This window comes from Sander lucioperca, chromosome 17 (genome assembly GCF_008315115.2).
Source record: "Sander lucioperca isolate FBNREF2018 chromosome 17, SLUC_FBN_1.2, whole genome shotgun sequence".
NCBI classification, from domain to species: domain Eukaryota; kingdom Metazoa; phylum Chordata; class Actinopteri; order Perciformes; family Percidae; genus Sander; species Sander lucioperca.
In genome coordinates, this window is record NC_050189.1 from 14,936,977 (window position 1) to 15,070,100 (window position 133,124).

Below are 133,124 nucleotides of genomic sequence, written 5' to 3' on the forward strand. Positions count from 1 at the left end.
ACACCAGGTTAAAAATGAGGTTAAATCTGATTGGTTGCTAAGAGGGTCAAACTGTGGGATGCTTTAAACATCCGTCTTTGCCTTCAGTCTGACAATCACACTGTGTGTTTTACAAATATGGCAGCAGATTAGAATCTGCTGAAGAACTAACACGTTCTTTTCCTGCCATGTGGTTTCAAAAAGCTTCATTATGAACTGGTTTAACTTATAGATCAGTGATACCACGAACACAGGACAGACCACAGTTATAAATAAAAAAAAAAAAAATTTCTTTACAGTAAGAGGGCTTCATAATGTCTGTTAAGGCTTACTATAACAATCAATTTGCTTTTATTACAATTATCTTACGTGTTTATAATTTATTTCTTATGATTTTTATGTTTTGTTCATTACTGGATACTGAATCCCCTTCATTCATATATACTGTAAAAATGATTTTCTCTGGAAAAAAATGTGTCTACCTTTAGTTTAAATGACTAAAGTTGCATCTAGAATCTATGAATGTGCCGATATTTTACATTTTAAAAAGGTGTAACTGCTGGACACAGGATGTCTCCTACTTCACTGAAAAGTCCATACAGTGTACATACATATAATGCATATGATCCAGCATACTGGACCATGACTGGCTTCCAAACTAGTTGTGATGTCACAATATCCTGCTCGCACATACACGTTTAACAGTAAACTGAAACTGAGATTTAAGGAGAGTGCAGAGAAACTTTCCTCCCTCAGTAAATGAATGTGAAAACAACCTCTAGTATCAACAGTGAAGCTCAAACATCTAACGCAGGTAACAATAACCCCAAAAAAATGTTTTTGAGTATGTGTGTGTGTGTGTGTGTAGGGGCATGACCACATTGGCCAGGGTTAATGGAATTATTTTTTGGTACAGCATGTTAGGAAAAGGGCACAACTTCAGTAACTCAATCTACAGTTTTAACCGACAGGAAGACATTTACTCAAGTGCCTAATGCAGGGGTATTGCTGTATTTCGGAAGTTCATTTATTGCAGTGCGAAATAAATGTTTTTTAGGTAATTGTGGTAGACAGAGATCTGCAGTGGCTCCTAGAAGGGACAAGTGGAACATATGTGGTTGGCAGGAGTCAACTGATTATACGAGATTAGGGAGAATGGCGGTGTGTGCATGCACAGTGGTTCTCTGATCTGATAAAAGAAGCGCTGGGGACTTAAAGTGGCACACTTTGTTCTACATACTGTATGTGGTCAACGCTCCGCACTGTCAATTTGGGGAAATACACCTCGGCTCTGTCAACGCTGATTACTTTTCACACCTAGCAGCTTCAGAAATGTCAAAAAGTCAGCCAATGACGCAGTGATGGTAGACTGACTCTTAATGTGGACTGGACAAAAGACATGACCATGGGCTGCAGGATGGGTCAGATACATTTGCTTTACTGTGCACCTTGGCGTGTAACTGCATTCTTCAATAGGAAGGATCACAACAAACGTGCATGTCTGACCATCTGAGCTGCTGTATCCGACCATCAGAAGAAGAGTAACTTATGCCGTCTGAAATCATTTGAGGCATGCTTTGACTGATATTGTCTCTGGTACAGATATCAGGTGGGGAAAGATTTGAACTTCCTTGCATGAACTAATACTCCGCCCCTTAACAATAAAAGCCCCTTTACACTGATTTAGAGTGCCATTGCTGTTGCAGCGTTATATGCACAATGAGGAGCTTCACCTTAATATCAGCTTTACTTCTCTGCAGCCTCAGTAAGTATTGGTAATAAATTATTCTGAGCAGCAAATATAATTCTAATCTCTCTTTTATCCAGTAACCCACCATTATTTTGAACACTCAGATGACTTAGTATTGTACATGTTTAGAAGTTTCTTTATTGAGGAGTAACTCTCTTTCTGTCTCTGCTGTTTGTTTGAGGCTGGATCTCTGTCTCAGCTTCTGAGTCTCACACTGTGGAGGTCCAGTCTGGTGGAGACGTCACTCTGATGTGCTCCAACATTTCCACTGTTCCAACTCAGACAGAATGGTTCAGAGTGATCAACAGAACCAAGCCCAGCTGTGTCTCCTCTATGTACGGGTCTGATAGCAAACCTTCGTTCTGTGATGGATTTCAAAATAGATTTGAGATGAGCTCCAACATCTCTACTGTCTTTCTTAAAATCAAGAGAGTGGATTTATCTGACTCTGGACTGTATTTCTGTGGATTTTACATAGACGGACATACAGTCATCGCCAGTGCAACACATTTAAAAGTTCAAGGTAAGATTGTAGTTAAGCCTCAAAGATCTGTTTCCATCATACTTACAGTTTATCTCACATTTATTGTCACAGTCGTATGAAAACAGCATAAATACAAACAAGAAACCAATACATGTCAAATTATTTCATTTTTGTCTTTTTAAAGGTAACAGTGAATCTGATTTTGGAGTGGATTTAAAGCCTGAAAGTAAGGTTCTCCTTTTTCACTGTGCAAGTTTCCACAGAGCCAGTCATTTCAATATTAAACATCTCTTCTAAAAACAGATATGTATTCTGTCATTTGTCTTGTAGAGGAGTCTGATGGAATGACAAACTTCTTGATTGTGATCCTGGGTGTTCTGACTGTTTTCCTCACTATAGTCGTCATTGTTCTGGCTGTTATAATCAAGAAACTTCAGACAGGTACAGCTGATCTATAATTTGATGCAAATGATGGATAAATCCAAAGCAAAGTATACGGTCAATAATAATAATAAACTAATAAAACTTGATGATTTTTCCATTTAGCTGTGATTGAAGAACAGCAGCCAGAAAGAAACAAGGTGAACCCAGCATTAACTTATATAAACTGTGTGTGTGCGTGTGTGGTTTTGAAAATGTATACAAATACATGACAAATCTGTTAATGATCTGTGTTCTGAGCTGCTGCAAACAGCTAATTCAGGCATGCAGGAAGTCATCATATTCAAAGTAAAATGATCCTCAATAATTCCTAATTTTAAACTCTAATTTCAGCTGTGATCTTTAAACTGACAGTTTAGGTTCTTTAAGCAAAATTACTGGTTTTGCCAGCATTTGCTAGACCATCTGAACCCAGCCCCCCCTCACCCAGAAAAAGATAGTATAGGTTGATTATGCAAGCAGCTCATAATGACCCACAATTAGGTTTCTTGTTAGGCGGTCCCCTCATGGCTGAAGTAACTATCGCCAGACCAAACAAGGAAGTAAGTTGACAAAGTATAGGAGCGAAAAATTCTGTGTGAAGACGAAGCAGCCTGGGGGGTGGATGGGTCGAACAAACACACTCCCGTGTGAAACCAAAAGTTAACTGTCATTTTGAAATTAACCGAGTTTTAGTCCTTTCCGCAATTAAGTATGTGTTGTTATGACCCATTCTCATTTTAGTAGTTTTAAGGGACTTATTTTTAACCAATCCCTGATATTCTACTAACCCTAACTAAGTATTTGCGCTGCCTATTAACTACTCAATTTTCACAATGTTTACTATGTGTTTAAAACTGCACCTGTTACGGTAAAGACCTCATATTATGCTATTTTTGTTGTACTGCATGTAACCCTACGGTGGTAGTTCTGCTTATAAGCAGGCTAAGAATCTATTGTAGGAGTTATCTAAATCTAGATTCGATGAGGAGGTTGGTTTTGTACTAATCATATGGCAAGAAAACTCACAGATTCCACCCCAAATGAAGCACAGCACAACAGATTAAAGTTTGAATGAGGTTCTAAAATTATTTTCCTTATTTTCTTATTCAAAATTCAATATTTAGTTCAGTTCACACAACATCACTACCATTAATATTCACAAATCGGCCACAATTATTGTTGAGATCTCATGAAACAAAAAACAAAAGGAAAATCTTTCCAAAGAAACCACCCAATGTGACCGTTGCAGCGCTGTTAGATGAGGCAGTGGACCAAGGAACCAGGCACCAGGGTGAACAGAGAAGAATCCAGCCTCAATGGAAAGAACATCAGGGATCCGGGACCAGAGAAGCCTAAAAAAAAACCAGTCTACACAAAAATGTGCAGAAAATTAACTAATGTTCAACTAAATGTCCTTTTTTTCATCATTTAAAAGTCCATGTGTTCAATAATACAACTTAAAATAAAAATCAATAAAATGGAATTGAACCAACAAAAGTACAGTATAGCATAGTAACTAAAAATTGGCATACTTGACTCAAAACAAAATTATTTCCTTTCAAAATGCATTGTTTTCATTGTACTAAACAGTAGAATATACAACAAATATACCTGTGGGGTAACATCCACTGCTATTGTCGATAGCCAAACTGGTTTTTAATCCACTGAAATCCACTGTAACGTTGAAATGTAAACCTTTTAGTCATTTTAGCTTCAAGCTAATCAACACAAAATAATAGTTTCACTCACCGAGATAACTTTGTTTACAACAGATGTCGTGTAATGTTCAATGTAGTTCAACCTCGAGGATATATTTCAGCTTCTAGATCAATTTTAATTGTAATAGTTACTTCCGCTCGAGCTCCCGTTTTTCAGGCTTTTTTTTAAGGCAAAAACGAATGCCAGGAACAGCAGAAGAAGAACAAATGCCAGGAAACAGCAGAAAAAGAACGTTTCATTGTGCACTGCCACCTAGTGGCGAACTAGATATTGCACTTTATTCTAGGTTTAAGCGTTTGCATTAAAGATAATTTGCTTTACGCTTGTTGCTTTATTGGGGCAAAATGTACAGGGTTACATGCACATTGCTGCAGCTCCTCTTTTCACCCTGTGTGTTGAGCTCTCTGTTTTAGCTACAGAGTGAGACATCACACTTCTGTTCCATCTTTGTTGGAAGTAGCTAGGTAAGGACTACTAGCCAGTCAGAAGCAGAGTAGGGCGGGGCCTGACAAGCAAGCTAGCTTGGTTTGAGGGCGTGCCACGCTAGGAGCTAGGCGAGCATTATAACGTGTGTTACAAAATGACGCAAAATGATGCGTGTTTGTCCCAGAAGTAAAGGCTGGACTACAATAGAGCTGTTTGGAGCAGTTTGTGAACAGTGTTTTCTGTTGGAGATGGTAAGTCCCTTTGGGGTGGACTTTGGGCTTTTTCACTTTGTAAACCTATAACATGCATAAAAAGATATATAACACAATGAAGGAAAGGGAAAAAAGCCAAAAAGCATAATATGAGCATTTTAAATACAACAGTCACATTATTACATCGCCACTGTGCGGCGGGAAATAGAACGGTCCTACTGTATGTCGTTTTGGGAGTCTTTGGCAATCGACCTTTTCTGTTTGAGGATGTGTAGTCCGAAACAATTGAAAATGCCCCATCAGTTCAATCTGAAGATATTTTGTCAAGAAGGAGAACGTATGGCCTTTTTGCCAAGCCAGTTGCATAGAGTTACAATTAACAAACTGTTACAAAATCAAGTCAAAACTATTTTGAAATTAAAATATAACCACTGTAAGGTGTAGCAATTTTAGATCTGTGACCTATGTCCTATGAGTTTCAACAATCATGAGTTTTTTTAGTTTCAATTTAAAGACTCCCTATTATTGTATGTATATATATATATATATATATATATATATATATATATATATATATATATATATATATATATATATATATTAAAAAATATAATATTAAAAATATTATATTTTTTTGTGTATGTAATAGATGTATAAAATACAAAAAAAACCACATTTCACTCTAAAAAGAGCTTTCTCTTCCACAGACAGTACTTTTTCTCAACTGCCTAAAACGCCTCGCCCACATTCCCATTTGAAATTCCTCAATAAGTGATGTCACAGATTGAGAATGCCACCCCAGATTTTCAAATGTGCTGCCCATAGGTGCTGCCTGAGCAAGCACAGCACACCCGCTGGTGTGCTGCTTGTTTGAGTTTGGTTGACCAATCACAACAGAGAGGGCCAGCTGGCCAATCAGAGCAAACTGGGCTGAAGATCTTAGACAGGGTGTTTCAGAGAGAGGAGCTGCAGCAATGGGCAGTATGAGAAACATAATATGTTTTTTGAACATCAAAGCATGAAAACATATTCTAGTAGACCCCAAGAGTACAAATATGATGCTGAAAAGGAGTATAATAATCTGGGCTCTTTAAATTGCCCAACCCAGCTGTGATTCTATTCAAAAGCATGTTTCTTCTTAGCTAAACTGTGGTCAACACTCATTTTAAACGATTCCTTTGTTGAACTACCAAAAACTTGGAAAACTCAGTTACAGAGTGTGTGTGGTTCAGTGTGTGACTCTGAATACTCTGATTTACAGGATCTGGGCTCAGATGAACTGAACTACGCAGCTCTAAATTTCCAGGTGAAACCCAAAAGAAGCCGCAGGCCTGCATCAGAGAGAGAGCTGGAGCCACATGTTGTGTATGCTGCCACCAGATAGACTCAGGAAACATCTGGAACTGCAGCTCAGAGTGGAACTGATGCTTCATTATGTTAATCTGCTGATGTGTTTTTATGTGTGGGAGGAGTCTACTGCCAAAAAAAAAGATTTGGAAAAAATAAATCTTATTTTACGGTCTCATGTGTCTCTCTCTGGGTCAACGTGTCTGTCTTTCTTATTTTGTCTGAGAGGAAAAAGAGCATGCTTAATGTGTGATGGAGGAAGAGGCAGAAAGGACACTGATGGCTGCCAGACTGTTTGACAGGAAGAGACAGCAGGGTGGGGTCTGAGCACAACTGAGGTGAAGACCGTGAGGTGTCTGAGGTCAAAGCTCTGTGCAAAGTAAAAAAGAAGTGAAACTAGCTTACTTGTTTAGGTAAAAATTAAACTGCTTTACAGTACTGCTGTTCTCACAGAACACGATGAATGTTCCCTTAAAACATATCAATCACTCCACTCATCATCACCTTACACAAACTCACTTAACTACTTTACCTTCATACGCTACGTCAACATTTGTATTCAAAACTGAACAGAAAGGCCTGATGCAGCTGCTTCATTTTCTATTTTGCACATCACTCATCTATCAGGTTCCTGATGTTGAGAGCTGTTAACTGAAATACTTTCACTAAAGTGCAGGGAAGTAGGCTGGAATTAGTAAGTGGTATTCTCATCATCAACAGCACAAACAGCAGCATAAAGGAGAATGGTAATATCAAACAATACTAAGAGTCCAAAGCCATGTTAGTCTCTCTGTGAGGCTGTATTTAGACTCTGAGATGCTTTAATTTACTGTAAGAACATTAGCATGCTAACATGGTCACAGTATCAATAATACATCACACTTCACAGCAATCCATCCAACAGTTGCTGAGATATCTCACTTCAAACCACATATGTCAACCTCACAGTGGTGCTAGAGGAAGAGTCAGGGGATCTCTAAAGTCATTATGCTTCATCCTCTGGGGACCATGAATATCTGTACAAAATGTCACGACACTCCATATTTCATGATATATTGTAGTCTAGACCCAAGAGGTGGACCATTGACTGACTGACTGGCATTGCCATCGCTCTAGTGGATAAAAACATTCCATCCAAATGTAGCACCAATTTTCCAGAAAAATGGTAAAAAGAAAATGTGAATTCGGTGCCTGGGTGACCTAGTGGTAGAGCGCACGCCCATATATAGAGGCTCAGTTCTCAACGAAAAGAAAGTGGGTTCGATTCCGACCTTTCCGACCTGCATGTCATTCCCCCACTCTCTCCCCTTTCATGTGGAAGCTGTCACAAAAAGGCCTAAAAGTCCAAAAAAAAAAAAGAGAGTTAGTGCTGCAAATTCTCCAGTCGGTGCCATTAAATCATTGCAGATGATGCCCTTTTAAAGAGTGCCGATCAAATCACAACTAGTGGGAAACAATGTATTAAACGTATTACGTATTATGTTTATTTCAGGTATTAATTGGGGGAATATGACAGTCTCATTGGTCAACACATATCAGATGTTTTCATCTGCAGCCGTAGCGAAGCATAACAACTTGTTTGCGATATTTCAATATATTTTAAGTTTCCACAATTGCTTTTCATGTACTGTAAATAAAAAAACAAAGGAAATGGATTCAATAGAAGTGGAGAATGGTACTGAAATCTAAAAAAAAAAGGCAAGTTGATACATGACAACCTTTAGAATGAACCCAAACACTGTATCCAGAGATTGCAGCATCAAAATATGATTCCACTGGTCCCTCGCTTTTATTCTTGTCATATTTTATATGTCATACCAGACTGTTATGGGTTTTCAGTGATGGTTGTATAAACCTCCAGAAGTCACTGAGGAGTTCTTCTTTATGTATCTACAATTCTTAGTGACGTTTGTCCCAAATTGGATCCAACCCAGATATAAAATGTTATCATTAGATGTTGAGTCTCCAAGAACAAAACGTTCCTGAGCTTAAATATGTGTAAAGGTATTGCATTGGCAGGTCGCTGTGAGCGGCAAGATAAAAATCTAAAAACACCCCGCCTCTCTAAACTCCTTTATAAGAGCTCAGCGGTACGATCTATCTTTGCAGTGAAACGATTAAACTCAGAATGAGGAACTTCACCTTGATAACAGCTTTACTTCTCTGCAGCCTCAGTAAGTACTGATACTTGGTTATTCTCAGCACCAAATCATGTGGCAAATAACCCACAAATGAGAACTACTGAATTATTGTTGTTGTTGCCTTAATACAGTAACTGCTGCATTATACACTCAGAGATAACTCTCTTTCTGTCTCTGCTGTTTGTTTCAGGCTGGATCTCTGTGTACGGGTCTACTAGCAAAGCCTCGTTCTGTGATGGATTTCAAAATAGATTTGAGATGAGCTCCAACATCTCTACTGTCTTTTTTAACATCACAAGAGTGAATTCCTCTCACTCTGGACTGTATATCTGTGGATTTAACCAAATCAACCATACAGTCCTTGGCAATGCAACATATCTACAACTCCAAGGTAAGATTGTAGTTAATCCTCATAGATCTGTGTTTCTCATCATTTTTATAGTTTCTCACATTTATTTTCACAGTAGTATAAAAAAAACGGCATGAAGACAAATAAGAAACAAATATATGTCAAATTATGTAATTTATATATGTTTTAAAAGTGACAGTGTATCTGATTTTGGAGTGGATTTAAAGACTGAAAGTAAGGTTCTCCTTTTCACTGTGCAAGTTTCCACACAGCCAGTAATTTAAATCTTAACCATGTCTTCTAAAAACAGATATTTATTCTGTCATTTGTCTTGTAGATGGAATGACAAACATCATAAGTGTGTTCCTGGGTCTGACTGTCCTGACTGTTTTCCTCAATATAGTCGCCATTGTTCTGGCTGTTAAAATCAGGAGACTCCAGACAGGTACAGTTGATCTAATTCGATGCACATGATGGATAAATCCAAAGCAAAGTATAATTAACTAATTAAACTTTTGTCTTTTTTCCCCCTTTAGCTGTGAATGAAGAACTGCAGCCAGAAAGAAACAAGGTGAACCCAGCATTAACTTATATAAACTGTGTTATGGTTTTAAAGATGCTAAACCAGAAGATATCTTGTCATGAGAAAGAACATGTAGCCGTCCTGCCAGTTAGAAAATGGTAATTTCAAAATATATACAACCACAGATGCAGCAATTAGAGTTATGTTAATGAGCATCTGTCATATAATGTGTCCTATGTCCCAATGGTGTTTAAACAACCTAGGTTTTTTTGTAGTTTTAATTTAAATTGTGCTACGCAGATGGGATTCTATTCAAGATGTTTGTTCTTAGCTAAACTAAAACTGCTAAAAAACGATTCTTTGTGGAACGACCAACAAATCCACCAATTTTACAGATTGTTTGGCTAACTCAGCTACAGAGTGTGTGTGATTCAGTGTGTGACTCTGAATACTCTGATTTACAGGATCTGGGCTCAGATGAACTGAACTACGCAGCTCTAAATTTCCAGGCGAAACCCAAAAGAAGCCGCAGGCCTGCATCAGAGAGAGAGATGGACCCACATGTTGTGTATGCTGCCACCAGATAGACTCAGGAAACATCTGGAACTGCAGCTCAGACTGCAACTGATGCTTCATTATGTTAATCTGCTGATGTGTTTTTATGTGTGGATAGTGTGTGGGAGGAGTCTACTGCCAAAAAATAAATTTAGAATAATGTCTCTGTATTTGCTGTTTGTTGTTTCTTTCTGTCTCTCTCTCGGGCAGAGTGTTCATCTTTCTTATTTTGTCTGAGAGGAAAAAGAGCATGTTCAATGTGTGATGAGGAAGTGAAATAAAGGACACTGATGGCTGCCAAAATTATTTTAGGGGGAGTGAAATGGTGTGATGGTGTGTGGAGGAAGGAGGGAGTGATACACATCACTTGTTTGACAGGAAGAGACAGCACAGTGTGGTCTGAGAACAACTGAGGTAAAGATCATGAGGTCAACGCTCTGTGGAAAGTATAAAAGGAAGCAGTGTTACTAGCCTACTGGTTAATGACTAAAGGAAACTAGCTGTACAATTCCTATTCTCACAGAACACAGACAATGCTCCCTCAAAACATGTATATCAATCTCTGACACTGTTAAATCACTCTGCTCATCATCACTTTACATTAACTCACTTAACTAGTTTACCTTCATACACTACGTCAACATTTACATTCAAAACTAAACAGAGAGGCCTGATGCAACAGCTTAATTTTCTATTTTGTTTTTCATTTTGAACATACTCAGCCATAGTCTACACTCTGAACTATCAGGTTCCTGATGTTGAGAGCTGTTCACTGAAATAGTTTCACTAGAGTGCAGGAAAGTGAGCTGGAATAGGTATTCTCATAATCAAGAACTCAAACAGCAGCATGAAGCAGACTGGGGATGTTAAGCTAGACTAATACAGCGTTTTTCCATTACATGGTACGTGCTCGACTCACCTCTACTCGTCTTTTTTGGTTTTCTATTATGAAAAAAAGTACCTAGTACTAGCTTACAGGTACTTTTTTTAATATCACCTCCGTCGAGGTTCGAAGCGAGCTGAGGCGATACCAAAAGGTGACGTGAAAACCTGCAGACTACTGATTGGTCGGAGGGAATCGTCACTACGTCATCATTGCTAGCGACAGACGGGGGTGTCCTGAACAAACCCACCATTTTTAAAGGTCCCATGGCATGAAAAATTCACTTGACGTTTTTCAACATTAATATGAGTTCCCCCAGCCTGCCTATGGTCCCCAAGTGGCTAGAAATGGCAATAGGTGTAAACCGAGCCCTGGGTATCCTGCTCTGCCTTTGAGAAAATGAAAGCTCAGATGGGCCGATCTGGAATCTACTCCTTATGTTGTCATAAGGGGCAAGGTTACCTCCCCTTTCTCTGCTTTGCCCGCCCAGAGAATTTGGCCCACCCATGAGAAAGAGAGAGACATCATGGCTTAAAAACAAGCAAAGCATGGCAGTTGGGCAAGGCCACACCCCCACCCTCCACCTTGCCCCCCCTCTCTCCTCCTCAATAGCATTTAAAGCTACAGACACAGAAATGACACATCCTAAGTAAAGCTCATTGTGGGACTGGCTCTAGTGGCTGTAATTCTGCACCAAGGCTGAATTTCGGGAAAGCGACTTCAGATACAGTATTAGGGGACCACTAAGGTCTATATAAAAGAGACTTCAGATACAGTATTAGGGGACCACTAAGGCCTATATAAAGAGACTTCAGATACAGTATTAGGGGACCACTAAGGCCTATATAAAAGAGACTTCAGATACAGTATTAGGGGACCACTAAGGCCTATATAAAAGAGACTTCAGATACAGTATTAGGGGACCACTAAGGCTTATATAAAAGAGACTTCAGATACAGTATTAGGGGACCACTAAGGCCTATATAAAAGAGACTTCAGATACAGTATTGGGGGACCACTAAGGCCTATATACAACGGACTAGATCTTTACTCTCGCAAGGATCCTGGAGGGAGCCTGGGAGTATGCCCAACCGGTCTACATGTGCTTTGTGGATCTGGAGAAGGCGTATGACCGGGTCCCCCGGGAGATACTGTGGGAGGTGCTGCGGGAGTATGGGGTGAGGGGGTCCCTTCTCAGGGCCATCCAATCTCTGTACGACCAAAGCGAGAGCTGTGTCCGGGTTCTCGGCAGTAAGTCGGACTCGTTTCAGGTGAGGGTTGGCCTCCGCCAGGGCTGCGCTTTGTCACCAATCCTGTTTGTAGTATTTATGGACAGGATATCGAGGCGTAGTCGGGGTGGAGAGGGGTTGCAGTTTGGTGAGCTGGGGATCTCATCGCTGCTTTTTGCGGATGATGTGGTCCTGATGGCATCATCGGCCTGTGACCTTCAGCACTCACTGGATCGGTTCGCAGCCGAGTGTGAAGCGGCTGGGATGAGGATCAGCACCTCTAAATCTGAGGCCATGGTTCTCAGCAGGAAACCGATGGAGTGCCTTCTCCAGGTAGGGAATGAGTCCTTACCCCAAGTGAAGGAGTTCAAGTACCTTGGGGTCTTGTTCACGAGTGAGGGGACAATGGAGCAGGAGATTGGTCGGAGAATCGGCGCAGCGGGTGCGGTACTACATTCAATTTATCGCACCATTGTGATGAAAAGAGGGCTGAGCCAGAAGGCAAAGCTCTCAATCTACCGGTCAGTTTTCGTTCCTACCCTCACCTATGGTCATGAAGGCTGGGTCATGACTGAAAGAACAAGATCCAGGGTACAAGCGGCCGAAATGGGTTTCCTCAGGAGGGTGGCTGGTGTCTCCCTTAGAGATAGGGTGAGAAGCTCAGTCATCCGTGAGGAGCTCGGAGTAGAGCCGCTGCTCCTTCGCGTCGAAAGGAGCCAGTTGAGGTGGTTTGGGCATCTGGTAAGGATGCCCCCTGGGCGCCTCCCTAGGGAGGTGTTCCAGGCACGTCCAGCTGGGAGGAGGCCTCGGGGAAGACCCAGGACTAGGTGGAAGGATTATATCTCCAACCTGGCATGGGAACGCCTCGGGATCCCCCAGTCGGAGCTGGTTAATGTGGCTCGGGAAAGGGAAGTTTGGGGTCCCCTGCTGGAGCTGCTACCCCCGCGACCCGATACCGGATAAGCGGATGAAGATGGATGGATAAGGCCCATATAAAAGAGACTTCAGATACAGTATTAGGGTACCACTAAGGTCTATATAAAAGAGACTTCAGATACAGTATTAGGGGACCACTAAGGCCTATATAAAAGAGACTTCAGATACAGTATTAGGGGACCACTAAGGTCTATATAAAAGAGACTTCAGATACAGTATTAGGGGACCACTAAGGCCTATATAAAAGAGACTTCTGATACAGTATTAGGGGACCACTAAGGCCTATATAAAAGAGACTTCAGATACAGTATTAGGGGACCACTAAGGCCTATATAAAAGAGACTTCAGATACAGTATTAGGGGACCACTAAGGTCTATATAAAAGAGACTTCAGATACAGTATTAGGGGACCACGAAGGCCTATATAAAAGCATCCAAAGAGCAGCATGTCATAGGACCTTTAAATAGTTTAGCCAGCGGTGTTTTTTTTGCTGCCTCCAGCTTCTTTTGAAACAAAATGTGTCATACCGAGAGTCAAAAATAAAACACCTTCAACGTTCTGTGTGTGTTTGTCGTGTTAGGTCACGGTAGTTTCCTGCGCCATCGCTATGACGACCAGCCACGCTTGCCTCACGCATGAGGCCGTACTGAATCTGCAATGGAAAATGGAGGACGGGGCACTGCAGCCAAGTCGAGCCGAGCCAAGCCGAGTAGAGCTAGTACTAGCAGTGGGTAAGCGCCAATACTGCGTCCCATTTGTACTCGGAAGTCAGACTTTCCGAGATCAAAGTCGTAAAAATGCCCCCTGATCTCATATTTACGAACCTCGCAGTACCCCGAGCTCAAAATCGAACATGGCTGCTCCGTGCATCAACAGTTGTGGAAGCTGTAGTAATATAAGGTTGTTAGCACTTCTGTCTTATTTGTGTCTCACTAAATCAGTCGTACACACAGTCCTGTCCAACTTCTATCTGTGGACATGTTGTTACGCTTTTTGCATGCACCAAAGTGCACCACAGTGTAATCCGTTGTTAACTGTTGGTATTACTAACAATGGCTAACCTGGCTAGAGCTAAGCCACAATGATAAATATGCCTTGTAAAGTACCATTATGCACTATAAAGAGTCCACAGCCATGTTAGTGACTCCGTGAGGCTGTATTTAGACTCTAAGATGCTTTGAGCTATAAGTACGTTAGCACGCTAACATGTTCACAGTATCCATGTTAGCGGACATCACATTGCATAGCAATCCATCCAAAACCATGAAAGTCAACCTTACAGTGGTGCTAGAGAAGAGTCCGGGGATCTCTACAGTCACAAGTCTTCATCCTCTGGGGACCATGAACATCTGTACAAAATATGACAATAACATTTGTTGAGATATTTCAGTCAAATGTCAAAAAATTTGACATCCAAATGTAGCTAAAATTTCAAAACCAAAATGCGAATTAATGAAAATTCCCATCCACTATTGTTAGGTACTAGGTGTATTAGGAGTTGGTTTATAGAGAGTTGGTGCTGCAAATTCTCCAGTTGTGGGCCATTAAATCATTGCAGATGATGTAATTAAAAGATTGCCAATCAAATCTCAGACAATGGAAAACAATGTGGAAAACAATGTAGAAAACATGAAATATTGCATTTATGTTTATTTCAGGTATTAATGTGGAAACCTTTCCGTCTCATTGGTCAACACATATCTGATGTTTTCATCTGCCGCCGCAGCCAAGTGTAAACACTTTTTTGCAGTATTTCGACTTCTTTCAAGTTTCAACAAATGCTTTTTATGTAAATTGAAAAAAAGGAAAGGGCTTCAATAGAGGTGGAGAATGGGTCAGAAATCTGAAAAGGCATGAGGGTGTCTTAAATGATGTCTGTATATAACTGCAGGAGTCACTGATATGTTTTGTTAAAGTTTTTTATCTCATGTTGTATCAGACAGATAGCAAATATTAAAATAAGATGTTCCATGAATCAAATGTTCCGGAACTTAAATATATTATGTGCAAAGGCATTGCATTGATAGTTTGCTGTGAGCGGTAAGATGAAAGTCAAGACACCCCGCCTCTCCAAACTCCTTTATAAGAGCTCAGCGGTACAAACTATCTTTGCAGTGACACGTTTAAACGCACAATGAGGAGCATCACCTTGATAACAGCTTTACTTCTCTGCAGCCTCAGTAAGTACTGACACTCGGTTATTCTCAGCACTGAGATATTGTTGTTGTTACCAGTAAGTGCTGCATTATACACTCAGGGATAACTCTCTTTCTGTCTCTGCTGTTTGTTTCAGGCTGGATCTCTGTCTCAGCTTCTGAGTCTCACACTGTGGAGGTCCAGTCTGGTGGAAACGTCACTCTGATGTGCTCCAACATTTCCAGCACTCAAACTGAGACAGAATGGTTCAGACTGATCAACAGAACAAAGCTCAGCTGCATCTCTTCTATGTACTCATATGATGATGGCAAACCGTTTTGTGATGGATTTCAAAATGGATTTGAGATGAGCTCCAACATCTCTACTGTCTTTCTTAAAATCAAGAGAGTGGATTTATCTGACTCTGGACTGTATTTCTGTGGATTTTACATAAACGGACATACAGTCATCGCCAGTGCAACACATTTAAAAGTTCAAGGTAAGATTGGAGTTAAGCCTCAGAGATCTGTTTCCATCAAATTTATAGTTTATCTCACATTTATTGTCACAGTCGTATGAAAACAGCATGAAGACAAACAAGAAACCAATATGTGTCAAATTATGTCATTTATATGTCTTAAAGGTGACGGTGAATCTGATTTTGGAGTGGAGTTAAATACTGAAAGTAAGGTTCTCCTTTTTCATTATGCAAGTTACCACAGAGCCAGTAATTTCATTGGTAAAGTAAAGTAAATCTTAACCATCTCTTTTAAAAACTGTCTGTAATTTGTCTTGTAGAGGAGTCTGATTGGATGACAACCCTCATGAGTGTGTTCCTGGGTTTTCTGACTGTTCTGACTGTTTTCCTCACTATAGTCGTCATTGTTCTCGCTGTTAAAATCAGGAGACTCCAGACAGGTAAAGTTAATCTAATTTGATGCACATGAAGGATAAAGCCAAAGCAAAGTATATGGACAGTAATAATTAACTAATGAAACTTTTGTCTTTTTTCCATTGAGCTGTGAGTGAAGAACTGCAGCCAGAAAGAAACAAGGTGAACCCAGCATTAACTTACATAAACTGTGTTATGGTTTTAAAGATGCTAAACCAGAAGATATCTTGTAAGGAAAGAGAACAGGTAGCCTTCCTGCTAGTTAGAAAATGGTTATTTCAAAGTAAAATATAACCACTGTAGGATGCCTATGTCTAAATGGTGTTTGAACAACCAAGGTTTAATTTTCGTAGGTTTTTCGTAGTTTTAATTTAAATTGTGCTACACAGCTGGGATTCTATTAAAAATCATGTTTGTTCTTAGCTAAACTAAATCAGCTAAAAAAAACTGTTCCTTTGTGAAACTACCAACAAATTCACCAATTTCACAGATCTTCGGCAAATTCAGCTACAGAGTGTGTGTGATTCAGTGTGTGACTCTGAATACTCTGATTTACAGGATCTGGGCTCAGATGAACTGAACTACGCAGCTCTAAATTTCCAGGTGAAACCTAAAAGAGGCAGCAGGCCTGCATCAGAGAGAGAGATGGAGCCACATGTTGTGTATGCTGCCACCAGATAGACTCAGGAAACATCTGGAACTGCAGCTCAGACTGGAACTGATGCTTCATTAGGCTATATTAATCTGCTATTGTGTTTGTGTGTTTGGGTGGCAGGTGGAAGGATTCATTGGCAATAAATAAATTTGTGTCTGTTTTTACTGGCTTATGTGTCTCTCTCAGTCAAATTGTCTATCTTTTTATTTTCTATGAGAGGAAGAAGAGCATGATTCTTGTGTTATGGAGGAAGACACAGAAAGGACACTGATGGCTGCCAGACTTATTTACAGGGCGAGTGAAATGGTGTGTGGAGGGAGGAGTGAGTGATAAACATCACTTGTCTGACAGGAAGAGACAGCACAGTGTGGTCTGAGAACAACTGAGGTTAGGTTCATTACGTGTCTGAGGTCAACACTCTGTGGAAAGTATAAAAGGAAGCAGTGATACTAGCTTACTTGTTTATGAGAAAATTAAAACTGTTATATTTAGACTTCAACATCTGCAAAGAGGCCTGATACAACTGCTTCATTTTTGCCAGAGTACACTGCTCTCCATTTTATACATACTCAGCCATAATCTCAGGTTACACTCTCAACTATCAGGTTCCTGACATGTGTGCACTGAAACAGTTTCACTAGAGTGCAGGGGAGTCAGCTGGAATAAGAAAGTCATTTAGATAAATAGTTCTCCGAAATGTGTTTCTGAAAACATTTAATGCAAAAAATAGGCTGGAATGATTCTTGCTTCATTTCAGATCGACAACGATCAGTTTGAAAAGATTTTCATAACTTTTTGGGAGGCATTTGCATAAAGTAGCCTGGATTCAATTTTATGCAAATGAGGAGCGGGCAACTCGACGACCCGCTTCTCCAAAGTCCCCGCAACGTTACCAGAATGCATTGCATGGCTGCTCCCATTAAAAATGAATGGGAAGCTTGGAAATGTCACTTGACAATGGACGCGAACTATAATTACACGAACCACGACACAGCGCATTGAAGGAGTAATGAAGGACTGAATTGAAGGACTAATATCGTATATGTCTCCTCTACAACACCATGGATGACAAGAGATTCTCCTAGGAGATGGAAAAACACATGTTAACGTTATACGACACCACAGATCCTTTTTAAGGACAACGCCAGAAAAGAGAAGCCATGGACTTTAATTGTAGAGTGCTTGGAGTGGAAGGTAGATACTAGCTTAATAAACGCATGATTGTTATTTCAAGTACATGTAGAGAGCCTTTCAATGAGTCGGACAGCAAGACCCTCCACTTCTGAGACGCTCCCGGGATGGGTTGGTGCGTGCCGGAGGACGGAACAAAACCGTGGCTTAGCCAGAACGCGTCACTTCTGAACACCCCTCCTCTCTTAACTCCTTTATAAGAGCAGCGGTACAAACTATCCTTGCAGTGACACGTTAAACCGCACAATGAGGAACTTCACCTTTGTAACAGCTTTACTTCTCTGCAGCCTCAGTAAGTACTGACACTCAGTTATTCTCAGCACTGAGTTATTGTTGTTGTTGCCAGTAAGTGCTGCATTATACACTCAGGGATAACTCTCTTTCTGTCTCTGCTGTTTGTTTCAGGCTGGATCTCTGTCTCAGCTTCTGAGTCTCACACTGTGGAGGTCCAGTCTGGTGGAGACGTCACTCTGATGTGCTCCAACATTTCCAGCACTCCAACTCTGAGAGAATGGTTCAGACTGATCAACAGAGCAAAGCTCAGCTGCATCTCCTCTATGTACCCTGATAAAAACGCTTCATTCTGTGATGGATTTGAAAATGGATTTGAGATGAGCTCCAACATCTCTACTGTCTTTCTTAAAATCAAGAGAGTGGATTTATCTGACTCTGGACTGTATTTCTGTGGATTTTACAGGAAAAAAAATACAGTCATTTCCAATGCAATACATTTAAAAGTTGAAGGTAAGATATAAGTTAAGCATTAGAGATCTATTTTTCTCATCATATTCACAGTACATCTCACATTTATTGTCACAGTCGTATGAAAACAGCATGAAGACAAACAAGAAACAAATACGTATCAAATTATTTAATTTATATGTTTTAAAGGTGACGGTGAATCTGATTTTGAAAGAAAGACTGAAAGTAAGGTTTCCACTTTTCCACTGTGCAAGTAACCACAGATCCACTAATTTAAATCTTAACCATCTCTTTAAAAAACAAATCTGTCATTTGTCTTGTAGAGGAGTCTGATTGGATGACAACCCTCATGATTCTGTTCCTGGGTTTTCTGTCTGTTCTGACTGTTTTCCTCACTATAGTCGTCATTGTTCTGGCTGTTAAAATCAGGAGACTTCAGACAGGTACAGTTGATCTATAATATGATGCACATGATGGATAAAGCCAAAGCAAAGTATATTGTCAGTAATATTAAACTAATGAAACTTTTGTCTTTTTTTCCATTGAGTTGTGAATGAAGAACTGCAGCCAGAAAGAAACAAGGTGAACCCAGCATTAACTTCTATAAACTGTGTGTTATGGTTTTAAAGATGCTCAACCAGAAGATATCTTGTCATGAGAGAGAACATAAAGCCTTCCTGCCAGTTAGAAAATGGTTTTAAATAGTGCTGTCGGTTAAACGCGTTATTAACGGCGTTAACACAAACAAATTTTAACGGCGTCAATTTTTATCGCGAGATTAACGTTCTTTTTGGCCTAGCAAACTTTGTAGTTTTTTTCACGTTGTTGCAACAACTAGTAACGTTAGAAAAACTACAACACCACACCGGATCTAGCTAGACCGGAAACAAAACAACAGGCACGCTGCACACACTTGTTTGGGCCGGCCGATTCTGAATGGAAAGTTTACTTTTAAAAAGTTGCCAAATGGTTCCATTGACAAGACCAAAGTGATCTGTGTGTTTTGCCGTTGTGAAGTGAGCTATCATCGTAGCACGTCCAGTCTGAAATACCTTGATGGCCAAGCACACAGCTGATGTGAATTCTCCGCCCCCTCGTCAAAGCCGTTAGATTGTGTGAGAGATTATTTGCTCCAAGTGAGAATGTTAGTGTGGAAGTGAGCACTACAGTATATGCCAATGTTGTTTTCAATAAAAAAAATGTGCACAAAGCAAGCCGATCCACTTTTCCATGTTGATAAGAGCATTAAAATGAGAAAAAAATAATGGGACAAAAAGAAATCAAGGGACATTTAGAATAGATAAAAATGTGTGATTAATTGTGATTAATTGCGAGTTAACTATGACATTAATGCGATTAATCACTATTAAATATTTTAATCGTTTGACAGCACTAGTTTTAAAACAAAATTGAACCACTATTGAGGCCATTTTAGTTTGTTATATAATGTGGCCTATAGTATGTCCTGTAGTTTGAACAACCTCGGCATATTCATTTAACCCTTGTGTTGACTTCGGGTCACATTGACCCGTTTTAAATTTTTGTTTTAAATCAGAAAATATGGGACGTAGAAATAAGCGCTGAAAATGTGTAGAAGAAAAATTAAAAAATTTAAAACGTTGGAAAAAGCAAAAACAAACTGTGAAAAAAAGGCGTCAAAAACGTTGAAAAAAGTTTGTCTCTGAGTTTGTCTTAGTTTTAATTTAAATTGTGCAACACAACTGGGATTCTACTCCTAAGCATGTTTGTTCTTAGCTAAGCTGTGGTTAACACTCATTTTAGTTTAAACGATTCCTTTGTGAAACTATAAAGACATTTTATGGATTTTTTTTTGGCAAACTCAGCTACAGTGTGTGTGACTCTGAATACTCTGATTTACAGGATCTGGGCTCAGATGAACTGAACTACGCAGCTCTAAATTTCCAGGCGAAACCCAAAAGAAGCCGCAGGCCTGCATCAGAGAGAGAGCTGGAGCCACATGTTGTGTATGCTGCCACCAGGTAGACTCAGGAAACATCTGGAACTGCAGCTCAGACTGGAACTGATGCTTCATTATGTTAATCTGCTGATGTGTTTTTATGTGTGGGAGGAGTCTACTGCCAAAAAATTAATTTAGAACAATGTTTCTATTTGTTGTTTCTTCTGTCTTTCTCTGGGTCAAAGTGTTCGTCTTTCTTATTTTGTCTGAGAGGAAAAAGAGCATGCTTAATGTGTGATAGAGGAAGAGGCAGAAAGGACACTGATGGCTGCCAGACTTAGTTATAGGGCGGTTGAAATGGTGTGTGGAGGGAGGAGGGAGTGATACACATCACTTATCTGACAGGAAGAGACAGCACAGTGTGGTCTGAGAACAACTGAGGTAAAGATCATGAGGTCTTTGAATCAACGCTCTATGGAGAGTGAAAAAGAAAGTAGTGAAACTAGTCTACTTGTTTATGAAAAGAATTAAACTAGCTGTACAATTGCTAAAATCACTCATCCCTTTAAATAAACTCCCTTAACTACTTCATGTCATCATTTGCATTCAAAACTGTACAGAGAGGCCTAATACAACTGCTTCATTTTTTATTTTGTAGGCAAGTACAGTGGAATAAGTAAGTGGAAGTCTTTCCGAGCTAGGTACGTTAGCATGCTAACATGGTCACAGTATCAATGTTAATCAATGCATATCTGTACAAGATGTCATGACAATAGTTGTTGAGATATTTCAGTCTAGACCCAAGAGGTGGACTGATTGACCGGCTGACTGGCCTTGCCATCACTCAGGTCATGTCACCAGAGGACTATACTACGAATCAAGATCAACATGCCCTGGATTTCTTTCAGTTACCCAGCTTCACCAAACCTAACAACCGCGATCCCGCATAAGCTTAGTCACGATGGTGGTTAACAACTAGTTCAATCAACCCAGGATTTCCCAATGCAGCGGCGCGTGCGTTCACATAAAAGAGGCGGTGTTTGCACAGCACGACCAATCGGAAACATCTACAGAGCCGCATATTTTACATACGAAGAGCAAACTATAATTCTACATAAATATGAAGAACACAGACATGGCTTTACAGGCAAAACGTAATACAGTCGCTGCGTCCTAAAACAGGATGGAAAGCTGGCAAAAAAATAGCTGACGCTGTAAATGCATAAATCACAACGCTTATCAATATCACTTCTCCATCAGTCAGGCACCAGATCTGACCATAATTACACTTGTGCTTTCTATAAACTGTCGTTGCTTTAGCCTATTTTTTCAGTTGCAACCTGGCAGTGGTAAGCAATCGTGAGAGCAAATAAAAAAATATAAAAACATAATTCACACCGATGTGCGCTTTGGCAACACACGGCTCAAGAAGCTGACAAATAGCCTCGTAATTCCCTCCGCTCAAAATCTATATCTTTCATAAAAACACCCCTCAGGGAATGTTAACGGGGTTGTCGATCTCTAAATGTTTTAACTTTTATGAGCGCACCTCTCTCTCTCTCCGTGCACCAAGCTCCACCTGATCTTCTAAGAACGGTGACGCCGTTATCAATCGAGTATTGATTGGTCAGTAAGCGTTAACAACTGATCCACCGTCGTGATACACAAAACCCTGGGTTGAACCTGAAGTTACCTTGTTAACGCCAAATCTGGCTTCATAGTACAGCATCATCATAGATTTCAGCATCAACAGGAAAACTCCATAGTGTTGGGTTTTGAATCTTTGACACAAAGATGCAGAGTGAATGAACCCTTTAAAGGGCCCAAAAATTGAAAAAGAATCACTTTTTCTGGGATTTAGGGTGTTATTTGTGTCTCTGGTGCTTCCACACACATACAAACTTGAAAAAAAAAGTGAGATGCCTCACTCTGTATCTAAAACAGAGAGCTCAACACAGGGTGAAAAGAGGAGCTGCAGCAATGTGCAGTACAACAAAAATATGGTGTTTTTTGAAAATTAAACCACATAAACCTATTCTGGTACAACCTCTAAATACAATTATGAACCTGAAAATGAGCATAATATGGGCACTTTAACAACATTATATGGGAGCCGGTCCTTGGTAGAAGATCTTGTCATATTTCATGTCATACCAGACTGTTTGGGATTAGGTAAGAGTGCTTTAACGTGTATGACATAAGATCCAAGAAACAAACGTTTTGGAGCTTAAATATGTGCAAAAGCATTGCATTGGCCGGTCGCTGTGCGGAAGAAAAAAAAAGACACTCCGCCTCTCTACACTCCTTTATAAGAGCTCAGCGGTACAAGCTACCTTTGCAGTGAAACAAACACACAATGAGGAGCTTCACCTTGATAACAGCTTTACTTCTCTGCAGCCTCAGTAAGTACTGATACTTGGTTATTCTCAGCACAAAATCATCTAACAAATAACCCACCAGAATTTCAACTTTCAAATAAGAACTGAGTTATTGTTGTCGTTGCATTAATACAGTAAGTGCTGCATTATACGCTCAGGGATAACTCTCTTTCTGTCTCTGCTGTTTGTTTCAGGCTGGATCTCTGTCTCAGCTTCTGAGTCTCACACTGTGGAGGTCCAGTCTGGTGGAGACGTCACTCTGATGTGCTCCAACATTTCCAGAGTTATAACTACAACAGAATAGTTCAGAGTGATCAACAGAACTAAGCCCAGCTGTGTCTCCTCTATGAATCCATATGATGGCAAACCTTCCTTCTGTGATGGATTTCAAAATAGATTTGAGATGAGCTCCAACATCTCTACTGTCTTTCTTAAAATCAAGAGAGTGGATTTATCTGACTCTGGACTGTATTTCTGTGGGTTTTTCATAGGCAGACATACAGTCATTGTCAATGCAACATATTTAAAAGTTCAAGGTAAGATTGTAGATCTCCTTTTCTTATCATATTAACAGTGTATCGCACATGTATTGTCACAGTCGTATGAAAACAGCATAAAGACAAACAAGAAATCAATACGTGTCAAATTATTTCCTTATACTGTATATGTTTTAAAGATAACCGTTGATCTGATGGATACTGAAAGTAAGGTTCTCCTTTTTTGCTGTGCAAGTAACCACAGAGCCAGTCATTTCAATCTCAACCAACAACAACCCAACAGACTGTCATTCTACCATTAACCTAGAGGAGTCTGATGGAATGACAAACCTCGTGATTGTGATCCTGGGTGTTTTCCTCAATATAGTCGTCATTGTTCTGGCTGTTAAAATCAGGAAACTTCAGACAGGTACAGTTGATCTATAATTTGATGCACATGATAAATCCAAAGCAAAGTATATGGTCAGTAAAAATAAACTGATGAGTCTTGTTTTTCCATTTAGCTGTGAATGAAGAACTGCAGCCAGAAAGAAACAAGGTGAACCCAGCATTAACTTCTATAAACTGTGTGTTATGGTTTTAAAGATGCTCAACCAGAAGATATCTTGTCATGAGAGAGAACATAAAGCCTTCCTGCCAGTTAGAAAATGGTTTTAAATAGTGCTGTCGGTTAAACGCGTTATTAACGGCGTTAACACAAACAAATTTTAACGGCATCAATTTTTATCGCGAGATTAACGTTCTTTTTGGCCTAGCAAACTTTGTAGTTTTTTTCACGTTGTTGCAACAACTAGTAACGTTAGAAAAACTACAACACCACACCGGATCTAGCTAGACCGGAAACAAAACAACAGGCACGCTGCACACACTTGTTTGGGCCGGCCGATTCTGAATGGAAAGTTTACTTTTAAAAAGTTGCCAAATGGTTCCATTGACAAGACCAAAGTGATCTGTGTGTTTTGTCGTTGTGAAGTGAGCTATCATCGTAGCACGTCCAGTCTGAAATACCTTGATGGCCAAGCACACAGCTGATGTGAATTCTCCGCCCCCTCGTCAAAGCCGTTACATTGTGTGAGAGATTATTTGCTCCAAGTGAGAATGTTAGTGTGGAAGTGAGCACTACAGTATATGCCAATGTTGTTTTCAATAAAGAAAATGTGCACAAAGCAAGCCGATCCACTTTTCCATGTTGATAAGAGCATTAAAATGAGAAAAAAATAATGGGACAAAAAGAAATCAAGGGACATTTAGAATAGATAAAAATGTGTGATTAATTGTGATTAATTGCGAGTTAACTATGACATTAATGCGATTAATCACTATTAAATATTTTAATCGTTTGACAGCACTAGTTTTAAAACAAAATTGAACCACTATTGAGGCCATTTTAGTTTGTTATATAATGTGGCCTATAGTATGTCCTGTAGTTTGAACAACCTCGGCATATTCATTTAACCCTTGTGTTGACTTCGGGTCACATTGACCCGTTTTAAATTTTTGTTTTAAATCAGAAAATATGGGACGTAGAAATAAGCGCTGAAAATGTGTAGAAGAAAAATTAAAAAATTTAAAACGTTGGAAAAAGCAAAAACAAACTGTGAAAAAAAGGCGTCAAAAACGTTGAAAAAAGTTTGTCTCTGAGTTTGTCTTAGTTTTAATTTAAATTGTGCAACACAACTGGGATTCTACTCCTAAGCATGTTTGTTCTTAGCTAAGCTGTGGTTAACACTCATTTTAGTTTAAACGATTCCTTTGTGAAACTATAAAGACATTTTATGGATTTTTTTTTGGCAAACTCAGCTACAGTGTGTGTGACTCTGAATACTCTGATTTACAGGATCTGGGCTCAGATGAACTGAACTACGCAGCTCTAAATTTCCAGGCGAAACCCAAAAGAAGCCGCAGGCCTGCATCAGAGAGAGAGCTGGAGCCACATGTTGTGTATGCTGCCACCAGGTAGACTCAGGAAACATCTGGAACTGCAGCTCAGACTGGAACTGATGCTTCAATATGTTAATCTGCTGATGTGTTTTTATGTGTGGGAGGAGTCTACTGCCAAAAAATTAATTTAGAACAATGTTTCTATTTGTTGTTTCTTCTGTCTTCCTCTGGGTCAAAGTGTTCGTCTTTCTTATTTTGTCTGAGAGGAAAAAGAGCATGCTTAATGTGTGATAGAGGAAGAGGCAGAAAGGACACTGATGGCTGCCAGACTTAGTTATAGGGCGGTTGAAATGGTGTGTGGAGGGAGGAGGGAGTGATACACATCACTTATCTGACAGGAAGAGACAGCACAGTGTGGTCTGAGAACAACTGAGGTAAAGATCATGAGGTCTTTGAATCAACGCTCTATGGAGAGTGAAAAAGAAAGTAGTGAAACTAGTCTACTTGTTTATGAAAAGAATTAAACTAGCTGTACAATTGCTAAAATCACTCATCCCTTTAAATAAACTCCCTTAACTACTTCATGTCATCATTTGCATTCAAAACTGTACAGAGAGGCCTAATACAACTGCTTCATTTTTTATTTTGTAGGCAAGTACAGTGGAATAAGTAAGTGGAAGTCTTTCCGAGCTAGGTACGTTAGCATGCTAACATGGTCACAGTATCAATGTTAATCAATGCATATCTGTACAAGATGTCATGACAATAGCTGTTGAGATATTTCAGTCTAGACCCAAGAGGTGGACTGATTGACCGGCTGACTGGCCTTGCCATCACTCAGGTCATGTCACCAGAGGACTATACTACGAATCAAGATCAACATGCCCTGGATTTCTTTCAGTTACCCAGCTTCACCAAACCTAACAACCGCGATCCCGCATAAGCTTAGTCACGATGGTGGTTAACAACTAGTTCAATCAACCCAGGATTTCCCAATGCAGCGGCGCGTGCGTTCACATAAAAGAGGCGGTGTTTGCACAGCACGACCAATCGGAAACATCTACAGAGCCGCATATTTTACATACGAAGAGCAAACTATAATTCTACATAAATATGAAGAACACAGACATGGCTTTACAGGCAAAACGTAATACAGTCGCTGCGTCCTAAAACAGGATGGAAAGCTGGCAAAAAAATAGCTGACGCTGTAAATGCATAAATCACAACGCTTATCAATATCACTTCTCCATCAGTCAGGCACCAGATCTGACCATAATTACACTTGTGCTTTCTATAAACTGTCGTTGCTTTAGCCTATTTTTTCAGTTGCAACCTGGCAGTGGTAAGCAATCGTGAGAGCAAATAAAAAAATATAAAAACATAATTCACACCGATGTGCGCTTTGGCAACACACGGCTCAAGAAGCTGACAAATAGCCTCGTAATTCCCTCCGCTCAAAATCTATATCTTTCATAAAAACACCCCTCAGGGAATGTTAACGGGGTTGTCGATCTCTAAATGTTTTAACTTTTATGAGCGCACCTCTCTCTCTCTCCGTGCACCAAGCTCCACCTGATCTTCTAAGAACGGTGACGCCGTTATCAATCGAGTATTGATTGGTCAGTAAGCGTTAACAACTGATCCACCGTCGTGATACACAAAACCCTGGGTTGAACCTGAAGTTACCTTGTTAACGCCAAATCTGGCTTCATAGTACAGCATCATCATAGATTTCAGCATCAACAGGAAAACTCCATAGTGTTGGGTTTTGAATCTTTGACACAAAGATGCAGAGTGAATGAACCCTTTAAAGGGCCCAAAAATTGAAAAAGAATCACTTTTTCTGGGATTTAGGGTGTTATTTGTGTCTCTGGTGCTTCCACACACATACAAACTTGAAAAAAAAAGTGAGATGCCTCACTCTGTATCTAAAACAGAGAGCTCAACACAGGGTGAAAAGAGGAGCTGCAGCAATGTGCAGTACAACAAAAATATGGTGTTTTTTGAAAATTAAACCACATAAACCTATTCTGGTACAACCTCTAAATACAATTATGAACCTGAAAATGAGCATAATATGGGCACTTTAACAACATTATATGGGAGCCGGTCCTTGGTAGAAGATCTTGTCATATTTCATGTCATACCAGACTGTTTGGGATTAGGTAAGAGTGCTTTAACGTGTATGACATAAGATCCAAGAAACAAACGTTTTGGAGCTTAAATATGTGCAAAAGCATTGCATTGGCCGGTCGCTGTGCGGAAGAAAAAAAAAGACACTCCGCCTCTCTACACTCCTTTATAAGAGCTCAGCGGTACAAGCTACCTTTGCAGTGAAACAAACACACAATGAGGAGCTTCACCTTGATAACAGCTTTACTTCTCTGCAGCCTCAGTAAGTACTGATACTTGGTTATTCTCAGCACAAAATCATCTAACAAATAACCCACCAGAATTTCAACTTTCAAATAAGAACTGAGTTATTGTTGTCGTTGCATTAATACAGTAAGTGCTGCATTATACGCTCAGGGATAACTCTCTTTCTGTCTCTGCTGTTTGTTTCAGGCTGGATCTCTGTCTCAGCTTCTGAGTCTCACACTGTGGAGGTCCAGTCTGGTGGAGACGTCACTCTGATGTGCTCCAACATTTCCAGAGTTATAACTACAACAGAATAGTTCAGAGTGATCAACAGAACTAAGCCCAGCTGTGTCTCCTCTATGAATCCATATGATGGCAAACCTTCCTTCTGTGATGGATTTCAAAATAGATTTGAGATGAGCTCCAACATCTCTACTGTCTTTCTTAAAATCAAGAGAGTGGATTTATCTGACTCTGGACTGTATTTCTGTGGGTTTTTCATAGGCAGACATACAGTCATTGTCAATGCAACATATTTAAAAGTTCAAGGTAAGATTGTAGATCTCCTTTTCTTATCATATTAACAGTGTATCGCACATGTATTGTCACAGTCGTATGAAAACAGCATAAAGACAAACAAGAAATCAATACGTGTCAAATTATTTCCTTATACTGTATATGTTTTAAAGATAACCGTTGATCTGATGGATACTGAAAGTAAGGTTCTCCTTTTTTGCTGTGCAAGTAACCACAGAGCCAGTCATTTCAATCTCAACCAACAACAACCCAACAGACTGTCATTCTACCATTAACCTAGAGGAGTCTGATGGAATGACAAACCTCGTGATTGTGATCCTGGGTGTTTTCCTCAATATAGTCGTCATTGTTCTGGCTGTTAAAATCAGGAAACTTCAGACAGGTACAGTTGATCTATAATTTGATGCACATGATAAATCCAAAGCAAAGTATATGGTCAGTAAAAATAAACTGATGAGTCTTGTTTTTCCATTTAGCTGTGAATGAAGAACTGCAGCCAGAAAGAAACAAGGTGAACCCAGCATTAACTTCTATAAACTGTGTGTTATGGTTTTAAAGATGCTCAACCAGAAGATATCTTGTCATGAGAGAGAACATAAAGCCTTCCTGCCAGTTAGAAAATGGTTTTAAATAGTGCTGTCGGTTAAACGCGTTATTAACGGCGTTAACACAAACAAATTTTAACGGCATCAATTTTTATCGCGAGATTAACGTTCTTTTTGGCCTAGCAAACTTTGTAGTTTTTTCACGTTGTTGCAACAACTAGTAACGTTAGAAAAACTACAACACCACACCGGATCTAGCTAGACCGGAAACAAAACAACAGGCACGCTGCACACACTTGTTTGGGCCGGCCGATTCTGAATGGAAAGTTTACTTTTAAAAAGTTGCCAAATGGTTCCATTGACAAGACCAAAGTGATCTGTGTGTTTTGTCGTTGTGAAGTGAGCTATCATCGTAGCACGTCCAGTCTGAAATACCTTGATGGCCAAGCACACAGCTGATGTGAATTCTCCGCCCCCTCGTCAAAGCCGTTACATTGTGTGAGAGATTATTTGCTCCAAGTGAGAATGTTAGTGTGGAAGTGAGCACTACAGTATATGCCAATGTGTTTTCAATAAAGAAAATGTGCACAAAGCAAGCCGATCCACTTTTCCATGTTGATAAGAGCATTAAAATGAGAAAAAAATAATGGGACAAAAAGAAATCAAGGGACATTTAGAATAGATAAAAATGTGTGATTAATTGTGATTAATTGCGAGTTAACTATGACATTAATGCGATTAATCACGATTAAATATTTTAATCGTTTGACAGCACTAGTTTTAAAACAAAATAGAACCACTATTGAGGCCATTTTAGTTTGTTATATAATGTGGCCTATAGTATGTCCTGTAGTTTGAACAACCTCGGCATATTCATTTAACCCTTGTGTTGACTTCGGGTCACATTGACCCGTTTTAAATTTTTGTTTTAAATCAGAAAATATGGGACGTAGAAATAAGCGCTGAAAATGTGTAGAAGAAAAATTAAAAAATTTAAAACGTTGGAAAAAGCAAAAACAAACTGTGAAAAAAAGGCGTCAAAAACGTTGAAAAAAGTTTGTCTCTGAGTTTGTCTTAGTTTTAATTTAAATTGTGCAACACAACTGGGATTCTACTCCTAAGCATGTTTGTTCTTAGCTAAGCTGTGGTTAACACTCATTTTAGTTTAAACGATTCCTTTGTGAAACTATAAAGACATTTTATGGATTTTTTTTTTGGCAAACTCAGCTACAGTGTGTGTGACTCTGAATACTCTGATTTACAGGATCTGGGCTCAGATGAACTGAACTACGCAGCTCTAAATTTCCAGGCGAAACCCAAAAGAAGCAGCAGGCCTGCATCAGAGAGAGAGCTGGAGACACATGTTGTGTATGCTGCCACCAGATAGACTCAGGAAACATCTGGAACTACAGCTCAGAGTAAAACTGATGCTTCATTATGTTAATCTGCTGATGTGTTTTTATGTGTGGGAGGAGTCTACTGCCAAAAAATTAATTTAGAACAATGTTTCTATTTGTTGTTTCTTCTGTCTTTCTCTGGGTCAAAGTGTTCGTCTTTCTTATTTTGTCTGAGAGGAAAAAGAGCATGCTTAATGTGTGATAGAGGAAGAGGCAGAAAGGACACTGATGGCTGCCAGACTTAGTTATAGGGCGAGTAAAATGGTGTGTGGAGGGAGGAGGGAGTGATACACATCACTTATCTGACAGGAAGAGACAGCACAGTGTGGTCTGAGAACAACTGAGGTAAAGATCATGAGGTCTTTGAATCAACGCTCTATGGAGAGTGAAAAAGAAAGTAGTGAAACTAGTCTACTTGTTTATGAAAAGAATTAAACTAGCTGTACAATTGCTAAAATCACTCATCCCTTTAAATAAACTCCCTTAACTACTTCATGTCATCATTTGCATTCAAAACTGTACAGAGAGGCCTAATACAACTGCTTCATTTTTTATTTTTAAGTCTTTCCGAGCTAGGTACGTTAGCATGCTAACATGGTCACAGTATCAATGTTAATCAATGCATATCTGTACAAGATGTCATGACAATAGTTGTTGAGATATTTCAGTCTAGACCCAAGAGGTGGACTGATTGACCGGCTGACTGGCCTTGCCATCACTCAGGTCATGTCACCAGAGGACTATACTACGAATCAAGATCAACATGCCCTGGATTTCTTTCAGTTACCCAGCTTCACCAAACCTAACAACCGCGATCCCGCATAAGCTTAGTCACGATGGTGGTTAACAACTAGTTCAATCAACCCAGGATTTCCCAATGCAGCGGCGCGTGCGTTCACATAAAAGAGGCGGTGTTTGCACAGCACGACCAATCGGAAACATCTACAGAGCCGCATATTTTACATACGAAGAGCAAACTATAATTCTACATAAATATGAAGAACACAGACATGGCTTTACAGGCAAAACGTAATACAGTTGCTGCGTCCTAAAACAGGATGGAAAGCTGGCAAAAAAATAGCTGACGCTGTAAATGCATAAATCACAACGCTTATCAATATCACTTCTCCATCAGTCAGGCACCAGATCTGACCATAATTACACTTGTGCTTTCTATAAACTGTCGTTGCTTTAGCCTATTTTTTCAGTTGCAACCTGGCAGTGGTAAGCAATCGTGAGAGCAAATAAAAAAATATAAAAACATAATTCACACCGATGTGCGCTTTGGCAACACACGGCTCAAGAAGCTGACAAATAGCCTCGTAATTCCCTCCGCTCAAAATCTATATCTTTTATAAAAATACCCCTCAGGGAATGTTAACGGGGTTGTCGATCTCTAAATGTTTTAACTTTTATGAGCGCACCTCTCTCTCTCCGTGCACCAAGCTCCACCTGATCTTCTAAGAACGATGACGCCATTATCAATCGAGTATTGATTGGTCAGTAAGCGTTAACAACTGATCCACCGTCGTGATACACAAAACCCTGGGTTGAACCTGAAGTTACCTTGTTAACGCCAAATCTGGCTTCGTAGTACAGACCTCTGGACAGATTTCAGCATCAACAGGAAAACTCCATAGTGTTGGGTTTTGAATCTTTGACACAAAGATGCAGAGTGAATGAACCCTTTAAAGGGCCCATATTATGAAAAAAAATAAATCACTTTTTCTGGGATTTAGGGTGTTATTTGTGTCTCTGGTGCTTCCACACACATACAAACTTGAAAAAAAAAAAGTGAGATGCCTCACTCTGTATCTAAAACAGAGAGCTCATCACACAGGGTGAAAAGAGGAGCTGCAGCAATGTGCAGTACAACAAAAATATGGTGTTTTTTGAAAATTAAACCACATAAACCTATTCTGGTACAACCTCTAAATACAATTATGAACCTGAAAATGGGCATAATATGGGCACTTTAACAACATTATATGGGAGCCGGTCCTTGGTAGAAGATCTTGTCATATTTCATGTCATACCAGACTGTTTGGGATTAGGTAAGGGTGCTTTAACGTGTATGACATAAGATCCAAGAACCAAACGTTTTGGAGCTTAAATATGTGCAAAAGCATTGCATTGGCCGGTCGCTGTGCGGAAAAAAAAGACACTCCGCCTCTCTACACTCCTTTATAAGAGCTCAGCGGTACAAACTATCTTTGCAGTGAAACAAACACACAATGAGGAGCTTCACCCTGATAACAGCTTTACTTCTCTGCAGCCTCAGTAAGTACTGATACTTGGTTATTCTCAGCACAAAATCATCTAACAAATAACCCACCAGAATTTCAACTTTCAAATAAGAACTGAGTTATTGTTGTCGTTGCATTAATACAGTAAGTGCTGCATTATACGCTCAGGGATAACTCTCTTTCTGTCTCTGCTGTTTGTTTCAGGCTGGATCTCTGTCTCAGCTTCTGAGTCTCACACTGTGGAGGTCCAGTCTGGTGGAGACGTCACTCTGATGTTCTCCAACATTTCCACTGTTCCAACTCAGACAGAATGGTTCAGAGTGATCAACAGAACCAAGCCCAGCTGTGTCTCCTCTATGTATGGGTCTGATAGCAAACCTTCGTTCTGTGATGGATTTCAAAATAGATTTGAGATGAGCTCCAACATCTCTACTGTCTTTCTTAAAATCAAGAGAGTGGATTTATCTGACTCTGGACTGTATTTCTGTGGATTTTACATGGGCAAACATACAGTGATCGCCAGTGCAACACATTTAAAAGTTCAAGGTAAGATTGGAGTTAAGCCTCAGAGATCTGTTTCCATCATATTTACAGTTTATCTCACATTTATTGTCACAGTAGTATGAATCTGATTTTGGAGTGGATTCAAAGACTGACCGTAAGGTTTTCCTTTTTCACTTTGCAAGTGTCCACAGAGCCAGTCATTTCAATCTCAACTATCTCTTTTAAAAACAGACTCTGATTCTGTCTTTTGTCTCATAGAGGAGTCTGAAGGAATAATTGTGATCCTGGGTGTTCTGACGGTTTTCTTCATGATAGCTGTCATTGTTCTGTCACAGTAGTATGAAAACAGCATAAAGAAAAAACAGTAAATCAATACTGTATGTGTCACATTTCGTCATTTTGTTTTTTTAAAGCTACCGGTGAATCTGATTTTGGAGTGGATTTAAAGACTGAAAGTACGGTTCTCCTTTTTCACTTTACAAGTTACCACAGAGCCAGTCATTTCAATCTCAACTATCTCTTTTAAAAACAGATTCTAATTCTGTCTTTTGTCTTGTAGAGGAGTCTGATGGAATGACAAACGTCATGATTGTGATCCTGGGTGTTCTGACTGTTTTCTTCATGATAGCTGTCATTGTTCTGTCTGTTAAAAACAGGAAACTTCAGAAAGGTACAGACGTATCACTTGTTGCACGTTCAGTTGTATTACGTTTTAACAGACAAATCCACTGCTAAGTATTTGGTCAGTTAACTAATCAGACGTATGTTTTGTCACATAGCTGCTAAAGAAGAACTGCATCCTGAAAGAAACAAGGTGAAGTATTACAGTAGTTAACAATATATGTTTAACTTTGGTTTAAATTATTAACCCGGGCCAGTACAGATTCTACACTGCCTTCTGAAAAAAGTAGTTCCAGTGTGTGAGATATGTGATACTAAATACTTTATTGATCTACAGAATGTGGACTCTGATGATCTGAACTCTGCAGCTCTGAGGTTCCTTCCAAACACAACAAGGAACAGGAGGTCTGCATCAGAGAGAGAAGTGGAGACTCAGGTTCTTTATAGCGCCAGCAGATAGACACAAGCAGCAATAGGACTGCAACTCTCAGTGGAACTGATGCTCTATATTCATCTGCTGCAAGAGTCAATGGCAACAATCTTTTATTAAATAAAGTTCCTATACTCATGGTCAGTTTGCTTTTCTTTCCTTGTGTTTCTCTCTGTCTCTCTCTCAGCAAAAAGTCTCTGTCTCTCTCATTGTGTCTGCCTCCGATCTTTATCTGAGAGGAACAACATATCTGATGTTTGATGAGGAGGAGCCACAAAGACACCGATGATGATGATGAAGTCAAACTTAGTCATATGGAGAGGGGGGGAGGGCATCTCTTCACAGGAAGAGACAGCACAGAGTGGTCTGAGCACAACTGACATCAAAGTGACGAGCCCAGGCTAGCAAAGTATAAAAAGAAACAAAATCATATCAGCTTCTGTATTTGTACAGACTGGAAGTATAGTAAATAAATATATAAATATATAACTAGCGATAGAATGAACCAGCGCCCTGCAGTGACAAACATGTTCTGTATGAGTTCCATCACAGGAAGTCTTCAGCCATGACCACAAACACCAAATGACTCGCTGTTTTCAATAACCAAGAATAATGCTGCTTTAAAAACCTGTCATCACACCCCTGGTGCCTAGTTTCACTGTCTTCGAAACCATTTTATACAGTTTACTGTTAACCTTATTTTAGAGTAACCCCTGGATTCTATGCCAACATGTTGTGTATTCTGCATTAGACTTTAGCTTAAAGGATCCTTACTGATCCCTTCTTTGTATTTGTATAAATACCCAGTGTATTAATCATAGGGCATTAAGAACACTTTTTTGAATCTAATTTTGTGGCAAGATATGAAGTATCATTAAGTTAATATTAAAGTAAATATATTATTCTTCCAACTGTTTGGATTCAATTCTCACATACGTCTTTCTCTCAGTCTCTGTCTTTTTTGTGTGTGTGTCCGTGATCATAATCTGAAGATGAAAATAAAACATATAAGGTTTGGTGGAGGAGGAGCCAGTGAAGGAAACTGATCTCTGTCAAATGTCCTTATAGGGAGAGTCTGCAGGGAGGTACACTGTATTGTTTCTTTATCTGGATGTACTGACTTTTGATTTTAAATTCAAAATTATTTTAATTGTCTCTATTGTACATATTGACATATTGAATGTGTATATGAGAAATACAAAGGGGTAGCTTCCTGACTTGGCTGTGTTTGCATGCACATACAGTATGGGCAACAACAAGTATTGTGCCCCCACCTTGTTATTTTCCACTGTGGTTTTAACACTTTGTGTATCGGCTAAAGTGAAAGCCACAGGAAGACTGGCCTTCAGCTCTCTGCAATAAAACCACAAGCATTAAAAGATGCACTACTTTTCACACAAAAGCTGTCCAATTTCCTCACACTCATTTCACTCGTTTACCTTCATACATCTGCACCTGAAAATATGCCTCGTGCAGCCTCATACCTGCACAGCCAGATGACAGTGTCATTAAACAGAGAGCTAGGAGCAGGGGCGGCTTGGCCATCGGGAATACTGGGAACAATCCCGGACGGCCGGTCCATTTCAGGCCAAACCGGCCGGTGGTCAATAAGTTTCTTTATTATTATTTTTTTTTTTCTTTCATACGCGACCGGCCTGGCCAGCCGTTGTGTGTGTGTGTGTGTGTGTGTGTGTGTGTGTGTGTGTTTCAGACTGGGCCAAACCAATACTTTCAATCTTGAGGGGGGATACGAGCGGCCCCTCCTAATTTGGACTGATCCTCGTTTTTCCTGACATCCGATTGGCTCAAACTTAAGGCGCCGAAAAAAGAGTTTACTTTCAGTCAGGTTTGGATTTGTATGAATGCAACAGAGACGAACGATAAAAAATGGTGAAAAGAAGGAAAGAGAAAGAAATGGGTGGGGCCGAAAAAATAATAATGAAAAAGAAAAAAAATGTTGGCACAAGAGGCAGCTAAATGCGCCAAATTAACAGACCTTTTCCATAAAAAGGGTGCTGTGGCAGGAGGTAACGTTACAGATGAGGAAGGAGGACCCAGCAGCATGGACAGGACAGGTGCACGATTAGTGATGTGTTTATTATACACTGAAATTATTTATATTTGCATTTAAATATAGGCATATATATTATATAAGGGATAATGTAGAGCGAGGCGGTTTGCTATAAAAACGATTGTATTAGAATTAAAATAACTGCAAAAAATCCTTCTGCTCGTGCACGAAGGGCACTCGCGTAAAAGGCCTCTCCATCTTAAAGTCCCGGGCTGAATTTCAGTCCAAGTACGGCCCTGGCTAGGAGCCTCCCACTGGTATGTGGACAACATACTCATACACACTATATTTGGTGATTCCCAAACAGCTGAGTCATTAAAGAATCAAACTCACTGGATGGTTGGGTGGGTGCTGTGAGCGACAGAGGTTTCTTCCTGGTAGATATGTAAATGAGACCACTGTTTTAATCAGTTATAAATGACTACAGTACAGATTCTGGCCAGCAGTGGCAGCATTGAGCTCAGAGCTGCTGAGCAGCACTCCAGCTGGTGAAGGAGGAAGAAATCCACTCCCATCTTGGAGTTTGTGAAGACTTTAATGGCAGAAACCTCTGTCACCAGAGACTTTACAGCCACTTAATTTCATTTCTTTATGCCAGTCCTCAGGGCCACTTCTAATGTCATGTCATGGTGAAACAATGTCTGGAGTGTTACTATCTCCCTTGTCACCAGAACCAATGTGATTTTGTGATAATGTTCCAGTATTTATGTAAAATGTACATCTTTCAGTTAATTATGACTTCCTATTGTTTCTTTATTGTTCCTTTCAAAATCTTCCTGTCACTTTGCCCATTGGACACAGATGACTGTGACAGAGTGGAGCAGTGAGTGAGGTACACATCACTTGTTTGACAGGAAGAGACAGCAGTGGTGTCTGAGGACACTTTTAAAGTTGATAATGTGTCTAAAAATATAAATCAACCACTGGCCTAGATTCTGTCATGTAGAGAAAAAAAGACAATCTGCGGCTAGATGTTTTGGAAAGACGCTAACCAGCAGGCAACGAATAGCAACAGTAAAGTCTCAACCACAGGAAGACTAGTGATCACACATAACCACACACATCAAAAGACTAGCAGTTTTTATAAGATCAAGAATGACGTTGCCTAATGAGTATCCAGTATTTATCAACCCCTTCTGACACTGTTTCAACATCAATATCTGATTTCAGACTAGTGGAAAGCTCCAAACTCACACGTGCACAACCAGATATGAGAGCATTTACTGTGTGCATCTTAAAAGAAGAAAGAAGTCAATGAAGCTGCATTTTGGAAATCTGAAAGCTACACAATGAATGAATCGGGGCCTGCCCACTGAGTCACCTGTGCAAGTCCTAACACACACACACACACACACACACACACACACACACACACACACAGAGGGTTGTGGGTGGTGGTGACAAACTCAACCAATCACATGTTTAGAGTACAGTCTAGCTCTTATTGGCTCCCCTCTGCTGCTCTTTTACCCACAATAGCTTCCTTCAAGCAGCAATTCTGGGGCTTCTTTTTCCTGTTGCTCCGCCAGCTTGGTCCGTGTCTCTAGGTATCCCAGCATGCTTTGTGCAGCGAAATATTTGCTTCCCATAAACAATGAATGATGGTACGCGTCACAGATTGACCGCTGCAGTTGTATGCTGGTATATACGGTGGCCGACAGGGGCAAACACACTGCAACTTAATGAAACACACGCAAATAGACAAAACACAAGCAAATTAAGAAAACATCTTCATTAATTTGACAACACGTGCAGCATTTAGCAAACACGCTGCAAATACACACAACCAATTACACAAACACGCTGCAAATACAGAAACGATGCAACAAGAAAAGCACACAATCCTTGAAAACAAATGCAACAAAAAAAAACGCTGTATCCAGATTACACAACAGAAGTTCTCCAGGCCTCTATGGGGAACAGCTTGATTTTCAAGCCCTCTATCGTACAATGCTGGGAAGCGAGTCAACCCATTCTGTACAAAACACGCCACAGTGGACACACCATGAGTGTGAATTTGGTCACCAGTCAGATCGTGTACAGTGGGCATACAGCCATTAGTGACTTGCTGCTCAGAGTTAACTCAGTCAGCGGTTCCTCTGTCAGCATCACAGCATCTCTCTCTCCCTCTCCTCTGGGGCCAGAGTGTATAAAAAACATCAAAATACAATCAACTCAGTGAGGAGAGTTGTGATATTATGACATACTGATGAAGTCCCGATTTCTTTTCTTTTCTCTAGCTGCCCTTTCCTCCAGGGGTTTTATTTCCTTTTAATGCGTTCCCTCTCAGCTCCATCTTTTCCCTCTCTCTCTCGTTCTTCCTTTCACCTGGGCTATTTTGTCTCCACCCTGCTCGGCCACGTGTATCAACACTCTGGTTACTGAAAGCATGCGCTCCATCAGAAAGACCAAAACCTCGCGCTACAAAAACCCTCAGCAGTAAGCCTCACCAACAACACTGACACTGCCTATTTTAGGCTTTTTTAGTACTTTCACTTTTAATACTTTAAGTACATTTCCTTGATGATACATACTTTTACTTAGAAACATTTTCAATGTAGGACTTTTACTTGTAACAGAGTATTTTTACAGTGTGGTATTAGTACTTTTGCTTAAGTAAAGGATCTCAATACTTCTTCCACCACTGGCAACAAGAGATGCTGTTCAGAGTCAAACTGATGCTTAATTTATACTAATCTGCAGACGGTGGACAGGAGTGACCATCACTTTGTCAAGAAGACAAAAAAAACTGAGCAACCTTTTTTCATAGTGCTGCGTTTTAATTCTTATCTCTTTTAAAGACATAATCAAAGTATATGTACGACAATTTGATATCATAGCATGTGTATAACAGTGTATTAAATGTTATTTGTAGTTTCAAATTATATACAAATATATCGTCACCTCGCCTCACACAACAAAGGCCTTCATGTTCCCAAAGAGCAATAGTTGATCATGACTAAAAAGTGTTAGCTGTGAATAAGTGTTAAGCTTTTCACCACTTCCTCTTCTTTAAACTCACACGCCCTGCTATATCTTCACATAGTTCCTCTGTGTCTATTAACAGGTGTCTGAAGCAGTGTGACAGTTAGACAGTCAGATATAAAAGCTTTACTCTGCCTATTAGTGTTAAATGATCATACATTATTACTGGATGGATCATTCTAATGCATGCATCAAACAGTTTAACAATGTACTACTGAGAAAGGAGTCACTTTAACTTAGCAACAGCCACAAAACACAAAAAATAATAAAGTGGAAGGACGTTTGGTCTAGTCAATTTCTTAATTCAGCTGCCCTGGATACCAACAGCTTGTGCAGAACAAACATGAGCAGCATCTGTGAGGGAAACTACTAAATTCTGCAAATATTATATACTGTAGAAAATAGGAAGTTCCTCACTTACAGAGCATGAGAATGTTAAGTTTAAAATACAGACTGTCTGCTAAAGTCATTTTATGGTCGAGATCAACCAAGGTTATGTGAATCTTATTTTGTATTAGTGGATGTGTTTCGACCGTCTTACATAAAGGCCTCGATGAACCTGATGTAAACTGTTCTTAATTGGTTTGAACATTACTCTGGCAGCTTAATAGGAAATAACCTCAAGAATAACTTGGTCTGGTATCTGTTGAGGCGATCATATGTTGTCAAAGACTCCACCTCTGAAGTAGAGAGCAGCCTTCCTGGAGCTCAGTTAGACATCACAGAGCTGTGATCATACGCACCACGATGAAACAGAGCCTGATAACAGCTTTAATTCTCTGCAGCATCAGCAAGTACTGACAATACTTTTCTCTCAACTTTATTACTTCCAGCATTAAAACTTATTTGCTTTTTATTATATTTATTAAGCGGTACTGTTTACCTTCCTATAACAAGTCTCTGCTGTTTGTTTCAGGCTGGATCTCTGTCTCAAGTTCTGAGTCTCACACTGAGACTGTGGAGGGTCGGCCGGGTGGAGAAGTCACACTCACATGTTCTAACACGTCCAGCCGAGACGCTCTAACACTCTGGTTGAGAGTGGTCAACAGAACCAAGGCCAGCTTTATCTCTGCGATGTTCAGCTCTACAGTAAAACCTTTTTACAGTGATGGAATTCAAAATGGAAGATTCAACATGAGTACCAACATCTCCACTCTCTTTCTCCAAATCAAACATGTGGATGTATCTGACTCTGGACTGTATTTATGTGGATTTTACATCGGAGGACCTTTTCATTTCAACGCAATACACTTAAATGTTAAAGGTAAGATTATAAAAATCCTGTGTTCTGTATTCTTCTTTTTATATATGCTAATATCATAATTGGCAAAAAAAGAGCACATTCCATAATTTTAAAACAATAGAGTGATACCATTTTTCAAAGTAAAATCAGACATGAACTTATCTTGATTTTGTTAAAAGGCAGTGATGATTCTCATGATGACGCTGACAGGAAGTCTGAAAGTAAGATTCTCTTTCACATTTCTTTAGTTGTGCAGAGTGACTGCTAGTTCTTTTAAGATAAAAACAATGTGTCTATCCTAACTTTGGTTAATGTTCTCACAGTTCTCAAGCCCGTAAATGAAAAACAGTCATAAACATCTTTCTATATTTGATAATTTATTAAATGCACAAAAAGAACACATGTGACTATTTGACAGGAAGTCTGAAAGTAAGATTCAACATAAAAGATTTAATGTTCTCACAGTTCCTGAGCCAGTAAATGAAAACAGAGTAATTCTATTCTCTTTCTTTCAGCAGAGTCTGATGGAACAGCAAAGCTGATGAGTTTGATCCTGGGAGCTCTGACTGTTCTCCTCTTAATGATCATCATTGGTCTGGTTGTTAAAAACAGGAAACTTCAGAAAGGTACTTCCTGAAAGCTACTCTTTCTATTCTGACTCATATGCATTAGTGTTTTTTTTCCACGTCTCTAAAATTGTGTGAATATTTTGAGAGAATAAAAAATGTCACGTTTGCCAAAACAGAATAAGAGTAAAGTAATGATGAATAATGATTGTCAGTGACCTGATTGGACGTTTTGTCTCTTTCATTCAGCTGCCAATGAAGAACAGAATCCACAACATCCTGAGGTGAATCAACTTTTATCATTTCCTATTATATGTTTTAAAGGTAACAGGGGCATAATTTAGTTTTTCTCACTAACTCAGCTGTTCTGACTCTTTCCAGAATCTGGACTCTGACCTGAAAGATGCAGCTCTGAGTTTGTATGCAGCAACAATAAGGAACAGGAGGCCTGCATCAGAGAGAGAAGTGGAGACTCATGCTGTTTATGCTGTCTGCAGATAGACTCAGAGTGGAACTGATGCTTTATCATATTCATCTCCTGCTGTGTTCTTTTGTGGGGGAATGGGGAGAAGTTAAAGGGTAACTACTGTTTTTTTTCAACCTGGGCCACATTTCCCCATGCATTTATGTCTAATAGACTGATGTGACCAAAAATCTTTGAATTTGGTCCAGTATTGAGCGAGATCTTCATGATGAGCTGGTGCGAAGCGAGCTACAATGTAATCTAATGGGGCGATTGTGGAGCTTTGCTTTTTGTCCAATAAAAGTGATTATTTTTTTTTTTTTTGCAATTGACAAGCTCAGATTGTTACTTAAAGTGTCTGAGAACATTATCGATCTCAGGACGTGACTTTTTGTCCGAAGACAGCGGTGTGGAGAGTGGAATACGAGACGAGAAAAAGGCGTTCAGGTAGGCTCCTGTTATCTAAAAGATTTTCAATGTAATGGCTCAATATTTAAATGACTTCGACAGTGTGGATGAGGTCGTTATAGTTCGATGACTACATGTAGGCTATTCATTTGAGCCAGAGTAGGCTACAACGTTACGGATGAAGAGAAAGAGAGAGAGAGAGAGAGCGAGAGGCAGCGGCAGAAGAGGGTGAAGCAACGGCTGAAGGGCTGCGAGGCTCGGGATATTGGTAGTGCTCCCGTGGGTGCTGTGCCCCTAGATGCCCAAAGAATACGATGTTAAGAGTAGGACCTGTTGCTGCCAGATATCTGTGATCTGGATGTGTCCAGTGATATACCTCTGCTCTTTATCCGTATACTTCATCCATAGACTATAGCCTACTCTGGCTCAAATGAATACTGACAGTTACTCCAATTATAACGACCTCATCCACACTGTCCAACCCAGTCTCACGGCAGTTTGTGTAAATGTCACGTTATTTGAATCTATTGATTCGTGTTCACGGGGACGTTTTTCTCGTTTTTTACGTGTAATTGTCACATTATTTTCTCGGGGAAAGGACGCCGGGAGACGGCTGGGAAATGAACGAAAATGACTCCCCAAAAGCTGGGAGGTGGCTGCAAGGTGGCCGCAAGGCGCCCGCAGGCGGCCCGCTGGGGACGCACCACAATAAATGCCGGGAGACGGCTGGGATACACCTGAAAATGATACTACACAAGTTGGAAAGCGGCCGCAAGGCGGCCCTCTGGGGACGCGCCACAATAACGGGATGGCGGAGGTTGGGTTTAGGAGAAACCCAACGGGGAAAGGGCGCCTTACGCGCCGGGATACGGCCGCGGGGGACGGGGGACACGCCACAATAACACACGGGACAAAACGCCACGCGATCCCTGGGAAACAAAGCCCCACACGCGGGACAAAAGACGCCATCCCCGGGAAACAAAGTGCCACACGCCGGACGCGATCCCCGCTCGCCCATTTTCGGCTTTTTATATTACTCCCTAACATTTTCGTGCTGTGGACACGAAATATGCTTCCCATTAAAATACATTACTTCACATGTTCGTGCTGGCCACCACGAAAAAAACGAGAAAAACGTCCCCGTGAACACGAATCAATAGATTCAAATAACGTGACATTTACACGAACTGCCGTGAGACCGGGCTGCACTGTCGTAACCATTTAAATATTGAGCCATTACATTGAAAATCTTTTAGATAACAAGAGCCTATAATTTCTGTAGCCTACTCCATAACTACAGACTACCTGAACGCCTTTCTCTCGTCTCGCGTTCCACTCTTCACACCGCTGTCTTCGGACAAAAAGTCACGTCCTGAGATCGATAATGTCTTCAGACACTTTTAGTAACAATCTGAGCCTGTCAGCAGGGGCATCGGACAGGGGGGGGAAAGGGGACTGAGTAACCAGGGCCCTAATGTGAGGAGGGCCCAAAAAGATGCTAGAATGAATAGCTGTGGATGCGGGGAGGGGCCCATTTAAAAAACATTCAGTGATTCAATGAATGTGATGTTTTTTAAAGTGCTTTTACTCCCATCTCCCTCTCTCTTACTATGTCTTGTGAATATTGAGGTTGAGGAAGATATCAACCAATCACGTTGTGTTGTTTACTGATGAGGATCATAATACAACAACACAGAGGCTGCTGTCTGAACCACAGAATGTACAGACAGCAAACTTTATTACCTCTTTTCAACCTAGACAAAGACAGCGTTTGCCAAAGAGACAGCCTTTTCTGTTTTTACCTTTCACAAAAGAAACTAGACACATGCTACACTGTTTTCCAGAGGGAAGTGTTTCGTCAAGGTGTTTGGTGTTTTAAACCCCCAACGTCGCAGCGCTGCCTGGAAGGCCCTAGGATTAGGCAATGGTTAGGGTTAGGGTTAAGGTTAAGGTTAGGGTTAGGTGCCTTGAAGTCAATGGTTGCAGCGCTGCCTGGAAGTCGACGTTGGGGGCTTAATACACCATCGAGCTTTCCTCAAAAGGAAACTATAAATTAATAGCTTACAGTAGCTTAGTATTAGCTTCTATTAACTGCTTCAGGGGGGGCGACAGGGCTGGAGTCTCCGGAGCTAATCCCCATCTTTCCACCGACATGGCAGATGAGCTGGCGCTAATATCCAAAACTTTTATTGAAAATTCTCGCAATTTTGCACTGCTGCCAGGATGAACAGTTTGGATGACAAATATTCCCAGGCGATTAGTACACATTTTTCGTTGCTTATTTGTCACGCCCCCAGTGTGTAATGGCCTTTATTTACGGTAGTTTGATTGACCTGTTAGACGAGCAGAGCGGGAACGGAGCTAGCACAATGGCTAACACACCCGGTGCTTCGTTTAGCATCCAGCACCCGGAGCCCTTTGATTTTTCCAAACCACACGAGTGGACAAAGTGGATACGCAGATTTGAGAGATTCCGCCAAGCAAGCAATTTAGCAGCAAGTTCCGAAGATAATCAGGTGAATACTTTGATATATTGTATGGGAGATGAAGCTGACGATGTGTTGAGAGGCTTGAAACTAAGTGATGCAGATCTGCGCTTGTACTCCAAAGTGCGGGATGGCTTTCAGTCGTTCATCGTGGTGAAAAAGAACGTTTATGAACGTGCACAATTTAACATGTGCAAGCAAGAAGCAAATGAGACTGTAGATGCATTCGTTACTGCCCTGTATGCGTTAGCAGAGCATTGCAATTATGGGACGCTGCATGATGAGCTAATCAGAGACAGGATAGTGGTCGGGCTGGTGGATACGCAGCTCTCTGAACATATGCAGATGGAAAAAGACCTTGACCTGGAAAAAGCCATTAACATGGCAAGACAATCCGAGGAGATCAAAAAGCACCAAAACACACTGAGGCGCGAAGTCAGTGGTGTAAAGCAGACGGATGCCAGCTCTGTGGACGGAGTGTTTAAAGGCAGACAGCACAAGGAAAAGGTTAAATTCAAAACCAAAAGCTGTGGAGCAATGCCACACAACGGTCAGAGCAAAACCCCAAAACGCCCTCAGTGCTACAAATGTGGAGGCACTGCCAGGGGCGGTTCTACATTGAATTACACCCAGGGCGAGACCCCCTTTGAGCGCACCCCACCCCTCCCCCCCCCCAAAAAAAACACAAAATTGCAGAATTTTGCAAAATTACTATATTATAGTGTATATTTATTTTAAGTTCTGATAACTTATACTGTCATATTTTGTGCAGAATTGTGTTCATTGTCTTTTGAAAATGTTGGAGGTGGAGATTGTGCAACTTAAAAAGTGTGCTTCCTGTTGTAATTGCAATAGTTAAATAACTGGATTCTCTTAAGTGTGTTTTTCAAATGTTCTAATGAAAGATTTGTGAAATTGAGAAATATAATTTTCTCTTTCACTTATGTTGTTATAATATATATATATATAAACATGTGCCAAAAATACATACAATCAGATATATAAAAATTGTAACAATAGCAGAGAGCAACAATAATATAAAATATTAAGAATAATATACAAATATAGAATAAATAGGTCTATTCTAAATAGCACAAATCTTTCATCACACAAATATGAAAACACACTAAGAGAATCTAACTGTTACACTATTGCACTAAGAACAGAAAACACAAACTAAAACCTGACCTTTCTGGCCTTCCTTGATGCAAAATCATCAATGATGTTATTGTATGAAATCTGCTCCCCTATTGAATCAAAAAATGTTTGCATTTCAGACGGTCGACACGAACACACGCCTATCAACTCGATAATAAAGCCGTAAAGTAGGCAAGGCTCTTTCAACTCAGGATAGGATTGAGATAAAAAGTTTAACTGACACATAATCGCTTCGTGGGTGCTCAGTATTAGCGGAGCACCAATGGTATTGGCGCCTATGCCCAGCAACCCGTTCGACCCAGAGGTGAAATGTCCCCCGGTCCCCCCTCCCCTTTCCCCTTCTCACACAGCTTCTCTGTGCAGTGTGCGCACGGCACCTTCTCAGCAAGCAGGGGCACAAATTTGCCAATTCCCCACACGGTGAAATGATAGATAATACAGTAGAAAACCACTTCGAGGATTTTTATATTTTTTTTAAGTGCTCATGCCGCCCCTCATGAGTCATAGAAAAATGCACCCTGGGCGGCTGCCCGCTTCGCCCGTGCCAAAAACCGCCACTGGGCACTGCACACCCCAAAGAGTGTCCTGCTAACAATGCTAAGTGCCGTTCCTGTGGGAAAATGGGTCACTACCAGCGTGTGTGCCTTGTAGGTAAAGCTGTGCATAGTATTGAACAGGAAGAAGAGAGAGAAGGCTTCTTTCTCGGTTCTGTGTCATCTGATAATGATCCATGGACGGTTGATATAGGCATAATGAACAAGATTATCACGTTCAAACTTGACTCCGGTGCAGATGTCACTGTTGTTTCACAGACTGATTTTAATGACATTTTTTCTGACGCACAACAGCCTGTTCTCCAGAAAGCAGAGAAACCTCTGTATGGTCCAGGAAGGACGTGTCAGGGTTCGTCAAACTGCAGCTAAGGAGAGGAGCCAAGCAGACTATGGAGAAAGTCTATGTGGTCAAAAATCTGAGCCCTTGCTCGGGAAGCCAGCCATTGTAGCCCTTGGTTTACTCATCCGTGTGGACAACATAGAGATGGAGACCATAAAGGCATGCTACCCTAAAATTTACAGTGATCTGGGTGTGATACAGCAACCGTATGCCATCAAGCTTAAACCAGGGGCGGTGCAATTTTCTGTGAAAACCCCCAGAAGGATTCCTCTACCATTGGTAGGGAAAGTCAAAGAAGAGCTCCAGTGTATGGAAAGCCTGGGCATTATTAGCCATGTCAAGGAGCTAACTGATTGGTGTGCTGGCATGGTGGTCGTGCCCAAGAAGAACAGGGAGTCTGCACGCTTGTGTGTGGACCTGACTGGCTTGAAGGTCTACGTGTGCCGTGAAAAGTACATTCTGTCGTCGGTAGAACAGAGCCTTGGAATGCTTGCTGGAGTGAAAAAGTTCAGCAAACTGGATGCCAACATGGGGTTCTGGCAGATCCTGCTCACGAAAGAATCAGCCAAGTACACCACATTCATTACACCCTTCGGAAGGTTCCATTTTAACCGCCTTCCTTTCGGTATCGCCTCAGCGCCTGAACACTTCCAGCGCATGATGGCTGAGGTTACTGAGGGGCATGAAGGAGTGGTCTGCCACATCGATGACATACAGTCCTCGCTATGTATGACCCGAACAGAGACACCAAAGTGTCAGCCGATGCATCATCTTATGGGCGTTCTTCTCCAGGAGTGGGAGGAAGAATGGAAGCCTGTAGCCTATGCGTCATGGTCGCTTAATCCAACTGAGCAAAGATATGCACAAGTGGAAAAGGAGGCCCTGGGCCTCACGTGGGCCTGTGAACGGTTCAGGGATTTCCTCACAGGAAAACAGTTTTGCCTGGAAACCGATCACAAACCTCTTCTCAGCCTACTTGGAGCCCTAGCACTGGATCTGCTGCCGCCGAGAATCCAGCGCTTCAGGATGAGGTTGAGGCGTTACTCTTACTCAATGGTCCACATGCCTGCAAAGTCACTTTGGACAGCAGACACATTGTCACTCACCTGTGACATCGCACATGTCTACAGAAAAACAAGGCCTAATGGAAAGCACCAACATCTATATAGATGTCATACAAAGTCTACCTGTAAGTCACACGTACATGGAAAATCTTAAGGAGCAATTAAAGGCTGACAATGTCTGCTCACGTGTCATGACGCTGTGCACGGAAGGATGACCAGCACATGCAAAACAGGAACCTGTGCTAAAAAGCTACTGGCCAGAGCAAGCTACACTTACAGTGAAAGACGGCTTACTGCTGAAAGACACACGGCTCTTTATACCTGCATGAAGGACACCAGGGGGTGGAGAAGTGCAGGAGCTGTGCTCGTCAGTCTTTGTGGTGGCCTGGACTCAGTCAGCAAGTGAATGAAATTGTGCTCAAGAGGGGAGAAATCACAAAGAGCCTCTCATGCCATCAGAATGCCCAGAAAGACCATGATAAAGTTTAGGGGGCAGACCTGTTTCTCCTGGAGAGCAAAACATACCTGCTTGTCGTCGATTATTTCTCCAGGTACATTGAGATCGCACAGTTATCGCACAACAAGTCCACTGATGTTATTGTTCATCTCAAGTCGATTTTTGCCAGGCATGGCATTCCTGAGACTTTGATGTCCGATAACGTGGCACAGTTTTCTGGACAAGCCTTTGTTTTCTTAGCAGCCTCGTATGGATTCAGACATGTCATCAGCAGCCCGAGGTTTCCGCAGAGTAATGGTGAAGCAGAGCGGGCCGCCCAGACTGTTAAAAACCTCCTGAAAAAAGCAGCTGACCCCTATCTGGCTCTACTCGCCTACAGAGACACACCCCTGCAGAGTGGATACAGCCCAGCTCAGCTTCTTATGGGCAGACGTCTTCGCACCACGGTGCCGACCCTTCCCTCTCAGCTTGACCCTGTGCTGCCTGACGGCAAAGCTTTCACTTTGGGTGACAGAGAGAAGAGGAGGTCAGATACTGACAACTACAACAGGCGTCATCGTGTCAAAGCTCTCAGTGCCCTGTCGCATGGAGAACGAGTATGGGTAACTGACTCAAAGACACCAGGAACTGTGCTTCAGAAACACTCAACTCCAAGGTCCTACTTAGTGGATCTACCTCAGGGAGTGGTGGGATGCAACCGCCATGATCTGATACCTTTACACACACCTACACGTGACAGAGGTTCTCCAACACAACAAGTGTCAGAGCCAAATCCTGAGCAGGTCCCCTTGACACCTGCTGTGACACCTCAACTTTCACCTGCAGGAACTCCCACATTCAGAACTAGATCTGGTAGAGCCATAGTTCCACCTGGACGACTCAACTTGTGAACTATAAAACAAAACAAACAAAAAGTGGAAAACAAAAGAGTTGAATTATGTTCTTGTTTAGGAGATTCAGTTTTGAGCGCTTAATACAGAGTAATACAGAATTTCACAATATTTGTTGTAAAAATTACTCTAATGTCTAAGTTTTCACTGTTCAAACTCAAAAGATGCAGACAGGGACAGACCTTTCAAAACAGAAGCAGAATAATCCTCTGAGTTCTGGCGAGACAAAGGCAGTCTACCCTTTGTTCTCTAGAAAGGGGAGATGTGATATTATTGAATGTTATATGGGTAGGAATATTTAATGGGAGTTGTATATGGGGCCTTTAGAGAGAGGACACAGGGAGAAACATAAAAACGTGCCGTTGAATGCTGCTACACAATAAAGGTTACGCTAGATAACAGTGAATCACGCTCGTTATTTATCAAATAACACGACGATCATGGCGTTTTAAAAGTGTTAGATGTGAATAGGTGTCAAAGTTTTCCCTCTTCTTTAAACTCACATGCCGTGCTATATCTTCACATAGTGCCTCTGTGTCTATTAACAGTTGGACAGTCAGATATAATAGCTTTACTCTGCCTATTAGTGTTAAATGATCATACATTATTACTGGATGGATCATTCTAATGCATGCATCAAACAGTTTAACAATGTACTACTGAGTCACTTTAACTCAGCAACAGCCACAACACACAAAACATAACAATTAAAGTGGTAATACTTTTGGTCTATATCTCATTTTGGTTGGTGGTGACTGTAACTTTGCAGCTCTTGTAGACACCGTTATAAGATTCAGTAACATTGCGGTTACATTTGTTTCCTGTCCGCTTTAAACTTTGACTCAATAAAATCCATAAAACCACAGAATCTGTTGTCTGTCCTTCATATTTTAATAATGTGTGTAGGCCACAGCCAGACTGGCCACCATCCTTACACTTACAGAGCGTGAAAATGTTCAGTTTAAAATACAGACTGTCTACTAAAGTCATTGTATGGTCGAGATCAACCAAGGTTATGTGAATCTTATTTTGTATTAGTGGATTTGTTTCGACCGTCTTACATAAAGTCCTCGATGTATCTGATGTAAATTGTTTTCAATTGGTTTGAACATTACTCTGGTAACTTAATAGGAAATAACCTCAAGAATAACTTGGTCTGGTATCTGTTGAGGCGATCATATATTGTCAAAGACTCCACCTCTGAAGTAGAGAGCAGCCTTCCTGGAGCTCAGTTAGACATCACAGAGCTGTGATCATACGCACCACCATGAAACAGAGCCTGATAACAGCTCTAATTCTCTGCAGCATCAGTAAGTACTGACAATACTTTTCTCTCAAATTGATAACTTCCAGCATTAAAACTTATTTGCTTTTTATTATATTTATTAAGCGGTACTGTTTACCTTCCTATAACAAGTCTCTGCTGTTTGTTTCAGGCTGGATCTCTGTCTCAGGTTCTGAGTCTCACACTGAGACTGTGGAGGGTCGGCCGGGTGGAGAAGTCACACTCACATGTTCTAACAGGTCCAGCCGAGACACTCCAACACTCTGGTTGAGAGTGTTCAACAGAACCAAGGCCAGCTTTATCTCTGCGATATTCAGCTCTACAGTAAAAACTTTATACAGTGATGGAATTCAAAATGGAAGATTCAACATGAGTACCAACATCTCCACTCTCTTTCTCCAAATCAAACATGTGGATGTATCTGACTCTGGACTGTATTTATGTGGATTTTACATCGGAGGACCTTTTCATTTCAACGCAATATATTTCAATGTTAAAGGTAAGATTATAAAAATCCTGTGTTCTGTATTCTTCTTTTTATATATGCTAATATCATAATTGGCAAAAAAAAGAGCACATTTTATCATTTTAAAACAAGAGAGTGATACCATTTTTCACGGTAAAATCAGACATGAACTTATCTTGATTTTGTTAAAAGGCAGTGATGATTCTCATGATGACGCTGACAGGAAGTCTGAAAGTAAGATTCTCTTTCACATTTCTTTAGTTGTGCAGAGTGACTGCTAGTCCTTTTAAGATAAAAACAATTTGTCTATCCTAACTTTGGTTAATGTTCTCACAGTTCTCAAGCCCGTAAATGAAAAACAGTCATAAACATCTTTCTATATTTGCTAATTTATTAATTGCCCAAAAACAACACCTGTGGCTATTTGTAAAGATTCCGAATAAGAGAGTGATACAATATTTCAAAGTATAATCAAAAGTAAATGTATCTTTTATTTTGTTAAAAGGCAGCGATGAATCTCATGACGACGACAGGAAGTCTGAAAGTAAGATTCAACATAAAAGATTGAATGTTCTCACAGTTCCTGAGCCAGTAAATGAAAACAGAGTAATTCTATTCTCTTTCTTTCAGCAGAGTCTGATGGAACAGCAAAGCTGATGAGTTTGATCCTGGGAGCTCTGACTGTTCTCCTCTTAATGATCATCATTGGTCTGGTTGTTAAAAACAGGAAACTTCAGAAAGGTACTTCCTGAAAGCTACTCTTTCTATCTTGTGTTCCATTTTTATTTCCTCACTATATTCTCTAAAATTGTGTAAATATGTTAAAAGAAAAATGTTTGCCGAAAAAGAATAAGAGTAAAGTAATGATGAATAATGATTGTCAGTGACCTGATTGGACGTTTTGTCTCTTTCATTCAGCTGCCAATGAAGAACAGAATCCACAACAGCCTGAGGTGAATCAACTTTTATCATTTACTTTTATTTGTTTTTATCAGTTTAAATTGTGTCAAGTCATTATTTTGGTCAAGATAAGTGAGTGTGAATATTCTCTTTGACAGAACCGGACCTCTGAAGAGCTGAACTACGCAGCTGTGGCTTTCCGTCCAAAAACAAGAAAAACAAGAGAAGTGGAGTCCAATGTTGTGTATGCTTCTACTAGATAGACTCAGGATGAAACCAGAGAAGAGTTCAGAATAAAACTGATGCTTTATCATATTCATCTGCAGATGGTGGACAGGAGGACTGACATCACTTTGTCAAAAGGACAAAAGATGTGCAACCTTCTTCCTAGTTTGAATTGTCATCTCTTTTAAATATGTAATTAGTCCACATCAATACAGAAAGAAGATTTGTAAATGCTGACTTGACAGCAGTGCGTCTATGCTGGTATGGGAAATACAATTCCAGAGACACAGCAGCAATCCAGTTTTACATTTGACTTAAAAAAAATTAACTACTCGCTTTTCTTTCTATACTTGTCTCTGTTAAACTCTGACACTGTGTTTCATCGGTAGTTCCACTTCCCCTCAGATAATACAAAGCAGCATAAGTCTCAGGGAGGCTGTTTCTGTTAATGTCATGCACCTCATTGGAAAGTACTGCTTGCTGCATTACTTGTAAGAAAGGTGTTATAATATTCCGAGACACGCGGTTAAACTGTTTCTGGACTACCGGAGAGGACCGTCCTCTTACAGGACCCCTTCTCTCGGTAGCAAGATTCATAACTCTTCTAGCACCCACATTAAATTGAACTGGAAAAAGACACAACCTCCCACTTTCACTATGTTGATCAAAGATGTTATGCAGCACCTAAAATTGGAAAGACTCAGATATACATTGCGTGGTTCTGTTGAAACATTGTGTAGGACTTGGCAACCCTTCATTGATATAGTAGAAGCTAGTCAACACATACTGTATCCCCTTGGCTCCTCCCTTAACACTTAGCTCTGATAACTACCTGAGATCTGATGTCAATAAGTATGTGGAGCAGCTTTGTACTTTGATTATTATCTAATCTGATTATCTACAGTACAGGACCTATTGTGTTTGTGTGTGTGTACATGAATGTTTTTGTAAAAGTATTTCTGTAATATTTTATAGAATTTGTATGCAATATGTTTGCTTTCTAAAATACCAATTAATAAATGTTAAAAAAAGAAAGGTGCAGTACAAATGTTACTTATAGAACGTATTGTTATTATAGTATTACTGCTTCATACAAATCACCATAAATACATCATTTCAGTGAGGTTTGGTAATCGACTGCATGAGATTCTGATTTAAAAAGATGAAAATAGTTTAATTTCTGAGAGCAAACAATTCTCATCTCTAATTCTACCATCAGCTGCATGACAAGATGCAGCAATGCTGATGTTGCTATTAGACACTTTGTTACCTGCAGGCAGTGAATGCTATTTTCTTTCATTATTTTCTTTTTATTGGCAGTCCTCAGTGCTGTCACTGTAAAAAAAAAATCTCATTTTATAATAAAGATTATATTATATTCATGCAAATTGTCCACTTTTTATTGTACTCTCCAGCCAAAGGGCCCTATCTTGCACACAGCGCAATTGACTTTGTACACCGACGCATGTATCATTCCTATTTTGCACCCGACGCACAGCGGACTTTTCCTTCCACAGACTCACGTCAGTAAATTAGGGAATGAACTTGTGGGCGGTTCAGCAAAAAGAGGAGGCGTGTTCCGGCGCAAACGTTCCCTAGTGCTATTTTGTAGTTTCAGAAAACAGTGGCGCGTTATTCAGATGCTATTTTAAGGGCGCATGCTTGGCCGTAATGTAGTGTGCACACCGCGCATACACTTCTCTCATCACACGGACCCAGCAGTTCCCATTTTTGCAAACCATACATAAATACAAGGACAAATATGACCTTGTTTTACACAACATGTATGAATCATGGATATGTTGATGACATAAATGAGGAAATATTAGAGGACTTAAGGAGATGTGATGTTGAACTACATGTGCCGATGCCACTTAACCCAAATGCCCCAGCAGCAGCACGGAGAGGAGAGACAGAAGAGCTGCATCGTCTATAGTGAGGTCATCCTGGTCTAAGGTTAGACTACATTGCAAAAATATCACCATGCATTCATAACCTCGTGATTCAGTGAGAGTGAGCCCAAAACATCGGAAAGTATGTTTTTATGACATTTCTTTATTTACATTTTGTCAAAAAGAAAAATCTATAGCAAACGTCGGTCTCCTTGGCTGTGAACCGCTCCTGGCGTGCGCCCATCGATGTATTAAGAGCGTGCGCCTAGCAAATCTGCCATTATAATAGCAATCCACCATGGAACAAGCACGCCTGCTTTTAAAGGGAATGTAAAGTAACATTCTGGTTTACTGCACGTTACGCTCAAACCACAGCTATGAGTAATGTAGCTATTTCAGACCAACCCATTTTAGATTTGCGTCGGGCGCATGAGTCATTTATTCCGTCGGTATAATAGCAACAGAGATAGGCCCACAAAGCTACTTGTGTTTGGTGTTTGATACTTGTGTTTCAGATCGTTAAAATAGGGCCCAAAGTCTCTTTCTTACACAGTGTGTTTGTGACCTTAATCTGAGAGAAAAGATGATAATTGGTGTTTGATGGAGGAGGAGACTGTGCAGAGTCTCTTATACTGAGAGTTAGATAGACGGAGAGAGGTACCCAGCACTTGTTTGACAGGAAGAGAGGGCACAGTGTGGTGTGAACACGACCGAGGTGAAGATCATGAGGCCTGTTAACTGTGAAAAAACACCTGGGGTTAAGAGCATAAGCAAGATAAGATATAAAGATATATAACGTGACAGAGTGGTTTTCTCACATCCACAGCAACGTGAGTGACCCAACCAGTATGTAGCGATGTGTCAACTGCAGTCTGAGCAGCTGGATAGGCAAAAGAACCATTTTTTATTTAATTCAACAATTGTTTAGTCATTGGCTGAGTTTGTATGTAGCAACAATAAGGAACAGGAGGCCTGCATCAGAGAGAAAAGTGGAGACTCATGTTCTTTATAGCGCCCAAAGATAGACAAAAGAAGCTCATTTAACTGCTGGAGCAGTTATGGTCCAATGGGCTAAGCTAACCTAGGCTCGTAACACAAAGGCACACAGATACTAGAGGCTAACGTAGCTTGCAACATTAATCCCCTGCAGCCAGGCTTAAATAAACTGGGAACACTCAGCTACTTTAGTGTCCGATGTGAAGCAGTAACGGCACAGTGCCATCTAAACTCAGCTGGATTTCTGAGGACTATGGTTAACTGCTCCTCAGATCTCTGCAGGGTAAATCCAGACAGCTAGCTAGACTATCTGTCCAATCTGAGTTACATACAGTTACATACAGCAATAAATATGTGTAAAACATACGAATTACAGTGCTTTACTTTTCATAGCTATGAGCGATTTGTTCATGAGAACAGCCTGGCCACTGTGGTCACAAACAGTGCTGTCTGCATCTGTATCATTGATGAGATCTGAACCAGAGGAAGCACAGCCTTCAGCTGTCTGCATCATAACCACACACAACAGAGACCTCAATGTTCCAAGAGACACGTATCGTCACACTTTATAGACTCAATACTTGCACAAACTCACATCTCTGCTTTATGGTGAAAAGATGCATGCTGCAAGGTGACAGTTGCTCACTTGCCTCATATTATTCTGTCCTAGCAGTTGTGTCCTAACAATGCTTAGGCAGATGAAGAACAAGGCAATGAATGAAGTTGGTTTGACGTCTACTTAAGATGGAGATTTATTGAAGAGTTCACTCCAAGCATTGTTTTCTTTTTGTAAAACTAAGGAATACAAACAAAAATATAATTACTAAATAGCCAAATATTCCTTTCAAATTTTCATACACACACATATTAGCCTGTGCATATACACACGCAGCTAGCGCTAGCATAACTTACACAAGGAAAAAGAATGAGCTACGCTAACATGAAATTACATCTTAATAATTATTATATTATTGCATACATATTCACATAAGTGTTAATTATGATATCTGCGTACAACAACCAAAAGAACACTTACGGATGTATTTCTCCAAGGATCCGACATGTATAGAACAGCCGTACAGCAGTATTTCACCATTTGACATGTGTGGGAACTAAACTCATCCACTAGTTAACAACAATAACGTCACAAAATACACTACCCATTTTCGCCACTAAGCAACGTACTCGCACCAACAATGATGCACAGCAGCCTAGCAAAGCAGACTCAGAACAATTCAATTCACATTTAGATTTCTCGACCAGAACACATATCAAAGTGTTTACTCTGCTAAAGGCTGCACATGATTCAGATATGACAGGTAGCAGCAAAGCTACAGAAGGTGAAGACCTGCATTTTAAACCTACTAAGCCTTTCATGCACTAACTAATATTGGCCAAGTATGATTTAAACTGCTGTTACTGATGCAATGAGCATTGTATGGTATGATTGAATCAGCTTCTATTGTGTTTACATTCTATGTGCAGTTTTTTCAGTTACTGTATCAGGTTTGCCACAGTTTATTAATAACATCAGCATCTCTGCTAGGGATGGACTGGGACCAAAAATCGGCCCTGGCATTTTGGCCCAGACCGGCCCACCACATAAGATCACAAATACCACCCGTCCTTGCGCTCCCCTGAATATGTATACCAACTCCTACTCCTTAAAACTACTAACGCTATGTAATGAGTAAGCAAGAAGTTCTCCTGTCACTGTGTGTTTATCTTTCGCGCCGTGCACTGTTACGGACTAGTCCATTTCATTGTGAAAGTAGGGGGTGTTTGTGTAGGGACATTAAACCTCTATGTGATATTTTTTACTTTTGGGCCAGCGTTAGTGTCAATTAAAAAAAAAACAATGGGCTGCCGATCTAGGCCTACCACTTTTATGGGCCGGACAAAAAAAAAGTAAAAAAAAAAAAGTGTCGGCGGTCGGCCCAAAAAGCACATCGGCCCACCGGGGAAGTGCCCGGTATGCCAGATGGCCAGTCCGCCCTTGATCTCTGCACATTTTAATTTTGTAGCCGTTTATTTTTAAAATAAAAATGTAATGGAGAGTCTCTTAAAATTGTAAAGTCGACACAAAATAACGGGCAGAACACAAAAGCAAGGCTCCTTCTGTTTAAGTCTTGACAGAGGAATATAAAACTGTAGCTTATAATAGTCTGTGTTATGCTACGTCACCAGTTATGGAACTCACACATGAAACTTGACTAAAAATGGGTTAAATGGAGGGGAAAAAAAAAAAAAATGTAAAACTATAACCACAGCTTCTGGTTTTGCCTGTGTTAACTGGACATGGTATATGAAATATCATAATCAGCAGAGAACTTCAACATTATTATCAACATATCAGGACACTTAGTCAAAATACTTGATTTCAGGGCCTTCCGGTGTGTGATACGATGGAGTAGGTCGCATTGTCCCTCGCTCCCATCCTTTTCAGTTTTAACCTTCCTTGCAGTCCAGCCAAAGCATTGCAACTAGCCATTTATACATAACTATATTCAGCAGCATCTCGCCACGATGAGAAGATGGTCAGCAAATCGAAGAAAGAGGATCAGAAGAAAAGTGATTCCCTACTGAGCGCCGTGCTAACTGTACTAACGGCTATGTTAGCCGACCACAAGGCCTCGCTTTTGACGGAGCTCAAGTCTTTCCAAGCCAAATTCAACACGCCATTTTCCAAACTCGAGGCGCGGCTAGATCATTTCCAGACTACTATATTGGATCACCAACAGCGTCTCTCATCACTGGAGACATTCACCACATGTCTCCAGCAACACCACAAGCCAAGACATGAAAACCATGGAGGCCGAGCTAGCTGCAGTGACTGAGGTGAACGCTAGGCTACAAGCTAAACTCACCGATCTGGATAACAGATAATAAAAAATAATATAAGGATAGTGGGCCTCCCGGAGAACATTGAAGGTGCTCAGCTGACGGCTTTTTTCTCTCGGCTCCTAGTTGAGGTTCTCTGCAAACAAACACTGGACTCAGCCCCGGAACTGGACCGAGCACACCGCACCCTGGCCCCGGTGGAAAGCCCTGTGCTGTCGTGATGCGATTCCACAGATTTCAGGTCCGGAAGTTGGTCATACGTGAGGCTCATAGGCTTCTGGGCAAGCTGAACTAGAAGGGTTCCCCGATTCACATATTTGAGGACTACTCTCCCGAGGTGGTCGAACAACGCTCCGTATACCGGGATGTGATGAGAGACCTATATAACCTGGGCCTCAGACAAGTTTCGCACAAATGTCTTACCTCTGGTTGAAAAAAGTGAAAACGATTTTGACCGCTGGTGACCTGAGCATGACTATTACGGACAAACAATGGGACCATGCTCTGGCTATGGTCCATTCCTCCTCCATATGTGCTCATTATGGCTTAATCCAATGCAAGGTCATTCATAAAGTTCACTACAAAATTGTCTAAAATATACTCCACTGTCCGAGATGCTTGTAACAGGTGTAACCAGTCCCCTGCCAACCATACTCATATGTTCTGGTCTTGTCCCAAACTAACATCTTTTTGGATGAGCATTTTTGACACCATGAGTAGAGCCTACAGGCACATTATCCCCCCTAACCCTTTATCAGCCATTTTTGGCATTTCCCCTGACGCTGGCCTCCCTGTTGCACTGAGGCGGGCCCTGGCATCTCTGCTAGCTCGGAGACTGATCCTGCTCAACTGCAAGCTTTCCCACCCCCCTACACATGACCGTTGGATTAAAGAGGTGCTCCACAATTTGAAGCTGGAGAAGCTTAGATCTTCTTTGAAAGGCTCTATCTCGACATTCCTATAGACATGGAACCCTTTCCTAGAACTCGCTGATTCCCTCAGCTTATCCCCCAGTTTGGAGAACTGAGCTCCTGCCCTTTTTTTTTTGGTGGTTGTGTGTCCTTATTGGTATATGTTGTTTGTCCCCATTTTGGACCTGTGTTGTTTGTCCCCATTTTGGACCTGTGTTGGGTTGGATGGCGGGTGGGGATTTGAGGGGAAATGTCTTTCCGGTTCCTCTGTGATGTTTTTACCTTGTTTATGTTATGTCACTTCCCAATTGTTAATTGTTAAAATCTAAATAAAAAAAGTTCGAAAAAAAAAATAGAGACTATCTGCTAAAATTTATTTTATGGTCGAGATCAACCAAGGTTATGTGAATCTTATTTTGTATTAGTGGATTTGTTTCGACCGTCTTACATAAAAGGTCTTGATGTATCTGATGTAAATTGTTTTCAATTGGTTTGAACATTACTCTGGTAACTTAAGAATAACTTGGTCTGGTATCTGTTGAGGCGATCATATGTTGTCAAAGACTCCACCTCTGAAGTAGAGAGCAGCCTTCCTGGAGCTCAGTTAGACATCACAGAGCTGTGATCATACGCACCACCATGAAACAGAGCCTGATAACAGCTCTAATTCTCTGCAGCATCAGTAAGTACTGACAATACTTTTCTCTCAACTTTATTACTTCCAGCATTACAACTTATTTGCTTTTTATTATATTTATTAAGAGGTATTGTTTACCTTCCTATAACAAGTCTCTGCTGTTTGTTTCAGGCTGGATCTCTGTCTCAGGTTCTGAGTCTCACACTGAGACTGTGGAGGGTCGGCCGGGTGGAGAAGTCACACTCACATGTTCTAACCCGTCCAGCCGAGACGCTGCAACACTCTGGTTGAGAGTGTTCAACAGAACCAAGGCCAGCTTTATCTCTGCGATGTTCAGCTCTACAGTAAAACCTTTATACAGTAATGGAAGTCAAAATGGAAGATTCAACATGAGTACCAACATCTCCACTCTCTTTCTCCAAATCAAACATGTGGATGTATCTGACTCTGGACTGTATTTATGTGGATTTTACATCGGAGGACCTTTTCATTTCAGCGCAATACACTTCAATGTTAAAGGTAAGATTATAAAAATCCTGTGTTCTGTATTCTTCTTTTTATATATGCCAATATCATAATTGGCAAAAAAGAGCACATTTCATCATTTTAAAACAATAGAGTGATACTATTTTTCAAGGTAAAAATCAGACATGAACTTATCTTGATTTTGTTAAAAGGCAGTGATGATTCTCATGACGACGCTGACAGGAAGTCTGAAAGTAAGATTCTCTGTCACATTTCTTTAGTTGTGCAGAGTGACTGCTAGTCCTTTTAAGATAAAAACAATGTGTCTATCCTAACTTTGGTTAATGTTCTCACAGTTCTCAAGCCCGTAAGTCATAAACATCTTTCTATAATTGCTAATTTATTAATTGCACAAAAAGAACACATGTGGCTATTTGAAAAGATTCCAAATAAGAGAGTGATACAATATTTCAAAGTATAATCAAAAGTAAATGTATCTTTTATTTTGTTAAAAGGCAGCGATGAATCTGATGATGACGACAGGAAGTCTGAAAGTAAGATTCAACATAAAAGATTTAATGTTCTCACAGTTCCTGAGCCAGTAAATGAAAACAGAGTAATTCTATTCTCTTTCTTTCAGCAGAGTCTGATGGAACAGCAAAGCTGATGAGTTTGATCCTGGGAGCTCTGACTGTTCTCCTCTTAATGATCAACATTGGTCTGGTTGTTAAAAACAGGAAACTTCAGAAAGGTACTTCCTGAAAGCTACTCTCTTGTTTTCTATTTTGATTTCTTTACTACTTCTCTAAAATTGTGTGAATATGTTGAAAGAAAAATGTTCAATCAGAATAAGAGTAAAGTAATGATGAATAATGATTGTCAGTGACCTGATTGGACGTTTTGTCTCTTTCATTCAGCTGCCAATGAAGAACAGAATCCACAACAGCCTGAGGTGAATCAACTTTTATCATTTACTTTTATTTGTTTTTATCAGTTTAAATTGTGTCAAGTCATTATCTCTTTCAAGATAAGTGAGTGTGAATATTCTCTTTGACAGAACCAGACCTCTGAAGAGCTGAACTACGCAGCTGTAGCTTTCTGTCCAAAAACAAGAAAAACAAGAGAAGTGGAGTCCAATGTTGTGTATGCTTCTACTAGATAGACTCAGGATGAAACCAGAGAAGAGTTCAGAATAAAACTGATGCTTTATCATATTCATCTGCAGATGGTGGACAGGAGAACTGACATCACTTTGTCAAAAGAAGGACAAAAGATGTGCAACCTTCTTCCTAGTGCCGAGTTTGAATTTTTATCTCTTTTAAAGATGTAATTAGTGCACATCAATACAGAAAGAAGATTTTGTAAATGCTGACTTGATAGCAGTATGTCTATTCCCCTCATTCACTTCCCCTCAGATAATACAAAGCAGCATAAGTCTCAGGGAGGCTGTTTCTGTAAATGTCATGCACCTCATTGGAAAGTACTGCTTGCTGCATTACTTGTCAGAAAGGTGTTATAATATTCTGAGACACGCGGTTAAACCCAACCCAGTGAGAGAACCGTCCTCTTACAGGACCCCTTCTCTCTGTATCAAGATTCATAACTCTTCTAGCACCCACATTCATTCTGGAAACAGGCACCACCTCCCACTTTCACTGTGTTGATCAAAGACGTTATGCAGCACCTAAAACTGGAAAAACTCACGTATACATCGCATGGTTCAGTTGAAACATTTAGTATGACTTGGCAACCCTTCATTGATATAGTAGAAGCTAGGCAATACATATCGCCTTAACTCTCAGCTCTGATAACTACCTGAGGTCTGATGTCAATAAGTATGTGGAGCAGCTTTTTACTTATTATCTAATCTGATTATCCTTATTGTTATCAGCCTGCATTAAAATACAACACGTGCATGTTGCTGTTCATTTACTACTAATAGTACTGTTATTATTTAAAGTTGTGACCATTATTTTTTATAATTATTCATGTGACATTGTTACTGTTATATTGCGGTATGAAGACTGCTGTTCATATTGTTGTTAGAAGTTTGATGAATATATTACAGCAGTTGTTGAGATAATTAGAAAAGTCTGATAAAGTTGCCAAATGTGTTTTAAATGAAGTCTGTTACTAAGGGCAACATATAAAGTGCTGTACATGTGTGTTTCTATAGTGGACCAATGCACCTTCAATTATTTTAGATGATTAATTTTTTTGTATTCTCTAACGACTATATTTTGGGATGATTGTACAATTTTAAGAACATATCCTAATTTTAAAATCAACAAAAATGATAGACTTAGTTCACTGGACCAGTAACTATCTAGTGTTGTAGGCTACTGTAAGGGAGGACACCCCAATGGTTTTTGACCTTATATTTAGCTGGGGGTAAATAACTGATGAACTACATTCATGTTTACAATGTGCATGAAATTTATCACTTAATTATCTTCATAGTTTCTAGATTTTAGAGTCCAATTTCTTCAGTGTCTTTTTATTCTATGTCCATATATACGAGGGAGCAAAGCATATAATATGTAAAGAAGGAAACTCGTCCTCTATAAAATAAAAAATAAAAACACATGAGAAAAAGCGTGGCAGATAATAGCGGACCAACTGAATGATAGTCTAAAAATATACATTTATGAACTACTGCTCTTAACTGAAACCATTCAATGAGTCACTGTCATTTGCAAAAACGAACAGTTGTACACTTTGCTTTAAAGCGAGCAGTAGAAGTTAATATGACTTAGGTAATTTATATTTTAGCCCATGAGAGAGAGAGGGAGGAACAGAGTGAAAGAGATATTCATGCATCATATTCTAGCGTTGTAGAAAATTGATCTTCATGGTAAATGTCCTGAGTAGCATTATCTTCTGCTTACTTTTAAGGCAAAAAGTACAATTGTTAATTTATGCAAATGATTAGTAGCCTAATCCTTCAATGGTATGATTATGACTGTTCCAATTCAGAACAGTGGTCAGTTAATGTATATTTTTTGGCTACATACGCATTCAGTCGGTCTGCCAGGCTTTCTCTCGCTGTTTCATTACAGCGGTCGTGTTTCTTTTTAACAAATAATGTTTTTCACGTCATCATACTTCCATAAGAAGCTGCTGCTCACTCTGTATAAAGTATGAACAATGCGTATTCTCCATTTTAGCATCAGTAAATCTGTTATCCACCGTGCGGTCTGTTAAGGAAAGCCATGAACGTGCATCTATCCAAATTACTTCAGCCTGGCTCGACCTAGTCGCTCCTCCTCAGCCTGGCTTGGCCTTCGTAAAACGCACCAAGGCTGCACAGATCAGACTAGGTCAAGCCTCGCTGTATCAGTTATCCTGGATTTATAAATTCTGCTTTTGTGAAACAGCCCCTAGGTTGTGTTTGTGTCTGTGTATGTTAATGTTTTTGTAAAACTATTTCTATAATATTTTATAGAATTTGTATGCAATGTTTGCTTTCTAAAATACCAATAAATAGAAGTTTAAAAAAAAAAAAGAAAGGTTTTAACAATCATTAACCCCAGTTTGCGGAACGACCAACAAATCCACCAATTTTATGGATTTTTGGTAAACTCAGCTACAGAGTGTGTGTGATTCGGTGTGTGACTCTGAATACTCTGATTTACAGGATCTGGGCTCAGATGAACTGAACTACGCAGCTCTAAATTTCCAGGCGAAACCTAAAAGAAGCCGCAGGCCTGCATCAGAGAGAGAGATGGAGACACATGTTGTGTATGCTGCCACCAGATAGACTCAGGAAACATCTGGAACTGCAGCTCAGAGTAAAACTGATGCTTCATCATGTTAATCTGCTGATGTGTTTTTATGTGTGGGTGGCAGGTGGAAGGATTCATTGGCATAAAATAAATTTGGAATAATGTTTCTGTATTTACTGGCTTATGTGTCTCTCTCTCTGTCAGAGTGTTCATCTTTGATATTTTTGTCTGATGACACTGATGGCTGCCAAACTTAGTTATAGGGCGTGTGAAATGGTCTAGAGGGAGGAGTGAGTGATAATCACTTGTCTGACAGGAAGAGACAGCACTGTGTGGTCTGAGAACAAGTGAGGTAAAGATCATGAGGCGTCTGAAGTCAACGCTCTGTGGAAAGTATAAAAAGGAAAGAGTGATAGTACAGACAAGCAAAGAAAACAGGCCACACCCTCCTACAACCGCGATAGCTGCACCTGATTGGACAAACGCTTCACGCTAGACTGTCTACTCCTGAATTTTGAAACAGACCATAGTGGCATTATTTTACAAAAATAGTTCTCCGAAATGGGTTTCTGAAAACAGTTTATGCCAAAAATAGGCTATGTAGTTGATTAATCTGTCTTCATTTCAGATCGACAGTCAGTTTGAAAAGATTTTCATGGCTTTTTGAGAGGCATTTGCATAAAGTAGCCTGGATTAAATTTGATGCAAAAGATGGGCGGGCAACTCAACCCCCCGCTTCTTCAAAGTCCCTGCAACGTTACCAGAATGCATTGCACGGCTGCTCCCATTAAAAAAAGAATGGGAAGTGGGGAAATGTTGCTTGACAGTGGACACGTACTATTACCTTTGCTGCACGTCATACCCCCTCTCTCTCCCCTTTTATTACTTCAGCTGTCCTGTTAATAAAGGCCTAAAAATGCCCAAAAAATAATCTTAAAAAAAAAAATAAAAAAAAAATACACACGTCTATTGTCGCTGGCCGTTCGACAGCAGGCAAGACGTGAAAGCATGAGAGCATATAGTCAATTTACCAAAAGATACCCCAATATCGTATATATGTGTCCTCTACTTTCAGTCGGGCAGCAAGACCCTCCACTTCTGAGACGCTCTAGGTGTGGTATGGCGCGAAGCAGAGAAGGGACAAAACCGCGCCGCAGCCGGAACGCGTCACTTCTGCGTCTGGTGGAATTTCAGGGTTAGAGTAGCGATCCATTTAATAGTTGATGAGATCAGGCTGTTATCATGAACTATTCATACATATAGCCATGGGAATTAATGCACTGTAACTCAAATGTATTACACATATTTATTGCTGTTTGCTGTTAACTGTAAAGTCCACTAAACTTCGTGTCACAAAGAAGTTAACGGGAAAACACAAGACTTTCACCCAGGAATTGTGTTCATCTTCCACGTGGTGCGCTGTACCTGGCTCACAATCACCTTTTCTCGGCTAAATGTCACTGTGAAGACCACTAACCGGGTTTGCCGTAATTTCCTAATGAATTGTTGTGCATAGGTTTTCAAAATGATGTCATACAAACCCCCTATCGAAGTGGTGGGCCAAATGACCGACCAATCACCATCGCTCTATTAAAAACACATCCCCTTGTCAAGTTTCCACTTACATTAGTACAAATTGTAACTGAATTTTCTGAAAATGTGTTCACATTCCCATCCACTAATGCTAATGTTAGTGAACGGGGATATATTCATTAATCATTGCAGATTAAAAGAGTACCAATCAAATCTCGACATTTCTAACAAGTGATGTTTAAGTCACATACTTCATGCACGTGATGATTCATTAGCCGAGTTGGTTTCCAGTGGACTAAGTGGCATTTCGTTATTACAGTTTTTCTCATTTGCTAAGACACACTAAATGAAACTGGGATCCGCTTTATCTTCATCATCACATTATTAGCACAGCAGAAGTCTTCTCTTGCAAATGTTTTAACACTTTTTCATTTGTTTCACACATTTTTCACACCCTTTGTCAAAACAGTTACCACAGATCTCATTGAAAGACCCCGAACTCTATTGGATTCACTGTGGTGAACAAAAGGAAAACATCTATTCACAGCTGATAGAAAGTACTTGCATAATTAGAAAACTCTATGCACCTGTGTGAAACTCATTTGCACAACTCTTCAATCAGCAATCAGTCCTCATCCATCTATAAAAGATGCCACCTCTGTGTTGCTATTTGCAAGCATGGATCAAAGAGGCCATAGAGTAAGAGGCCATGGCAGAGGGGCCAGAGGAAGAGGAGCCTGTATGCGTGGTGGAGGAGCTGCAGCAGCAAGAGGACAAAATCGAACTCAAGTTTCAAATGAAATTCGGGCAACAATTATTGACCATGTCATCAATCATGGCTTGTCCTTTAGAGAGGCTGGACAAAGGGTCCAGCCCATTCTGACTCGGAGCACTGTGGCATCTATTGTCAGGCTTTTTCGGAATGAGAACAGCTAATTCACAGTGTTACTGTAATGTATACCACTGTGTATTTCAGCTTTACTGTATTGCCCTGTTAGCAGAACAAACTGTGTCTACAGTAATGCAGATGTTTTATCAATCCCATTTATGTGACTGTCATACAGTAATGTCAATTTTGACATGCTTTTAGCTTTTACTTTATAGGCTCCACACATTACCACACACTGGTGGCAGAGGAAAGATGTTTAGTATTGAACAGGAGTCTGCCATTGTAGATATGGTAGTGGCAAACAATGCAATCAGACTGCGTGAAATCCAGGCAGCAGTAATTGCATATCAGGGAGCATTTAGAAATATAAACAGTGTGAGTTTGGCAACTATAGATTGAGTCCTTAAACGCCACCATGTCAGAATGAAGCAGCTGTACCGAGTTCCATTTCAAAGAAACTCTGACATCGTAAAGGAGGCACGATTCCAGTATGTGCAGGTACAGATTTTGTTATTGTAATACCTTGGTTACCATAGTTACATGCGACTGGAATACTGTAATTTGCTTTATGAATTTGTTCTTTTTCTTAGAGAATAATGGAGCTTGAAGCTGAAGGGGCACATCACAAATTCATTTTTGTGGATGAAGCCGGCTTCAACCTCTGTAAAGTGAGGAGACGCGGGAGGAACATCATTGGGCAGAGGGCCACTGTCACAGTGCCAGGTCAGAGGGGTGCCAATATCACCATGTGTGCTGCCATCTCCAATGATGGGGTCCTTTGCCACATACCAACCATTGGCCCATACAATACAGAACGCCTCATCACATTTCTTGATTCATTGAAAGAAATACTGATTCCACCCGAAGAGAGAGGGCTGTTGAGGCCTGGCATGACTCTGTATGTCATAATTTGGGACAATGTGGCTTTCCATCACTCTCGCCTTGTGAACGAATGGTTTGCAGCACAGCCTTGTATTATGATGCACTTCCTTCCTGCATACTCCCCTTTTCTGAACCCAATCGAGGAGTTCTCTGCTTGGAGGTGGAAGGTGTATGAGCACCGGCCATATGAGCAGATGCTCCTCCTGGAGGCAATGAATGCAAGTTGCCTGGCAATAGGTGCAGAGGACTGCCAGGGATGGATGCGCCATGCAAGGAAGTATTTCCCTCGGTGCATTGCAAGGGAAAACATTCAATGCGATGTTGATGAGAACCTGTGGCATAATCGTCAAGAACGAATGGACTAAATGTGAAAGATAAAATATATCTTTTTTTTTTAAAGGTATTTCCACCCATAAGTTTCCTTTGGTGGCTTTTTTCTTTTTTTTCAGTATCCATTTGAGTTTGTAAAGTGTCATATATCATATTGATGGTGGTATTTTGTATTTTGTTGTCCATTGTGTAATGATTGATTGGAAGAATAAATTAATTTGACCACAAGTTGTGGTGTTTGATGGAAATATTTGCTTATGTTGCATGCTTTTAATGTTTTGTGAGTGTTAGAGCATTTTGCTAACAAAATGAGTCATTTTGGCCATTGAGCTTCAGTTTTATCCTGTGTGTTAACTGTTTTGAAAATGTGATGTCAGAGTGGGCAAATGTGTTTAAGCAATTGAGACAAACTGTATTGATACACCATCTTATTCCATTTCAGCCAAGCATAAAAACTGTTTGTTTAAGTTTCAACAATTGCTATTATGTAAAGCAACTGAAAGGGCTTCAATGTATGTGGAGAATGGTACAGAAATCTAAGAAAAAGACATGTTGGACAGATTTGTGCATCAACAGGAAAACTATTTAAACACAAAGATACAGAGTGAATGAACCCTTTACTAACATTATTATATAGGAGTAGGTCTCTGGTAGAAGATCATAACTTGACTCATGGAAACCTTTAGAATGAACCCAAACACTATCCAGAGAATGTAGCATGCACCAAATGACAAAGATGTAACGTGTTATCATAAGAGTCTTCGAGAACCAAACGTTCTGAGCCTAAATACAGTATGTGCAAAGACATTGCATTGGTAGGTTGGTGTGAGCGGCAAGATGAAAAAAAAGACACCCCGCCTCTCTAAACTCCTTTATAAGAGCTCAGCGGCACAAACTATCTTTGCAGTGACACGTTTAAACTCAGAATGAGGAGCTTCACCTTGATAACAGCTTTACTTCTCTGCAGCCTCAGTAAGTACTGATGCTTGGTTATTGTCAGCACCAAATCATCTAACAAATAACCCACCAGAATTTCAACTTTCAAATAAGAACTGAGTTATTGTTGTTGTTGCCTTAATACAGTAAGTGCTGCATTATACGCTCAGGGATGAATCTCTTTCTGTCTCTGCTGTTTGTTTCAGGCTGGATCTCTGTCTCAGCTTCTGAGTCTCACACTGTGGAGGTCCAGTCTGGTGGAGACGTCACTCTGATGTGCTCCAACATTTCCAGTGTTCCAACTACAACAGAATGGTTCAGAGTGATCAACAGAACCAAGCTCAGCTGTGTCTCCTCTATGAATCCATATGATAGCAATGCTTCCTTCTGTGATGGATTTCAAAACGGATTTGAGATGAACTCCAACATCTCTACTGTCTTTCTTAAAATCAAGAGAGTGGATTTATCTGATTCTGGACTGTATTTCTGTGGAATTTACATAGGCAGACATACAGTCATTGTCAATGCAACATATTTAAAGGTTCAAGGTAAGATTGTAGTAAAGCCTCAGATCTGTTTCCATCATATTAACAGTTTATATCACATTTATTGTCAGTCATATGAAAACAGCATGAAGACAAACCAATACGTGTCAAATTATTTAATTTATACTGTTTATGTTTTAAAGGTAACAGTGAATCTGATTTTGGATTGGACTTAAATACTAAAAGTAAGGTTCTCCTTTTACATTGTGCAAGTTACCACAGAGTCACACAGTCATTTACAGTTTTCTTGATTGCTTTGATGCAGCAGTCAACTCAAACTCCACATTTTCAAAACAGTTAACACACAGGCCGAAACAGTGGTGCTCATGGTCAAAATGATACATTTTGTTTGCAAAAGGCTCTAACCGTGCCAAAACATTTAAAATATGCAACAAAAGCAAATTTTGCCTTCAAACAACACAACTTGCAAACAAGTGTATGAGCTCTTCCAATCAACCATTACACAGTGGACAACAAAGTACTAAATACAGCACTCGACTGCGAATCAGTGCGTCATTGCTTGTCACTGTAGCCTATTACTGTACGTAGCTTTCATGCCAGTGACATTTGTTGTCAAATTTGCCTTCTTGCAAAGAATTGGATCCAGAATCAGAAATGCTTGGATACAAATTTTATTGATTCCATTGATTCTTATTTTCAAACTGTGGCTGAAAACTGAAATACTGTAAATATTACACAAAATACATGTAAACCAAAATAAAATCTCTAACAGTAAAGTATAAACATCTGTTACGGTAGAGTAAGAAATAGCCACTATTGATACTCCGTCTCTTCTGTCTTGGCGATGGGGCCACACGGCCTAACCCTGCAGACTGATTGCTAATTGAAGATTTGTGTGAAGGAGTGTCAAACAGGTGCTTCAGTGATTTCATACTGATGTAGGTAGTTTCTTAAAGTTAGGAACAGATGGTTTCTGTTTGGTTACCATAGCTAAAACAATGGTGTTTGGACTGCTTGAATGACATCTGTGTTAACTGTTCTGCAAAAGGGTGGGGAAATGTGTCAATCCAATGAGAAAGGGTTAACACATTTGCAAGAGGTGTCTTCTGCTCCGCTGAGACAGTGATGATGAAAACAGAGTGGATCCCAGTTTCCTTAAGCAGGTCAAAGAAATCAAGAAAAACTGTAAATCTCAACCATCTCTTTTAAAAACAGACTCTATTCTGTCATTTGTCTTGTAGAGGAGTCTGATGGAATGACAAACGTCATGATTGTGATCCTGGGTGCTCTGACTGTTCTGACTGTTTTCCTCACTATAGTCGTCATTGTTCTGGCTGTTAAAATCAGGAGACTCCAGACAGGTACAGTTGATCTATAATTTGATGAATAAATCCAAAGCAAAGTATATGTACAGTAAAAATGAACTACTGAAACTTTCGATCTTTTTTCCCCCTTTAGCTGTGAATGAAGAACTGCAGCCAGAAAGAAACCAGGTGAACCCAGCATTAACTTATATAAACTGTGTGTTATGGTTTTAAAGATGCTCAACCAGAAGATATCTTGTCATGAGAGAGAACATGTAGCCTTCCTGCCAGTTAGAAAATGATAATTTAAAACTAAAATATAACCACTGTAGGATGCAGCGATTTGAGTTATGTTAATGAACGTTTGTCATATTTGACAATGTGGCCTATGTCTAAATGGTGTTTGAGCAAACTCGGTTTCAATCATTAAACAGTTTTTTGTATTTTTAATGTGTAACCCAGCTGGGATTTTATTCAAAATCATGTTTAGCTAAACTGGGGATAACAATTATTAATTGTTAACGATTCCTTTGTGGAAGAACAGCACATCCACAAATTTCACAGAGTTTTGGCTAAATCAGTTACAGAGTGTGTGTGATTCAGTGTGTGACTCTGAATACTCTGATTTACAGGATCTGGGCTCAGATGACCTGAACTACGCAGCTCTAAATTTCCAGGCGAAACCCAAAAGAAGCAGCAGGCCTGCATCAGAGAGAGAGCTGGAGCCACATGTTGTGTATGCTGCCACCAGATAGACTCAGGAAACATCTGGAACTGCAGCTCAGACTGGAACTGATGCTTCATTATGTTAATCTGCTGATGTGTTTTTGTGTGTGGATAGTGTGTGGAAGGAGTCATTGGCATTAAATAAATTTAGAATAATGTCTCTGCATTTACTGTTTGTTGTTCCTCTCGGTCTATCTCTTGGTCAAAGTGTTCGTCTTTCTTATTTTGTCTGAGAGGAAAAAGAGCATGCTTAATGTGTGATAGAGAAAGACGCAGAAAGGACACTGATGGCTGCCAGACTTATTTATAGGGCGGTTGAAATGGTGTGTGGAGGGAGGAGGGAGTAATACACATCACTTGTCTGACAGGAAGAGACAGCACAGTGTGGTCTGAGAACAACTGAGGTAAAGATCATGAGGTCTTTGAATCAACGCTCTATGGAGAGTGAAAAAGAAAGCAGTGGAACTACTCTACTTGTTTATGAAAATAATTAAACTAGCTGTACAATTGCTCAAATCGCTCATCCCTTTAAATAAACTCCCTTAACTACTTTATCTTTGTACATTACGTCATCATTTGCATTCAAAACTGTACAGAGAGGCCTGATACAACTGCTTCATTTTTATTTTGTAGGCAAGTACAGTGGAATAAGTAAGTGGAAGTCTCATAATCTAGGTCTCTCCGAGCTAGGTACGTTAGCATGCTAACATGGTCACAGTATCAATGATAGGGGACATCACATGTCATAGCAATCCATCCAACAGTTGCTGAGATATCTGACTTAAAACCACGAACATCAACCTCACAGTGGTGCTAGAGGAAGAGTCAGGGGATCTCTACAGTCATTATGCTTCATCCTCTGGGGACCATGAATATCTGTACCAGATGTCATGACAATAATAGTTGTTGAGATATTTCAGTCACCAGGACAGATTTGAGCATCAACAGGAAAACTCCATAGTGTTGGGTTTTTATATTTATAACATTGTTATATGGGAAACGTTTCTGAGCTTAAATATGTGCAATGGCATTGCATTGGCAGGTCGCTGTGCGGAAAAAAAAAAAAAGACACCCCGCCTCTCTAAACTCCTTTATAAGAGCTCAGTGGTACAAACTATCTTTGCAGTGAAACGATTAAACTCAGAATGAGGAGCTTCACCTTGATATCAGCTTTACTTCTCTGCAGCCTCAGTAAGTACTGATGCTTGGTTATTCTCAGCACCAAATCATCTAACAAATAACCCACCAGAATTTCAACTTTCAAATAAGAACTGAGTTATTGTTAATGTTGCCTTAATACAGTAAGTGCTGCATTATACGCTCAGGGATAACTCTCTTTCTGTCTCTGCTGTTTGTTTCAGGCTGGATCTCTGTCTCAGCTTCTGAGTCTCACACTGTGGAGGTCCAGTCTGGTGGAGACGTCACTCTGATGTGCTCCAACATTTCCAGTGTTCCAACTACAACAGAATAGTTCAGAGTGATCAACAGAACCAAGCCCAGCTGTGTCTTCTCTATGTACGGGTCTGATGGCAAACCTTCCTTCTCTGATGGATTTCAAAATGGATTTGAGATGAGCTCCAACATCTCTGTCTTTCTTAAAATCAAGAGAGTGGATTTATCTGACTCTGGACTGTATTTCTGTGGGTTTTACATAGGCAGACATACAGTCATTGTCAATGCAACATATCTAAAAGTTCAAGGTAACATTGTAGTTAAGCCTCAGAGATCTGTTTCTCATCATATTTACAGAATATCTCACATTTATTGTCACAGTAGTATGAAAACAGCATAAAGTCAAACAAGAAATCAATACGTGTCAAATTATGTAATATTTTGTTTTTTTTAAAGCTAACGAATCAGATTTTGGAGTGGATGTAAAGTAGGGCCCTATGATTTCCGCGATGCGGAAAACATGGACGGAATCGCGGAATCTACACATGAAAATGGAATTCTGTTATACACGCGGAATCGCACGGAATTTGCATATATTTTGTTGACATATTAAATAAACAATTTTTTTTTTTTTTACTTCCTTCTCATTTTTCAGTTTAAAAACAACAAGCGGAGACAGGTCTCAACAACAAGCAGAGACAGGTCTCTACCTAAACCGTGGCCAAATGGCACAGCCTGTTGCCTAGTAACCATACGTCATCACGTTCACGTTGAGTTTGTTGCGAGGGAAAAAATGTCGAAGCGAGTGGCGCCTCCCGACAACCATTTGAAATCAAAAGTTCATCTCAAGAACAAAGCTAGCTACATCTCCAGTGGGAAAATCCCTCCAGGTTACCATGGAGACAACGACTACATCAATAGATGCAAGGCATGAGTTTGTGGAAGATTTTGTTGCAACCAGTGTTGCCACAGTTACTTTGAAAAAGTAACTTAGTTACTTTACAGATTACTTGATTTTAAAAGTAACTAAGTTAGATTACAAGTTACTTTATTAGTTACATTCAGCAGCTGCTGACAACACCCCCACAGCCTCAACATAAAAATGACAACCGGTTTACTGTGAGGCAGCTCAGCATTAACAGTAGTAGGGATCTTGTTTATTATGGCACGAAACGAAGGCGAGTCAACCGTGTTTAAGGGGAGCATTTCCTCTACAACATACTGCCCGACCAAATACTTCAACTCTCCCCCACTTACTGGTTTTGCACCGAAGTCCAGCTTTTGTTGTTTGGGTGGTGGGGGACCTTCTGCTCTCTGCTTCGCATCACCTGGTGGGACTTGCTCTGTAAGTTTGACTGCAGTGCTGCGACTCCAAATGTTTCTTCAAATTTGACGTAGTATTTTTGTAGCTAGATAGCACTTTGTCGCCACCAGCAGTCGCCATCACGCATAGTGATTTGGATAAGTAACTTTAATCTGATTACTGGTTTGGAAATAGTAACGCGTTAGATTACTCGTTACTGACTAGAAAACTCGTTACTCAGATTAGAGTAACGCGTTACAAGTAACGCGTTACCCGGCATCACTGGTTGCAACGTGTGCTGAAGCTGACATACCGCTAGAGAAAATGAAAAGGTTTAAATCATTAACCAGGGCCAGTACAGATTCTACACTGCCTTCTGAAAAAAGTAGTTCCAGTGTGTGAGATATGTGATACTAAATACTTTATTGATCTACAGAATGTGGACTCTGATGATCTGAACTCTGCAGCTCTGAGGTTCCTTCCAAACACAACAAGGATCAGGAGGTCTGCATCAGAGAGAGAAGTGGAGACTCAGGTTCTTTATAGTAGATAGACACAAGCAGCAATAGGACTGCAACTCTCAGTGGAACTGATGCTCTATATTCATCTGCTGCCAGAGTCAATGGCAACAATCTTTTATTAAATAAAGTTCCTATACTCATAGTCAGTTTGCATTTTCTTCCTTGTGTTTCTTTCCGTCTCTCTCTCAGCAAAAAGTCTCTGTCTCTCTCATTGTGTCTGCCTCCGATCTTTATCTGAGAGGAACAACAACATATCTGATGTTTGATGAGGAGGAGCCACAAAGACACCGATGACGATGATGAAGTCAAACTTAGTCATATGGAGAGTCTAATGCGTCTAGTGCTCAGACAGCACAGTGTGGTCTGAGCACAACTGACATCAAAGTGACGAGCCCAGGCTAGCAAAGTATAAAAAGAAACAAAAATATGTCAGCTTCTGTATTTGTAGACTGGAAGTATAGTAAATAAATAAATATATAACTAGCGATAGAATGAACCAGCGCCCTGCAGTGCCAAACATGTTCTGTATGAGTTCCATCACAGGAAGTCTTCAGCCATGACCACAAACACCAAATGACTCGCTGTTTTCAATAACCAAGAATAATGCTGCTTTAAAAACCTGTCATCACACCCCTGGTGCCTAGTTTCACGGTCTTTGAAGCCATGTCGTTCAGTTTACTGTTACCTTGTTTTAGAGTAACCCCTGGATTCTATGCCAACATGTTGTGTATTCTGCATTAGACTTTAATTTAAAAGATCCTTACTGATCCTCTCTTTGTATTTGTATAAATACCCAGTGTATTAATCATAGGGCATTAAGATCACTTTTTTAATCTAATTTTGTGGAAGGAAATTAAATATTAATGTAAATATATTACTTCTTCCAACTGTTTGGATTCAATTCTCACATGCGTCTCTCAGTCTCTGTCTTTTTTTATTATCTTTGTATTCTCCTTGATGGTAATCTGAAGATGAAAAAACTAAAGATATGAGGTTTGGTGGAGGAGGAGCCAGTGAAGGAAACTGATCTCTGTCAAATGTCCTTATAGGGAGAGTCTGCAGGGAGGTACACTGTATTGATTCTCTATCTGGATGTACTGACTTTTTATTTTTTAATTGTCTCTATTGTACAGTATGCTGACATAGTGAATGTGTACATATATGAGAAATACAAAGGGGTAGCTTCCTGACTTGGCTGTGTTTGCATGCACATACAGTATGGGCAACAACAAGTATTGTGCCCCCACCTCGTTATTTTCCACTGTGGTTTTAACACTTTGTGTATCGGCTAAAGTGAAAGCCACAGGAAGACTGGCCTTCTGCTCTCTGCAATAAAACCACAAGCATTAAAAGATGCACTACTTTTCACACAAAAGCTGTCCAATTTCCTCACACTCATTTCACTCTTTTACCTTCATACATCTGCACCTGAAAATATGCCTCGTGCAGCCTCATACCTGCACAGCCAGATGACAGTGTCATTAAACAGAGCTAGCAGCCTCCCACTGGTATGTGGACAACATACTCATACACACTATATTTGGTGATTCCCAAACAGCTGAGTCATTAAAGAATCAAACTCACTGGATGGTTGGGTGGGTGCTATGAGTGACAGTGGTTTCTTCCTGGTAGATATGTAAATGAGACCACTGTTTTAATCAGTTATAAATGACTGCAGTACAGATTCTGGCCAGCAGTGGCAGCATTGAGCACAGAGCTGCTGAGCAGCACTCCAGCTGGTGAAGGAGGAAGAAATCCAGTGCCATCTTGGAGTTTGTGAAGACTTTAATGGCAGAAACCTCTGTCACCAGAGACTTTACAGCCACTTAATTTCATTTCTTTATGCCAGTCCTCAGGGCCACTTCTAATGTCATGTCATGGTGAAACAATGTTTGGAGTGTTACTGTCTCCCTTGTCACCAGAACCAATGTGATTTTGTGATAAGGTTCCAGTATTTATGTAAAATGTACATCTTTCTGTTAATGATGACTTCCTATTGTTTCTTTATTGTTCCTTTCAAACTGTTTCTGTCACTTTGCCCATTGGACACAGATGACTGTGACAGAGTGGAGCAGTGAGTGAGGTACACATCACTTGTTTGACAGGAAGAGACAGCAGTGGTGTCTGAGCACGCTTTTAAAGTTGATAATGTGTCTAAAAATATAAATTAACCACAGGCCTAGATTCTGTCATGTAGAGAAAAAAAGACAATCTGCGGCTAGATGTTTTGGAAAGACGCTAACCAGCAGGCAACAAATAGCAACAGTAAAGTCTCAACCACAGGAAGACTAGTGATCACACATAACCACACACATCAAAAGACTAGCAGTTTTTATAAGATCAAGAATGATGCTACCTAATGAGTATCCAGTATTTATCAACCCCTTCTGACACTGTTTGAACATCAATATCTGATTTCAGACTTGAGGAAAGATACAAACTCACACGTGCACAACCAGATATGAGAGCATTTACTGTGTGCATCTTAAAAGAAGAAAGAAGTCAATGAAGCTGCATTTTGGCAATCTGAGAGCTACACAATGAATGAATCGGGGCCTGCCCACTGAGTCACCTGTGCAAGTCCACACACACACACACACACACACACACACACACACACACAGAGTTGTGGGTGGTGGTGACAAACTCAACCAATCACATGTTTAGAGTACAGTCTAGCTCTTATTTTTAACAAACTCTGAGTCTAACCCTGATGTCTGAGTTGATTTACCCTGAGATAGGAAACTGAGTTTTCGGTTTCAGAACAGCTGATATGAGTTGGTTCAATCAACTCAGAGTAGGTTCACCACCACTATAAAAAGGCAGCATGAATGGAGCCATGATACTACGATTCACCATGGCAACAACCACAAACAAACTGGTCGGCGGAAATACTCATGCGCACATACAGCGAGTTAAAAAAAATAAAAAATAAAAAAAGGCGGCTGCTGCAAAAGAGAGAATTTGCGTGGGAGAAAATTGCTGCTAGAGTAAATGCGTATATTCCAATATAGTGTATATCATATTTAATCATAAGTATAGCCTAATATTACTGGTGAAATGGTATTGAACCTATAATCTATTTCATTTCTGCGGACGAAAAAGTACTACGCCTACTAATCCCATTCTGAGGCTGTAGCACCATCATTATCAGAATGCAGCATCAGTAAGTACTGACAATACTTTCCTCTCAACTTTATTACTTCCAGCATTAAAACTTATTTGCTTATTATTTTATTTATTAAGCGGTACTGTTTACCTTCCTATAACAAGTCTCTGCTGTTTGTTTCAGGCTGGATCTCTGTCTCAGGTTCTGAGTCTCACACTGAGACTGTGGAGGGTCGGCCGGGTGGAGAAGTCACACTCACATGTTCTAACCCGTCCATCCGAGACACTCCAACATTCTGGTTGAGAGTGTTCAACAGAACCAAGGCCAGCTTTATCTCCGCGATATTCAGCTCTACAGTAAAACCTTTTTACAGTGATGGAATTCAAAATGGAAGATTCAACATGAGTACCAACATCTCCACTCTCTTTCTCTAAATCAAACATGTGGATGTATCTGACTCTGGACTGTATTTATGTGGATTTTACATCGGAGGACGTTATGATATCAGCGCAATACACTTCAATGTTAAAGGTAAGATTATAAAAATCCTGTGTTATGTATTCTTCTTTTTATATATGCCAATATCATAATTGGCTAAAAAAGAGCACATTTCATAATTTTAAAACAAGAGAGTGATACCATTTACAACTTATCTTGATTTTGTTAAAAGGCAGTGATGATTCTCATGATGACGCTGACAGGAAGTCTGAAAGTAAGATTCTCTTTCACATTTCTTTAGTTGTGCAGAGTGACTGCTAGTCCTTTTAAGATAAAAACAATGTGTCTATCCTAACTTTGGTTAATGTTCTCACAGTTCTCAAGCCCGTGAATGAAAAACAGTCATAAATGTCTTTCTATATTTGCTAATTTATTAATTGCCCAAAAAGAACACCTGTGGCTATTTGAAAAGATTCCAAATAAGAGAGTGATACAATATTTCAAAGCAAAATCAAAAGTAAATGTATCTTTTATTTTGTTAAAAGGCAGCGATGAATCTCATGATGACGACAGGAAGTCTGAAAGTAAGATTCAACATAAAAGATTTAATGTTCTCACAGTTCCTGAGCCAGTAAATGAAAACAGAGTAATTCTATTCTCTTTCTTTCAGCAGAGTCTGATGGAACAGCAAAGCTGATGAGTTTGATCCTGGGAGCTCTGACTGTTCTCCTCTTAATGATCATCATTGGTCTGGTTGTTAAAAACAGGAAACTTCAGAAAGGTACTTCCTGAAAGCTATTCTTTCTACCTTGTGTTCTATTTAGATTATTTTGCAATATGTTGAAAGAATAAAAAGTGTTATGTTTGCCCAATCAGAATAAGAGTAAAGTAACGATGAATAATGATTGTCAGTGACCTGATTGGACGTTTTGTCTCTTTCATTCAGTTGCCAATGAAGAACAGAATCCTCAACAGCCTGAGGTGAATCAACTTTTATCATTTCCTATTATATGTTTTAAAGGTAACAGAGGCATGATTTAGTTCTCACTAACTCAGCTGTTCTGACTCTTTCCAGAATCTGGACTCTGACCTGAAAGATGCAGCTCTGAGTTTGTATGCAGCAACAATAAGGAACAGGAGGCCTGCATCAGAGAGAGAAGTGGAGACTCATGCTGTTTATGCTGTCTGCAGATAGACTCGGAGTGGAACTGATGCTTTATCATATTCATCTCCTGCTGTGTTCTTTTGTGGGTGAATGGGGAGGAGTTACCCTTTTCTCATTGAAAAAAAATGTCAAATGAAATCCCTAAATGTGATGTTTTTTAAAGGGCTTTTACTCTCTTCTCTCTCTCTCTCTTACTCGGTCTTGCGAGTCTTATGACTGTGGTGACTGTCCAGATAGACTATAGTAAGATCAGGGGTCAGCAACCTTATGGCCTACCATACAATGGAAGACTTTGAAAAGACTAAAGTCTGACACCATCTCACATCTCAAAACAATCATCTCACATCTAACGTTAAAGACATGTCATAATATGTAAAGATTGGGGATCTTGCAGGTTCACACATTGCACGACAACTAATGTTAGATTTGTTTTGAAAAATTTAACCAAGCTAGCTAGCTACCGCTAGCGTTAGCTGGTACCTTAAGGGAAAGTTTGCCATACATGCAGATGAATGTCTCCAGTACCCGGAGGTCCGTTTTTATCCGTCGCCAACTCCCGTTGGATGACACGCTTCAGAAGGGTTGAAAATCGGCAACTTTCCCTCTTTAGCGTTTAGCTTAGCGCTGCACCATAGCAACCATAAATAACACTGACTCTAGCCGTTTGCCGTTTCCTGTTTCGTGCTGGAGGGAGCACACCCATTGGTGATTGACAGTGTTGACAGGATTTAACTTCACTACCAAGACTTCAAACTTACGATGACATCAAACACGTTTGATTTTGTCAGAACATCAAGATGTGAAAAAGACTGACTCGGACTGAGTTTGATGACCACCTCACACCAAACAATGGAGACGACGGGAGCGCACCCCAACTCTAGCAAGACTCTCAGGATTTCATTCTGATATTGTAAATAGTCTGCGACATTGGAACCGCTTGAAAAGTTGTTTGGTGTAAGGTCGGCACCCAGGCATTGCTAGTGTGCCATTGTGTGCCATGCAGAGAGTTTTTTGGAAATGACCTCTTTCACAGTCATTTGCAGGAGACAGGGTTGTAGTACTCGAGTCCGGTCTTGGACTCGAGACGGTTTTTCTATGGTCTCGGACTCACTGGTATTTGGACTTGGACTTGTCTCGGTCCCTGCCACTGGTCTTGCCAAATATGGCTTTTGGTCTCGACCGAGTCCAGGTGTCTTTATTATGCTTATAATAATATTGGAGGGAAAGTGAAACACTGGCCACCTGATAACCAATCACACACTAGATTATCTTCGCATGGCACGCCCTGCATCTGGGTGCCCTGCTAACGTTATTGCCATTCATTTTCATTGATTCACACACACACTGTAACAAACGAAGATGTCCGCCAATTCTGCCATAATCAAATTTGGTTATAGAAATCACCAGGAATTTCTCAGCACTGCGCTTAAGAAACAGGGCAGACTGCAAATTCTGCAAAGCAACAATTTCAGAAACCTGTGGGACAACGCCAACACCTGCAGAGGCATCATACACAGGCATCATACATTGCGGTAAGTTAACTGCAGAGCTAGGAGCTGCTTAGCCTTATCTATGTGTTAATGTTAACATTAGCTAACATAGCGGAAGATAAAAGGAATGTTCTTAGACCTAAAGTTATCGTAACTTGCGTCTGGTATTACTGGTTTCATGAGGTAAAAAAAATTATTTTCTTTTTTTCCTCTGTCTTGACTGTGACTCAAACCTTTTTGGACTCGGTCTTGACTAGTCCTGGGGCCTCATGTATAAACGTTGTGTACGCATGAAAAGCTTGCGTACGATGGTTTTCACGGACACTTTGTGATGTATAAAAAATTAACTTGACTTGAGAATGCGCGGGCCATTACGCTAACTGTTGAGCAGACGTGAGAATGTGCGGGCCGTCCGCAAAGTCTTTTCTGGCTCTGTAACGTGGCGAATTCTAACTGAAAAGTGCAGAAAATCACCAAACATTACAAAGTAAAGTTTCCACTACAGTTACTGTCATTCATCTATGACGTTGACTATTCAAGCAGGCCAACATTAAACTGCAATTCGCAGCGATGAGCCGATTTCCAAATGTAATCGGAGACATCGACTGCACTCTCATTGCTATAAGGGCACCATCTGATAATGAATTTGCTTATGTGAACAGAAAACACTTCCACTCTATTAATGTGCAAGTGATCTGTGATGCGCAAATGTGTTTGACCAATGTTGTGGCACGGTGGCCTGGCTCTACTCATGATTCATTTATCCTGCGAAATAGCAGTGTGGGAAACAGACTTCAAGTAGAGGCGCAGGATGGCTGGCTTATCGGTAATATTTAATTTATGATCATTAGGCTACAGTAAAATAAGGCAATGATCTTGTATTGGCATCTGAGTATGTGGTTATTGAATACCCGTAGGTGACCGTGGTTACCCGTTGCACACTTGGCTCCTCACCCCGCTCACAAACCCCCAGAATGAGCAAGAGCGACGGTACAATGACCTACATACTCGGGCTCGATCAGTGGTGGAGCGGACCATAGGGCAGCTGAAAGGCCGTTGGCGCTGCCTGGATAGGACTGGTGGCATGCTGCTTGACAGCCCACAGAAGGTGTGTCGCATTGTGCTGGCATGCAGTGTGCTGCACAATGTGGCGAACAAACGTGGTGTGCCTCCGCCACAGCCCAAAGCAGAGATGGACGAACACGACCCGTGGCCACTGAACATTAGGCCCAATGCAGCAGCCTTACAGCTTCGGTTGGAGGTCATACAAAGAATGTGAAAAGGCAAGACAATATGCATTTACTTTGAGGTCTTTTATTGCGTCACATAAGTTAGTCAGACCATCATTTATTCGTCTTAATTCTGTCACTATGTCCATCATTGTGTTCACAATTTCATTTTGTGACTGCAGCACAGCATCGGTGAGGACACGGCCAGTCTGGCGTGCCTCAGCAGCGGAGGCACGCGGTGCAGCCGATCCAGTGCGTGCTCCATCTCCTGCCGTGGAGGTGCTGGCCACACATGGGTCCCCCCTCTCCCTCTCCTCCTGAGTCTCCCTCGTGCCGGACTCCTCAATTTCCACATTGTCTAGAATAAACGAAATTACATCAGTTGGTTCAGACTGCTTCTTGTGCGTAATTTGGATGGAATTTTGTGTTTTGTTACTGGTCTTTAAATGTGTCTGAGTTGTGGTGTATTTCATACTTACCAGGATGAATGTTTGTGTCTCCCTCACATGCTGGCAGAACTCCAGCTATAAGTTCCTCGCCGATGATTGCAGCCACCCTGTCCTCCTGTGGCGTCAGTGCAGGTGCTCCCGACCCCCCACCTGTAGCTGCCATGCTTTTACGATGCGCCACTACTCATTTTTTAATTTCTAGTTTAACATCGGACCATTTTTTCTTAACTTCTACCCATGGTCCGGTTCTCCGAACCTACAGTATTTACGGCCATAGTGACAGTATTCCACTCCGCCTTTTTTTTGTTACTAATACCTAATGACCGGCCGCCAAACAGGACACATTTCCTCGTCTCCACCTCTGTAATTAGAACCTCTACCTCACAGTCTGTGAAGTTCTTCTTTTTTGCGTGTTTAGCCATTGTAATTCAGTCAACAAAATGATCTCAGCGGCGCATTTATGGGCAATCTGCACATTAATTTATGGGAGGAGGCAAGGCGGGGTGAACGGCTCGTTCATGTGCGGTCAATCTCACGTTGATTGTGATTTATAAAGGAAAGGTGCACAGGACCTGGCATATGAACGGTTTTATACATGTGAATATTTCTGTGCGTAGCTACTTTTCAAGTTTTGGCCGTACACCATCTTCTGGTATAAAAGCTGCGCAATCTTTTATACATGAGGCCCCAGGTCTTTGACTTGTCTTGGACTCGACAGAGGTGGCCTTGACTACAGCCCTGGCAAGAGAACAGACTTATTTACGGTAGTTTGACTTTTTTTCCATCCACATTCAGCGAAGACCCGCCCTACTCTGCCTCTGATTGGCTAGTACTTGTTGTCTTCTTTACAGAATGCGGTGCGACGGAAAAAAATATAACACTACTGGAGCGGGCTGGACAGATGATGGCAGGCTTAATGCTGATATGGCACAATGATTAACATTATTTTAAAATGGCACTTCATATTACCATGGTTGCTGACTTCTGAGTTAGATTAAGGAAGGAATGTGTGAGTTAAGGCCGTTTCACATTGTACGTGCAAACGGCAGCGCTATTGTCAATAGCTTGCGCGTGCAAGAACTGGTCTGCTGCTGCGCTGAGCAAAGCGCAACGCAAGCGGCATTTTGCAGCTGGCCGCTCTTGTGCGTGCCACGGTCAAAGTTCAACATGGTTCAACTTTGACCGCGGCCCGCGCAAGAGCGGCCGCAGTGCGCTGTGACGTGCATTCAATCGTCTGAAAAACAACAACAAAACCACAGAATACACATGGATCCACAAACGGAACATGGACGAGAGGTTGATTTTGGCCGTCAGCGATCTCCCAGAGCTGTATAGGCTACGACACAAGTTCGAGGTCGTACAGAGACCTCGGACGCAAAACTATGCTGTGGAAGCATATTTCACCATAATAAGCATGCCAGCTGTGTAGATTATTGTAGCCTCTTAATTTAAATCATTCAGGTTTGTTTTAGCTATGTGAAATCAACATATGTCTCCACTGAAATACAGTCCTATGTTACATTTTTCTCAGTTACTTTGGTGCGTTTGTCAAATCATAATTGCATTTGCACAACAGTGCGTGCATTTCTTAAAACAATTGGTGTAAATTGCACCGCATAGTGACTGACCTGAAAAATTGTGTATCTTGCTGGAAATCTTTTGTTTGCGTCCAAAGCAAGTATTTATACCAATGAATGAAACTGACAAGTCCTTACACCATTGTTTATACCACGATAGTGAAACTGCTTTGTGTTGTTGTCCATATTTAACAGTTCACTCTGGAAGTATAGTCTAATGAACAATGCACATGAAAGGGAGCACTATTCCTTATGTGACAGTTACACATTGTCATCTCTGATCTGAGAAATACACCAAAGCAACTGTAGCCTACTGTTGTGAGCTGTGAAAACCAAATACCAAGTTGATTATACAGCTCCATACAGGCATTTGTAGGATATATTTGTATTTTTTATAAAAAAAAGAAATTACAATTTATACTCTTTATTGATCCCCAATGGGGAACTTACAATTTATACTCGGTTGTTATTACACAATAATATTGTATTTGTAGGTTTATATGATGTAAAATATGTTTGGACTGATTGACACAAGTCATGTTCATTTTCATTGAAGTTCACATAGAGGTATATAGGTAGGTATATGGCCTTTATACAGAATAACTACCCATTTCCAAATGTGTAAGGAATTAATTGCATATGCATTAAACAAAAAATGTTTTCCAGAGAATGAATGATGCATGTATGAATGTAGGCTCATATCTTAGCTTTATTATACCCCACTGCAATGACTGCAGACCTCTTACTTAAGTATATAAACATGCAATGACAGTGTTGAAATGCAACATTTTATTTAGAAATTAAAATAATCCACACGTCTTCATCTATTTAGAGGAGGAGTGTAAGAAAAGGTGGAAGAACCTAAGGGACAGGTACATAAAGGAGAGGAGACAAAAAAGTGGTGCAGGGGCAGACTTGGAAGTACTTTTCCATACTATCTTATCTGGAGCCATACGTCAGGGAGAGACAAATAGCCAGACGCTCCGTTGTAGAAATGGGCTTTCGGAATGTTGTTCGCATCTGGGAAATCGTAGGCCTGACTGTCGTCAGCAGACTGTCAAATTGCTCCCTGTGGAGCGAAAGTACCCCTGGAACTCTCTGGACCTGAGGGTCTCGTGCACCCACACCCTTCTTCCTGTTGCCTTCCTCCGTCTTCTCCTCACAAACAGGGCAAGTGCCAAGGCTCTTTTGTTTCAAAGACAGAAACATCGTCTCCACCAAATCACTACTGTGTATCCACAATGTCGCATGTACTGCACGTCTGATGTAAACACCGGACGCAGACGTAAATTTGCGCAGAGGCCGGCAGCAAGCACACAACAAATATAGTTGGGAATAGGACAACCTAGCGGCGAGCGCAGCGTATGCCACGTACAATGTGAAACGGCCTTCACACATCAGTATAGGCAAGTCAATTTGGCATCATGTGTATAACAGTGTGTTAAATGTAATTCGTATTATTAATAAATACTAAGGCCTTCATGTTCCCAAACAGCAGTAGTTGATCATGACTTTTTAAAAAGTGTTAGCTGTGAATAAGTGTTAAGCTTTTCACCACTTGATATAAAAGCTTTACTCTGCCTATAAGTGTTAAATGATCATACATTATTACTGGATGGATCATTCTAATGCATGCATCAAACAGTTTAACAATGTACTACTGAGAAAGGAGTCACTTTAACTTAGCAACAGCCACAAAACACAATAATTAAAGTGGTAATACTTTTGGTCTATATTTCACTTTGGTTGGTGGTGACTGTAATTTTGCAGCTCTTGTAGAGACCGTTATAAGATTCAGTAAGATTGTTGTTGCATTTGTTTCCTGTCTGCTTTCAACTTTGACTCAATAAAATCCATAAAACCACAGAATCATCTGTCCTTAAAATGTGACTAATGTGTGTGGGCCTGAGCCAGACTGGCCACCATCCTTACGATGATAATAATCATCAGCTCAGAGACCCACTGCTGGGAGTACGTATGGATATGTAATGATAACAGATCTTCACACTCACACACTGAAGCAAGTTATGAAGATAACTGCTATTCTATTAGATACTTAAAAGTATGTTTTTTGTTTTTTTTCAGCTGCCCTGGATACCAACAGCTTGTGCAGAACAAACATGAGCAGCATCTGTGAGGGAAACCACTAACTTCTGCAAATATTATATACTGTAGAAAATATGAAGTTCCTCACTTACAGAGCATGAGAATGTTAAGTTTAAAATACAGACTGTCTGCTAAAGTCATTTTATGATCGAGATCAACCAAGGTTATGTGAATCTTATTTTGTATTAGTGGATTTGTTTCGACCGTCTTACATAAAGGCCTCGATGTATCTGATGTAAATTGTTTTCAATTGGTTTGAACATAACTTTGGCAACCTAATAGGAAATACCCTCAAGAATAACTTGGTCTGGTATCTGTTGAGGCGATCATATGTTGTCAAAGACTCCACCTCTGAAGTAGAGAGCAGCCTTCCTGGAGCTCAGTTAGACATCACAGAGCTGTGATCATACGCACCACCATGAAACAGAGCCTGATAACAGCTCTAATTCTCTGCAGCATCAGTAAGTACTGACAATACTTTTCTCTCAACTTTATTACTTCCAGCATTAAAACTTATTTGCTTTTTATTATATTTATTAAGCGGTACTGTTTACCTTCCTATAACAAGTCTCTGCTATTTGTTTCAGGCTGGATCTCTGTCTCAGGTTCTGAGTCTCACACTGAGACTGTGGAGGGTCGGCCGGGTGGAGAAGTCACACTCACATGTTCTAACACGTCCAGCCGAGACGCTCTAACACTCTGGTTGAGAGTGGTCGACAGAACCAAGGCCAGCTGGATCTCCACAATGATCAGCTCTACAGGAAAACCTTTATACAGTGAAGGAATTCAAAATGGAAGATTCAGCATGAGTACCAACATCTCCACTCTCTCTCTCCAAATCAAACATGTGGATGTATCTGACTCTGGACTGTATTTATGTGGATTTTACATCGAAGGACGTTATGATTTCAGCACAATACACTTCAATGTTAAAGGTAAGATTACACAAATCCTGTGTTCTGTATTCTTCTTTTTATATATGCTAATATCATAATTAGCAAAAAAAAGAGCACATTTCATAATTTTAAAACAATAGAGTGATACCATTTTTCAAGGTAAAATCAGACATGATCTTATCTTGATTTTGTTAAAAGGCAGTGATGATTCTCATGATGACGCTGACAGGAAGTCTGAAAGTAAGATTCTCTTTCACATTTCTTTAGTTGTGCAGAGTGACTGCTAGTTCTTTTAAGATAAAAACAATGTGTCTATCCTAACTTTGGTTAATGTTCTCACAGTTCTCAAGCCTGTAAATGAAAAACAGTCATAAATGTCTTTCTATATTTGCTAATTTATTAATTGCACAAAAAGAACACATGTGACTATTTGAAAAGATTGGAAATAAGAGAGTGATACAATATTTTCAAGTATAATCAAAAGTAAATGTATCTTTTATTTTGTTAAAAGGCAGCGATGAATCTCATGACGACGACAGGAAGTCTGAAAGTAAGATTCAACATAAAAGATTGAATGTTCTCACAGTTCCTGAGCCAGTAAATGAAAACAGAGTAATTCTATTCTCTCTTTCAGCAGAGTCTGATGGAACAGCAAAGCTGATGAGTTTGATCCTGGGAGCTCTGACTGTTCTCCTCTTAATGATCATCATTGGTCTGGTTGTTAAAATCACCAAACTTCAGAAAGGTACTTCCTGAAAGCTACTCTTTCTATTTTTGGGTTCTATTTTTATTTCTTCATTAATTCTCTAAAATTGTGTGAATATGTTGAGAGAATAAAACATGTCACATTTGCCAAAACAGAATAAGAGTAAAGTAATGATGAATAATGATTGTCAGTGACCTGATTGGACGTTTTGTCTCTTTCATTCAGCTGCCAATGAAGAACAGAATCCACAACAGCCTGAGGTGAATCAACTTTTATCATTTACTTTTATTTGTTTTATCATTTTGTGTCCAGTTATTATTTTGTTCAAGATAAGTGAGTGTGAATATTCTCTTTGACAGAACCGGGCCTCTGAAGAGCTGAACTACGCAGCTGTGGCTTTCCGTTCAAAAACAATAAAAACAAGAGAAGTGGAGCCCAATGTTGTGTATGCTTCTACTAGATAGACTCAGGATGAAACCAGAGAATAGTTCAGAATAAAACTGATGCTTTATCATATTCATCTGCAGATGGTGGACAGGAGGACTGACATCACTTTGTCAAAAGAAGGACAAAAGATGTGCAACCTTCTTCCTAGTGCCGAGTTTGAATTTTTATCTCTTTTGAAGATGTAATTAGTCCACATCAATACAGAAAGATTTGTAAATGCTGACTTGATAGCAGTGTGTCTATGCTGGTATGGGGAATACAATTCCAGAGACACAGCAGCAATCCCGTTTTACATTTGACTTAAAAAAAATTAACTACTCGCTTTTCTTTTTTCTTTTACTACTTGTCTCTGATAAACTGTTTCATCGGTAGTTCCACTTCCCCTCGTTCACTTCCTCTCAGATAATACAAAGCAGCATAAGTCGCAGGGAGGCTGTTTCTGTTAAAGGGGTGATAGAATGATTATATAGGGTATTTCACACTGTTCCTTAATAGAATGATTATATAGGGTATTTCACACTGTTCCTTAAGGTCTCCTCATAGGGTATGTAACATCTCATATTTCAGACACTGCAATGTTACACATTGTCTGCTATTTCGTTATTAAATTCACTTCTGAGACTTTTTTATGCGAGAAATCAACTATATAAAGCTCAAATATGGGCCGTTTAACGAAAATGTATGGCCAATTGCAAATTTGGTAAGATGTGTCGGACTTCAGGAGCTCCACACAGTCTGACAAGAAAGCAGCAGCCTGCTGGGCTCCATACCCAGGGCAAAGTCACTGTTTCTGGGTTACTGGACTACCGGGGCTCGGGGCTATGCGGAGCTGGCCGGCTGTCAGCTGCCGGCATAACTATCATATATTTACAGTTTGAATTTCGTCACGGCATGTATATCACAGCTACCCTAAGGTCTTACAAAGCTAACACTTTTGTCCGATTTCAATTTAAGGAATTTTTGTGAATTTCAGAGGTCTCGTTAGGAGGAGGCAAGATAGCTCTCATTGATAGAGCTCCATCGAGCTCACTCGCAGACAAGAGGAGTTTATTTCCCTGATCGTTTGTTTAAATAACTCAACACACATATCCATTATAAGATTAACTGGAACCTGCGGTAAGAGATTGCGGACGTAATGAGCTCGCTGACCGCGCTCTCACTCACACACACCGGCCGTTTAGCAGGAAGAGGGGAGCTGCAGGCCCTGGAGCACAGGCCGGGCGGCGAGGCAGCAACCCAGGCAGCACCGGCCGCTGAATTCTGACACAGTCGGACAAAATTTGCAATTAGCCATCAATTTTCGTAAAACGGCCCATATTTGACCTCTACATAGTTGATTTCTCGCATCAAAGAGTATCAGAAATGAATTCCTATTCCTATTCAGAAGACTACCTGATCTCAGATCAGTGGTGTAGCCTATGTCAATGTTGGGGCGATAGATCGATAGACTTTGTGCCTTGAAAAATCACAAATAAAAGGCTTCTAAACCAAATACTACACAACCAGACATGAACCAGCAATAATGTGACCCGAAATTGAGGAGAAATGTCCAACATTGGCCTCCAAGATTACAGCTATTTGGTGTTAGCATGCAGTTACTTAATAGTTAGCAGTATGCTAACGTTGGATTGTAGTGGAAAGAAGCAGCACTTTCTAACATCAATAGCAGCACTCTCTACAGTCAAAAATCACAGATAAAGGCTTTTAAACCTAACTCCAAATCAGCTAACTTCTAAAAGACCTCTCGTAACAAAAAACATAACCAAACCAAAAGAAATGAAGGGAGAACTGGAACAAACGGCAGAGAGAGAGAGAGAGAGAGAGAGAGAGAGAGAGAGAGAAGCCAGGCTTAAATAAACTGATAACACTCATCTACTTTAGTGTCCGATGTGAAGTAGTAACGGCACCGTGCCATCTAAACTCAGCTGGATTTCTGAGGACTATGGTTAACTGCTCCTCAGATCTCTGTAGGGTAAATCCAGACAGCTAGCTAGACTATCTGTCCAATCTGAGTTTTCTGTTCTGTTCTTTCTGTTCTGACGATTGTGATTGGTTTAAAGAAATGCCAATAAACCAGAGCACGTTTTCTCCCATCCCAGAATGCTGTGTGCACTAGCCAGACCCTCCTTCGCAGCGCTGTGGAGGAAGGTCTGGCAAAGCGAGACAAACGTGGTGCATACAGCAATAAATGAGTGGAATACATACGAATTACAGTGCTTTACTTTTCTCAGCTATGTGAACACATGGTTCATGAGAACAGCCTGACCACTGTGGTCACAAACAGCGCTGTCTGCATCTGTATCATTGATGAGATCTGAACCAGAGGAAGCTCGGCCTTCAGCTCTCTGCATCATAACCACACACAGAGACCTCAATGTTCCAAGAGACACTTATCGTCACACTTTACAGACTCAATACTCACACAAACTCACATCTCTGCTTTATGGTGAAAGGATGCATGCTGCAAGGTGACACTTGCTCACTTGTCTCATATCAAAGTGTTTACTCTGCTAAAGGCTGCACATGATTCAGATATGACATGATTCAAACTGCTGTTACTGATACATTCATTGAATCAGCTTCTATTATGTTTACATTCTATGTGTAGTTTTTTTTACTGTAGCAGGTTTGCCACAGTTTATTAATAACATCAACATCTCTGCACATTTTCATTTTGTAGCCGTTTATTTTTAAAAGTGTGTTAAAATTGTAAAGTTGACACAAAATAACGGGCAGAACACAAAAGCAAGGCTCCTTCTGGTCAAGTCTTGATAGAGGAATATAAAACTGTAGCTTATAATAGTCTGTGTTATGCTATGTCACCAGTTATGGAACTCTCACACTTCTTGGCTAAAATGGGTTAAATGGAAGGAAAAAAAACTTCTTAAAAAATATAACCACAGCTTCTGCTTTTGCCTGAGTTAGCTGGACATGGTATATGAAATATCATAATCAGCAGAGAACCTCAACATTATTATCAACATATCAGGACACTTAGTCAAAATACTTGATTTCAAAATACTACTGTTGGTTTATAAAGCACTGAAAGGTTTAGGGCCAAAATGACATGTCTGATCTGCTGCTACATGATGAACCAGACTATGAAGAGCTCTCAGGTGGTCTGGGTCAGCTCTGCTTTCTGTCCCCAGAGTCACAACTAAACATGGGGGAGTTCAGTTTTTATGCACCACATATCTGGAGCAAACTCCCAGAAAACTGCAGGTACACAGCAACTCTCACTTCTTTTAAATCAAGGCTGAAGACTTTTCTTTTTGATGCTGCCTTTCTTTTAAGTCATTGTTCAGTTCTTACACTGTGATGTTTAACCCTCGCTCAAAAATGACCTGGGATTGTAGAAGAGTAAAACATAATAACTTTGTCCTGTTCTCCTTGCAGCTTACAACTTGCAATGGTTTTTCGTGACAGCATTTACATTGTGACTGTGAGCAGCCGGATAGACAAACTAAAGAGCAGCCCGCCCCTCTTTACGGTGAGACCTCTCTTACTGGAGCACAGTTCACTTCCAGACGTTGAAGTGGTGCAGACATACTGTTCACACAAAGATGAAGCTGGCCTCGATAACAGCTTTGCTCTGCACCTTCAGTAAGTACACTATGGTTCTCAACACAACAATTGCTAGTTTTACTTCAATACAGTAATCTGCCAGAGCTGAAACTTACAGACCGATTCATTAATGATTGAATGTGCGTGCATTGTGTTGAATTACAAGTTGAAGTGAAGGAATCAGCATGTTGTTTGTTTCAGGTTTGATCTCTGTCTGTGTTTCTGAGTTCCACACTGTGGAGGTCCAGCCTGCTGAACAAGTCACACTGATGTGCTCCAACTTCAGCAGCTTTACCGCTCACATGTTCTGGTTCAGACTGGACAGCAGACCCAACATCAGCCGTATCTCCTCTATGCAGAGCTCTGATTCAAATGCTTCAGTCTACGATGGATTTCAAAATGGAAAATTTAACATGACATCCAACACCACTACCCTCTTCCTCAACATCAACCATGTGGATTTATCTGACTCTGGACTGTATTTCTGTGGATTTTACTCAGATGGAAAGCCAGTAATTGTTAGTGGAACATATCTAAAGGTTCAAGGTAAGATTCTTTTTTTAAACTGCGAAGAAACAGATAACTTATAAGCACTTTTTACTGTCAAATATGGACCACACGTTTCATTTAATGATCTTTCTTGTAGGAGTGTTTGATGGAATAACGAGCCTGACCAGTGTGATCCTCCTTGGTCTGATTCTTTTCCTCGTTACAGTCGTCATTGGTCTGGTTGTCAAAATCATCAAACTTCGCACAGGTACTTGTGTTTTTATGTTAGTTGTAAATGCAAAACTTTGTGTTAGAACAATTTAGAGATGTTCTGTTTCTGTCATTTAGCTCAGAAAGAGGGACAGACTCCACAATGCAGCGAGGTAATCACATTTTAAACATACAAAGATTATTTAAGATTCTCTGGTTCAAGTCATTTATCATTTAATGATTTTATGTTTTCTTACAAACTGACTGTAAATATTTTTTTTTCAGAACCTGGGCTCTGATGCCCTGAACTATGCAGCGCTCAGTTTCCATCCAAAAGCAAGAAGCAGCAGAAGGCCTGAATCAGAGAACCAGCTGGAGCCAGATGTGGTGTACGCTGTCACCAGATAGACTCAGGAAACATCTGGAACTGCAGCGCAGAGTAAAACTGATGCTTTATCAAATTAAAGGTGCTCTAAGCGATGTTGGGTTATGTCACTTCTTGTTGACGTTTGAAGTGTTGTCAAAGAAAACTGAGGCTAGCTCGCCCCTCCCTCCTCCTCATCCCGTCCCCTCCCCATCCCTCCTGTGCTTCCTGAAACAGTCATGAACGCTGACAGGAAGAGACAGCGCAGTGTGGTCTGAGGTTTGTTAACTCAAAGCTTTGTGGAAATCAAATTTGAAAATGCAACAGTGAATGCTGGTGTACCGTCTATTGCCAAGTAGACAAAATAAGAAACAGCTGTGTGAAATACATGAAATGCATCAATGTTAAAACTGAATCCTTTGAACAAATCAATATGTCAAAGAGCCCACAGCTGTATGTGTATGATATTGATTGCCCTTTAGATATATTTTCCTTTTCTTCTAACCTTATTAAACACCAATATAAAACTCCAATAACGTTAATGCAAATGCACTTATTATGTATTTAACTAACTCAAGGTTTTACAGCTGGGGACTCAAAAACCCCAAACAGAAGACCATCACAAAGTATGAAGATGATGAAAACAATATTACAACAACTGTTTATTATTATTAAGATTTTTTTTTTATTATTAATGAATAGCCAAATTGAAAAGATTGATGTTGGAGGTAACCGGATCACCCGGAGTAAAGCCATGCAATCACTGCATGGATTAATGAAGGTTGTAGGAATGGAGGCCACATTAAGAAAGTTTTTTGGCGTGGGAGGGACTTGGAGTAAATCCATGCAATCACTGCATGTATTAATAAAGGTTTTAGGAATATTTGCAAAATTAAGAAAGTGTGTTTGGGGTGGGGGACTCCATGCTACTAAAATATGACACCACAGTATCACATCTGGGAGCTGATGAGTGGTTCTTTCAGGGAGTCCTGTTGTCTGCGGTTGTTCTCTTTCTTCAACCTCATCGCCGTCCACTTCCCTTCCAGAGATTTTTCTTTGTCGGCCTTTTTAGTAACCTTCTGTAGTTCTTTATGAAGGGCTTTATTCAGCCGGTTCAAGGAGTTTTTCTCCACTTTCAGGGAATCGTATGTATTGGCCCAAACGCTCTCACCTCGGAGTGCGTCGCCAAGCTCCTGAACTTTAAGCTGCAGAGCTCTGTTTTCTTGGCTCACAGCTTCGTTCTCTGACTTCAAGTCATTGTTTCTTTCCTCCAGAGTTTCTTCTTTGGAGAACTTTTTCTTTAGCTTCTGTAGTTCTTTCTGCAGAGTGTTGTTGTGGTTCGTGAGAACTTTTTTCTCTGCCTTCAGTGCTTTATAATTCGCCTGAAAGGCATTCAAAACTCTGAGGTTTTCATTAAAATTTTGGATTTCCTCCATGGCTTTGTTGTTCTGGAGCGTCAAGTTGTCTGTCTGTTGTTTCAGAACGTCGTATTTGTACTTCCAGTCTCGTTCATTCAGATGCTTCTTAAAAACATGAGAATGGGTTTTACCCAGGGCTCGGTTTTGTGCCTGCAGAACTTTCTCTTCAGCTTCCAGTTCTACATAATTGTCCTTAAATTTATTTTTAATCCTGAGATGATTGTTTACAACTTGGATTTGGTTAATGTAATCATCGTTGTCTTTCTTCAGAACGTCCATGCGGTCCAATGTTTCCTTGTACATGTCACGCCAGATGTTTAAATTGTCAGATTTATTTTTGAGAGCCTGGAGTTCCTGCAGCAAGGCGTCGTTTTCACAGCTCATGTGTTCATTTAATGCCTTCACTGCCTCTACCTCTTCCTCTTTCTTGGCTTTTGCATCGTTGTAGGATTGCTGATGCCTCTCCTTGAGCTCCAGGACTTGGCTTTGCAGGGCGGCGTTGTGCTGGCTCATTGCCTCTGTCTGCCGTTTTAATGCAGCACACATTATGTCCACACTAGTCTCATTTTGGAGTTCTTTCTGCAGGTAGTGAATCTCACTCTGCAGCTCCTCGTGCTCTTGTCTCACGGCCTCATATTCTTCTTTCACTTCATCAAAGTTGTTGAGCCGGTTTTTGAGATCACTAACTGTTTGTTGCAGAGTTTGACGCTGCAGATCCATCGCCACATTTGAAGCTTTTGTTTCTTTACACAAAGCCTCAATAGTGGTGTAATTTTGGACCTTGTTGCTGAGCTCCCTCACTTCTTTTAAAAGGTAGTCACATTTCTTCTTTGCAGCTTTTTCCTCGGCCTTCCCTGCGGTGAACATTTCCTCCAAATTTTCCCAGCCATTGAACTGTCTCTGGCGCTTGTGAATTTGGTGGCGCAGGCTCTTAAGCTGTTGGGTGATGGCCTGTAGGCTCACACTCATTTCATCCTGGTTGCTAACCATAACTGTCGGTTCCTGGCGGAGGGCCATGGTGTCGTTCTTCAAGGACTCCAGAGGAAGGACCATGTTTTGGTTGCAACTTGTGTTCTGCTCTCTTAAAGCTTATCACTGAAAAATACTTCTCTGTTTAGCACAGAAATACAGAAGCAAGCTGTATTGTCGGTGTTGAAGAGATGCTAATCAACGCAGCACAGTAAAACCGTGATGAGATTCTCAGTACTCAGTGAGAGATCGCCTGTCAATCAACCTTCTAACAGAGAACTTTGATCTTGGTGAAGGTAGAATGGGTCACTTAGAATGTTGACATGAAAGGCACATGTACAGGATGTGACATCACTGCATTCTATTTCTATGATGCAACATATAGGCAGCTGTTGCCTTGGTGACAAGGAACTGAGTTGCATAATGGGTAACATATGTATGTAAACAGCTATTGCCTTGGTAACAGTGAACTGAGTTGCATTATGGGTAACAGGCAAGAAAATAAATGCTTACAATAAAAATAATGTATCTCTGGTTGTGCTGCATCGATTGTTTTTTTTTTTCCTAATGTTATAGGAGTTAAGCCCAGTTCAGACCAAAGATTGGCAACAAATTGAAACTGTTTTAGAACATCGCAGGGAAAAGTTGCAGTGTTCTGAACCGGCCCGTTTCAGCTGGACTCAAACCAGCTGATGGTGTCGCTGAGACTCAGCTGGTCGAGTCTCCAGAGGATGGTTTTAGAACGTAAGGGACGTCACCTGTTTCAACAGCCAAATAGAGAAGTCAGCTGGTAAAGGCAGCTACAAACTATTGAAATAAAATGATCCATAATACAGTTTATATTTATGTTATGAACTGTCAGCTGGTAGAAATGGCAGAGTTTTAGACGGAGGCTATGGACTGCCCACAAGCACGATATATGGTCAAGCGAGTTAGAGAGTGACTGAAGAGAGGGAGCGCCCTGCGAACAAACATGAATTACAGAAATAAACCGTTTGTTTTTACTGATTCATCATTAGAAATGCAACTGTAGCAATCATCTCTCCATCAATAACTTTTATTCACATTCACATTTAGATGCAACAAATGATATATCCAGTAACAAAAAGACCTAAAAGTTGGAGGTTAGACCGGAAGTAAAAAGAGTCGTCGCTATGGAGATGATACATTGTCTCATCACATTGGTGTGAACTGGCAGGTTTCAGAACATTGCGCTTTGCAAGTAGTTGTTTCAACTGGTCTCGTCAAGAATCTTTGGTCTGAACTGGGCTTTATAGGAGTCTGATAACAATGTCAGACTATTTGAAAGAGACCGAATTCTTCCGACCGGTAAAGGGCCTTTTAACTTGATCATTACAATTGATCAAAAATGCATTTTAGTAAACAGGAAGTTTTGGATTTGTTTATAGTATTGACTATGAAAAGAATGTGAAGATACAGTAGCATTATCTGTGTGACCTTTAGTTGATTTTGACAGCCGGACCAATGATGATAGTAATGTAACAGCCCCATTTTTCCAACAACATATACCGTCATCTATCATGTCCCATCATGTTTTGTCGCTCATGATCACAATACTACACATTTGCCATTGTTGGGACCATTTTACTAATTATGGGAACCAAGCTACACAAACCAAACATTTTGATCATGATAAGTGTCTGCTGTTGGGTCATAAAGGCGAGGACACCCCGATACAGCAAGGCCTAGGCTTTCTATGTTGTTTTGGCAGTTCTGTCCAATTCTGTCAAACAAAGAGCGTCACTGCGCTATTCAGGCCAGTGATGAGTAAAATGGGTATACTGTCGGGCAGTCTGGCAAATGTGGAGCCATGCTAAGACACGGCATTACATTTGATCTGTGTGTATGATCTGTGTGTGATGGGATCCTCCAAGCAGCTGCAAACACAGTTGCATTGAGTACATATCACAGTGCAACGCATGCTCATGAATGGGTTGGTGTGATATCATAGGAAAATATTTGCAAACCAATTTGTATGATATCCTATGAAATTAGGCAACAGCGCTCTGAAAAAAGGTGACTGTGAGATTGTATGATATTGTATGAAAACTTGTGCACAACATTTCGCATGATAAACTACAAAATTAGGTGACTGCCGGCTGGCCATGTGACCTTTGTGACGACCGGTCACATGACAGTTAAGTTTAGCGGTCTTCACAGTTAAATTTAGCCGAGAAAAGGTTACAGGGAGACGGGTACCGTTACCATGAGGTGCCGGTCGTTTCAGAGGCCGTTACAGTTAAGTTTAGCCGACGAAAAGTTACCATCATGGGCGACCACAGTGAAGTTTAGACACCTAACCTTCTAGTTAGGTTAGAAAAAAGATTGTTGTTTGGATTAAAACACTGGTCTCCTTATGTAGTACTCCCGGGACACAAACACACGTTTCCTGGATGTTTTTTCCCCGGGAACGCAATCTACGCTCCCCCGCTTGAAAGCACTGTGTTTTATGACCCAACCCCGACCCTGATCCCTACGCAGACCAGAGCGCTCTTATTCAGCAGCAGTCACTGTGGAGCATAGAGCAATAAATACATGGTACACATACGAATTACAGCGCATTACTTTTCGTAACTATATGTACGAAGGGTTCCTGAGAAAAGCCTGCACAGTGAAGATGCTGTAGCTCTGCTGTGATCTATCATGTCTTCAACGTGTACAGCGTGTAGCAGTGTGAATGCTTCAGAGGAGGCTGAGCAGCATCTTTTCACAAGTTTTTGATAGTGAGATATTTCTCATACATATAACTGCATGCAGTTGTGTTCACACCACACTGTCTCTTCCTGTCAAAAAAAGTCAGGTGTTGCTGCTTTCTGAGAGATTCACATTATTCTGCTCTCAGATGAAAACGCAATCAAAAATCTGCATGAACAAGATTATTGTACATTTTTGTACACACAATGACGATGGTACACCAATCAACCAGACTAAAACACTGTACAGTGTAACAGTGTGTTTAAAAATAACAACAGGTGCTTCCTGAGTCTATTTGGTGGCTGAATAAATAGCAGTTGACTCCACTTCTGTCTCTGGTGTCAGCCGGTGGTTTCTTTCTGTTTTTGGGCGAAAGGTCACTGCTGCATAGTTCAGATCATCTGAGCCCAGACTCTGTGAATACAAATATGTTCAGTCACTAATCTCAACATGACATTATAACTGACAACTTGGAAGTGTTTGTGGCACCTGCTGAATTATTTTCAAATGAAATGGAATACACTTCACCTCTGTCTGTTGCAGATTCTGTTCCTCAACGTGAGCTTAGTGACAGAAACAATATGGCCGGTCAATTCACACTCACTGGCATTTGACACTGTATTGCACAATATTGCTGTTGATACATTTTGTTAAGTAGGAAGTTGTTTAAAGAAGTTGTAAAAATACAATACAACTAAGTATAACTCTCATGTTGTCCTCGGGTCAAATCTGACCCGACTTCAACGTTTTCCATATCAGAAATATGGGTTTCTTTCAACCAAATTGCCCAAAAATAAAATGGATGGTTCCATACAACGCTCTTCGCAGGTAAAAAAAATAATCATCCGTTGACTTTTGTGTGTTTTTATTCAATTTCATAGCATTTTTTGTAACTAAACAATTTGGCCTAATTTCATATTAATGAGGTTTATTGACCATGAATTCAAAAAATATGTGTAAAATTAGTGGTAATAACTTGGTGTTAGTGGTGTATATATATATTAGTGGTATTTCAGAAAAGCTCCAAAGAAGTTGAAAAAATACTGACTTATACATTAAAAGCATTAAAAACTAGGAGTGGGGGAGAAAATCGACACAGCATAGTATCGCAATATTTTCCGTGGCAATACTGTATCGATACACAGACGTCAAGTATTGATCTATTATTATATACTGTATGTGTTGGTCAGTTTGTCTGCTTGACAATCCCATTTTGCAGCAATGAAATTTAAGTTAGGTGAACAAACAGAGAAATGTATCTTTTTAGATAAAACAGATGTTGACAAAGTTTCCTTTTGGGAACATCATTTGAAATTAGGATAAATTTGAAGTTGGAAAAAAGGTAATAAATTGCAATATATCGCAGAATATTGCAATATGTTCAAAATCACAATATCATATCGTGACATAAGTATCGTGATGATATTGTATCGTTTTTTTTTTTTTTTCAGTTTTGAATCGGGATGGACAAGAACAAGTTGCACGGTCAGCAGTAAGACAACACAAGGGATAACTACCTTTCTGAAGCTTTTTGATTTTAACAGCCTGACAAATGATGATCATAGTGAGGGAAGCAGTCAGAACGCCCAGGATCACACTCATCAGCTTTGTTATTCCATCAAACACATCTACAAGAAAAAAATAATCATTAACTTAGACTCTGTACATTTAACCTAAATAAATAAATCTATAGGTCCACATTACCTAAATTAAATGCTGATAGTATTCCATCAATCAATCAAAACAGACAGACCAAACACTCTTACCTTGAACGTCTAAATAGGTTGCATCAACAATAACCGGGTTTTTTGTTATGATATATCCACAGAAATACAGCCCAGAGTCGGATGAATTCACTTGTTTGATTTTGAGAAAAACAGCAGACATGTTGGATCTCATTTCAAATTTTCCATTTTGAAATCCATCACAGAGTATAGCAGGCTCAGGAGCCCTGAACATGTAGGAGACACAGCGGGGCTGGGATCTCTTGACCGCTCTGAACCAATATATCTGAGAGGGAGTACTGGAAAAGTTGGAGCACAGCAGAGTGACGTCTTCCCCAGGCTGAACCTCCACAGTCTGAGACTCAGAAACTGAGACAGAGATCCAGCCTGAAACAAACAGAATTATTCATCATTTTGCTGACAGAGCAACAGGAATGCAATCATATATATATATATATACATATATATATATGATTTAATGCAGTCAATGCTGTTGAGTAATTCAATGGCAGTACTTACTGAGGCAGCAGAGAAGTAAAACGGTCATCAAGGTGAAGTTCCTCATTGTGCGAATGATTGTGGCACTGCAATGGTACTTTACATTGAGCTCCACCCCCACCACACACACACACACACACACACACGCACACACACACACACACACACTCTCCCCCACCCATCCATACACATACACACACAAAGCCTTAAGAACGTGTGTGACTTACAACAAACCATGCTGTTTGTCAGTGTTGGGGAGTAACGGAATACATGTACCGGCGTTACGTATTCAGAATACAAATTATGAGTAACTGTATTCCGTTACAGTTACAATTTAAATAGTTAGTATTTAGAATACAGTTACATTGTTGAAATCAATGGATTACATGACAATACTTACACAAGTTTATTCACTCTCTGAATAAATTAAGGCAACTCCATGCATTTCTCAGAAGCCCCAATATGAAAACAAAAAAATTTGCTATTTGCGTGATCAGTCACAATGGAGTCGGAACCGGCACAACAAAGCCAGGGCAGGAATACGTTTTCAAACAGCATTTCACATTAAAGAAAGCGAAGGGAGAACGAAATATAACTGTGCAGTGCAACCTCTGCTTGCCAGCAACCAACCTCCTTTCAGTGTCTAAATTGATCCACCTCCAACCTGAAGAAGCATCTTAAAGTAAGTTTTTTTTTTAATTAGCCAAGGGTAGTCGTCTGCTGTAGTTTTACATGTAAACCTAAGCATTGAGAACTTTGTAAGTGTACAGACAGTTTATTAAAAAGATAGTTTATAAAGACAGTACTGTTCACGTACAGGCGCCATCTTGGGAAAACAGTCATGACCAGTCGAACGCCGTGCAATGTGAGCTGAACTGTCACGTAAAAACAGATATAATTCATGCATTTCCATATAATTACATTTCACAAACGTAATTCCTATCGACCCATTTGGAAACCACGGACCATGGGAGATTTCAAGTGACAGTTCAGCTTACGTTGCACGGCGTTCATCGTTCAACTGGTCGTGACTGTTTTCCCAAGATGGCACCCACATGTATACGTGAACGGTACTGTCTTTATAAACTATCTTTTTAATAAACTGTCTGTACGCTTACAAAGTTCTCAATGCTTCGGTTTACAAGTAGGAACCACCATTATGCTACAGTGGAAGTGTGGTGCTATTTTGAGCCTTGTTAGTGGTATAGAAATAGCGATTTCTTTTTACTTTATCCGTGCCCCGACGACTAGCGTTATTAGCTAATTAGCGGATTGCGCTAAAACTGGTCACATTCGATTAGCATGAAAACATATCCCAGAGAACGGTCGACTCGGTACACATGTGTTATTAACCCCTAGGTTCATTTTGTGCCAGATTTGTCCTTTAAGTTTAGCTATTCCGTCAAGTTTAGCGGTTGTTACAGTAAAGTGTAGCCAACCAAAAGGAACTGTGAGCCGGTGTACTGCTCACTGTGAGGTGGCGGTCGTGACAGTTATGTTTAGCAACAGAAAGGTGACTGTCATGTGACGACATGACAATTACGGTCTTTCCATTCTTTTTAATTTGGTGTAGTGCGTTTAGGCTGTGGCGGGGGTTGCCACACGGGGGACACTTTTAAAACAATGCTGTTTTTTCACTGTTGGATTGAAACTGAGAGCTGCATAGTTCAGAGAATCAGAGCCCAGGTTCTGTAAGAAACATATTAACAGTCAGTTTGTAAGAAAACATAGAATTATAAAATGATGAATTAAACCAAACATGATCAGTCTTTATGTGGTTAAAATGTGATTACCTCGCTGCATTGTGGAGTCTGTCCCTCTTTCTGAGCTAAATGACAGAAACAGAACATCTCTAAATTGTTCTAACACAAAGTTTTGCATTTACAACTAACATAAAAAACAAGTACCTCTGCGAAGTTTGCTGATTTTGACAACCAGACCAATGACGACTGTAACGAGGAAAAGAATCAGACCAAGGAGGATCACACTGGTCAGGCTCGCTATTCCATCAAACACTTCTACAAGAAAGATCATTACACACAAACGTGTGGGTTGAGATCAGTCCATATTTGACAGTAAAAAAAAGTGCACACATAGGCTATCTGTTTCTTCACAATCAAAAAAGACTCATACCTTGAACTTGTAGATATGTTGCAGTGACAATTACTGGCTTTCCATCTGAGTAAAATCCACAGAAATACAGTCCAGAGTCAGATAAATCCACATGGTTGATGTTGAGGAAGAGGGTAGTGGTGTTGGATGTCATGTTAAATTTTCCATTTTGAAATCCATCGTAGAGTGAAGCATTTGCGGTAGAGCTCCACATAGAGGAGATAGGGCTGATGTTGGGTCTGCTGTCCAGTCTGAACCAGAACATGTACGTGATAAAGCTGCTGAAGTTGGAGCACATCAGTGTGACTTGTTCAGCAGGCTGGACCTCCACAGTGTGGAACTCAGAAACACAGACAGAGATCAAACCTGAAACAAACAACATGCTGATTCCTTCACTTCAACTTGTAATTCAACACAATGCACGTACATTGTTATTAAAGGATTGTTTTACGTTTCAGTGTTGCTTTTAAAAAGACGTTAACAATTGTTGTATTCAAAAAAGTGGTGGAGATACTTACAGAGTAAAGCTGTTACCAAGGCGATGTGTACAGGAGACTGCAGCAGACTGAACTGTGCTCCAGTAAGAGTGCTCTCAGCGGGGAAAAAGGCGGGGTTTCTTTTGCCTATCCAGCTGCTCAGACTAACAACAGAGATGCTTTCAGAAAAATGGTAGTCACAGCAACAGCTGTTCTTATTAAAAGCTGATTCATTCATCAGACATTACTATGCAATGGTTGGGTCATTCACATTGTGATGTGAGAAACCCACCGTGTCACGTTATATATCTTTTCACCTCAGTTATGTTCACACCACACTGCGCTGTCTCTTCCTGTCAGACAAGTGATGTGTAGCTCTCTCCCTCCATCTAACTCTGACAGGAGACTCTGGACAGTCTCCTCCTCCATCAAACACCAATCATCTTTTGTTCTCAGATTAAGATCTAACAAACACAAGAAGTCAGAAGGAGACTTTAGCTGGAAAGTAGAACTAGACTTGTAGTAGATATTGCATACTTTGCATAAATATAAAATCTTTATTCCAACAGTGACAGTTCTTTAGTAGCAGGTAAAGCATCAGTTCCACTCTGAGCTGCAGTTCCAGATGTTTCCTGAGTCTATCTGGTGGCAGCATACACCACATCTGGCTCCAGCTGGTTCTCTGATTCAGGCCTTCTGCTGCTTGATTTACACATTTACATTTCTGCAGTAGTGGAGGAAGTATTCAGACCCTTTACTTAAGTAAAAGAACTAAAACCACACTAAAAAATACTCTGTTACAAGTTAAAGTCCTGCATTGAAAATGTTACTTAAGAAAAATCCTCACATTTTAGAAGCTGGAAAACATCCAAACAGTTCTGTCAATCAACTAAGTGTTTAATCTGCTAATCATATTAGGTGTTCTTGTAGGCCTGTATATTGTTGGGTAGTTTAATTTATCATAAAACATTGTATTTTATAAACTACATGTGTTTTGTGTGCAAAAATCTTAATTTGTAAAGTAACTAGTAACTAAAGATGTCAGATTAATGTAGTGGAGTAAAAAGTACAAGATTTCTCTCTGAAATGTAGCGGAGTAGAAGTACAAAGTAGCATGAAAAGAAAAGAGTCAATTAAAGTACAAGTACCTCAACATTTGTACTTAAGTACACTACTTGAGTAAATGTATTAAGTTTAGGGCTGTCAAACGATTACATTTTCTTAATCGCGATTAATCGTTGAATTTCTATAATTAATTGCGATTAATTGCATGTTTTATCACATGATTAAAATTCTATTATTTTGCATTTCAGAACTGTTTTTAAGTACATATAAACAATGGAAAGCCATTCTTACCAGTGTATCTTGATTGGGAATCAAATGAATGCAAAGAAAGTGACTTTATGAACTTGATTTTAAGATTTGTATTTTGTTTATTATATATTTAATCTAGTCACACATTTGAATTTAACAACAACTTTGAATGCACCACGAGACTGTAAATTACCAGTTTCACTGAACGCACCGTCTGTGTTTTTCCGACAACAGCAGCTGCAGATTGTTACATCCCGGTGTTGAAATCCTAGCTGTCAGCATTGTAACCGTGTTTAATCCAGCTACTAGCTAGCGGTAGGCTAATGTTAGCTGCTGTCGAGTATAGTGTTAACTAGCGTCACGTGCAGCGGTGTTTCTGTTGCCTGTAACGTCTGTTTCAGAGCATCAGAGAGAAGTGCAGGCATATCAGTGGCACCAGAATGACGCACCGAAATCCGCGTTGCTATTCCTGCAGCAGCAGGATGTGTTACGAGGAAGTACGGCAAAATAGTAGCCTGTTAAGCACAATGCAAAGCCGAGTGAAGTTAAAATAAATTAATAAATGGCGGCATGCGATTAATACGATTAAAAGAAATTGACGCATTATGCTTGACCCTTAATCGCATCGCGATTAACGCGTTAATGCTGACAACCCTAATTAAGTTACATCCCACCACTGCATTTCTGTTATTGTATTTACAGTGGCGTTTTTATATAAAAAAAAAAATGGTGGGGCACAATTTCAAAAGATGGTCTACATACCAGTAAAACTAGAATAGTCTGTATCTCACTCTGTTAACATTTCAACAAACCGCATGGCTCCACAAAACAGACAGTGTTGTAACGTGAACACATGCTACCAGCGCCAGTTGTTTAGCCGTCAATAGGGAGCGTGTCTATGTTCCCACAGCCCTATGTTCCCACATTTCTAAGATTTTTTTCAAAATTAGGCCCTATGTTTCCACAGCCCTATGTGCTCACATTTCTAAGATTCTTTTCAAAATTAGGCCCTATGTTCACACAGTTCCCACATTTCTAAGATTTTTTTTCTTCAAAATTAGGCCCTATGTTTCCACATTTCCTTTTTCATAAATTTATATCAGATCTTATCCCAATTTGGTAGCCAATTACACCCAACCTATTATCCAGTAGCAATGGACTACAGATGGAATGTAACTCTAACCCTAACATAGGGCCTAATTTTAAGAAAAATCTTAGAAATGTGGGAACATAGGGCCTAATTTTCAGTGAAAAAAAAATTCTTAGAAATGTGGGAACATAGGGCTGTGGGAACATAGGGCTGTGGGAACATAGGGCTGTAGGAACATAGGGCTGTGGGACCATTGGGCTGTGGGACCATTGGGCTGTGGGAACATAGGGCTGTGGGACCATTGCGCTGTGGGACCATTGGGCTGTGGGAACATAGGGCTGACCCTGATGACTGCAAGCCCGGCTACAGGCACCACCAGATGACGGTCCTTTTAGGGGCCATGGTAGTAATGTTAGAGTTTAGCCAGAAAATGTTAACGTCATGCGGCAATGCATACAGATCAATTCTATGACAACAACCGAACATTTCACACTCGTCACCATCTAACGTTGCTACTATCAATCGATCCAACACAACATGATCAACATACGGACCAGCACCACCAAGGCAGGATGATAAAATGTGTTTTCACTCACCAAGGTTGAGGGCAGAGAATTTTGTCTTCATTAATGTCAATTGTCATAACACAAACATATCACAATGCTAATGTAGCATTAAAAGAGTCGGGGTCATGTCAGTTATGACGGTGTCATGTCAGTCTTATGCACACCCCTTAAAATAAAGTGTTAGCCAAGAACAGTGAAAAAAGACCACTGAATGAGAAGGCAGGGCTGTTCTCTAGCTCTGATTAGTTGTTTTATTGATTGATTGCCCTTTGTTCCAATCAGGTGCAGCTCTAATACTTGTTAATTAAGAGTGTGAGGACAGGTAGACTCTTTCTATTTAGTTACTACAGTCATGGGATTATTTTATAACGAGTAATTGAAATGTTTTTTTAAGTAACATGCAGGCTGCTGCATTGAGAGGACTGAGTAGTAGTCTGTCATGTCTTAAACACGTGAAATCTTTCATATGAGGATGTGAGAGTGTCACACTGCTTCAGGCGTCTTTTCACAAGTTTGATAGATGCTCATGTGAAGATAAAGCAGCAGAGTTCAAGTCTGTCCGAAGTGTAAAGATACAGAGACAGATAACTCCCCGTTTGTGACCACAGTTCAAACTGCAACAACGGGCATGTGGGTGTCAAGACATATTTATTTAAAAAAAAACTATACCAATGTTTTTAATACAGAGAGAGAGAGAGATGAGAGACATGAGTGAAAAGCACTTTGAAAAAGATCATGTTTGCTAAATATTGTTAATTAAGAGTGTTAGGACAGGTACAGTAGGCCTATGCAGTTTGCAGGCAGAGAAAAACTTACAGTGGATAGTTTGGCTTTGAGTCTTTAGCCTGATTTTGTTGGTGTGTCTTCCATTGTGTGTGTACAAGAAAAGCATGTAATGAATGGTCTTTCTGTTGTTTGTTAGATATAGCATGTAAGAGAGAAAAATAGTTCAAAAGTAAACTGTCAAACTGGATTGCTGCTGTATCTCTATTTTGTTATTCCCCAAAACTAGTATAGACACACAGCTATTAAGTCAGCAATAACAATGTCTAATGATTAATATGATAAAGCATCAGTTTTACTCTGAACAGCTTTTCTCGTCGCTTCCTGAGTCTATCTAGTAGAAGCATACACAACATTGGGCTCCACTTCTCTTGTTTTTCTTGTTTTTGGACGGAAAGCTACAGCTGCGTAGTTCAGCTCTTCAGAGGTCTGGTTCTGTCAAAGAGAATATTCACACTCACTTATCTTGAAAGAGATAATGACTTGGCGACATCATTTTAAATGATAAAACAAATAAAAGTAAATGATAAAAGTTGATTCACCTCAGGCTGTTGTGGATTCTGTTCTTCATTGGCAGCTGAATGAAAGAGACAAAACGTCCAATCAGGTCACTGACAATCATTATTCATCGCTACATTGCTCTTATTCCAACACGGTATTTTGAATCTATTGATTCGTGTACAAGAACACGTTTATCTCGTTTTTTTCGTGGTGGCCAGCACGAAATGGGAACCATCTATATGGTTGGGTTTAGGAAAAGATGAACGGGGAAAGCAAACGTCACACCCCGGGACATGATCCATGGTCTCTGGGGGACACGCAACGACAACAACAACGGGACGGCAGAGGTTGGGTTTAGGAAAAGAAGAACAGGGAAAGGACGCGTCACACGCCGGGAGATGGCCACCGGGGACGCGTGACAATAACGGGACGGTTGTGATTAGGAAAACAACAACAGGGAAACAAAACGCCACACGCGGGCCACGATCCCCGGTCTCCGGGGTGAAAGTCCTTTGTTGTTTGACCCATCCACCACCCCAACCAACCTCCTTACATGGATTTTCGGCATTTTATACTACTCGCTACCGTAGTCGTGCTGTGATCACGACATATGCTTCCTATTGAAATATATTAGTTTACATTTTAGTGCTGGCCACCACGAAAGAAACGAGAACAACGTGCCCGTATACACGAAATAAAAAGATTAAATAACATGACCATTTCACGAACTGCCGTGAGACTGGGTTTCTTATTCTGATTCAGCAAACATGACATTTTTTATTCTCTCAACATATTTATACAATTTTAGAGAAGTAATGAAATACAAATAGAAAACAAGATAGAAAGAGTAGCTTTCAGGAAGTACCTTTCTGAAGTTTCCTGTTTTTAACAACCAGACCAATGATGATCATTAAGAGGAGAACAGTCAGAGCTCCCAGGATCAAACTCATCAGCTTTGCTGTTCCATCAGACTCTGCTGAAAGAAAGAGAATAGAATTACTCTGTTTTCATTTACTGGCTCAGGAACTGTGAGAACATTAAATCTTTTATGTTGAATCTTACTTTCAGACTTCCTGTCGTCATCATGAGATTCATCGCTGCCTTTTAACAAAATAAAAGATACATTTACTTTTGATTATACTTTGAAATACTGTATCACTCTCTTATTTGGAATCTTTTCAAGTAGTCAGATGTGTTCTTTTTGGGTAATTCATAAATTAGCAAATATAGAAAGATGTTTATGACTGTTTTTCATTTACTGGTTTGAGAACTGTGAGAACATTAACCAAAGTTAGGATAGACACATTGTTTTTATCTTAAAAGGACTAGCAGTCACTCTGCACAACTAAAGAAATGTGAAAGAGAATCTTACTTTCAGACTTCCTGTCAGCGTCATCATGAGAATCATCACTGCCTTTTAACAAAATCAAGATAAGTTCATGTCTGATTTTACCTTGAAAAAATGCATCACTCTATTGTTTTAAAATGATGAAATGTGCTCTTTTTTGCCAATTATGATATTAGCATATATAAAAAGAAGAATACAGAACACAGGATTTTTATAATCTTACCTTTAACATTTAAGTGTATTGCACTGAAATCATAACGTCCTTTGATGTAAAATCCACATAAATACAGTCCAGAGTCAGATACATCCACATGTTTGATTTGGAGAAAGAGAGTGGAGATGTTGGTACTCATGTTGAATCTTCCATTTTGAATTCCATCACTGTAAAAAGGTTTTCCTGTAGAGCCGGTCATCGTGGAGATCCAGCTGGCCTTGGTTCTGTTGAACACTCTCAACCAGAGTGTTAGAGTGTCTCGGATGGACGTGTTAGATGGGTAAGAGCATGTGAGTGTGACTTCTCCACCCGGCCGACCCTCCACAGTCTCAGTGTGAGACTCAGAACCTGAGACAGAGATCCAGCCTGAAACAAACAGCAGAGACTTGTTATAGGAAGGTAAACAGTACCTCTTAATAAATATAATAATAAGCAAATAAGTTTTAATGCTGGAAGTTATCAAGTTGAGAAAAAAGTATTGTCAGTACTTACTGATGCTGCAGAGAATTAGAGCTGTTATCAGGCTCTGTTTCATCGTGGTGCGTATGATCACAGCTCTGTGATGTCTAACTGAGCTCCAGGAAGGCTGCTCTCTACTTCAGAGGTGGAGTCTTTTGTTCTTGCTTATCTAGTTGTTAAAGTTAAAGTTGTCGATGCGCGTGGCCTAGCAAGGTGGAGACAGAGTGGACCACGCAGGCAAAAGAGAGAAAGAGAAAAAGTCGAGACGGAGAGAAAGAGAAAAGCTGGAGCTGAGAGAGAGAGCATTAAAAGAGAGAAAAGCCCTGGAGGTTAAGTGCAGCTAAAAAACTAAAAAAGAAATGGTAGCAGGGCCGACCACAGCATGTCATACTACCCTTCCTGAGCTAACAGAGCTTTATGATGATCAACACAAGTCCAGTCAGGAAATACCACTCCAAAAGTATACACAATCATATATATGAATATTTGTATCTGTAGCCTTAATTATGGAAGTGCAACTGACTCTTTAAACTGGAGAGACTTGGCTGGTTTTTACTATTGTGGCTGCTGTTTGAAGTACTTTTTGTGTGTAGTAATGAAACTAAAATATATGTTACTGGCATAACCTAAACTGATTTTCTCTTTCTTTTTTTCAGCAAAACAGTATATGTGGTATTTTGTCAATATGAATGTGGAGATAGGCCTGGGCTGACGTTAGATTCCCAGCCTGAATGTAGCTGATCAACAAGCTCTATTTGGATGTTTTGTATGGAGAGGGAGGGAGAGATGCTGTGCTGCTGCCAGAAGAACCACTGACTGAGTTTACTCTGAGCAAGAAGTCACTAAAAAGGGTCTGAAAAGTCTCTAACGGAGCATGCCCACTGTACGAGACCAGACCGGCGACAGAAATCACACTCATTCATTGTCTGTGCACAAAGCATGCTGGGATAGCTCGACACGAACAAAGACGGGAAGAACATGCCCCAGAAATGGTAGAACGTGCGACCCATGTACTAAGGCTCAGTCCTTACCACAGCGGCCCAGCTTCGAGTCCGACCAGCGTCCCTTTGCTGTATGTCATCCTCCTCTCTCTACCCCCTTTACTGTCTTCATCTGTCCTATCAATTAAACACCAAATACCCGGTGGGTAAATGAGCAGCAGAGGTGAGCTAACCAGACCTACACTGTACTTGAAACATGTGAGTAGTCGAGTTTGTCACTACCACCTACGACCCACAATGTGTGTGTGTGTGTGTGTGTGTGTGTGTGTGTGTGTGTGTGTGTGTGTGTGTGTGTGTGTGTCCGTGCATTCATGCGTGCATGCACAGAGGTCCAGGCTAAGCTTCTGATATCAATTTTATTTAGCTAGTCTGACTCCGGGGACGGAGGCCCTTCCAGAGCAGGCACAGGTGATTCAGTGGGCGGGCCCCGACCCACAATGCCCTCCCATGCTGCCCGGTGTGCTGGACTAGAACTGCATCTCATGTCCCTTAAATCACATTCCCCAACTCCTTACCGGCAATTTCCACTGGATGCGGAACATCTGCGTCCCTACTCCGTCCCAGTTCCGTCAGTCCGCAGCCCTCCGGAGCAGATACGCAGAGCTTCTATTTTTGCCGGACGCTGGAGAGCTCAGCAGCAATTCAGCACAATTCAGATTGTGCGGGACAGGAAGTAGAGCACAGAAACAAAATAAAACATCCGGTTAATTTTCAAAATAAAATACACCGTGCTCACGGTGGAACATATTTCCCTGCACTACACCTTGAAAACAGAGCACAGAGTTGTTTCCCCTCTACTCCTCTGGATGGAAACAAACTGTTGTTGGTTTTGTGGTTTTGTTTATAGAAACTACATCCTGTTATATCGCGCGAACATACGTGAATTCGCGAGATCTCGTGGTCGGCTGGCCGCAGCCGTTACGCAACAAATCCGGACCTGGTGGGTATTGACAGACAGCGGAGCACGCAGACAGTCCGCATCCTGTGGAAATCCACGGTTAGTCTATATCCACGACGTTCCACTTCCGGGATTGTTCCGTTGCTGTCGGAAATTCCGCCGGATTTCACTCTTTTCAGCCGGATGTCTGGTACCTTCTATTTTGTTTTTGTTGGCATTCTAAACTCTGGTGGATTAATGAGGACTATGGTTAACTGCTCCTCAGATCTCTGCAGGGTAAATCCAGACAGCTAGCTAGACTATCTGTCCAATCTGAGTTTTCTGTTGCACGACTAAAACAGCTTTTTAACGTACACATGTTCCACCAAAACAAGTTCCTTCCGGAGGCTATTTTGCAGAGGCACCGTGGCTCCGTCCGGTGCTTAGCGCTGCCCAAGACAATTGTGATTGGTTTAAAGAAATGCCAATAAACCAGAGGATGTTTTTCTCCCATTCCGGAATGCTGTGTGGACTAGCCAGACCCTCCTCCGCAGCGCTGTGGAGGAAGGACTGGCAATGCGAGACTACCGACTCCTCCCCTTGCCTCCCTTCCTCACATCTTAGTCCCTCCCACCGAGGAGGCACGGGAGAGATGCGAGTATATCATGTGAGGAGAGAGGCAACGAGCAAACGTGCTTTAGAGGGACGAGACGTCCTTTCCTCTGAAGCGTCACATGAATTCGTCAGCTGGGCGGAGTCAGCAACTCCTTCAGCTGCACGGCTTCCGGGAAGGCTGCTCTCGTGTTTCCTCAGTTATAGCTCCTCGATGATCCCTCCTCGATGATCCCTCCTCCGTCGTCGGGGCAGAAATAAGAGCCATGAGACGGCCTTCACCAAGGAGGGACAGAACAACTTCTGGTTCAGCCGAGGACCGAGGAGCTATCAAATAAGGGACATGGGATGTACCTCTAGTGTTGTCATCTGCTACAATGTGTGCTCTGGCTGCTTGTTGAACCCAAGTGTCCCATTTCTATATTATTAAATATGATGCATGTTTTATCACAGCCACTTTAATAATGTGTCTGCATCTGAAGCTTAACATTTCCTCGTTCTGTAAGTGAGGAAGTACCTTTTTACTATACGTTATCCATTTACAGACTTAAAGGGTTAATCACACAGACGCTGCTCATGTTTGTTCTGCACAAGCTGTTGGTATCCATGACAGCTGAATTAAGAAATGTATTTTCATAAAATAAAAGTATATGGAATAGACGTTTTCCCCCATAAGATGCTTTATAGTGTGTGAGTGTGAAGATGTGTGTTTCCATTCTCACCCACTTCATGCAGTGACTGGTCAGCTGTGTGGAGGTGAGAAAGTTAGCGGGTTTGAACTTCTCTCTCTAACCCCAGCTACTATTTCTGCCACTTGTTGTGTGAACAACCAAGTGCAACACTAATCTGCCTTCCAGGAGAGGCCGTCTGAAAATGTACGCCTTCATCTCCATATTTAAATGATGCTGTGTCTCTCCCCCACAGTTAATGTCAGAACAATGGAACTACATTCTCTCTTTTGTCGAGTTACTGCAGTAATGGGATTCTTTTTCTAAATGACAACGAGCAGGTGAAGGGAAGAAGTATACAGATCCTTTACTTCAGTAAAAGTACTAATACCACACTATGAAAATACTCTGTTACAAGTAAAAGTCCTGCATTGAAAATGTTACTTACTTAAGTAAACGTATGTAAGTATCATCAGGAAAATGTACTTAAAGTATTAAAAGTAAAAAGTACTCCATGCAGAAAAATCCTCACATTTTAGAAACTGGAAACGATCCAAACAGTTGTGTGTTGAATGGTCTAATCATTTTAGATGTACTTGTAGGCCGTTATATTGTTGGGTAGTTTAATTTATAATAAAACATTGTATTTTGTGTAATTTATAAAATAACTAGTAACTGAAGCTGTCAGATGAATGTAGTGGAGTAAAAAGTACAAGATTTCTCTCTGAAATGTAGCGGAGTAGAAGTACTCAAATTTGTACTTAAGTACAGTACTTGAGTAATTGACATAGTTCAAGTTAACATGCAGGCAGCTGCATTGAGAGGACTGAGTAGAGATCACAGAGGAGATGATGGCGGCTGCACCCGCTGGAGCTTTGCTGTGATCTGTCATGTCTTAAACACGTGAATGCTTTCATATGAGGATGTGAGAGTGTCACACTGCTTCAGGCGTCTTTTCACAAGTTTGATAGATGCTCATGTCAAGATAAAGCAGCAGAGTTCAAGTCTGTCTGAAGTGTAAAGATACAGAGACAGATATCTCCCTGATACTGTTTGTGACCACAGTTCAAACTGCAACAATGGCCATGTGTGTGTCACACATATAAAAACTATACCAATCTTTATAAAATACAGAGAGAGAGAGATGAGATTAAAATCTTAGTGGTTTTATTTGACTCTTTTTTAAAGAAAAGGATAACTCCTCCCCATTCATTCACAAAAGAACACAGCAGGAGATGAATATGATAAAGCATCAGTTCCACTCTGAGTCTATCTGCAGACAGCATAAACAGCATGAGTCTCCACTTCTCTCTCTGATGCAGGCCTCCTGTTCCTTATTGTTGCTGCATACAAACTCAGAGCTGCATCTTTCAGGTCAGAGTCCAGATTCTGGAAAGAGTCAGAACAGCTGAGTTAGTGAGAAAAACTAAATCATGCCCCTGCTACCTTTAAAACATATAATAGGAAATGATAAAAGTTGATTCACCTCAGGCTGTTGTGGATTCTGTTCTTCATTGGCAGCTGAATGAAAGAGACAAAACGTCCAATCAGGTCACTGACAATCATTATTCATCATTACTTTACTCTTATTCTGATTGGGCAAACATAACACTTTTTATTTTTTCAAACATATGTTGAAAAAAATCAAAATACAACACAAGATAGAGTAGTTTTCAGGAAGTACCTTTCTGAAGTTTGGTGATTTTAACAACCAGACCAATGATGATCATTAAGAGGAGAACAGTCAGAGCTCCCAGGATCAAACTCATCAGCTTTGCTGTTCCATCAGACTCTGCTGAAAGAAAGAGAATAGAATTACTCTGTTTTCATTTACTGGCTCAGGAACTGTGAGAACATTCAATCTTTTATGTTGAATCTTACTTTCAGACTTCCTGTCGTCGTCATGAGATTCATCGCTGCCTTTTAACAAAATAAAAGATACATTTACTTTTGATTATACTTTGAAATACTGTATCACTCTCTTATTTGGAATCTTTTCAAGTAGTCAGATGTGTTCTTTTTGGGTAATTCATAAATTAGCAAATATAGAAAGACGTTTATGACTGGTTTTCATTTACGGGCTTGAGAACTGTGAGAACATTAACCAAAGTTAGGATAGACACATTGTTTTTATCTTAAAAGAACTAGCAGTCACTCTGCACAACTAAAGAAATGTGAAAGAGAATCTTACTTTCAGACTTCCTGTCAGCGTCATCATGAGAATCATCACTGCCTTTTAACAAAATCAAGATAAATTCATGTCTGATTTTACCTTGAAAAATGGTATCACTCTCTTGTTTTAAAATGATGAAATGTGCTCTTTTTTGCCAATTATGATATTAGCATATATAAAAAGAAGAATACAGAACACAGGATTTTTATAATCTTACCTTTAACATTTAAGTGTATTGCACTGAAATCATAACGTCCTTCGATGTAAAATCCACATAAATACAGTCCAGAGTCAGATACATCCACATGTTTGATTTGGAGAGAGAGAGTGGAGATGTTGGTACTCATGTTGAATCTTCCATTTTGAATTCCATTACTGTATAAAGGTTTTCCTGTAGAGCCGGTCATCGTGGAGATCCAGCTGGCCTTGGTTCTGTTGAACACTCTCAACCAGAATGTTGGAGTGTCTCGGATGGACGGGTTAGAACATGTGAGTGTGACTTCTCCACCCGGCCGACCCTCCACAGTCTCAGTGTGAGACTCAGAACTTGAGACAGAGATCCAGCCTGAAACAAACAGCAGAGACTTGTTATAGGAAGGTGAACAGTACCTCTTAAAAAATATAATAATCAAATAAGTTTTAATACTGGAAGTAATAAAGTTGAGAGAAAAGTATTGTCAGTACTTACTGATGCTGCAGAGAATTAGAGCTGTTATCAGGCTCTGTTTCATGGTGGTGCGTATGATCACAGCTCTGATGTCTAACTGAGCTCCAGGAAGGCTGCTCTCTACTTCAGAGGTGGAGTCTTTTGTTCTTGCTTATCTAGTTGTTAAAGTTAAAGTTGTCGATGCGCGTGGCCTAGCAAGGTGGAGACAGAGTGGACCACGCAGGCAAAAGAGAGAAAGAGAAAAAGTGTTTATTGGTGTTTTTTGCCCCCAACAGCGCCTTCCAGGCAGCGCTGCTGTTTGAAGTACTTTTTTGTGTGTAGTAATGAAACTAAAATATATGTTACTGGCATAAGCTAAACTGATTTTCTCTTTCTTTTTTTTTCAACAAAACAGTATTTCAATCAGGAGAGACTTTGTTGCAGATATGCAAACATTTATTAGTAAGTACATACATAAACTTTGGAGATTAGACTCAGTGAATCATCGTGAAAAGGGTATCTATACATTTCTAAGGTTTAGGAAAACCAAACATATCCCCCAATGGAATCTAGACACTGGTGGTGGTAACAAAAAACCCGTAGACCAGATGAAAAACCAAAAACGAGCCGTCAGCCGGGAGAAGACCGAGAACACCGTGGTTGAAAATGCCTGGAGGTAGAAGGGGAGGAGGCGTGTCGCACTCTCATCTGAAAATACAACTGACAGAAGCAGGAGAGAGAGAACATATTGAAAACATGGTAGTCATGCTGTGATTGGCTTGAACATACGTGCCCGATTCTGATTGGTTTACAGAAACGTAACACCCACCAACCAGCTGATCAGTTAAAGAGAAGAGAGATAACGTAATTGAAGTCTGCCTGACAGAATTTACGCTGAGCTACATTTCAATCAGGAGAGACTTCGTTGCAGGTATGCAAACATTTATTAGTAAGTTATTACAAAGTAAGTACATACATAAACTTTGGAGATTAGACTCGATGGAGTAAAAGGGGTATCTATACATTTCTAAGGTTTAGGAAAACCAAACATATCCCCCAAAACTTGAAAAGAATTTAGTGATTAAATGACAAGCCGCCACAAATCTGTATAGTGATACAAAACAGGAATGTATTAAATACTCAGTGAATAATTCGAGTAATTAAACACAACTGAACCATACTTGGTAATAAGTCACGCCCCAAAGGGCATATGACACAATAAAACTAGGTAGTTAAGCCGTCAGCAAAACAAAACCTCGGCAATTCGAGCCGGAACAACCACAGAACCTCTGCAGTTATAAAGGCCAAACATATCAGCAATTCAGGCTGAACACAAAACCTCGGCAATTCAGGCCAGAACAAACACAAAAACTTCTGCAGTTATACAGGCAAAACACATATCAGCAATTAAGGCTGAACACAACACAAAACATCGGGAATTCGGGCTGGAACAAACACAGAACCTCCGTAGTTACGATAGTACCAAAATAAAAATCTTAATTGATCAAAACCGTCAAGACAATACATCAGTAACATTGAGAACACCACCCATCCATTATACCACCACCAGTTATATGCAATCTTACCACAATCAAGGTTTAAGAGATCTCTGGTTATTGATGATGTCTTCAACATCAGGGCGAATATATGATGAGTATGCAGATGAAGCCCACCGTCCAAGTTGTTGTAGAGAAATACTGGAGACCCCTTGACTTGCAGCAGTAGTAGCAGCCCCTATTCTAAATGAATGACTCGTATAACGCTTTGGTGAAATGTTAGCTTTGATAAGGCCTAGTTTCAAATGCTGGTTAAACCAATCATTTCGACATAGGGAAATCTCCAGGAATAACAAATAAGGGTGACAGGGTACTACTCTGAGACCTGTAAGATATATACTTAATCATGGCTTTAAATGGGCAAAACTGTGTGTCAGTGCGGGCAACAATGATTGAACCAGCGCCTCCACATTAAGAAGGCTGAACACAAAACAAAACCTCGGCAATTCAGGCCGGAATAAACACAGAACATCTGCAGACTTTTACTTTTAATACTTAAAGTACATTTAAAATCAGGTACTGTTACTATTGCTAAAGAAGGGTTTACATTGTTGTACTATGTAAAATAAATATATGTCTGGTTATTTGTACTGAGATTCAGTACTTCCTCCACCACTGTTCAGAGATCAATACACCATCACCAGTCATATGCACGCTTACCAGGATTATGCCTAAAAGATCTCTGGGTTGCGATGACATCGCTGACATCAGAGGAATGTAAGAGGAGTAAACAGAGGAAGACCACATGCCGAGTTGTTGCAGGGACGTACATGAAATGCCTTGATTTCCTGCATTAGTAGCTGCCCCTATTCTGAATGAATGACCCGAATAATGCTGAGGTAAAATTTTAGGAATAACTAAATGATGACTAAACCGAAATATAGCCGGGGAAACCTCTAGTATGAGCCTAGGCAATGAGTAGTTAATCTTAGATTAAAAGCAATGAAAAGAAGCAGTGTCTCTGCGACTTAGAAGGTTAGTGTTGTAAGGAGTACAACTTAATGAGGTCAAATGTCATGAGTTAGCTGCGTACAAGGTCAGTGATAACGTCACTTAATGCACTGCATAGATGAAGAGTTACAATAGAGGTATTTTACCCATGCTGCGATAAAGATCTATAGGGTGTAGCAAATATGAGAATCCCATTGCAAAGATGAATTCTGTTTAAACATAATGCAGAGATGTACTGTACAACTTGCTGCTAAAATTCGATCAATAACAGCTTGCCTAGTGAGCCCATAGAGAAAAGACGTGCCTGCCTAAGTGCACAATTAACCTTGATGCATGTATAGAAGTAAAACGATGACCCCGGCTATCTCTATCATAGAATTTACGATAAATAGGCCCCAGAGATGCAGAGGACTCTGCGACAGAAGCCAGAGTTTAGACAGAGCCCGGAACTCCAGGCCACAGCAACCTGATCTGCATTACTGGTGGGCAGCAAACATGAATGAACAAAATATGCCCGATGAGATAACTTCACTTCGAAGGGTTGGATGATCCAGCTGAGTTGAACATGCCGGTTCCTCTGCCGTGATGAAACCGACCGAAGTACGTACAACGCCGGCGGCTGAGAGTCGGCGGCTGGAGGCCAGCTGCACAGTTCAGAGCGGGCCGTGCAGCAAGTCAGGAGCTGCGACCGAGGCAAAATCTGTCATGTGAAAGTACTCCTGGAGTGAATTTGCGCTGCCAGGCTGCTACTGTTACCACCCGCGTGCATGCGCCAGGGCTACGGAAAAACTGCTTGCAGGACAAGTGCGAGAGAGAAAATCCTCTAGGATAGACATCCCTTTGCTACCACGCGAGACGCGAGCCGGAAAAGGTGAAGTGAAATGTGCTCTTAGCCTGAAATGACACACACGCCGAACCAGACGCAACACAGAAAAACACTAGTGCCATAAGCCAACAACTACTAGTCGCACTCTCGTCTGAAAATACAACTGACAGAAGCAGGAGAGAGAACAGATTTAAAACATGGTAGTCATACTGTGATTGGCTTGAACATACGTGCCCGATTCTGATTGGTTTACAGAAACGTAACACCCACCAACCAGCTGATCAGTTAAAGAGAAGAGAGATAACGTAATTGAAGTCTCCCTGACAGAATTTACGCAGAGCTACATATGTGGTATTTTGTCAATATGAATGTGGAGATAGGCCTGGGCTGACGTTAGATTCCCAGCCTGAATGTAGCTGATCAACAAGCTCTATTTGGATGGTTTGTATGGAGAGGGAGGGAGAGATGCTGTGCTGCTGCCAGAAGAACCACTGACTGAGTTTACTCTGAGCAAGAAGTCACTAAAACGGGTCTGAAAAGTCTCTAACGGAGCATGCCCACTGTACGAGACCCGACTGGCGACAGAAATCACACTCATTCATTGTCTGTGCACAAAGCATGCTGGGATACCTCGACACGAACAAGCTGGCGGTGCGACGGGAAGAACAAGCCCCAGAAATGGTAGAACATGCGACCCATGTACTAAGGCTCAGTCCTTACCGCAGCGGCCCAGCTTCGAGTCCGACCAGCGTCCCTTTGCTGCATGTCATCCTCCTCTCTCTACCCCCTTTACTGTCTTCATCTGACCTATCAATTAAAGACCCAAAAAAAAGAAATGCTGCCTCAGGGAAGGTAGCAGCTATTGTTGGTGAATCCGGTGGGTAAATGAGCAGCAGAGGTGAGCTAACCAGACCTACACTGTACCTGAAACATGTGAGTAGTCGAGTTTGTCACTACCACCTACGACCCACAATGTGTGTGTGTGTGTGTGTGTGTGTGTGTGTGTGTGTGTTCGTGTGTGCGTGCGTGCGTGCGTGCGGTCAATACTGTTGAGTAATTCAATGGCAGTACTTACTGAGGCAGCAGAGAAGTAAAACTCATCAAAGTGAAGTTCCTCATTGTGCGAATGATCGTGGCACTGCAATGGTACTTATCACTGAGCTCCACCCCCACCACACACACACACACACACACACACACACACACACACACACACACACACTTCCCCACCCACACATACACATACACACACACACACACACACACACACAAAGCCTTAAGAACTTGTGTGACTTACCACAAACCGTGCTGTTTGTGAATGTCACATCTTGGGATAGGAATGAGTAGTGTGTTGAGTTTGAAGGCTAAATAAACCTAGGGGTTAATAACATGTGTACCGAGTCGAACATTCTCTAGGGTATGTTTTCATGCTAATCGAATGTAACCAGTTTTAGCGCAAACCGCTAATTAGCTTATAAAGCTAGTCGTCGGGGCACGGGTAAAGTAAAAAGAAATCGCTATTTCTATACCATTAACAAGGCTCAAAATAGCACCACACTTCCACTGTAGCATGACGAAGGTCCCTACATGTAAACCGAAGCATTAAGAACTTTGTAAGTGTACAGACAGTTTATTACAAAGATAGTTTATAAAGACTGTTCACGTATACAGGTAGGCGCCATCTTGGGAAAATGTGCAATGTGAGCTGAACTGTCACGTAAAAACAGATATAATTCATGCATTTCCATGTAATTACATTTCACAAACGTAAGTCCTATCGACCCATTGGGAAACCACGGACCATGGGAGATTTCAAGTGACAGTTCAACTCACGTTGCACGGCGTTCGTCGTTCGACTGGTCATAACTGTTTTCCCAAGATGGCGCCCGCGTGTATACTAAGGCATGGATACCCGAACCGAGCCCAACGGGTCCCGACGGTACCCGATGGGCCGGGCCGGGTTCGGACAGATAATTACAAATTACGGTCGGGTTCAGGTCGGGCTCGGTCACATCAGCGCGATAAAGCATTTGTTGTAAAATGGTGCTGCAGCTCCTTTAAGAGAGCTCAGTGCGTGTGTAAAGTGGGCAGAAGAGAGATAGAGGAAGAGGAAGCAGACGTGTAGATGCGACCGGAACAGAGTTGATGGAATAAGTTTAACTGTCCGAGATAAACCCCAGACTGAAAGCCAAGTTCATTCATTTGCTCACCAGAAACGGGATTTTAACCCCGACGTTATTCATTATCTAACGTCGGCCCTGGAGGTAACGAGTCTCCCCTGGTTTTCTGATCACGGTCGGAAGCGAAGCAATCATGAAAGGTTAACACATTGAACATTTTAAATTTAAAACAGCTTATTAACGTGCGCTTGTTGCCCCATGTGCGTTGATGTGCTCATCTGTTGACATTTCCGAATGCCTTCCTACAGTTGCTTAATAAAAGCTTTACACACAAACAAACGTACATGTGTCATTAGTATGAGAAAAAAATGAGATTTTAACTGTGTCGGGCTCGGACATAAATATCTTAATTTGCGCCGGATTTGTCCTTTAAGTTTAGCTATTCCGTCAAGTTTAGCGTTGTTACAGTAAAGTGTAGCCAACCAAAAGGAACTGTGAGCCGGTGTACTGCTCACCGTGAGGTGGCGGTTGTGACAGTTATGTTTAGCAACAGACAGGTGACTGTCATGCGTTGACATGACAATTACGGTCTTTCCCTTCTTTTTAATTTGGGGTAGTGCGTTTAGGCTGCGGCGGGGGTTGCCGCACGGTGGACACTTTTAAAACAATGCTGTTTTTTCACTTTTGGATGGAAACTGAGTGCTGCATAGTTCAGAGCATCAGAGCCCAGGTTCTGTAAGAAACATATTAACAGTCAGTTTGTAAGAAATCATCAGAATCAGGGTTCGAATTACGTGGGAACCAGTGGGAGCTGAGCTCCCATAGAGAGAGGATGAGCTCCCATGAAAGCAGTAAAATCATACACCTGTGGGGGTCTCTAAAAATCATCAGCACCATTATTTAAATCACAAATAAAGCACTTTTCCCAAACACACAGAGCTCTGAAGCAGACCTGTGCGTCGCTTAGTGTCCACTCTCGCTGTAAAAATAGAGATGAGCAGCGCGCCTTCAGCTTCAGGTTTATTATGGACGCGCTCTGCTGTCGACATGTGGGGTAGTTTCGGTTTCCCACCTCCGATGTAGAGCAACGTACAGCCACTTCCCTAAACTTTGTCTCATTCAGAGACCAGAGTCTCAAACGGGGCCCTGAGTCTGTCAGGTGGTCTGAGATCTACCGTATCAGCAGAGCAATCACGTAATGCACAGCAGACTATGGTGCAGGTAGATTATTTTCTGAAATATAGTGACTTTATTCTTGTAATAGCCTATTATTACTTTATTTTTCTCAAAATATCACGACTCCTCCAAATCACAGAGAGCACAGATGGGATACATTTTGAATGTGCACAAAGTTTTGAACATGAGCAGTAATCTTGCTCAAACACATCAGAAATATTACAGTCCAGGGCTTTATTAATCCATTAAAATGAATTAATGTATCATTGAGGTGAATAATTGTCACATGCACATTTAAGGAGGTTACTTCCTCAACAAAAGACACAAAAGAGGAGGGAGGAGTAAATGATGCCTATAGGCTACATGTGTGCTGACTCAGATATAAATAGAAAAGTCGATCTACAGGAGAATAAATAGCAATACATTCTGTATTGCTGGAGAGCCTTATTGTAATATATTCCATTATGTTTTTATATTTGGATTGTAATCTATGTTTCCCTTTACATAAAGATATTTGCAGCATACATTGATTCAGAAAAAGGTAAATAGGTGCATAAAAATTCACCAGAATGCAGGAAATGAAATGTTTAATGCTCAAAATTTGCTGCTCATAGACTACTTTTTTTGATGAAATCATAATTCGAACCCTGATCAGAATCATTAAATGATGAATTAAACCAAACATGATCAGTCTTTATGTGGTTAAAATGTGATTACCTCGCTGCATTGTGGAGTCTGTCCCTCTTTCTGAGCTAAATGACAGAAACAGATCATCTCTAAATTGTTCTAACACAAAGTTTTGCATTTACAACTCACATTAAAACATAAGCACCTGTATGAAATTTCCTGATTTTGACAACCAGACCAATGATGACTGGAACAAGGAAAAGAATCAGACCAAGGAGGATCACACTGGTCAGGCTCGTTATTCCATCAAACACTTCTATAAGAAAGATCATTATGAAATGTGTGGGTTGAGATCAGTCCATATTTGACAGTAAAAAAGTGCACATAGGTTTGTCTGTTTCTTCACAATCAAAAAAGAATCTTACCTTGAACCTTCAGATATGTTCCACTAACAATTACTGTCTTTCCATCTGAGTAAAATCCACAGAAATACAGTCCAGAGTCAGATAAATCCACATGGTTGATGTTGAGGAAGAGGGTAGTGGTGTTGGATGTCATGTTAAATTTTCCATTTTGAAATCCATCGTAGACTGAAGCATTTGAATCAGAGCTCCACATAGAGGAGATACGGCTGATGTTGGGTCTGCTGTCCAGTCTGAACCAGAACATGTACGTGATAAAGCTGCTGAAGTTGGAGCACATCAGTGTGACTTGTTCAGCAGGCTGGACCTCCACAGTGTGGAACTCAGAAACACAGACAGAGATCAAACCTGAAACAAACAACATGCTGATTCCTTCACTTCAACTTGTAATTCAACACAATGCACGCACATTGTTATTAAAGGATTGTTTTACGTTTCAGTGTTGCTTTTAAAAAGACATTAACAATTGTTGTATTCAAAAAAGTGGTGGAGATACTTACAGAGTAAAGCTGTTACCAAGGCGATGTGTACAGGAGACTGCAGCAGACTGAACTGTGCTCCAGTAAGAGTGCTCTCAGCGGGGAAAAAGGCGGGGTTTCTTTTGCCTATCCAGCTGCTCAGACTAACAACAGAGATGCTTTCAGAAAAATGGTAGTCACAGCAACAGCTGTTCTTATTAAAAGCTGATTCATTCATCAGACATTACTATGCAATGGTTGGGTCATTCACGTTGTGATGTGAGAAACCCACCGTGTCACGTTATATATCTTTTCACCTCAGTTATGTTCACACCACACTGCGCTGTCTCTTCCTGTCAGACAAGTGATGTGTAGCTCTCTCCCTCCATCTAACTCTGACAGGAGACTCTGGACAGTCTCCTCCTCCATCAAACACCAATCATCTTTTGTTCTCAGATTAAGATCTAACAAACACAAGAAGTCAGAAGGAGACTTTGGCTGGAAAGTACAACTAGAATTGTAGTAGATATTGCATACTTTGCATAAGTATAAAATCTTTATTCCAAAATAAAAAAATTAAAAAATTTCCAACAGGGACAGTTCTTTAGTAGCAGGTAAAGCATCAGTTCCACTCTGCGCTGCAGTTCCAGATGTTTCCTGAGTCTATCTGGTGGCAGCATACACCACATCTGGCTCCAGCTGGTTCTCTGATTCAGGCCTTCTGCTGCTTTTTGCTTTTAGATGGAAACTCAGTGTCCTAACTGGCTTCTTTTCTATCAAACAGTTAACGTTTGCTCTCAGAATGAAATAAAACAAACATTTACATTTCTGCAGTGGTGGAAGAAGTATTCAGACCCTTTACTTAAGTAAAAGAACTAAAACCACACTAAAAATACTCTGTTACAAGTTAAAGTCCTGCATTGAAAATGTTACTTAAGTAAAAGTAATATATATATATATATATATATATATATATATATATATATATATATATATATATATATATATATTACTTTTACTTAAGTAACATTTTCAATATATATATATATATATAGTATATATATAGTATCATCAGGTACATGTACTTAAAGTATTAAAAGTAAAAGTACCTAATGCAGAAAAATCCTCACATTTTAGAAACTGGAAAACATCCAAACAGTTCTGTCAATCAACTAAGTGTTTAATCTGCTAATCATATTAGGTGTTCTTGTAGGCCTGTATATTGTTGGGTAGTTTAATTTATCATAAAACATTGTATTTTATAAACTACATGTGTTTTGTGTGCAAACATCTTAATCTGTAAAGTAACTAGTAACTAAAGATGTCAGATTAATGTAGTAGAGTAAAAAGTACAATAATTCTCTCTGAAATGAGTACAAGTAGAAAGTAGCATGAAAACAAAAGAGACAATTAAAGTACAAGTATCTCAACATTTGTACTTAAGTACAGTACTTGAGTAAATGTACTTAGTTACATCCCACCACTGCATTTCTGTTATTGTATTTACAGTGGCGTTTTTATATCAAAAAAATTGGTGGGGCACAATATCAAAAGATGGGCTACATACCAGTAAAACTAGAATAGTCTGTATCTCACTCTGTTACCATGTCAACAAACCGCATGGCTCCATAAAACAGACAGTGTTGTAACGTGAACACATGCGGCTACCAGCGCCAGTTGTTTAGCCGTCAATTTTTTGGCAGCTAAATTAGGCCCTATATTCCCACAGCCCTATGTTCCCACATTTCTAAGATTTGTTTCAAAATTAGACCCTATGTTCCCACAGTTCCCACATTTCTAAGATTCTTTTTTTCCAAAATTAGGCCCTATGTTCCCACATTTCCTTTTTCATAAATTCATATCAGATTTTATCCCCTTTCTCCCAATTTGGTAGCCAATTACACCCAACCTATTATCCAGTAGCAATGGACTACAGATGGAATGTAACCCTAACATAGGGCCTAATTTTAAGAAAATCTTAGAAATGTGGGACCATTGGGCTGTGGGACCATTGGGCTGTGGGACCATTGGGCTGTGGGAACATTGGGCTGTGGGAACATAGGGCTGTGGGAACATAGGGCTGTGGGACCATTGGGCTGTGGGACCATTGGGCTGTGGGAACATAGGGCTGTGGGAACATAGGGCTGTGGGAACATAGGGCTGTGGGACCATTGGGCTGTGGGAACATAGGGCTGTGGGAACATAGGGCTGTGGGACCATTGGGCTGTGGGAACATAGGGCTGACCCTGATGACTGCAAGCCCATCTACAGGCACCGCCAGATGACGGTGCTTTTAGGGGCCATGGTAGTAACGTTAGAGTTTAGCCCGAAAATGTTAACGTCATGCAGCGATGCATACAGATCTATTCTATGACAACAACCAAACATTACACACTCGTCACCATCTAACGTAGCTACTATCAATCGATCCAACACAACATGATCAACATACGGACCAGCACCACCAAGGCAGGATGATAAAATGTGTTTTCACTCACCAAGGTTGAGGGCTCACTAAAGAGAAAGGCGACGCAGCGGTTCTTCCTCTGGGCAAACTTGACTTATTTTGTAAGCTAACCACTCCACGCGGTTACTTTTACCAGCAGTTTGAGTGATGCCAATATCCCAACAACCACTCAATGACAGTTTAATGTAATGTTAACACATAAAGCTAAAACGTTTCTTAGTGTTAGATCATTAGGCCATGACGTATTTTTGACATGTTATGTTGTCTTACTTGATGTCAAGTTGTCATAACAGACATTGACAGGTTATATTGTCAAGTTGTCATGACAGAGAATTTTGTCTTCATTAATGTCAATTGTCATAACACAAACATCTCACAATGCTAATGTAGCATTAAAAGAGTCATAATTTACTGAATGACATTAGTCATTTAGTCATGGGATTATTTTATAACGAGCAATTGACTTTTTTTTAAGTAACATGCAGGCTGCTGCATTGAGAGGACTGAGTAGTAGTCTGTCATGTCTTAAACACGTGAAATCTTTCATATGAGGATGTGAGAGTGTCACACTGCTTCAGGCGTCTTTTCACAAGTTTGATAGATGCTCATGTCAAGATAAAGCAGCAGCGTTCAAGTCTGTCCGAAGTGTAAAGATACAGAGACAGATAACTCCCCGTTTGTGACCACAGTTCAAACTGCAACAACGGGCATGTGGGTGTCAAGACATATTTATTTAAAAAAAAAAACTATACCAATCTTTTTAAAATACAGAGAGAGAGAGAGAGAGAGAGAGAGAGAGAGAGAGAGAGAGAGAGAGAGAGAGAGAGAGAGATATGAGATACATGAGTGAAAAGCACTTTGAAAAAGATCATTTTGCTAAATATTGTTAATTAAGAGTGTTAGGACAGGTACAGTAGGCCGATGCAGTTTGCAGGCAGAGAAAAACTTACATTGGATAGTTTGGCTTTGAGTCTTTAGCCTGATTTTGTTGGTGTGTCTTCCATTGTGTGTGTACAAGAAAAGCATGTAATGAATGGTCTTTATGTTCTTTGTTGGATATAGCATGTAAGAGAGAAAAATAGTTAAAAAGTAAACTGTCAAACTGGATTGCCGCTGTATCTCCGTTTTGTTATTCCCCAAAACTAGTATAGACACACAGCTATTAAGTCAGCAATAACAATGTCTAATGATTAATATGATAAAGCATCAGTTTTACTCTAAACTGTTTTTCTCGTCACTTCCTGAGTCTATCTAGTAGAAGCATACACAACATTGGGCTCCACTTCTCTAGTTTTTCTTGTTTTTGGACGGAAAGCCACAGCTGCGTAGTTCAGCTCTTCAGAGGTCTGGTTCTGTCAAAGAGAATATTCACACTCACTTATCTTGAAAGAGATAATGACTTGACATCATGGGTGATTTTAGACCCTTTTTAACTAAATTTCATCTCAGCCCCCCTAAAGATTATAATAATATTTTTATTTTTTATTTTTTTTATCAATTTGGGTGCTTCAAGTGAGAGTTTGCGAACTTGTCTGTTAGTGACAGAGGACAAACAATTACAGGTTCAAAGGACTTGAAACAGAGGTGTTGACACTTTTGCAAGGCACTGTATCCATGTCCAACACGATCCCCGGTCTCCGGGGTGAAAGTCCTGTGTTGTTTGACCCATCCACCACCCTGACCAACCTCCCTGCGCGGATTTTCGCCTTATCAATACTACTCGCTACCGTAATCGTTCTGTGATCACGAAATATGCTTCCCATTGAAATACATTACTTTAAAATTTGTGCTCACCGCACGAAAATAACAACATTAACGTGTTCAGTACACAAATCAATAGATTCAATAACATGACCATTTCACGAACTGCCATGAGACTGGGCTGGCATGTCACATTCTCATTAGGGGCTGAGCCCCCCTAAAGGTCTGATCCTAGAATCACCAATGTCTGACATCATTTGAAATGATAAAACAAATACGAGTAAATGATAAAAGTTGATTCACCTCAGGCTGTTGTGGATTCTGTTCTTCATTGGCAGCTGAATGAAAGAGACAAAACGTCCAATCAGGTCACTGACAATCATTATTCACCATTACTTTACTCTTATTCTGATTCGGCAAACATGACATTTTTTATTCTCTCAACATATTCACACAATTTTAGAAAAGTAATGAAATAAAAATAGAAAACAAGATAGAAAGAGTAGTTTTCAGGAAGTACCTTTCTGAAGTTTCCTGTTTTTAACAACCAGACCAATGATGATCATTAAGAGGAGAACAGTCAGAGCTCCCAGGATCAAAATCATCAGCTTTGCTGTTCCATCAGACTCTGCTGAAAGAAAGAGAATAGAATTACTCTGTTTTCATTTACTGGCTCAGGAACTGTGAGAACATTCAATTAACAAAAGTTAAGTAAGTCATATGTTTCTATCACTACAGTGAATCTGCACAACTAAAGAAATGTGAAAGAGAATCTTACTTTCAGACTTTCTGTCAGCGTCATCATGAGAATCATCGCTGCCTTTTAACAAAATGAAGATACTTAATTGTATCACTCTTGAAAATATTGAAATAGACACAAGTTCTTTTAGGTCAATTATTTATTAAGCAAATACAGAAAGAATAACAGATGTTATAACAATCTTACCATCAACATTTAAATGTATCGCGCTGAAAGTGTAAAGTCCTCCAACGGTATATCCACAGAAATACAGTCCAGAGTCAGATACATCCAGGTTCTTAATTCTGAGGGACGTAACAGATTCCTTGGAACTCATGTTGAACCTTCCATTTTGAAATCCATCGCAGAAACGAATGCTGCTTTTAAAGCTGACCATCGTGGAGATAAAGCTGGCCTTGGTTCTGTTGAACACTCTCAACCAGAGTGTTACAGTGTCTCGGATGGACGGGTTAGAACATGTGAGTGTGACTTCTCCACCCGGCCGACCCTCCACAGTCTCAGTGTGAGACTCAGAACCTGAGACAGAGATCCAGCCTGAAACAAACAGCAGAGACTTGTTATAGGAAGGTAAACAATACCTCTTAATAAATATAATAAGAAGCAAATATGTTTTAATGCTGGAAGTAATAAAGTTGAGAGAAAAGTATTGTCAGTACTTACTGATGCTGCAGAGAATTAGAGCTGTTATCAGGCTCTGTTTCATCGTGGTGCGTATGATCACAGCTCTGTGATGTCTAACTGAGCTCCAGGAAGGCTGCTCTCTACTTCAGAGGTGGAGTCTTTTGTTCTTGCTTATCTAGTTGTTAAAGTTAAAGTTGTCGATGCGCGTGGCCTAGCAAGGTGGAGACAGAATGGACCGCGCAGGCGAAAGAGAGAAAGAGTAAAAGTGTTTATCTGTGTTTTTTGCCCCTTCCAGGCAGTGCTGCCTGGAAGGCACTAGGTTGGTTAGGGTTTGGTGCCTTGAAGGCAGCGGTCACAGTGCTGCCTGGAAGGAGCAGTTGGGGGCAAAAAACACCATCGAGCAGAAAAAGTAATAGGAAATACCACTCCAAAAGTATACACAATCATATATAGGAATATTTGTATCTGTAGCCTTAATTATGGAAGTGCAACTGACTCTTTAAACTGGAGAGACTTGGCTGGTTTTTACTATTGTGGCTGCTGTTTGAAGTACTTTTTGTGTGTAGTAATAAAACTAAAATATATGTTACTGGCATAAGCTAAACTGATTTTCTTCTTGCAAAACAGTATATGTGGTATTTTGTCAATATGAATGTGGAGATAGGCCTGGGCTGACGTTAGATTCCCAGCCTGAATGTAGCTGATCAACAAGCTCTATTTGGATGGTTTGTATGGAGAGGGAGGGAGAGATGCTGTGCTGCTGCCAGAAGAACCACTGACTGAGTTTACTCTGAGCAAGAAGTCACTAAAACGGGTCTGAAAAGTCTCTAACGTAGCATGGCCACTGTACGAGACCCGACTGGCGACAGAAATCACACTCATTCATTGTCTGTGCACAAAGCATGCTGGGATACCTCGACACGAACAAAGCTGGCGGTGCGACTGGAAGAACATGCCCCAGAAGTGGTAGAATGTGCGGTCCATGTACTAAGGCTCAGTCCTTACTGCAGCGGCCCAGCTTCGAGTCCGACCAGCGTCCCTTTGCTGCATGTCATCCTCCTCTCTCTACCCCCTTTACTGTCTTCATGTGTCCTATCAATTAAAGACCAAATAGCCCCCCCTCCAAAAAAAAAAAAAAAGAAATGCTGCCTCAGGGAAAATGGCAGCTATTGTTGGTGAATCCGGTGGGTAAATGAGCAGCAGAGGTGAGCTAACCAGACCTACACTGTACTTGAAACATGTGAGTAGTTGAGTTTGTCACTACCACCTACGACCCACAATGTGTGGGTGTTCGTGCGTGCGTGCGTGCGTGCGTGCATGTGCGGTCAATGCTGTGGAGTAATTTAATGGCAGTACATACTGAGGCAGCAGAGAAGTAAAACTCATCAAAGTGAAGTTCCTCATTGTGCGAATGATCGTGGCACTGCAATGGTACTTATCACTGAGCTCCACCCCCACCACACACACACACACACACACACACACACACACACACACACACACACACACACACACACACACTTCCCCACCCATCCATACACATACACACACACACAAAGCCTTAAGAACTTGTGTGACTTACAACAAACCGTGCTGTTTGTGAATGTCACATCTTGGGATAGGAATTAGTAGTGTGTTGAGTTTGAAGGCTAAATAAACCTAGGGGTTAATAACATGTGTACCGAGTCGAACATTCTCTAGGGTATGTTTTCATGCAAATCGAATGTAACCAGTTTTAGCGCAAACCGCTAATTAGCTTATAAAGCTAGTCGTCGGGGCACGGGTAAAGTAAAAAGAAATCGCTATTTCTATACCATTAACAAGGCTCAAAATAGCACCACACTTCCACGGTAGCATAATGAGGGTCCCTACATGTAAACAGAAGCATTGAAAACTTTGTAAGTGTACAGACAGTTTATTAAAAAGATAGTTCATAAAGACAGTACCGTTCACGTATACATTAGAGTCCGGATCGGGCTGAATTTTTCTGTCCGAGCCCGGCCCGCGTCCGACAGATCCGTGACCGAACCCGGCCCGCGTCCGACAGGCATTAAGATATTTGTGTCCGAGCCCGACACAGTTAAAATCTCATTTTTTTCTCATACTAATGACACATGTACGTTTGTTTGTGTGGAAAGCTTTTATTAAGCAACTGTAGGAAGGCATTTGGAAATGTCAACAGATGAGCACATCAACGCACACGGGGCAACAAGCGCACGTTAATAAGCTGTTTTAAATATATATAAAATGTTCAATGTGTTAACCTTTCATGATTGCTTCGTTTCCGACCTTGGTCAGAAAACTACGGGAGACTCGTTACCTCCAGGGCCGACGTTAGATAATGAATAACGTCGGGGTTAAAATCCCGTTTCTGGTGAGCAAATGAATGAACTTGGCTTTCAGTCTGGGGTTTATCTCGGACAGTTAAACTTATTCCATCAACTCTGTTCCGGTCGCATCTACACGTCTGCTTCCTCTTCCTCTATCTCTCTTCTGCCCACTTTACACACGCACTGAGCTCTCTTAAAGGAGCTGCAGCACCATTTTACAACAAATGCTTTATTGCGCTGATGTGACCGAGCCCGACCTGAACCCGACCATAATTTGTAATTATCTGTCCGAACCCGGCCCGGCCCATCGGGTACCGTCGGGACCCGTTGGGCTCGGTTCGGGTATCCATGCCTTAGTATACACGCGGGCGTCATCTTGGGAAAACAGTCATGACCAGTCAAACGACGAACGCCGTGCAACGTGAGTTGAACTGTCACTTGAAATCTCCCATGGTCCGTGGTTTCCCAATGGGTCGATAGGACTTACGTTTGTGAAATGTAATTACATGGAAATGCATGAATTATATCTGTTTTTACGTGACAGTTCAGCTCACATTGCACATTTTCCCAAGATGGCGCCTACCTGTATACGTGAACAGTCTTTATAAACTATCTTTGTAATAAACTGTCTGTACACTTACAAAGTTCTTAATGCTTCGGTTTACATGTAGGGACCTTCGTCATGCTACAGTGGAAGTGTGGTGCTATTTTGAGCCTTGTTAATGGTATAGAAATAGCGATTTCTTTTTACTTTACCCGTGCCCCGACGACTAGCTTTATAAGCTAATTAGCGGTTTGCGCTAAAACTGGTTACATTCGATTAGCATGAAAACATACCCTAGAGAATGTTCGACTCGGTACACATGTTATTAACCCCTAGGTTTATTTAGCCTTCAAACTCAACACACTACTCATTCCTATCCCAAGATGTGACATTCACAAACAGCACGGTTTGTGGTAAGTCACACAAGTTCTTAAGGCTTTGTGTGTGTGTGTATGTGTATGGATGGGTGGGGAAGTGTGTGTGTGTGTGTGTGTGTGTGTGTGTGTGTGTGTGTGTGTGTGTGTGTGTGTGTGTGTGTGTGTGTGTGTGTGTGGTGGGGGTGGAGCTCAGTGATAAGTACCATTGCAGTGCCACGATCATTCGCACAATGAGGAACTTCACTTTGATGAATTTTACTTCTCTGCTGCCTCAGTATGTACTGCCATTGAATTACTCCACAGCATTGACCGCACACACACGCACGCACGCACGCACACACGAACACCCACACATTGTGGGTCGTAGGTGGTAGTGACAAACTCAACTACTCACATGTTTCAAGTACAGTGTAGGTCTGGTTAGCTCACCTCTGCTGCTCATTTACCCACCGGATTCACCAACAATAGCTGCCATTTTCCCTGAGGCAGCATTTCTTTTTTTTTTTTTTTGGAGGGGGGGGCTATTTGGTCTTTAATTGATAGGACACATGAAGACAGTAAAGGGGGTAGAGAGAGGAGGATGACATGCAGCAAAGGGACGCTGGTCGGACTCGAAGCTGGGCCGCTGCAGTAAGGACTGAGCCTTAGTACATGGACCGCACATTCTACCACTTCTGGGGCTTGTTCTTCCAGTCGCACCGCATGCTGGGAGGTATCCCAGCATGCTTTGTGCACAGACAATGGATGAGTGTGATTTCTGTCGCCAGTCGGGTCTCGTACAGTGGGCATGCTACGTTAGAGACTTTTCAGACCCGTTTTAGTGACTTCTTGATCAGAGAAACTCAGTCAGTGGTTCTTCTGGCAGCAGCACAGCATCTCTCCCTCCCTCTCCATACAAACCACCCAAATAGAGCTTGTTGATCAGCTACATTCAGGCTGGGAATCTAACGTCAGCCCAGGCCTATCTCCACATTCATATTGACAAAATACCACATATACTGTTTTGCAAGAAGAAAATCAGTTTAGCTTATGCCAGTAACATATATTTTAGTTTTATTACTACACACAAAAAGTACTTCAAACAGCAGCCACAATAGTAAAAACCAGCCAAGTCTCTTCAGTTTAAAGAGTCAGTTGCACTTCCATAATTAAGGCTACAGATACAAATATTCCTATATATGATTGTGTATACTTTTGGAGTGGTATTTCCTATTACTTTTTCTGCTTGATGGTGTTTTTTGCCCCCAACTGCTCCTTCCAGGCAGCACTGTGCCTTCAAGGCACCAAACCCTAACCAACCTAGTGCCTTCCAGGCAGCACTGCCTGGAAGGGGCAAAAAACACAGATAAACACTTTTTCTCTTTCTCTCTTTCGCCTGCGCGGTCCATTCTGTCTCCACCCTGCTAGGCCACGCGCATCGACAACTTTAACTTTAACAACTAGATAAGCAAGAACAAAAGACTCCACCTCTGAAGTAGAGAGCAGCCTTCCTGGAGCTCAGTTAGACATCACAGAGCTGTGATCATACGCACCACGATGAAACAGAGCCTGATAACAGCTCTAATTCTCTGCGGTTCTAATTCTCTGCGGTTTGCGCTAAAACTGGTCACATTCGATTAGCACGAAAACATACCCTAGAGAATGTTCGACTCGGTACACATGTTATTAAACCCTAGGTTTATTTTGCGCCAGATTTGTCCTTTAAGTTTAGTCATTCGGTCAAGTTTAGCGGTTGTTAGAGTAAAGTGTAGCCAACCAAAAGGAACTGTGAGCCGGTGTACTGCTCACCATGAGGTGCCAGTCGTGACAGTTATGTTTAGCAACAGAAAGGTGACTGTCGCGACAATGCGACAATGTTGTGTCTTGGCTGCTGTGCTGTCTTGCCGATGTGTGGAAGAGAGATTCGCTGGATACTGTTCTTGATTATAAAAAGGTTTATTACATCAAAGATTACAGCATCCATTTACAGGTCCTGCAGAACCTGGAGAATACACAGCCAATATGCATCCTAATTCTAGCTTTACATTTCCCAGCTTATATGGGATAGTTTAGGTAACATGTTAGATAACATATGGAACATTCAAGTTGACATAGCATAGGTTAGTGTCCTCTTCAGGGGCTTCCTATAGTTCGTTAACCCCTCAGCATCCAATCCCAGACCTTTCTTTCAAACATCCCATCGAAATCACGCTACTAAGAGGTTAATTATTACTCCCTGTACTGCCACAGTACCCATAATGAACGTTCTTATTATGACTTAGCACATTTGAGCTTTATACAGACATTAAACCTATAAGTCCATCAGATACTACAACAACATGACAATTACGGTCTTTCCATTCTTTTTAATTTGGGGTAGTGTGTTTAGGCTGCGGTGGGGGTTGCCACACGGGGGACACTTTTAAAACAATGCTGTTTTTTCACTTTTGGATGGAAACTGAGCGCTGCATAGCTGACAGAAACAGAACATCTCTAAATTGTTCTAACACAATGTTCTGCATTTACAACTTACATTAAAACACAAGCACCTGTATGAAATTTCCTGATTTTGACAACCAGACCAATGATGACTGGAACGAGGAAAAGAATC

The 133,124-nt window shown here is 40.6% G+C and overlaps 12 protein-coding genes and 5 long non-coding RNA genes across 32 annotated transcripts; 11 read left to right on the forward strand and 6 right to left on the reverse strand.

Moving 5' to 3' along the window:
- Positions 1 to 1,673: 1,673 nt before the first annotated feature.
- Positions 1,674 to 10,211, forward strand: LOC116042320. 5 transcript variants are annotated; one of them, XM_031288467.1, is made up of 6 exons: positions 1,674 to 1,744; positions 1,911 to 2,252; positions 2,398 to 2,439; positions 2,544 to 2,654; positions 2,760 to 2,794; positions 9,818 to 10,211. In XM_031288467.1, the coding sequence occupies exons 1-6, from the start codon at positions 1,699 to 1,701 to the stop codon at positions 9,938 to 9,940; spliced, it is 699 nt and encodes a 232-aa protein (XP_031144327.1). In that variant the 5' UTR covers positions 1,674 to 1,698; the 3' UTR covers positions 9,941 to 10,211. The 5 variants fall into 5 exon arrangements, with proteins under 5 accessions (XP_031144327.1, XP_035849982.1, XP_031144325.1 ...); XM_035994089.1 differs by lacking the exon at positions 2,760 to 2,794 and adding an exon at positions 9,367 to 9,417 and having other exon boundaries at positions 9,816 to 10,211; XM_031288465.1 differs by lacking the exon at positions 2,760 to 2,794 and adding an exon at positions 9,367 to 9,401.
- LOC118493626 lies at positions 3,869 to 4,661 on the reverse strand. The gene is made up of 3 exons (XR_004895575.1): positions 4,386 to 4,661; positions 4,248 to 4,310; positions 3,869 to 4,004 (listed from the first exon to the last, which is right to left on the reverse strand). It is a non-coding gene; the product is annotated as an uncharacterized LOC118493626 (long non-coding RNA).
- A 4,870-nt stretch (positions 10,212 to 15,081) lies between the features above and the next one.
- On the forward strand, positions 15,082 to 33,989 carry LOC116042321. The gene is made up of 6 exons (XM_035994090.1): positions 15,082 to 15,137; positions 15,251 to 15,592; positions 15,737 to 15,778; positions 33,354 to 33,464; positions 33,574 to 33,608; positions 33,753 to 33,989. The coding sequence occupies exons 1-6, from the start codon at positions 15,092 to 15,094 to the stop codon at positions 33,873 to 33,875; spliced, it is 699 nt and encodes a 232-aa protein (XP_035849983.1). The 5' UTR covers positions 15,082 to 15,091; the 3' UTR covers positions 33,876 to 33,989.
- On the forward strand, positions 18,899 to 20,639 carry LOC118493623. Its single transcript, XR_004895572.1, has 3 exons — positions 18,899 to 18,976; positions 19,081 to 19,115; positions 20,415 to 20,639. It is a non-coding gene; the product is annotated as an uncharacterized LOC118493623 (long non-coding RNA).
- On the forward strand, positions 22,811 to 25,285 carry LOC118493622. Of its 2 annotated transcripts, none has more exons than XR_004895570.1 (4): positions 22,811 to 22,853; positions 23,694 to 23,735; positions 23,830 to 23,864; positions 25,164 to 25,285. It is a non-coding gene; the product is annotated as an uncharacterized LOC118493622 (long non-coding RNA). The 2 variants fall into 2 exon arrangements; XR_004895571.1 differs by lacking the exon at positions 22,811 to 22,853 and adding an exon at positions 23,340 to 23,365.
- On the forward strand, positions 27,549 to 28,444 carry LOC118493624. Its single transcript, XR_004895573.1, has 3 exons — positions 27,549 to 27,602; positions 27,773 to 28,114; positions 28,359 to 28,444. It is a non-coding gene; the product is annotated as an uncharacterized LOC118493624 (long non-coding RNA).
- A 3,958-nt stretch (positions 33,990 to 37,947) lies between the features above and the next one.
- LOC118493621 lies at positions 37,948 to 41,281 on the forward strand. Its single transcript, XM_035994091.1, has 7 exons — positions 37,948 to 37,993; positions 39,505 to 39,691; positions 39,818 to 40,165; positions 40,324 to 40,365; positions 40,660 to 40,770; positions 40,960 to 40,994; positions 41,092 to 41,281. The coding sequence occupies exons 2-7, from the start codon at positions 39,649 to 39,651 to the stop codon at positions 41,209 to 41,211; spliced, it is 699 nt and encodes a 232-aa protein (XP_035849984.1). The 5' UTR covers positions 37,948 to 37,993; positions 39,505 to 39,648; the 3' UTR covers positions 41,212 to 41,281.
- An 8,164-nt stretch (positions 41,282 to 49,445) lies between these two features.
- On the forward strand, positions 49,446 to 78,368 carry LOC116042298. Its single transcript, XM_035994257.1, has 7 exons — positions 49,446 to 49,840; positions 49,967 to 50,314; positions 50,390 to 50,515; positions 50,787 to 50,825; positions 50,912 to 51,022; positions 51,200 to 51,234; positions 77,818 to 78,368. The coding sequence occupies exons 1-7, from the start codon at positions 49,798 to 49,800 to the stop codon at positions 77,935 to 77,937; spliced, it is 822 nt and encodes a 273-aa protein (XP_035850150.1). The 5' UTR covers positions 49,446 to 49,797; the 3' UTR covers positions 77,938 to 78,368.
- Positions 58,572 to 73,341, forward strand: LOC116042318. 2 transcript variants are annotated; one of them, XM_035994086.1, is made up of 7 exons: positions 58,572 to 58,728; positions 58,855 to 59,202; positions 59,361 to 59,402; positions 59,664 to 59,702; positions 59,789 to 59,899; positions 60,066 to 60,100; positions 73,111 to 73,341. In XM_035994086.1, the coding sequence occupies exons 1-7, from the start codon at positions 58,686 to 58,688 to the stop codon at positions 73,225 to 73,227; spliced, it is 735 nt and encodes a 244-aa protein (XP_035849979.1). In that variant the 5' UTR covers positions 58,572 to 58,685; the 3' UTR covers positions 73,228 to 73,341. The 2 variants fall into 2 exon arrangements, with proteins under 2 accessions (XP_035849979.1, XP_035849980.1); XM_035994087.1 differs by lacking the exon at positions 59,361 to 59,402 and having other exon boundaries at positions 59,792 to 59,899.
- On the forward strand, positions 76,455 to 77,490 carry LOC118493625. Its single transcript, XR_004895574.1, has 4 exons — positions 76,455 to 76,835; positions 76,975 to 77,016; positions 77,288 to 77,326; positions 77,416 to 77,490. It is a non-coding gene; the product is annotated as an uncharacterized LOC118493625 (long non-coding RNA).
- Positions 78,369 to 80,415: 2,047 nt separating the features above from the next.
- Positions 80,416 to 81,277, reverse strand: LOC118493660. Its single transcript, XM_035994258.1, has 3 exons — positions 81,106 to 81,277; positions 80,701 to 80,984; positions 80,416 to 80,613 (listed from the first exon to the last, which is right to left on the reverse strand). Exons 1-3 carry the CDS (start codon positions 81,236 to 81,238, stop codon positions 80,416 to 80,418), a joined length of 615 nt encoding a protein of 204 aa, XP_035850151.1. The 5' UTR covers positions 81,239 to 81,277.
- Positions 81,278 to 85,054: 3,777 nt separating this feature from the next.
- LOC116042319 lies at positions 85,055 to 87,109 on the forward strand. Of its 6 annotated transcripts, none has more exons than XM_031288459.2 (7): positions 85,055 to 85,219; positions 85,346 to 85,693; positions 85,853 to 85,894; positions 86,166 to 86,204; positions 86,289 to 86,399; positions 86,586 to 86,620; positions 86,720 to 87,109. In XM_031288459.2, the coding sequence occupies exons 1-7, from the start codon at positions 85,177 to 85,179 to the stop codon at positions 86,822 to 86,824; spliced, it is 723 nt and encodes a 240-aa protein (XP_031144319.1). In that variant the 5' UTR covers positions 85,055 to 85,176; the 3' UTR covers positions 86,825 to 87,109. The 6 variants fall into 6 exon arrangements, with proteins under 6 accessions (XP_031144319.1, XP_031144320.1, XP_035849981.1 ...); XM_031288460.2 differs by having other exon boundaries at positions 86,292 to 86,399; XM_035994088.1 differs by lacking the exon at positions 86,166 to 86,204 and having other exon boundaries at positions 86,292 to 86,399.
- Positions 87,110 to 90,213: 3,104 nt separating this feature from the next.
- LOC116042323 lies at positions 90,214 to 91,648 on the forward strand. Its single transcript, XM_031288474.2, has 5 exons — positions 90,214 to 90,410; positions 90,573 to 90,917; positions 91,018 to 91,128; positions 91,209 to 91,243; positions 91,356 to 91,648. Exons 1-5 carry the CDS (start codon positions 90,371 to 90,373, stop codon positions 91,476 to 91,478), a joined length of 654 nt encoding a protein of 217 aa, XP_031144334.1. The 5' UTR covers positions 90,214 to 90,370; the 3' UTR covers positions 91,479 to 91,648.
- Positions 91,649 to 96,706: 5,058 nt separating this feature from the next.
- Positions 96,707 to 98,896, reverse strand: LOC116042351 (immunoglobulin superfamily member 6-like). The gene is made up of 5 exons (XM_031288510.1): positions 98,780 to 98,896; positions 98,303 to 98,647; positions 98,054 to 98,164; positions 97,065 to 97,099; positions 96,707 to 96,950 (listed from the first exon to the last, which is right to left on the reverse strand). Exons 1-5 carry the CDS (start codon positions 98,823 to 98,825, stop codon positions 96,828 to 96,830), a joined length of 660 nt encoding a protein of 219 aa, XP_031144370.1. The 5' UTR covers positions 98,826 to 98,896; the 3' UTR covers positions 96,707 to 96,827.
- Positions 98,897 to 100,336: 1,440 nt separating this feature from the next.
- LOC116042299 lies at positions 100,337 to 101,832 on the reverse strand. Its single transcript, XM_031288433.2, has 5 exons — positions 101,389 to 101,832; positions 100,892 to 101,236; positions 100,666 to 100,776; positions 100,552 to 100,586; positions 100,337 to 100,447 (listed from the first exon to the last, which is right to left on the reverse strand). The coding sequence occupies exons 1-5, from the start codon at positions 101,582 to 101,584 to the stop codon at positions 100,337 to 100,339; spliced, it is 798 nt and encodes a 265-aa protein (XP_031144293.1). The 5' UTR covers positions 101,585 to 101,832.
- Positions 101,833 to 104,976: 3,144 nt separating this feature from the next.
- LOC116042300 lies at positions 104,977 to 107,825 on the reverse strand. 5 transcript variants are annotated; one of them, XM_035994190.1, is made up of 7 exons: positions 107,655 to 107,825; positions 107,172 to 107,528; positions 106,973 to 107,014; positions 106,663 to 106,701; positions 106,466 to 106,573; positions 105,642 to 105,676; positions 104,977 to 105,534 (listed from the first exon to the last, which is right to left on the reverse strand). In XM_035994190.1, the coding sequence occupies exons 1-7, from the start codon at positions 107,695 to 107,697 to the stop codon at positions 105,430 to 105,432; spliced, it is 729 nt and encodes a 242-aa protein (XP_035850083.1). In that variant the 5' UTR covers positions 107,698 to 107,825; the 3' UTR covers positions 104,977 to 105,429. The 5 variants fall into 5 exon arrangements, with proteins under 5 accessions (XP_035850083.1, XP_031144295.1, XP_035850085.1 ...); XM_031288435.2 differs by having other exon boundaries at positions 106,466 to 106,576; XM_035994192.1 differs by lacking the exon at positions 106,663 to 106,701.
- Positions 107,826 to 111,924: 4,099 nt separating this feature from the next.
- Positions 111,925 to 127,493, reverse strand: LOC116042359. The gene is made up of 7 exons (XM_035994194.1): positions 127,323 to 127,493; positions 126,986 to 127,196; positions 113,170 to 113,306; positions 112,661 to 112,699; positions 112,464 to 112,574; positions 112,266 to 112,300; positions 111,925 to 112,168 (listed from the first exon to the last, which is right to left on the reverse strand). The coding sequence occupies exons 1-7, from the start codon at positions 127,363 to 127,365 to the stop codon at positions 112,049 to 112,051; spliced, it is 696 nt and encodes a 231-aa protein (XP_035850087.1). The 5' UTR covers positions 127,366 to 127,493; the 3' UTR covers positions 111,925 to 112,048.
- Positions 127,494 to 133,124: the final 5,631 nt, after the last annotated feature.

Excerpts from the sequence above, each read along its gene's own strand:
- LOC116042320 (XM_035994089.1), top strand. The coding sequence starts at position 1,699 with ATGAGGAGCTTCACCTTAATATCAGCTTTACTTCTCTGCAGCCTCA. Across the intron at positions 2,440-2,543 it reads AGTGGATTTAAAGCCTGAAA|AGGAGTCTGATGGAATGACA; the intron begins GTAAGGTTCTCC and ends TTTGTCTTGTAG. Across the intron at positions 9,418-9,815 it reads CAAGGTGAACCCAGCATTAA|AGGATCTGGGCTCAGATGAA; the intron begins CTTATATAAACT and ends ACTCTGATTTAC.
- LOC116042321 (XM_035994090.1), top strand. The coding sequence starts at position 15,092 with ATGAGGAGCATCACCTTGATAACAGCTTTACTTCTCTGCAGCCTCA. Across the intron at positions 15,779-33,353 it reads AGTGGAGTTAAATACTGAAA|AGGAGTCTGATGGAATGACA; the intron begins GTAAGGTTCTCC and ends TTTGTCTTGTAG. Across the intron at positions 33,465-33,573 it reads AAACAGGAAACTTCAGAAAG|CTGCTAAAGAAGAACTGCAT; the intron begins GTACAGACGTAT and ends TTTGTCACATAG.
- LOC118493621 (XM_035994091.1), top strand. The coding sequence starts at position 39,649 with ATGAAACAGAGCCTGATAACAGCTTTAATTCTCTGCAGCATCA. Across the intron at positions 40,166-40,323 it reads AATACACTTAAATGTTAAAG|GCAGTGATGATTCTCATGAT; the intron begins GTAAGATTATAA and ends TTTTGTTAAAAG. Across the intron at positions 40,771-40,959 it reads AAACAGGAAACTTCAGAAAG|CTGCCAATGAAGAACAGAAT; the intron begins GTACTTCCTGAA and ends TCTTTCATTCAG.
- LOC116042298 (XM_035994257.1), top strand. The coding sequence starts at position 49,798 with ATGAAACAGAGCCTGATAACAGCTCTAATTCTCTGCAGCATCA. Across the intron at positions 50,516-50,786 it reads CGCTGACAGGAAGTCTGAAA|GCAGCGATGAATCTCATGAC; the intron begins GTAAGATTCTCT and ends TTTTGTTAAAAG. Across the intron at positions 50,826-50,911 it reads CGACGACAGGAAGTCTGAAA|CAGAGTCTGATGGAACAGCA; the intron begins GTAAGATTCAAC and ends TCTTTCTTTCAG.
- LOC116042318 (XM_035994086.1), top strand. The coding sequence starts at position 58,686 with ATGAAACAGAGCCTGATAACAGCTCTAATTCTCTGCAGCATCA. Across the intron at positions 59,203-59,360 it reads AATACACTTCAATGTTAAAG|GCAGTGATGATTCTCATGAC; the intron begins GTAAGATTATAA and ends TTTTGTTAAAAG. Across the intron at positions 59,900-60,065 it reads AAACAGGAAACTTCAGAAAG|CTGCCAATGAAGAACAGAAT; the intron begins GTACTTCCTGAA and ends TCTTTCATTCAG.
- LOC118493660 (XM_035994258.1), bottom strand. The coding sequence starts at position 81,238 with ATGGCAGCTACAGGTGGGGGGTCGGGAGCACCTGCACTGACGCCACAG. Across the intron at positions 80,985-81,105 it reads AGACACAAACATTCATCCTG|ACAATGTGGAAATTGAGGAG; the intron begins GTAAGTATGAAA and ends CGTTTATTCTAG. Across the intron at positions 80,614-80,700 it reads ACGCAATAAAAGACCTCAAA|TGGCCACGGGTCGTGTTCGT; the intron begins GTAAATGCATAT and ends CCTAATGTTCAG.
- LOC116042319 (XM_031288459.2), top strand. The coding sequence starts at position 85,177 with ATGAAACAGAGCCTGATAACAGCTCTAATTCTCTGCAGCATCA. Across the intron at positions 85,895-86,165 it reads CGCTGACAGGAAGTCTGAAA|GCAGCGATGAATCTCATGAC; the intron begins GTAAGATTCTCT and ends TTTTGTTAAAAG. Across the intron at positions 86,205-86,288 it reads CGACGACAGGAAGTCTGAAA|CAGAGTCTGATGGAACAGCA; the intron begins GTAAGATTCAAC and ends TCTCTCTTTCAG.
- LOC116042323 (XM_031288474.2), top strand. The coding sequence starts at position 90,371 with ATGAAGCTGGCCTCGATAACAGCTTTGCTCTGCACCTTCA. Across the intron at positions 90,411-90,572 it reads AGCTTTGCTCTGCACCTTCA|GTTTGATCTCTGTCTGTGTT; the intron begins GTAAGTACACTA and ends TGTTTGTTTCAG. Across the intron at positions 91,129-91,208 it reads AATCATCAAACTTCGCACAG|CTCAGAAAGAGGGACAGACT; the intron begins GTACTTGTGTTT and ends TCTGTCATTTAG.
- LOC116042351 (XM_031288510.1), bottom strand. The coding sequence starts at position 98,825 with ATGAGGAACTTCACCTTGATGACCGTTTTACTTCTCTGCTGCCTCA. Across the intron at positions 98,165-98,302 it reads AACCTATTTAGACGTTCAAG|ATGTGTTTGATGGAATAACA; the intron begins GTAAGAGTGTTT and ends TTTTTCTTGTAG. Across the intron at positions 96,951-97,064 it reads AGAATCTGCAACAGACAGAG|AGTCTGGGCTCAGATGATCT; the intron begins GTGAAGTGTATT and ends TTGTATTCACAG.
- LOC116042299 (XM_031288433.2), bottom strand. The coding sequence starts at position 101,584 with ATGAATGAATCAGCTTTTAATAAGAACAGCTGTTGCTGTGACTACCAT. Across the intron at positions 101,237-101,388 it reads CTTGGTAACAGCTTTACTCT|GTTTGATCTCTGTCTGTGTT; the intron begins GTAAGTATCTCC and ends TGTTTGTTTCAG. Across the intron at positions 100,587-100,665 it reads AATCAGCAAACTTCGCAGAG|CTCAGAAAGAGGGACAGACT; the intron begins GTACTTGTTTTT and ends TCTGTCATTTAG.
- LOC116042300 (XM_031288435.2), bottom strand. The coding sequence starts at position 107,697 with ATGAAACAGAGCCTGATAACAGCTCTAATTCTCTGCAGCATCA. Across the intron at positions 107,529-107,654 it reads TCTAATTCTCTGCAGCATCA|GCTGGATCTCTGTCTCAGGT; the intron begins GTAAGTACTGAC and ends TGTTTGTTTCAG. Across the intron at positions 106,577-106,662 it reads TGACGACAGGAAGTCTGAAA|CAGAGTCTGATGGAACAGCA; the intron begins GTAAGATTCAAC and ends TCTTTCTTTCAG.
- LOC116042359 (XM_035994194.1), bottom strand. The coding sequence starts at position 127,365 with ATGAAACAGAGCCTGATAACAGCTCTAATTCTCTGCAGCATCA. Across the intron at positions 113,307-126,985 it reads GATGGATTTCAAAATGGAAG|ATTCAACATGAGTACCAACA; the intron begins GTTCAACATGAG and ends TCAAAATGGAAG. Across the intron at positions 112,301-112,463 it reads AATCACCAAACTTCAGAAAG|CTGCCAATGAAGAACAGAAT; the intron begins GTACTTCCTGAA and ends TCTTTCATTCAG.